This window comes from Salvelinus fontinalis, chromosome 3 (genome assembly GCF_029448725.1).
Source record: "Salvelinus fontinalis isolate EN_2023a chromosome 3, ASM2944872v1, whole genome shotgun sequence".
Lineage (NCBI taxonomy): Eukaryota > Metazoa > Chordata > Actinopteri > Salmoniformes > Salmonidae > Salvelinus > Salvelinus fontinalis.
Genome location: NC_074667.1, coordinates 39,236,494 through 39,380,672, shown reverse-complemented (window position 1 = coordinate 39,380,672; position 144,179 = coordinate 39,236,494). Strand labels below are relative to the sequence as shown.

Here is a 144,179-nt window from a genome sequence, read left to right as displayed (position 1 = left end):
TAGTAAAAATACAGAAAAACCCTTGAATGAGTAGGTTTGTCCAAACTTTTGACTGGTACTGTACATACTCCCTAAATAAAATGCACTAACACGGAAGGAGTGGGGACAAAATTGAAAAATGACAGAGAGGGAGATAGTACGGAGAGTAAGAAGAAACAGAGAAGGAGCGAGGTATATATTTCCATGGGGAAGCCCCATTAGCTTCAACAAACACACTTCAGGGGTGGCATTTAAAGAGATTCCTCTCTTCCTCTCTGTCCCTAATTTTCTCTCCTTTAAATGTGCAGAAGGTAAATTTAGATCTCATCAATGATTCTATGTCAGAGATCGTAGTGCTCCATGGCATCAGAGATAGACACTGACCTCAAACTCTCCTTTTATTCAACAGGGGGTTGAGTGAAAAAGCACATGAATCAAACTTTGTGACCCTGAAGAGCAATAGAGAGAAGGTAAGAGAAAAGACATTTGTGTGAAAGGGGAAAAGAGAACAGAAGAGGAGAATGAAATGCATGTCTGGGGGCCCTTTGAGCCATTGTGCACCTTGAGTTACAGTCTGGGGCTAGTCAAGAGAAGGACACGACAGACAGAGAGGATTATAGGACAAGTAGATTAGTGGAGTGGATAAGACGGACAATAAAAGAGAGAGAAAAAATGAGTGATGGAAGGTAAGGGAAGACAAGATGCTGTTTGATCAGAGCTAGAGCCAATTAGGACATAGAATAATTGATGAAAAGATCTAAATTGACCTTCCGCACATTTAAAGGAGAGGAAATTAGGGATAGAGAGGAAGCTCTTTAAATGCCACCCCTGAAGTGTGTTTGTAGAAGCTAATGGGGCCTCTGGCACAGAGGGGGATAGTGACAGCCTGCTTCATATCATCTCATTACCCCACTGTACACCAGTAATACATGAAGATTTAGGCTGGAATTGAATCAAACATGCCATAGCATATTTACATAGTGTCTTTGTTTGAGAACTTACTATTGGCAATGCACACAGAGTTCTTATTCTGAAAACTGGAAGCATCTACAGGTATCAAATCAAATGTTACTAGTCACATACGCCGAGTACAACAAGGGTAGACCTTACAGTGAAATGCTTACTTACGAGCCCCTAACCAACAATGCATTAAAAAAAATATATGAATAAGAAATAAAAGTAACAAGTAATTAAAGAGCAGCAGTAATATAACAATAGCGAGACTATATACAGGGGGGTACCAGTACAGAGTCAATGTGCAGTGGCATGGGTTAGTTGAGGTAATATGTACATGTAGGTAGAATTATTAAAGTGACTATGCATAGATTAAAATAACAGAGAGTAGCAGCGGTGTAAAGGGGGGGGGGGGGGGGGTGTCAATGCAAATAGTCTGGGTAGCCATTTGATTAGATGTTCAGGAGTCTTATGGCTTGGGGGTAAAATCTGTTTAGAAGCCTCTTGGACCTAGACGTGGCGCTCCGTTACCGCTTGCCGTGCGGTAGCAGAGAGAACAGTCTATGACTGGGGTGGATGGAGTCTTTGACAATTTTTAGGGCCTCCCTCTGACACCGCCTGGTATAGAGGTCCTGGATGGCAGGAAGCTTGGCCCCAGTGATGTACTGGGCCATACGCACTACCCTCTGTAGTGCCTTGCGGTCGGAGGCCGAGCAGTTGCCATACAAGGCAGTGATGCAACCAGTCAGGATTCCCCTCTGTGAGTGGAGTCTGTCTGGCAGTAGGGGAGTCTGTCTGGCAGTAGGAGAGTCTGTCTGGCAGTAGGGGAGTCTGTCTCGCAGTAGGGGAGTCTGTCTGGCAGTAAGGGAGTCTGTCTGTCAGTAAGGGAGTCTGTCTGACAGTAAGGGAGTCTGTCTGACAGTAGGAGAGTCTGTCTGGCAGTAGTAGGTGTTTAGTAGACCTAAAAAGCATTCTATAATTGTATTTGACCATAAGAAAAAGAGATACTATGTAGGAAATACTGCCCAAATCGAGATCTCAACCTATACACTTGAGGAAACAAGGTTCATCTCACAATGTTTGAGCTTACGGGTTTATAAACCAGTGTTGGTTGGTTATCTTGCACCAGGCAGCTATTCTGTCTCTGTTTGTTTACTTGCCATTGTGGTTTTCACATGTCTAATGGGCTGTGAAATGAGTTTCTTCTGTGAACACAATGATGCTTAGAGACCAACTCTGGCCCTAAGGCAGCTCTCAATATAACATTTAGGAGGGGCATCATGTCAAATGATGGAAGCATCAACTGAAAGATATAACCACTGGCCAAGCCATTTCACAGAGGGCCGATAGTCCATCCTGTTATGTTGGCCTAAATACATAATCAGTTCAAATGTGTGTGTTAGTGTATATAAGCGTGTGTGTGCATGATCTATACCAATGTTCCCTAACTGTAGTCCTCGAGTACTCCCAACAGCATACATTTTTGTTGTGGACCTGGACATGCACACCTAATTCAACTTGTCAACTAATCATCAAGCCCTCAACGAGTTGAATCAGGTGAGTTTGTCTGGGGTTACAACAAAAATGTGTGTTGTCTGAGGTACTGGAGGACGGGAGTTGGGAATCACTGGTCTATACAATGGTTCCTACATGTACACTTGTGTACATGTGGCTGTGTGTGTACATGCCTGTGTGAGGCAGGCTATCTGTGCAGTCTAGACAGCTTTCATTCCACAGCACCATAGAGGGCATCCATAGAGGACAGATAGAGGATGAGAAGCGCATTGACTGTCACTGCAATCCCTACTTTCCCTCCTCCACCCTCCCTAGTATGTTCTCCCAGGATGCCAGTGTCCCATGTACCTATATCTGTCAGCTCACCCCCTCACCCCCTTCCTGTCAACCCCTCCCATCTTTTCCTCCCCTCCCTCATCCCCTGCCCTCTGTTCTCTCTCACCCCTTCACCCCCTTCCTGTCAACCCCTCCCACCTTTTCCTCCCCTCCCTCATCCCCTGCCCTCTGTTCTCTCTCACCTCTGCATCCCATTTAAAAACAAATCTCCACCATATTCCACCTGAATGGCTGATGGCGTCACAACGGTTCACAATTACATTTACATTTAAATCATTTAGCAGACGCTCTTATCCAGAGCGACTTACAAATTGGTGCATTCACCTTATGACATCCAGTGGAACAGCCAATGGTATAAACCTCCACTCTACAGAGTATCCTTCACAATATGACCAATGGTGACTGGCTCCGACTGTCTCCGAATGGGACCGCTGGCGTAGCGCAGTTTCTCTGGACCCCCCAGCAAAGGCAGAGCTTGCCAATAAAAATTCCGTAGATGGGATGTGGGATGTCACCAAAGGTTTTATAAAAAATTATGCAACTTAATTTGCATCTGTTTTTATTTATTTATTTATTTTTATTTATTTCACCTTTATTTAACCAGGTAGGCAAATTGAGAACACGTTCTCATTTACAATTGCGACCTGGTCAAGATAAAGCAAAGCAGTTCGATACATACAACAACACATAGTTGCACATGGAGTAGAACAAACATACAGTCAATAATACAGTGAAAAATAAGTCTATATACAATGTGAGCAAGTGAGGTGAGATAAGGGAGGTGAAGGCAAACAAAATATATATAAAAATAAATAAAAATATAAAAAGGCCATGGTGGCGAAGTAAATACAATATAGCAAGTTAAAAAAAAACACTGGAATGGTTGGTTTGCAGTGGAAGAAAGTGCAAAGTAGAGATAGAAATAATGGGGTGCAAAGGAGCAAAAATAAATAAATGAATACAGTAGGTAAAGAGGTAGTTGTTTGGGCTAAATTATAGATGGGCTATGTACAGGTGCAGTAATCTATGAGCTGCTCTGACAGCTGGTGCTTAAAGCTAGTGAGGGAGATAAGTGTTTCCAGTTTCAGAGATTTTTGTAGTTCGTTCCAGTCATTGGCAGCAGAGAACTGGAAGGAGAGGCGGCCAAAGGAAGAATTGGTTTTGGGGGTGACCAGAGAGATATACCTGCTGGAGCGCGTGCTACAGGTAGGTGCTGCTATGGTGACCAGCGAGCTGAGATAAGGGGGGACTTTACCTAGCAGGATCTTGTAGATGACCTGGAGCCAGTGGGTTTGGCGACGAGTATGAAGCGAGGGCCAGCCAACGAGAGTGTACAGGTCGCAGTGGTGGGTAGTGTAAGGGGCTTTGGTGACAAAACGGATGGCACTGTGATAGACTGCATCCAATTTATTGAGTAGGGTATTGGAGGCTATTTTGTAAATGACATCACCGAAGTCGAGGATTGGTAGGATGGTCAGTTTTACAAGGGTATGTTTGGCAGCATGAGTGAAGGATGCTTTGTTGTGGAATAGGAAGCCAATTCTAGATTTAACTTTGGATTGGAGATGTTTGATGTGAGTCTGGAAGGAGAGTTTACAGTCTAACCAGACACCTAGGTATTTGTAGTTGTCCACATATTCTAAGTCAAAGCCGTCTAGAGTAGTGATGTTGGACAGGCGGGCAGGTGCAGGCAGCGATCGGTTGAAGAGCATGCATTTAGTTTTACTTGTATTTAAGAGCAATTGGAGGCCACGGAAGGAGAGTTGTATGGCATTGAAGCTCGCCTGGAGGGTTGTTAACACAGTGTCAAAGGAAGGGCCAGAAGTATACAGAATGGTGTCGTCTGCGTAGAGGTGGATCAGAGACTCACCAGCAGCAAGAGCGACATCATTGATGTATACAGAGAAGAGAGTCGGTCCAAGAATTGAACCCTGTGGCACCCCCATAGAGACTGCCAGAGGCCCGGACAACAGACCCTCCGATTTGACACACTGAACTCGATCAGAGAAGTAGTTGGTGAACCAGGCGAGGCAATCATTAGAGAAACCAAGGCTGTCTAGTCTGCCGATGAGGATGTGGTGATTGACAGAGTCAAAAGCCTTGGCCAGGTCAATGAATACGGCTGCACAGTATTGTATCCTATCGATGGCGGTTAAGATATCGTTTATGACCTTGAGCGTGGCTGAGGTGCACCCATGACCAGCTCTGAAACCAGATTGCATAGCGGAGAAGGTATGGTGGGATTCGAAATGGTCGGTAATCTGTTTGTTAACTTGGCTTTCAAAGACCTTAGAAAGGCAGGGTAGGATAGATATGGGTCTGTAGCTGTTTGGGTCAAGAGTGTCCCCCCCTTTGAAGAGGGGGATAACCGCAGCTGCTTTCCAATCTTTGGGAATCTCAGACGACACGAAAGAGAGGTTGAAAAGGCTAGTAATAGGGGTGGCAACAATTTCAGCAGATAGTTTTAGAAAGAAAGGGTATAGATTATCTAGCCCGGCTGATTTGTAAGGGTCCAGATTTTGCAGCTCTTTCAGAACATCAGCTGACTGTATTTGGGAGAAAGAGAAATGGGGAAGGCTTGGACGAATTGCTGTGGGGGGTGCAGTGCTGTTGACCGGGGTAGGGGTAGCCAGGTGGAAAGCATGGGTTGAATAAATCACAGTTAAAGAAGATATCAGAATTGGAAATGCCTTCTCAAAAAACACTATTTTCAGACCAGGTAGCTATTACTCTTTCCAAAGTCAAGACAGAGCCTAAAGGAAAGTTTCACCCATTTTGAATGTTATACTGTTTTTGTGCATCTCTGAGTGATATTCTATCGATTCCCAGGGTAATTTCATGTTTTCATGTATATCAAGCAGGCAGAAATCTGCCACAGCAGAGTTTTGTATGACCCCCCCCCCCTTTGTTTCATGCTGGCTGAAGACCTAGATAACACCAGACACAAATAAAAGAGGAAGTGCAAGTGCAAGTGTTATATTATTATTATTGTTTTATTTTGGGAGGGAGGGTGGAGGTGAGTAAAGTTTATGCGAGTAAAATCATACCGTATATTTAAAATATCACAACGAAGTTTCGGTACAATTTTATAAATGCCGACAGATAATTTGTTTGTTCGACATGGTGGGATCTTTCTGTGTCGGTAACATTTATAATGCGACAAATGGAGGTGGAAATGCCTTTATGCGCAAATACTGATATTATAACCATCAAATCGAAGTAAACTTGGGAGTCACGTGATGACATGGTGTGTGGTCCTCCCACTACGACTCTGGAAAGCATGCAGTTTATTAGGCTACAGATGAAATAAGTTCTAAACTTCACAGGGTGGTGGAAGTGCACGGTATGATCTTGAGGGTCTTATTCTGGTGACATTATGATCGATGCTTGACGGCCGTTTGACAAACACAAATATTGTAACTCTTAATCATAATAATCTCATCATGTTCAGGTGATTAAAATGAGCATCACCTGATTCAACTACTCAAGGGCTTGATGATTTGTTGAATCAGGTGTGTTAATGTTGACTTGGAAGAAAAGCAATGTGCCATCTGAGGGGGACCGAGGAATAGAACCACCTGGATTAAATCCTATAGAGCTCAAGATGGTCAATTGATTTGATAGAGAAGACAGTGTGACATTGTCCCAGGGTTGGGGCGGAGGTAATAGCAGGGTAGGGTTGAGGGACTCAACTTACCTCAAGCATCCAAATAGCCCCGCAGTCCTCTCAATTAAATTCAATTCAATTTAAGGGCTTTATTGGCATGGGAAACATATGTTAACATTGAAATACATTTACATTACATTTAAGTCATTTAGCAGACGCTCTTATCCAGAGCGACTTACAAATTGCAAAGTTCATACATATTCATCCTGGTCCCCCCATGGGAATTGAACCCTGGTCCCCCCGTGGGAATTGAACCCACAACCCTGGCGTTGCAAGCGCCATGCTCTACCAACTGAGCCACACGGGACCACACGGGACCAATAAACAATGAAAATGAACAGTAAACATTACACCCATAGAATTTCCAAAACAAGAAAGACATTTCAAATGTCATGTCTATAGACAGTGTTGTAATGATGTGCAAATAGTTAAAGTACAAAAGGGAAAATAAATAAACATAAATATGGGTTGTATTTACAATGGTGTTTGTTCTTCACTGGTTGCCCTTTCCTTGTGGCAACAGGTCACAAATCTTGCTGCTGTGGTACACTGTGGTATTTCACCCATTAGATATGGGAGTCTCTCCCCCCCCCCCTTCTTTCTCTCCCTAAATGACAGCTCCACATCCTGCTCAGCTGCAAAATGATCCTACTTTTAGCTGAGAGAGGGAAGAAGATAGGAGGAGAGAGGAGAGAGGGAGGATGGAGAGAGACAGAGGGAGAGATGCTCTATCCTCTCATGTTGTCATTTTGTCTTGTGGTACATGTTAGTTATCATCCCTTCATATGGTGTCTCATATAAGACAGTTCCTTGACATCTTTGAAGAATACACAGGGTCCCCCTTTAACATTCAATTCAATAACAACAAAATATGATGAAAAGTAATAGATGTGTCTTGCATGAATTTATCTGCCATGCATTATAGACCCCCGCTAATAGTAGCAATGGTCATCAAAACTGTTAAAAAGTTTTAAAACCAATTGTAATACATGCAACAGTTCGATAATAGATTAATATATTCCAAACTTTTAGCATTTTTAAAATCCTTATTGACTGTATTAACATTTTACTGGCAGGGACAAATAATGAATTCAGTTTGAGGATTTTGGTGGGAATTCATAGAATGCAGTCATATATACATTTTCTAACAGTATCATGTATTTTTTTTAGATGTTGTGTAAAAGGAATAATAATGTGCCTTATTTGCATAAATACACGGGGAGCATTTGCAAATACAAATACATTAACATAAATAGTGGGCCGGGGGCTGGAACCACCAAAAACGTGCACTGTCTAGGCCTACCTGCACTCACCTGCGCTGTCTAGACTGCCTCATTAAAGGTGAACTGCACTCACTGATTCCGCATGTGTTTCTTCAGGTGCTCATTAAGAAATACAGTGGCCATTACTGAAGACCAAAAGAGAGCTGGCTTTGGGGTGTGGATTTAATGTGGGCGTTTATTGGGTGTGTCTTTACCATTCAATCACAACAAACAAACAAGGGCAGTAGTGAGTAACTTAGTGACAGCGAGGTAAGATAAGCTATTGATAAGCTATAGCTTTTGAAGTTGAGAACTTCTCCCCTCCAGCTCGACTCGCCATCTCAAAATGATCTGCTAATTCAGTTCTATGTGTAGGCTAAAGCCTGTGCTGACCTTTGTGTGTAGCCAACCTGACAACAGCTAGCTAGCATAGCTTGGGGATAGCTACGACTGGCTAGCCTGTCTAGCTAGCTGATACTATTTTTCAAGAAGTACCAGTGTCTAGAATGTGTTTCATGAGACACTCGTTCTACAACACCTTGCTACGAAGTAGCTTGCAACTGGAGGTTTTACCACATCATGTGAAGACATGTTACAGTGGAAATGCTATTAACAACTGTGAGTTGAAATGGAAAGGGGGATACCTAGTCAGTTGTACAACTGTGAGTTGAAATGGAAAGGTGGATACCTAGTCAGTTGTACAACTGTGAGTTGAAAGGGAAAGGGGGATACCTAGTCAGTTGTACAACTGTGAGTTGAAATGGAAAGGGGGATACCTAGTCAGTTGTACAACTGTGAGTTGAAATGGAAAGGGGGATACCTAGTCAGTTGCACAACTGTGAGTTGAAATGGAAAGGGGGATACCTAGTCAGTTGTACAACTGTGAGTTGAAATGGAAAGGGGGATACCTAGTCAGTTGTACAACTGTGAGTTGAAATGGAAAGGGGGATACCTAGTCAGTTGTACAACTGTGAGTTGAAATGGAAAGGGGGATACCTAGTCAGTTGCACAACTGAATGCATTCAACTGAAATGTGTCTTCCGCATTTAACCCAACCCCTCTGAATCAGAGAGGTGCGGGGGGCTGCCAAAATTGATATCCACGTCTTCGGCGCCCGGGGAACAGTGTGTTAACTGCCTTGCTCAGGGGCAGAACAACAGATTTTTACCTTGTCAGCTCAGGGATTCCATCCAGTAACCTTTAGGTTACTGGCCAACGCTCTAATGCCCAGTCTTTAGTCAGCTCAGCTGTCAACACAATATTGTACAACTGGCTAGTTTTGTCTCATCTCGTCTCCCCTTCTGTCTACTGTTAGAGCTTAGATCTCAAATCCCAGGACTAATATCCCTACAGGTGTAGGCTACATGTGGACATTGCACAAACATGGCCAGCTTAAATGTAGATGCATTTATCAACCAAAAAAATTATTGGGAGTGTTTGTGTTTCAAGGACAAAACATTTTCTGCTGTAAATAGGCTATCATATTGATTTGCTTATGAAGACAGTAGCCTAAACTTCAACTAGCAAATGAAAATAAGTTGTGTGTAGAGTACAACCACAGATAGAACAAGGAGCATAAAGATATTTGGTACAACTTCAGCTGTCCCAGAACTAACACGTCATTCTGTTCTATTTCTATAGTCTATTCTAAGGATTTGTCTGTCTAACCACTCTGACATGTACAGCTCTCTGTCTTCAAGTCTCAAGTGGGTGGAGAAGTCCCTTCCATCTATGTCATGTATTACAGGTTATGGACAGGTGCAGTCAAGTGACAGGAGGGGTTAAGTGCATGGCACTCCATCCTGGATATGACAGTTTGCCTCAAACCATGGGTCCAGCAGGCAGAGATCAATAAATACAGGCAGTTGTGAGATGCAGGAAGATGGCACTCTTCTCCTACCACTCTGTAGCTACTGACCAAGCCTCCAAGAGGAAGCTTTGAATCGGTCAGTAGCCTACAGAGTAATATCAGAAGAGAGCAATTGCTGAACTTATGTACATATTCTTAACAAAGTGTTTTGATAACTTTCAAGTGTAACACTTCCATGTACACTGAACAAAAATATAAACGCGACATGTAACAATTTCAAAGGTTTTACTGAGTTACAGTTAATTTAAGAAAATCAGTCAATTGAAATAAATAAATTAGGCCCTCACGTTGGTCACAGATACAGTACCTTACAAAAAAGGTACTGGCGTGGATCAAAAAACCAACCAGTCAGTATCTGGTGTGACCACCATTCACCTCATGCTGGGCGACACGTCTCCTTCACATATAGTTGACCAGGCTGTTGATTGTTGCCTGTGGAATGTTGTCCCACTCCTCTTCAATGGCTGTGAGAAGTGGCTAGATATTGGCTGGAACTGGAACACCCTGTCGTACACGTCGATCCAGACCATTCCAAACATGCTCAATGGGTGACATGTCTGGTGAGTATGCAGGCCATGAAAGAACTGGAACATTTTCAACTTCCAGGAATTGTGTAAAGATCCTTGCAATATGGGGCTGTGCATTATCATGCTGAAACATGAGGTGATGGCGGCGGATGAATGGCTCGACAATGGGCCACAGGATCTCGTCAAGGTATCTCTGTACATTCAAATTGCCATCGATAAAATGCAATTGTGTTTGTTGTCCGTAGCTTAGCCTGGTTCACCAACTACCTCTCAGACAGAGTTCACTGTGTCAAATCGGAGGGCCTGCTGTCCAGACCTCTGGCGGTCTCTATAGGGGTGCCACAGGGTTCAGTTCTCAGGCCGACTCTTTTCTCTGTATCCATCAATGATGTCGCTCTTGCTGCTGGTGATTCTCTGATCCACCTCTACGCAGACGACACCATTCTGTATACTTCTGGCCCTTCTTTGGACACTGTGTTAACTAACCTCCAGACGAGGTTCAATGCCATACAACTCTCCTTCTGTGGCCTCCAACTGCTCTTAAATGCTAGTAAAACTAAATGCATGCTCTTCAACCGATTGCTGCCCGCACCTGCCCGCCGGTCTAGCATCACTACTCTGGACGGTTCTGACTTAGAATATGTGGATAACTACAAATACCTAGGTGTCTGGTTAGACTGTAAACTCTCCTTCCAGACTCACATTAAGCATCTCCAATCCAAAATTAAATCTAGAATCAGCTTCCTATTTCACAACAAAGCATCCTTCCCTCATGCTGCCAAACATACCCTCGTACCAATCCTTGACTTCGGCGATGGAATTTAAAAAATAGCCTCCAACACTCTACTCAGCAAATTGGATGCAGTCTATCACTGCGCCATCTGTTTTGTCACCAAAGCCCCATATACTACCCATCACTGCGACCTGTATGCTCTCGTTGGCTGCCCCTCACTACATATTCATCTCCAAACCCACTGGCTCCAGGTCATCTATAAGTCTTTGCTAGGTAAAGCCCTGCCTTATCTCAGCTCACTGGTCACCATAGCAGCACCCACCCATAGCACGCGCTCCAGCAGGTATATTTCACTGGACACCCCCAAAGCCAATTCATCTTTGGCCACCTTTCCTTACAGTTCTCTGCTGCCAATGACTGGAACGAATTGCAAAAATCACTGAAGATGGAGACTTATATCTCCCTCACTAACTTTAAGCATTAGCTGTCAGAGAAGCTTACAGATCATTGCACCTGTACATAGCCCATCTGTTCATTTCCCACCTAACTACCACATCCCCATATTGTTATATTTTTGTTCTTGCTCCTTTGCACCCCAGTATCTCTACTTGCACATTCATCTTCTGCACATCTATCACTCCAGTGTTTAATTGCTAAATTGTAATTATTTCGCCACTATGGCCTATTTATTGCCTTACCTCCCTAATCTTACCTCATTTGCACAAACTGTATATATACTTTTCTATTGCGTTATTGACTGTACGTTTGTTTATTCCATGTGTAACTCTGTGTTGTTGTTAGTGTCTCACTGCTTTGCTTTATCTTGGCCAGGTCGCAGTTGTAAATGAGAACTTGTTCTCAACTGGTCTACCTGTTTAATTAAAGGTGAAATAAATACAAATAAATACAAATAATGAATGCCTGCCCATACCATAACCCCTCCGCCACCATGGGGCACTCTGTTCACAACGTTGACATCAGCAAACCACTCACCCACACGATGCAATACACGCCATACATGCCCAGTGGAGATGAAACCAGGATTCATCTGTGAAGAGCACACTTCTCCAGCATGCCAGTGACCATCGAAGGTGAGCATTTTCCCACTCAAGTCGGTTACGACCCCGAACTGCAGTCAGGCAGTCAGGACCCTGGTGAGGACGACGAGCACACAGATGAGCTTCCCTGAGACGGTTTCTGACAGTTTGTGCAGAAATTCTTTGGTTGTGCAAACCCATAGTTTCATCAGCTGTCCAGGTGGCTGGTCTCAGATGATTCCGCAGGTGAAGAAGCCGAATGTGGAGGTCCTGGGCTGGCATTGTTACACGTGGTCTGCGGTTGGGAGGCCGGTTGGACGTACTGCCATATTCTCAAATAAAAATAAATAAAAACAAAAGTTTTTATTTATTTAACTAGGCAAGTCAGTTAAGAACAAATTCTTATTTTCAATGACAGCCTAGGAACAGTGGGCTAATAACTACCTTGTTCAGGGGCAGAACGACAGATTTGTACCTTGTCAGCTTGGGGATTTGATCTTGCAACCTTTTAGTTACTAGCTCTTCCCACTAGGCTACGCTGCCGCTGCCAAATGACGTTTAAGGCAGCTTATGGTAGAGAAATGAACATTCAATTCTCTGGAAACACCTCTGGTGGACATTTCTGCAGTCAGCATGCCAACCGCACGCTTCCTCAAAACTTGAGGCATCTGTGGTATTGTGTAGTGTGACAAAACTACCAATTTAGAGCGTTTGATAGTTCATTACAAACATTTCCATGGTCATAACGTTAATGGGAAAAAACAACAGGCACAAGCAAGAGTATGAAAGAGTTGTATGAGTGAAATGAAAGCAATCAATTCAGCGATATTTAAGTGACAAGTGGATTTTGCTATACACAGGAAATATAGATGGCTGAAAAAGACAGATCCTCAGATAGGTGGGGCACCCACATTGCTACTAATGGTAATTGAGAAATGCAGATAAAGAGGCAGAGAGTAAGGTGTGTAATATCCATTTCTAATTTGTTTCTAGTGAAACTGCTTACTGGCAGTGGAGAGACAGCCAAAAGCACAGCAGGGCGCAACTAAGGGTCGGATCAATAGGCCAAATAAATGCTTACACTGGCACTTGAGTTAAATTCTTAGAGGACAGAGGGAACTTTGAATGCCCGCACTCTCTCTCTCTCACACACACACACACACACACACACACACACACACACACACACACACACACACACACACACACACACACACACACACACACACACACACACACACACACACACACACGATATATAAAGGGAAAGGGGGATACCTAGTCAGTTGTACAACTGAATGCATTCATTTGAAATGTGTCTTCCACATTTAACCCAACCCCTCTGAATCAGATAAGACATGAGGTCAAAGCCTGAAAGGAGCTGACGGGGTAAAATAGGACACACGCATGTACACACTCATTCACGCCAAACACACACACACACACACACACACACACACACACACACACACACACACACACACACACACACACACACACACACGATATACTACGGTTATCTGAGGATTAAACAAAAGTATCATAGTTACATATATCACATGAGAGGAGGGTAAAAAGCAATGGAAGAAAAAATACATGCCAGTAAATGTTCATTGCCATGGCAATAGCCCTTGGGGTACTTGGATAGGGAAGTTGGCAGGAGAAAGAGTGAGCGGAGGAGAGAAGGAGGGAGGGAGAAAGAGTGACTTCTTGGCATGCGCTGTCCTCCTGTTGGCTTGTTCCTACTACTCTAGCACTCTGCCAACCACAGACCCTGCGGCTTTAAACAGGCAAGGTCACTCAAGAGGAAAAATAAACAGCTTCAGAATGTGCCTCTGCTTCATGCTGATAGGTGTTAGGGTGCAGTACTGGCACATGGAGACAGGGGGAGCCACCTCTGTCTAATACAGTGCTAATTTTGGCAGCTATTTTAGATGTAGTCTTTATCACTAAAATACTTTTTAAGCTTAGCTTCATTTTAGTCATTTCATCCTTCATAGTTTTAGTTACTATTAGTAGACTAAAACTCTGGACAATTTTTGTCTAGTTTTAGTCACAGTTGTTTAGTCACATGTAGTCAGTGCATTGTTTTCCATTAAATAATAATATTTACCTTTAACTTCGATCATGGGCACATTAATATAGCCTTGTCCAATTAGGCCCACTATCCCCTCATATACAGGTAACTAACAAGGGTAACTAACAAGGAAACACTTGTGTAAATGAGAGATATAAAGTATATTGAAAGTAGGTGCTTCCACACAGGTATGGTTCCTGAGTTAATTAAGCAATTAAAATCCCATCATGCTTATGGTCATGTATACAAATGCCCAGTTGCATATTATTTTGTCTACCATGGCTAGAAGAAGAGATCATATCCTGGTTGTGCATTTGAACTAACAGGAGACATATCCATGAACATGTCCTGTCTTGTTACCTGAAGGTATAAAGAAGAGATCTCAGTGACTTGAAAGAGGGGTCACAAAGGAGCATAGGGGGTTTAAAGTCTGTGTGTGTGTCTGTCTGTGTGTCTGTCTGAGTGTGTGTGTGTGTCATTAGATCTCATCCCAAATGAACATCTATGGGAGATTCTGGAGGGGTGCCTAGGACAGAGTTTTCCACCACCATCAACAAAGCACCAAATTATGGAATTTCTCATGGAAGGTTGATGTCGCATCCCTCCAATAGAGTTCCAGACACTTTTAGAATCTAAAAGTCTAATCTTTCAAGGCCAAGGCGCATTGAAACTGTTCTGGTGGCTTGTGTTGGCCCAACGCCCTATTAAGACACTTTATGTTGATGTTTCGTTTATTTTGGCAGTTACCTGTAGCTGGCACATTGCTATTATGGTAGATTGTGACCTAAAACACCCAGAACAAAAAATATTTTTGTATGGGTTGATACATTTTTCAAATCAAGTCTGACATTTTAAAGTGGAAATGACAAACTTTAGAAGCATTTTTAAACCTCGAATACAATGCAAGTTTTAATTTCCTGCGCCGAAGGAACATTTCTCTTGCAAAGGGGTGGCCAAATTAAGATCCTGTATACTGCAGGTCTAACAACCAATTATATGTATTGACAACAACAAACAGCCCAGCAAACTGGGAACATTCCCAGAACATTAGTTAACATTCCCATTAAGTTCTAATTAGGGTTTGAGCTAACATTAGGATGAAAACGTCCCACAAACATTCAAAGAATGTTTTTGATCACCAAATATTATTTTCAAGAAAATGTTAGAATTAAATATAATTGGAAAGTTCTTTTAACATTCACTAAAATGTTCACAACATCAGTAAAAACTACTACAGAACATTCCATTAAGGTTATCATTACGTTGCCAGGGAATGTAATAACAGTGTTCTGATAATGTTCTTAGAATATACTGGAAACAAAATGTGGGAGCAATAGAAGTGGTTCCGAGGAAACATTACAGGAATGTTCTGGATGTGTTATTCAAAACAGCCATAACAACAAGCAGGGAATATTCCTACAATAATCTCATAAAATTATAGTGTGACATTATGACATGATGGTTATAATAAAGTTCACTGAACATACAATACTTCAGCAATAAAATGTTGGAGATTCCTGGAATATTCAGTTAATCTTGATGGAGAAATTACTACTAACACCTATAACAACAAACATTCGTGCTAGACTTTTATAAAGTTATTCTATAAGGTAATGACATGGTGATCCAGGGGCCTCATTTATCATACATTTCTTACTAAATTCTGGCGTACATGGAGATTCTAGGATTTGCATGCACACACAACATACAGTATATGCATGTTTCCATTGATAAATCAGAGCCATATTATATTTGTGCACTCGTGAGCGAGCTCTACAACCCCTCCTGGAAAACACCCTCTATTCACCTTTTGGTAACACTTTACTTGACACTCAGGGCCATAACACATTAAAACACGGTCATAACCATGTCCTAACATCTTACATAACGTATCATAACCTGTTATAATATGGTCATAACCATGTCATAACATCTTACATAACTTGTCATAACCTGTTATAATATGGTCATAACCATGTCATAACATCTCACATAACTTGTCATAACCTGTTATAATATGGTCATAACCATGTCATAACATCTCACATAACTTGTCATAACCTGTTATAATATGGTCATAACCATGTCATAACATCTCACATAACTTGTCATAACCTGTTATAATATGGTCATAACCATGTCATAACATCTCACATAACTTGTCATAACCTGTTATAATATGGTCATAACAGTGTCATGACACATTTAGACCAGTTGGGAAATATTGCGTTATTTTATGGCTATAATGGAAGTAGTGATGAAAACATTGCTGCAATGTTCTGCTAATATTGATGTGAAATGTAACATTAACATATCAAGTTGCCAAACTTTGAATGGCATTTACATTTTCTTACAACATATTTTCTGAGATTATTGTCCAAACATATAGTTTTTTAAAAGAATGACAATGAAGTACACAGATTTTAAGCTGCACTCTGCCATCGTCGAGCCTTGTAGGTTACTTAGTCTGCTGCACCACCAGGATCGTAATGTTTCTAGTGGATTTCTATTTGCACTGAAATGGCTATATGTCTTAGTACATACAGTGAATCGGGAAAGTATTCAGACCCCTTGACTTTCCCCAATTTTTTTTTACATTACAGCCTTATTCTAAAATTGATTAAATTGTTTTTTCCCCTAATCAATCTACTGTACACACAATACCCCATAATGACAAAGCAAAAGCAGGTTTTAAGAAATAGTTGCTAATTTATGAGAAATTCCCCCCTGGAAATATCACATTTACAACCACTCCACAAATTTCTTGATAACAAACTATAGTTTTGGCAAGTCGGTTAGGACATCTACTTTGTGCATAACACAAGTAATTTTTCCAACAATTGTTTACAGACATATTTTTTCACTTATAATTCACTGAATCACAATTCCAATGGGTCAGAAGTTTACATACACTAAGTTGACTGTGCCTTTAAACAGCTTGGACAATTCCATAAAATTATGTCATGGCTTTAGAAGCTTCTGATAGGCTAATTGACATGATTTGAGTCAATTGGTGGTGTACCTGTGGATGTATTTCAAGGCCTACCTTCAAACTCAGTGCCTCTTTGCTTGACATCATGGGAAAATCAAAAGAAATCAGCCAAGTCTGGTTCTTCCTTGGGAGCAATTTCCAAATGCCTGAAGGTACCACGTTTATCTGTACAAACAATAGTACGCAAGTATAAACACCATAGGACCACACAGCCGTCATACCGCTCAGGAAGGAGATGCGTTCTGTCTCCTAGAGATGAACGTACTTTGGTGTGAAAAGTGCAAATCAATCCCAGAACAACAGCAAAGATGCTGGAGGAAACAGGTACAAAAGTATCTATATCCACAGTAAAACGAGTCCTATATTGACATAACCTGAAAGGCTGCTCAGCAAGGAAGAAGCCACTGCTCCAAAACCGCCATAAAAAAGCCAGAATACGGTTTGCAACTGCACATGGGGACAAAGATCATACTTTTTGGAGAAATATCCTCTGTTCTGATGAAACAAAAATAGAACTGTTTGGCCATAATGACCATCGTTATGTTTGGAGGAAAAAGGGGGAGGCTTGCTAGCCGAAGAAAACCATCCCAACCTTGAAGCACGGGGGTGGCAGCATCATGTTGTGGGGGTGCTTTGCTGCAGGAGGGACTGGTGCACTTCACAAAATAGATGGCATCATGAGGTAGGAAAATTATGTGGATATATTGAAGCAACATCTCAAGACATCAGTCAGGGAGTTAAAGCTTGGTCGCAAATGTGTATTCCAAATGGACAATGACCCCAAGCATACTTCAAAAGTTGTGGCAAAATGGCTTAAGGACAACAAAGTCAAGCTATTGGAGTGGCTATCACAAAGCCCTGACCTAAATCCTATAGAAAATTTGTGGGCAGAACTGAAAAAGCGTGTGCAAGCAAGGAGGCCTACAAACTTGACTCGGTTACACCAGCTCTGTCAGGAGGAATGGGCCAAAATTCACCCAACTTATTGTGGGAAGCTTGTGGAAGGCTACCCAAAACATTTGACCCAAGTTAAACAATTTAAAGGCAATGCTACCAAATACTAGATGAGTGTATGTAAACTTCTGACCCACTGCGAATGTGATGAAAGAAATGAAAGCTGAAAAAAATCATTCTCTCTACTATTATTCTGACATTTCACATTCTTAAAATAAAGTGGTGATCCTAACTGACCTAAGACAGGGAATATTTACTAGGATTAAATGTCAGGAATTTAAATATATTTGGCTAAGGTGTATGTAAACTTCCGACTTCAACTGTAAGTATTCAGACCCTTTCTTTACTCAGTACTTTGTTGAAGCACCTTTGGCAGCGATTACAGCCTCGAGTTTTCTTGGGTATGGCGCTACAAGCGTGGCACACCTATTTGGGGAGTTTCTCCCATTCTTCTCTGCCGATCCTCTCAAGCTCTGTCAGGTTGGATGGGGAGCGTTGCTGCACAGCTATTTTCTGCTCTCTACAGAGATGTTCGATCAGGTTCAAGTCCGGGCTTTGGGTGGGGCACTCAAGGACATCCACACAGCTGGATGCTGCCACCACCATGATCCACCGTAGGGATGGTGCCACGTTTCCTCCAGACGTGATGCTTGGCATTCAGGCCAAAGAGTTCAATCTTGGTTTCATCAGACCAAAGAATCTTGTTTATCATGGTCTGAGACTCTTTAGGTGCCTTTTGGCAAACTCCAAGCAGGCTGTCATGTGCCTTTTAGTGAGGAGTGCCTTCCGTCTGGCCACTCTACCATAAAAGCCTGATTGGTGGAGTGCTGTAGATATGGTTGTCCTTCTGGAAGGTTCTCCCATTTCCACAGAGGAACTCTAGAGCTGTCAGAGTGACCATTGGGTTCTTGGTCACCTCCCTGACCAAGGTACTTCTCCCTTGATTGCTCAGTTTGGCCGGGTGGCCAGCTCTAGGAAGAGTCTTGGTGGTTCCAAAATTCTTCCATTCAAGAATGATGGAGGCCACTGTGTTCTTGGGGTCCTTCAATGCTGCAGAAATGTTTTGGTACCCTTCCCCAGATTTGTGCCGCAACACAATCCTATCTCGGAGCTCCATGGACAATTCCTTCAACCTCATGGCTTGGTTTTTTCTCTGACATGCACTGTCAACTGTGGAACCTTATATGGGCAGGTGTGCCTTTCCAAATCATGTCCAATCAATTGAAATTACCACAGGTGGATTCCAATCAAGTTGTAGAAACATCTCAAGGATGATCAATAGAAACATAATACAACTGAGCGCAATTTCGAGTATCATATCAAAGGGTCTGAATACTTATGTAAATAAGGTATCTGTTTTTTATTTTTAATACAATTGCAAAAATTTCGTAAAACCTGTTTTTACTTTGTCATTATGGGGTATTGTGTGTAGATTGCTGAGGAAAAACTATTATTTAATTCATTTTCGAATTTGGCTGTAATGTAACAAAATGTGGAAAAAGTCAAGCGATCTGAATAATCTCTGAAGGAACTGTATGAACATCTAGGTACACCTCACAGCAATCTGTTAGCTAATAATTTAACATCATTTCTGAAATCAAGTTGTAGGAAAAATGTAAGTCAAAACATCCCAACTTACAGTACAGTATATGAAGAAGATTAATAGAGTAAGAAATAATAAGGAAACTTTTTTTTCTAGATTTAGTTATCCTCTCTTTTTCAAAGATAACAACCTGGAAGTCAGAGTAAATGTTTGTGTTAGTCCCATTTCAGTGTTGCAGTGGATACATTCCAGAGATAACACTCCAAAGCTCCCAGGTTTTATCCCTGCTTGCGACTATCAACAAAATACAGTAAAACTATGTTTGTACAATAAATGTCTAATAAATTGTCATGTGATTCAAAATGATTGCCATATATGTGTGTCTACATGGATTGTTGTATACTGTAACTATCTTCATCAACAGTAAAATAACACTGACACATGAAAGAAATCTTCATGGACTGTTCAAAACTGAATTTTATAATTCTGGGAACATATAAATAACATTCAAAGACTATTGAGGGAATGTTTTGTGCACCTTGATACCTTGAAAAGTTATAACAATATCATCACAACTGGACAGATTTTGTGTTTTATGAATCTATCTCTTGTCATATCCACACAATGTTCCCGAAACTTAAAGAAATGTTTTGGGGACTTTTAAAGAACACAAAAAATGCATTCCGGGAATGTTATTGAAACATCAGGCAAAGCTTTTTCAACCTAATAAAAACATTGTAATCATCAGCACAACGGGACAGTTTTTGGGTTTTGGGAACATATTTTTTGTGATGTCCCCACAATGTTCCCACCCAACTGTTCCCACAACCTAATGAAACATTCTGTGAGCCTTTAAAGAACAGACTAAATGTTTCTGGGAACGTTCTTGAAATGTCAGGCAAATGTTTTATACGAACATTGTATAATCATCATCAACTGGACAGTTTTTGTGTTATGAGAACATTTACCTCAACTTAATGAATGTTCTGGGAACTTGCACAGACCAATTTTGGTTTGCTGGGAAGGCACTCAATTGAAATAATGAAATTACAACGCAAGCATTGCACAAGTGCACAAACAATCATGGGCCCATGAGAGACAAACCACATGCAACATAATTACTAACCGTTATCGAAAGCGGGAAAACACAGAGTATATACGTGCTCCCTTGCACTTTTTAGCCAGTAGTTCTGAAAGTAGTACCCACGAGCCAAAAGTGGTCCCCGAAAATTGCGTACTAGGTCACATATGTGCACCACATCATTGCTCTCTCTCTCTTTCGCACTTCTGCTCTACCTTTCTCATTAGTACCACAGCCCGCCAGCCCCCCTCTCCTCAGAAGTACCACATTCCCCCAGCCCCTCTGAGGTACCACAGCCCCCCCTCTCCTCAGAAGTACCACAGCCCCCCACTCCTCAGAAGTACCACAGCCCCCCAGCCCCTCTCCTCTGAGGTACCACAGCCCCCTCTCCTGAGGTACCACATCCCCCCAGCCCCCTCTCCTCTGAGGTACCACAGCCCCCCAGCCCCCCTCTCCTCAGAGGTACCACATCCCCCTCTCCTCAGAGGTACCACAGACTCCCAGCCCCCCTTTCCTCAGAGGTACCCCATCCCCTCTCCTCAGAGGTACCACAGCCCCCAGCCACCCTCTCCTCTATCAGAGATACCACAGCCCCCCTCTCCTCTCTAAGTTGGTGACACAGAGGAAAGCAGGAAAGAAGCCCCCCAGGCAGAGACTCATGGGAAGGGTAACCCCCCTTCTCCCTTGATCAGGCAGGGTGAGAAGATGGTTTACTGTATGCACCACTGGTTGCTAAAATATGTATCATTCAATGGCAGATGCTGTTGATCAGATATAAGGAGAGGAAAACATTTACTCTATACAGAAAATTGGCAAGTGTTACCTAGTGTTGATTTTTCAGTGAAACATTTCTAGTAAAATAACCCCAGTGTTGGTGTTAATTACCAGTGTTGAGTGTGAGTCAGTTTTACTCTGTGGAGAGTAAAACATTTCCATCAAAACCACACTCATCATTATCAGATTTCCCAGCATGCCCTACTGCATTTTTTGGGGGGCATTGTTTTAAATATCTATGTTTTTGCATGTACATTGATTGATTAATCTTATGCTAGACAAAGATAAATAACATAGATTTTCCCAAACTAATCCAGTCAGTCCTAACTCTGGCTGGATTCAAATAAAAATGACACATAGTGATGTGCCAGCATAATGTTATTTGCAGGGCCGGATGTACTTGCAGTGCCTGATGTGAGTGACCTGTAAACCAGGAGTTTAAAAAACTTGTCCATCAAAGTAAGGCCTTGATATACAGTATGTAATGTATTGTCAACCAAGGAACTCACTTTTTGACGGCCACAGGACTTTAAAAGGAACAAATTTAACAACCATGTCGCTGTCACTAACAAATAAAGTAATGGGTGGTAACTCTACAATTCACTTGAAAAGGCAAGGCACCCTGCGAAATATGCAAATTAGGCTTTACACCAGACAGTGTTAAAACATAAAAAAACGAGTTACTGTAACACTATAGGTGTTCATTTCTTAGATAGAGAAAGATGAACAGCGTCAGCACTAAGCAAAGCGATAATTGTACACTGAAGAGTGTGAACCCATATAAACACTGGAATAATGTTAAGTTTAACACTCTTAGTATTGATTCAACACTGGAGAATTTGCTGTGTACCATAGACAACGCACACACACATACACATACTCACCCTGAGTAACAGTAATAGACAGAGGAACTGAGCAGATTGAGGGCCAGGCTGGGTGCAGAGAAGTGTGATGAATGCTAAAACACATCCAGGTCTTTTTTATTTATTTAATTTTATTTTACCATTATTTTACCAGGTAAGTTGACTGAGAACACGTTCTCATTTGCAGCAACGACCTGGGGAGTAGTTACAGGGGAGAGGAGGGGGATGAATGAGCCAATTGTAAACTGGGGATTATTAGGTGACCATGATGGTTTGAGGGCCAGATTGGGAATTTAGCCAGGACACCGGGGTTAACACCCCTACTCTTACGATAAGTGCCATGGGATCTTTAATGACCTCAGAGAGTCAGGACACCCGTTTCACGTCCCATCCGAAAGACGGCACCCTACACAGGGCAGTGTCCCCAATCACTGCCCTGGGGCATTGGGATATTTTTTAGACCAGAGGAAAGAGTGCCTCCTACTGGCCCTCCAACACCACTTCCAGCAGCATCTGGTCTCCCATCCAGGGACTGACCAGGACCAACCCTGCTTAGCTTCAGAAGCAAGCCAGCAGTGGTATGCTGCTGGCTATAAGCCCCCCCCTCCCCACACAACTGTAATAAACATGATTAAACCTGTAATTACCATGTAATAAAATCTATTTAAAAACTATGCAAATGTGTGACCAAATGTGTGTGTGTAGGGCTTGTCCTGAAGTGTCTCCCCAGGGGAAATCAGAGAGAGAAAGAGAAAGAGAGAGAGAACCAGGAGAGGATGAGTCACACCCAACAGACAGAACATCCTCTCAATAATAAAACATTCTCCATTGGAATTAGAACATTCAACGCACACACACACAGTAAATACGTGTGAAGGAGGGAAGTGTAAACAGATCGAAGTATCAGCCTCAACATGGTCATCATCAATATCCTCATCTTCTCTATGCTCAAGGTGGTGCCATCAATAATTCATCCTTACTCAGGTACAGGAACTGCACATGACATAGCTAAAACTAAGGCCAGGAATCTTTCCTGACCATGTGACCTGAACAGGAAAAACTATTGGCTTCTCAGTTATATGTACATTATCATATTTCCCAGTGTGCTAACCCAAGCCCTAAACAAACTACCACTTCAAAAAGTCTCTATCATTAAAAAACATTGTAGAAATACTCTTGTTCAAATTCTCTGGTTAATTTATATATTTAATAAAACAATGATTAATGTTGTCAAGCCAACATGAGTGTGTTCCTTTGCAATTTGAACATTAAACTTGATGAAAAAACAAACTTGAGTCTTTTCTTTGAAAACAACAAATGAAAAGTGCAATACAAAAATACATTTTAAAATAGCACCTTTCCTCTGTCAGGTAAAAACATGCAGAGTTTAACATTAATCATTTGGACACACAAAACACTTTTTCCCAGGTAATAAAAATATACATTTATATGTACATCACATTGGCAAAATATTATAACATACTGTATAACGTATTGTGCGTGCCTCTTCATACATACAGAACAGCTCTGTATTTTAGTGGACAGATTTGGAACTCATGAGCTGTACATCCACCAAAGGCAGATCCTGCTTTCTGTGGTAAGGTTGCGCCAATGTTTGGACAACATTGTCTTCCAGTAATACAGTACTGCTGTAATCGCTAGATGTAATTCTGAGAGGGATTAAAACGTTTGGCTGCAGTTAATGTAATATAAACGTACTTGAAATAAATAAGCAAATCAACAATGTGACCTGTGGCCATGAGACAAGATCCATCAAAGCTTTATATATATATATATTCAAAACCTTGCCAATGTTTATAGTTTTAAATATGAAACAACCATTTGTTGACATTCTTTAGGGTGGAGAGGTGGTCATGACATGCCGTTCATCATCGCCCCTTCTTCAAAGGAACAGCACCTGCAACAAAAGAAAATGTGCCGTTTTTTTTATATATTTGCTTGTGTGTACGTGTGTATGTGTGTATGTGTGTATGTGCAGCATGAATGTATCTGTATTAAGCATAATGTACAGGTAACGGCTAAATATAGGAAACACTTGAGTAAATGAGGAATACAAAGTATATGGAAAGCAGGCACTTCCACACAGGTGTGGTCCTTGAGTTAATTAAGCAATCAACATCCCATCATGCTTAGGGTCATGTATAAATATGGCCAGTTTAAGCATAGGGAGTGTGTATCTGTCTGTGTGTGCACGTGTGCGTGCGTGTCTGTCTGTGTGTCACCAGCTCTAAACCCAATTGAACACTTATGGGAGATTCTGTAGAGATTCGTGGTGGCCAAACAACCTATTAAGACACTGCGTTGGTCTTTCCTTTATTTTGCCAGTTAACTGTATGCACGTGTTTGTGTGCGTGCACAGTAGGTTACTATGTATGCTTGCTTGTGTGTGTGTGTGTGTGTGTGTACCTGTGTCCTCCCCGAGGCAGCGCTCCTCACAGGTCTCCTGCTGGAGGAACCGGTTGGCATTGCCCTCACAGCCGCTGTAGATGAAGGGTCGGCAGGCCTGGACCTGGCTGTTAAAGTACCAGCGCAGAGTAAATCTCCCACAGTTGCCCTCCTCCAGGGGCAACACACAAGGATCCACTGGACCTGGAATGCATCACACACACACACACACACACACACACACACACACACACACACACACACACACACACACACACACACACACACACACACACACACACACACACACACACACACACACACACACAATGAGGCAGATGGAGAGAGAGAGAGGCAGAGAGAGAGAGGCAGAGAGAGAGAGGCAGATAGAGAGAGACGCAGAGAGAGAGAGACGCAGAGAGAGAGAGACGCAGAGAGAGAGAGACGCAGAGAGAGAGAGAGACGCAGAGAGAGAGAGAGACGCAGAGAGAGAGAGACGCAGAGAGAGAGAGAGACGCAGAGAGAGAGAGAGACGCAGAGAGAGAGAGACGCAGAGAGAGAGAGAGAGAGAGACGCAGAGAGAGAGAGAGAGACGCAGAGAGAGAGAGACGCAGAGAGAGAGAGATGCAGAGAGAGACTCAGAGAGAGAGATGCAGAGAGAGAGAGACGCAGAGAGAGAGAGAGAGAGACACAGAGAGAGAGAGAGAGAGACGCAGAGAGAGAGAGAGAGAGAGACGCAGAGAGAGACGCAGAGAGAGAGAGATGCAGAGAGAGAGAGACGCAGAGAGAGATGCAGAGAGAGAGAGAGAGAGATGCAGAGAGAGAGATGCAGAGAGAGAGAGAGAGACGCAGAGAGAGAGAGACGCAGAGAGAGAGACGCAGAGCGAGAGAGACGCAGAGAGAGAGAGACGCAGACAGAGAGAGACGCAGAGAGAGATGCAGAGAGAGAGAGAGATGCAGAGAGAGCGAGAGAGAGACACAGAGAGAGAGAGAGATGCAGAGAGAGAGACGCAGAGAGAGAGAGAGAGACGCAGAGAAAGAGAGACGCAGAGAGAGAGAGACGCAGAGAGAGAGAGATGCAAAGAGAGACGCAGAGAGAGATGCAGAGAGAGAGAGACGCAGACAGAGAGAGACGCAGAGAGAGATGCAGAGAGAGAGAGACAGACCAAAAATCTGGAATCAGAACAGAGGCAAAGTCACAGTGAGGGGTTCAAGCTTCAAAAGCTATAGTAAGCTATAGGTGAATGTTAGATGAATGTGATATTAGTATTAATGTTACTGTACAGTTGCTTAACATTCTGTGATTATCATGAAATAAGTATTCATACAATTTAAGAGTTTATTTCCAAAACGCTATATCCACAAATGTTTCACATATGTTTTTTAATCAGAAATGAATGCTTATGGGTACCTTTATGTGTTCGTAAAATATTACTGTCCTCAGATTTTGAATTACATTAAAAAAAAGAAAAGTGTATTGCAATAGATTTAGTTGCAAAACACTATATATCCAATGTTTATCTTGAATGGAATGCTTGTTTCCCGCATAACAAGGTTATTATATTTTTGCGTTTTTATATTTGGTTATATTTCTATTCATTTTTTTTATTTTGATTTAAAATTCAGTTTAGTTTCAGTTCATTTTCAGACCTGATTTGCTAGTTTTTATTTAGTTTTGATTGTATAGTTCTATTTAATTTTTTATATTATTTAGTTTCAGTTTTAGGGACTAAAAGCATGAGTAGGAGGCTAGGGGGGGCAGTAGTACACAGGTGATGGGTCAGGTCATAGGTTAGGCTAGGTTTAAAAGTCCTGAACAGTCATTCTGATAAGTACCTTTTCGCTCATTGCTAACTACCTGGAAGTTTGAAAAGACAGGCTCAGTGGGCGGTGGGCTTAGATTCATGAGCTCGCCTTGACTGACAGTTCTTTGAAACGCTTATGTCACGCAAATTGGATGTCAAATCATCTCAAGCAAATTTGGTGACACTCAAACAACATTCAAATTGCATCAATGGTGTAATTTCTTTTTATACATTTTCCGCTTGGCATGTCTCTTGTGATGCAGTTCACAGCGGAACTGACGGATGTGTTGACATGACAACTCCGTCAGAGTTTTGAATGACCCTTCTCCCCTTTTGTTCCATGCTGGCTGGAGACCTAGCTAGCCTGTAACTAGCTAACACCAAACACAGATGAAAAGGGAAAAATATAAGTATCTTTGCCATAGATTAATAGATGAATAGAGTAAACAGATAGTAAAAATATTAAGTTTGTTTTGAAGTGTCTGTCCTATATCTGAGAGATATAAGAAAGACTAATACATTCGATTTTTTTTACGCCTATTTAACACCTTTTTTTGGCACTAAACTACTTCTATATATACTGTACTTCCATAAAATATTTTTACTTGTACCGGGCTACCGTCACACAAGTCTTATGGGTGTTCTAGAGCAAAACAATGTACGTGTTCATGAGAGTGTTCACAGTAGTTTTGATGCCAAACCGCTCAGACACTACAGTCGTTTTTGTGACTGATTTTTTGGATGCCTCCTGGTCTGACAAACACCGCTGTAGCTCGGTCACCCTCCACCGCAGACGCAGAAGGCCGACATTGGTGGATGCAGTGGATTGAGACGCAGCCCATACAAAATAAACTGCTTTCTCTTTGGTGTTTTGATTTGTTATCGACAGCAATCAAAGAAAGAAAAATCTAATTCTCAATTGGTTATTTGGGATATTTTGTCTGCGAGTGTGTATGTGTGTGTTCTTCAGAACATCAATAACCATCATCCTGGAGAGGCCCATGACATGCAGAGATGGGGTGGTGGAGTAAGCCCTTGAAACACCCCAGTAGTGGAGAGGAGGAAGTGGGCGGGTTTACCTTCCCCTTTGACCTCTCTCCTTGGCCTCTTTGTTTTCAGAGGGTCAACAGTGACTCTCTCACCTGCCGACACGTAATCATACAACAAACATCAACATTTATCAACAGACATACTGTAATAAGCACACTAACAACACAAAACAGAAACACTTCAGACACATTAACACAAACAAATACAATCCTAACTTGAGAAACATGCACATAATTGAACAATTCATGTAAATCCCCCATTGTTGGAAATGAGAGATTTGCAAGGCTGTTATAAATACCCATGTATCTCAGGTTAGAAACAGACCAATGTACACAACACATACAAACACACTATCAACACAACAGAGACACCCAGGAAGCTGCATGTTGACGGCAGTGTGAAGGGGAAACAGGGTTGGTCTTAGTGTGGGACTGGGTTTAGTACATGAAGGTTAGTTAAGTGGATGGTTGGGCTGGGTATGTGAGAGGGATACAAGGTTGAGTTTGTGTGTTAGACTGACCTCAGTGTGTGAGGTTGGATCCAAGGTTAAGGGTGTGCGTGTGTGACGTACCATGGCTCTGATTGGCAGTGGGAGTCAGGTGGATGCTCTGCTCCATGGCCATGGGGTCGTCGTAACTCTCTATAGAGTAGAAGTGTTCGTAGTCGGGGTCGTTGGTGTTCACCACTACACGCAGCTCACGCCCTACAACATATCACAGGGCAGGGGCCGTCACAACGGTCACAAACTTAACCCCCGACCCCTCACTAACCACCGCAACTCCTACAGCCCAACGCTGGACTTTCACCAAGGGCTCAGTCCACCAAGGAACGGCGAAGGCCTTTATTCAGCTGGAATACCCTCATTTACAAACCCCCTAACTTTAAAAATCAGAGTTAAAAAGTGTGCAAAACTGTCAGGGACAGACATATTATTCCTAATGTTCAGAGACTATTGATGAGAAAACAGTGTTCACAGCATCCCCCTGGGTTGTTTGTTAAGACACACCAACGGACACAGACAGAGACAGACAGACCAACAAACACAGACAGACATACAAACAAACAGGCAGACAGACATACAAGAGGAGTGATGAGGGATAGAAGGACAGTTGGACGGATGGATGGACACACTCACCGTCCTTGCCCTGCTTGCCCTTCCGGGCCAGCTGTTGCTCTGGAGCAGGACGTACCCTGGGGCTGGGCAGGGTTTCTGTCACAACAATACCTGAGAGCCGGGCCGGAACAGGGGACAGGGGGGGGAAGGAAGAGGGTCCAGGAACATAAAAACAACAGGACATCCAGGTTGGTCAGTAAAACACAAACATAACAACCAGACACCACCGAAACCCAGAGGCAGCCGCACACACTAACATATACACACACATGAGAACATACAATACAGCCAGTGCTTGAAGTGGACTGAAATAGGTACCGGTACTCATTTTGGGTGCCGGTACTATTTATATTTAGTTGCCGATACTCATCATATTTTAGAGCCAATATTCTGTACAGGTCAGTTCTGTACTGGCCCACTTCAAGCACTGAGTAGAACATCTACATGGACCACACCACATGACAACAGAACCAAGACTACATATAGTGCGAACACATGTCAGAACCAAAAACACTTTGAGTACATACAACTAATAATAAAGCTAATCTAATTGAATAGTTCATGTCAAAGCGCACTACTGCTACTGCCCTTAAACCACCTAGTCCACGTGTCAGACTGAGCCCACTCACCTCCACAAGCTGAAAGACAAAGAGAGAAGGGAGGAGAAAATAGAATGTTACTCTCTCTTTTAGTCAACAGCACCGAGAGGTTCTAGATGGACAGAGGATCTGCATAACACTCCGTGGCGCATTACGTTCAATAGACATGTGTTAGCACCATTACTTGTTTCACTTGATGATCAAGTGAAGTTCAACTGAGAACACCAGCATGTTAGATTGGGACATTGTGTTTTTGGCAGGTGACTTTAAGACTTACCACAGTGTTGGCTCATCTCTGTGCGGACGTATGTACGAATCTCATCCTCCTGCCACAGAGAGCCAGAGGGGAGGAGGAGGAGAGTAAGGGACAGGCAGAGAGACATGACTACATTATAATGTGTGTTTGTGCATGCATGTGTGTGTGGGCAGGTTGGTGGTAGAACCTGCAGATTTGGGCCCTGAGGCCAAGGTGAAGCACTGACCGTCAAGCCTGGCACTCCTCTGTCTCCCTTGGCTCCATCTAGACCCAACTCGCCCTGCAGCAGAGACAGGTATTAGAACACACAGCACACAACTGACATAAAGACACTGTTCTCAGAGCAGTTGGGCAAACTAATAGCTATACAACCCCAAGGTCCGATGTACTACGCACTGGTTACCTATCTGGTTCAAAGAACCAGAAATAAGCACTGGAAAGGAACAACAGCTGTTTTTTTCAAGGGTTAAATATATAATTTCTTTACAAAACCTTTTCACAAAAACTTGTATTTGACCCTTTTCTACATTTTATGTTGAAGTCCCAAATGTTCCATATAGTGCATAATGTTTAGTAAAAGTGTCAGAGCTGTCTGTGCTGTGGCCAGTTTGGGGGATTTATTGAGGGACAGTTGCAGTCAGATACTCTATGAGCAGACATACCACACAGTAGAGTGGTGACACTCACCTGCCCGCCTCTTTCTCCTGGTATACCTGGGATACCACGTGGACCAATCTTGGCAGGACCAATAGGCCCCCTCTCCCCCTGACAACAACAACAATCACGTTGACCATGTTTAATTTACAACAACATAACTAGGTGGCATCAACAAATAAAGAAAGTGAGTACCTTCTGTCCTTGGAGCCCTTCTGGGCCCTTAGCTCCAGCGGGCCCCTGAGGCCCTGTCAGTCCAGAGGCCCCGTCCACTCCTGTGGGGCCCGGAGGGCCAGGGATACCCGAGGGGCCCTGTAGAGAGGAAGAGGTAGAGGAAGGGAGCCACAGTCAGATACCATTTACAACCAGTCGTTTTTATCAGACTTTCTATACAGCAGGGGAGAGTGGGGTAAGTTGAGACAGTTTTTATATTCACCATCACTCCGTCAAGGATAATATCACATTCTTTCTAACAAAGATATCTACATATATTTCAAGATGTTGTGTATCCCTGGAAATAATCAGAATGAATGTAAACATTACAGTTTTGAAAACATAGCTTGCACTTGGCACAACTTATCCCGTGTAATGTTTGAGTTGATCTGCGGGACAGGGTAAGTTAAGCGGCCCACAAATGTCTGTTTTAAATTAAATATTACCACTACCTTTTTAAAACCATGTCGGTCTTTATTTCCCAAACAAAATTGAAAACAATCACAATCGCTTTTTTGTCTATTAATCATTTTAAGCATCTTTTAACACAGGCTTAACACCTAAGAAACACTTTGTACTTTTTTAAACACTTTTAACATAGGCCAGGCCCTGTTGTTACCTCATATCCCAGTGATAATGCCTTGCATTACACCTGTGAAGAAAACGCTTCAATTTGCTTAACTTGCCATTGGCTCAACTTACCCCAAGGCAAACATTTTTACGATATTAGCCCACACAGCTACAAAGATGCACTTTCATGCCATGTTTAGAACCTCATATAGAAGCTTATAGAGACCCTAACTGATGTATTGAACAATCTTTTAAATATTTACTTTGTTTTAGATAGATACAAGCATCATGAAACCTCTAACACAATGAATTAATTTGACTTGATTCAATCTGTTTACCACTTTTTCCATGTGGTTTATTCCTTCACAGACCCCATGAAATTATGACCTCTTCCTAAATATTTGGTCAAATGAATCATTTTGTGTATTGTTTCCTAGAAACAAGGGTGGCTAAACTTACCCCATTGGCTCAACTTACCCCATTGCTCAACTTACCCCACTCTCCCCTACATCTACAGTCAGTGGTCAGCTTGCGGTTTGGCTGTGGTCACATTCAGAGTATTTGTGCCGATCTGCACTTTATGAGTGGATTCAATTGTGGTTAAAGACTCACCCTTTCGCCCTTCTCTCCCTGCGTTCCTTTGGGTCCTAGTACTCCATCAATGCCTCGGTCACCCTACAAACACACAGAGATTAAGTAACACATTAACACAGTTCTCGTGATACACACACAATTAAGTACACACGCACACACAGACACCATACAAAGACAAATACCTTGGGGCCGATCAGTCCCTCCTTGCCAGGGGTTCCAATGGCCCCTGGAGGCCCCAAGTCTCCCTGAAACACACAGGTACAACACCTGGTAACATGTCTACCCTTTGCTGATAAGGCTGAAAATACAGTTGTAATACCAAATTCCAGATATCAGACTCAATGGTGTACTGTTCAGTGCCCTTTAAACATTAGGTTATAGTGTACTTCATGGGATAATTCTTACCTGCTCACCTTTCCTTCCAGGCAACCCTGACCTCCCATGGATCCCTGAATCTCCCTGAACACACACAGAGCCAGGTCATTAGAAAGACACAGCCTGGTGCATCCCCTACTGTTAATCTTATAAAATGTCCCCATTAATAACTAAAGTGAGAGAGGTCATAGTTACAGTGGTTATGAAAGACTTTCATTTTAAAACTTACCATGCAACTACAATAATGGCTCCTCTGGATAAATAAAGTTGATTAAATTTAACTTCCTGTCACACATTTCTTCCCCTCTCCCCCTCCTCATCCCTCCTTCTCTTTCTCTCCCACTGTACCTTTTCTCCTTTCGGTCCGTCTGATCCACACGCCCCCTTTGATCCTCGGTCGCCCTGGAAACGATCAGTTAGTTAGTTAGTCAGAGAGCCAGATGAGGGACCCTGTCAGTCAAAGTGGGACAAACTGCTCCAAACTGCCAATTCAGAATGAAAGAAAGATTTTACAATCCTTTCAGCTGCCAAGAAAACCCAGCCTAATGCACACAACCCCTCATTCACCAAGTGACTCATCAATAACAACTTTCAATCAGATGGTTGCCAATAACAACCAGCTGGTCAGAACCAGGTCTGTGTTGGGTGGGGGTCAACATGGGCTTGTCACAGTGACCAGCAGAACTGAGTTGAACCATGTTTGATCATGAACAGACCACTGTTTCAGCCTTAAAATACTTAAAGCAGTCGATCCAGGATTTCACAGGATTTTTTTTGTGATATTTGCAGGAAAAAATACTTGACAATGTTTGCAGGAAAAAAATATGACAATGTTATGATTTTGACAGATGTATTGCAAAAATGAGCTGACGAGGGGAAAAGTTTGTTGACGTGTGGCTTGATTGAACCATATCATGCAGTAAATGTGTGTGATTGGTTGAAAACACAAGCCCTGTTTTTGTACTGTGGTGATGGGTCATTTTTTTTGCAATGATTTGACTGCTTTATGCACAAATAGTGCAATGATCAGTCAAATTCGCAAGCCTTCGCACAATATGCAGGATATAGTTGATTTAGCTCAAAAAAATTGCGATCGCTGAATCGTGGATGGATTAAAGGATGAGTAACTGGGTGATTTGTGGAGAATAATAGCAAGTGACAGATAAGAGGAAATTGAGGGGGTTTGATAGCATGGTGAGACTGAGTGGGCTGGCAGATATTGTGCTGTCTGGATTAGTCATTTCTAAACCCAGATTATCATGCTGTGATTATATTGCCGTTAGTGTTGCAAGGTCATGTGAAGAAAACACAGAACACATCTCAAAGTTTTCCTCAGACACACTTTGCCTTTACTTAAGAGGACAGTGATTCACACAATAGGAAGGTTAGAGGGTTCTGCAATTAGTCTGTCAGAATGCCACAGAAACACACAAATTATATTTCCAACAGTCATTAAAGGTATTTATAGAATATATGAGGATGAAAATCAATTTCCAGCTGAATTTCAACTAATCCTCCACAATGTGACGTCAATTTGGAACCATAGAAGCGTTATGACCCAGTGGCATCATCTGGGAGGCTGGCAGTCGCTTAGAGGACATCTCAAGGTTTGCACTAAACTTCTTCAAATGGGGATGAACTCAAAGACAGTTGAAATATGATGACAGACTGTACACACACACAAACACACGCATGCACACAAGCACCAGACACATACACACACAGATACATTGCGCTGCATACACACACACAAACACACACGCGTACAAACCTTAATTCCACGCATTCCAGTTACTCCCACGTCTCCCTTATCCCCTCTAAAGCCTGGCATTCCATCTTTTCCTGGTGTACCCTGGGAGAACACACACAATCGACCAGAGGCTTTTATCCACCAGCAGGAGAGTAAATGGGGAGTTAGACATGGGGCCAGGAGTTTTTCCTGACCATGTGACCAGACCAGGAATAACTTTGGATCCTAGTTATAGGCTATAATAGAATTTTTCAGTTCATGTGGTCAGGAAAAAGTACACATTGTTTTCATAACTGAGGGTGAAATGGGAGACTCACTGATTCTCCAGGTACACCAGGCTGTCCCGCCTCTCCCTTCAGACACAAAGACAAACCCATTAAAACACTGCATTTTTAATGGGTCACCAACAGCATCTAGTCTGAGTTCATTTTCCACTGTTCATTTTCACAGGGTACACTGTTGTGTGATGATATATTCTCACACGATGGGTGGGAAAACTGTGTGCAATGTCATCCATTATACACAGGGGACATTATGACATTGATGAATATTGATTGACTATTGATGCTATTGGTTCTGACATAGATAACACAGCAGTTTTGATGAAAGCATTGACACAGATCAGGTCATGTTGTCACCTTCTGTCCTCCTGGACCTCTGGCTCCCTGGAACCCTGTAGAGCCCCTGTCTCCTGGCTCACCCCTCAGACCCTGTGGACACACACACACACACACACACACACACACACACACACACACACACACACACACACACACACACACACACACACACACACACACACACACACACACACACACACACACACACACACAGTTATAAACCTGTTATTAATAGCCCGCTCCCAGATCTGTTTATGCTCTTGAAAACTCCAATGGTGTCATTGTCAAGGCCAACCTCACCTGCTCCCCAGCTGGGCCGTCATTGCCTTTTAAGCCTTTCTCTCCCTGCACCCCTTTGGGCCCTCGGTCACCCTGATAAAGAAGAGAACGACAGTTGTAAATGACCATTCTGCACACGCACACACACAGACGCACAGAGAGATTAGTAGTGTCATAGTCAATACTTGGTGCTCTGAGGTATTTTTGTGATCAATTGTTTATTAGATTAGTCAATAATAAGTGTTGTGGGGTATTTAAGGTAGAGAGGGTCATTCACCGTCTCTCCTTTATTTCCTTTCTCTCCTGTAGGTCCTCCGACCAGGAGAGTATCACCCTGAAAGGGGACAACATCACTGTTAGGCAGAGCAGTATATGTCGTTTTTTGTAATTATTTTAACAACTTTTTCATTTTAACGGTTTTATTCTTATTGTCTCTCCTTTGCTCTTTTTTCTATGCTTCTCCACATTATTCTACCACGCACGCGCACACAAACAATATTACTCATCACACATTAAAATTCATACCTTTTCTCCTTTGCCACCTTGCAGCCCCAATTCACCCTGAAATATATTGAGAGTAGGACTCACTAGTCAGGCATGTCAATTTGATTCACTATTTTACATGAGCAGAATGCTCAGTGGACAGAGAGAGCGAGAGCATGATGCAAAATACAATAATCTAATAATAATATTCACAATATTCACCTTATCTCCCCTGCCTCCTTTGCCACCTGGAGAGCCCTGGTGAACACACACAGACACACGCGAGCGCAACACACACACCAGACACACACAGAGGAATACATTTATCAAGTACAGAACACACACCACACACACAGAGGAATACATTTATCAAGTACAGAACACACACACCACACACACAGAGGAATACATTTATCAAGTACAGAACACACACACCACACACACAGAGGAATACATTTATCAAGTACAGAACACACACACACCACACACACAGAGGAATACATTTATCAAGTACAGAACACACACACACCACACACAGAGGAATACATTTATCAAGTACAGAACACACACACCACACACACAGAGGAATACATTTATCAAGTACAGAACACACACACCACACACACAGAGAAATACATTTATCAAGTACAGAACACACACACCACACACACAGAGGAATACATTTATCAAGTACAGAACACACACACCACACACACAGAGGAATACATTTATCAAGTACAGAACACACACACACCACACACACAGAGGAATACATTTATCAAGTACAGAACACACACAGAAATCTCAACATTTGTACTCCCACATGCACATCCTCACCAGAAATCATCACCATTATGGTTTTAATCATCCAGAACTGCAATAAATAGCTCTCTATATCCACACTGACTAGCACTCTCCTGTATGAGGAAGGACTGTACTATAATAGAAGAGTTGCTGTCTGTTTCTCACCTGAGTTTAAAATGGAATGCCATTGGCACTCTACAATATCCAACCCCCTTTCTAGAGGTTACCAGGCAACTAATATGAGAGAGGCTGAGTATGTTCTAGATGAGAGCTAGGGTGAAGAGTTTCATGTATATATATACACACGTGCCATTTAGCAGATGCTTTTATACAAAGTGACTTACATGTATACATGTATACATTTTTTCATATGGGTGGTCCCGGGAATCGAACCCTCTACACTGGCGTTAGCACCATGCTCTACCAACTGATCTACAAAGGACCAGGTTTAGTTGTCTCAGCCTAGAACAAAAGCCTTACTCTCAGTAGGAGTAATGCACCGGAAGTGAAGAGGGTCAGAGCCTGGCTTGCAGCTTTTAAAAGAGCTATGTAGTACAAGGTCAATATCATTAAATTAAAGTGGAGGATAAAACATATCGTAAGGACAGATCTACTGCATTACTAGTGATATGTTTAGAGAAACAAGATATACCTATGTTCTATCTTTGGAGCGGTAATGGGCATGACAATAATGGATTGCATTGATTCCTACAATCAAGGTATACTAGGGATGGAGAGTGAAACGATTGAACTGTATACGCATGATGCTGACGATGATGCTGACATCTTTTACTTTCATTACTTTTCCTTTCGTTTGAGTTATTTGTGCACTGCTTAAGCCATATCGTTTATTTTCTTCTTTTGAGCTCTATCTATGTCCACTTCAGCCTTCCCACATCCTTTCTCTCGTTTTCACTCTCTCAATTACGTCGGATCAATATCGAGGAATGGGCCAATGACCTCTAATAATAAACAAACACAAATAAACACCATATAGGCAGTATAATCAAAATTGGTCATGATGAATTGCCATTTGTGACCCGATTCAGGAAACTAGGCATATGTCGCAAGTCACGACTTCACAGGAGAGCCGTTCGAACGTAAACATATTTTTTTAATCAAAATGCGTTTTTTGGCAGAAATGCCTTCTCGAACAAGTGAACGTTCCCGTGCCTTAATAACAAACGTGTATGCCATCTGTAAATAGAAATACAATTGTTAAATTATGAGCCTTGTTGGTTAAGCCACAGAAAAAGCGAGAAAACCTTCCCAATAGCCATAATTGGCTGAGATAATGAGTGGGCTGTACATACCGAGAGAGGAGTTCGGATTGGTCTGCCATATAGATGGCTTCTGTCTATTTGAGCTGGTCAGGCTGTGTTGGTAATCCTGTCGAACACAGCTTTTTTTTTATGTATCGTGTAGTGGTGCTGCATAGCTAAGAGTTGCTCTCCACTCTCTGGAGGATCAAGTTTTGAAATCAGTGGAATTAGAGTATGATAGCTAAAGAGATGGAGAAAACACCTGTTTCCAGATTAGATCTTCAAACTTAGGGCAACTGTGGCATGTCATCCATGACAAGGAGAGGAATCCATCATGCCTGATGATGTATACAGGTAAGATAATCTAGCGTTAGCTAGCTACATTTTCATATATTACACATTTCTAAAGTGGTTTCATTTCAAGCTAAAGTGTTCTGTTATCTAACTAGCTAGCTAACGTTAGCTGGTTGGCTCCCTAGCTGACATTATTATTCATATCCCAGAGCTGTTTGCTTTGCTAGTTAAAGCCTAATGTCAGCTAGCTAAATTGAACCTGGTCGGTTAGCTCCCAGTATATTCATGCAGTGTAGTAACGACATGATTTGGCACTATGTTCATTGTTGTTAAACTAGCTAACGTTAGCTGGCTGGCTCGTTACGTTAGCTGGCTAACGTTACGTGATGTGTGATTTTACACGTTGTTTACTGAGCTAGGTTCATTGTTTACCTAGCTAGCTAGCTGCATGTCTTAAGCTGAAGTGTACTGTTAGCTAGCTAGCTAATGTTAGCTGGCTGGCTGCCTAGATGACGTTGTTTTTCATATCCCACAGCTTTTGCTTCGCTAGTTAGAGCCTAATGTTACCTAGCTAACATTGAACCTGGATGGTTAGTTCCCAGCATATTCATGCAGTGTAGTAATGACATGATTTGGCACTGTGTGCATTGTTGTTTAACTAGCTAACGTTAGCTGGCTGGCTCGTTAGCTAACTTTACTTGACGTGTGATTTTACACATTGTTTACCTAGCTAGGTTCATCGTTTACCTAGCTAGCTACATGTCTTAAGCTAAAGTGTACATCACACGTTGAATATGGCCGGTGTCAGTAAACGTCTGCAAAGAAGCGTAATGAAATTGTTGCCAGCAGGGCTGGTTAGGCTGTTTTCATGTTATCCATAGGTAAACAAATCATTGGCCAGAGTGTGTAGACAAAGAAGAGCTCTTCACTAGATACTGTAATGAAACAGCACGGAGCAGGTCTTGAACCCTCGACCTTCTAGCCCGAAGTCCGGCGCGCTATCGACTGTGATGCAAAAGCATGCTCGAGCGGCAGAGTCGATTTCCGCGCTTATAAACCCAGGGTCGTTACAATACCAACACATTCAAAGGCCAGTTTCTCAAAAGTGAGTTTACAAGTTGATCAACTTTCAAAGCAGAATTACTTTCCCAGTAAAAAGATAGTGATGTTAACAGTAGGTAAGAGATTTACCGCTGGTCCTCTCTCCCCGTTCTGACCACCTCGACCCTCCTCCCCCTGCAAACATCAGACACATAGATCTGTAAATCCCCCAACACACACACAAATCTTCAATACAACACGTAACTGTGAAAATTAGATACAATTGAAATTCAAACTCATATGGTGATGTGATTTTACCCTGGGTCCTGGGTCTCCTCTCTCGCCCCTCAATCCTGGTACTCCCGCTCCAATCGCTCCCTAAAGAGGGGGATTTATGAGCATCAACATCATATTTGATAAGACATTATACAGTATAGAAGACGTGTTTATCTCGTTGTTAACTCACCTTATCCCCTTTGCCTCCAGCAGTGCCCGGTGAACCCTGGTAAGGAAAAACGGTATACTGATCATGAACACTTACATCACAAAAACGCAAACACACAAAGTCTTTCCCACTGGGCAAAGACGTCAGTTCAATGTCTAGCTTTGATTTACATGGTTGAGTTGTCAACTAACGTGAATTCAACAAAACATTTCACAATGTCATTGGATTTAGTTTAAAAGTTGGGTGAAAAAATATGAAATGGTGTTACATTAATGACTTTTTGCAAATCCAATTAGTTTCCCACGTTGTTTCAAAGTCATCACATTGACTTCTTAGGTGGACATTACGTGCAAATAACGAAGATTTAACCAGTTTCTGCCTAGTGGGTTCTCTCTCTCTCGCTCTCTCTCACACAGACACTCAATTAAGTCATCATGATGCAATCCTAAGTCCACTCACAGCTAGGCCAGGGGGTCCGGGAGGCCCAGGAGCTCCAGGGTTCCCTGCCTGACCAGTAAAGCCTTGGATACCCTGGAGATGAGACAACATAAACATTCCACAGAGCAGGGCTAAAAAGACCACACCAGTCACCCATGTAATAACTATAGTATAGTGGCGATATAGGCACTCTCACCCTGGGTCCTAGAGGTCCTGGGGGTCCTGGAGTTCCGTTCTCTCCTCTCAGGCCGGCCAGACCAGGGGTCCCTGCTACGCCCTGGGCTCCTGGAGGGCCTGCTGGGCCCGGGAGACCTGTGTCCCCCTAAAACACAAACATACAGGGGTTCACATTCACTGTGGCAATGGTGTAGTTATGGAGATGTTTAGCTCAGGGAAGATGAGACTGAGAAGTGTGCATATGTTAATATGAACATAGCTACATCATTTATGTGATTTATGTGTTTATGAGAACATTTAGATGTATTGTCAAGTCCATGATACTAACATTTAACCCTTGAGGTCCCAGCTGACCAGGAGGTCCTGCCAGTCCGATGCCTCTCTCTCCCTGCAACACATTTCCTGTCAGTACTGTCACATGGTTAGCAGCCAGGGAAACACAGACACAGGGAATCAGCTGGTGATGTGTATTACTTTGTCTCCTTTAGGCCCTGCTGGTCCTCTGCCCCCCTGAGAAATAAAGTGAATGGAGAAGTTAGTAAGAGTGACATCTGTTAGATATGTGAAATATTTAATGTTACAAAATGTCAAAAGGTGACTCACATCTTCTCCAGGCTCCCCATTTTCACCAGCAGCTCCCTATTTCAACAAGACAGACACACACACAATAACTTCCCTGATCACTGTGTCTGTGAATGTTGAGTAACGTTGTGTGTTAAGTGACTTTACTCACCCTGTCCCCTTTGATGCCTGCAGGACCCTTGTCTCCCCTCTCACCCTAAAGGACAACCATTTTAGAAAAATTGCGTTTTAAAAATATATAATTAAGCCATCACTAAACACGTTCTTGTTATAATAATCTGTATAGTATAATGTGTGTAGTAAATGCCTGAATAATTGCTGAAATATGTTGATAATTGATTCAACCAATGAGACTCACCCGTAGCCCTGGCAGCCCGCTCTCTCCCACTGTCCCAGGTAAGGTCACACCAGGAGGTCCCTGAACCAATTTCAACCAATACACTTTAATTACATTAAACTATGTTCCCTCCTATTCTATTGCACCTAGTTCCTCACCTTAGTACTGCAATTCTGCTTTATTATCTTACTTTAAAGGGATAATGCAAGATTTTGGCAGGTAAGCTCCATGTTCCAGTAGACTTCACATCATTGTGCTAACACTAGTTAGCAATGGCTTGCAAAACTACCTTCAACTTCCTTCAAACTGCATGCAGGGACATAAAAATAGTATCCATGAGTTCATCTTACTCTGGTATTATGGCACTATTACTTTAAAGCAGGAGTGGGCACACTTTTTGGTTTGAGGGCCACACCGGGATTTCGAAATTCAAAGGTGGGCCACACAGATTTCAAATGAAATCAAATTCTATTTGTCACATGCGCCGAATACAATAGGTGTAGAACTTACAGTGAAATGCTTACTTACAAGCCCTTAACCTGTTGAGGACAGAGGGCGCTGTTTTCACTTTGGGGGAAAATCGTGCCCAATTTAAACGGCCTCGTACTCAATTCTTGCTCGTACAATATGCATATTATTATTACTATTGGATAGAAAACACTCTCTAGTTTCTAAAACCATTTGAATTATATCTGTGAGTAAAACAGAACTCATTTGGCACAAACTTCCTGACCAGGAAGTGGAAAATCTGAAATCGAGGCTCTGTTCTAGGTCCTGCCTATAAATGGGCATGATACGTATTAGTATACATGCACGTCATACACCTTCCCCTAGATGTCAAGAGGCAGTGAGAGAAGAAATTGAGTGTTTATCTTGGTCTGAGATGGAATAAATCCTCTTGGAATGACGTGTCACCCATTTCCTGTTTTCTGGAAAGCGCGAGGTTGGACCTGGAATTGCCTTCTGAAAAGCTTTCGTTATAGGCGACTACTATCTCCGGCTTTGATTTTATTTGATACATGTGACAATATCATCGTAAAGTATGTTTTTTCAATATAGTTTTATTAGACTATTGAAATTTATTCGGGACGTTAGGCGTGTTGCGTTGTGTGCCTTTGTTCAGGAAGGAGAGCTTCGAGCCACTTGGCTAGTGCGCTTGCTAATTCAAGAGGGAAAAAGGACGTTCTAAATCCAAACAACGATTGTTCTTGACAAAGGACCTCTTGTACAACATTCTGATGAAAGATCAGCAAAAGTAGGACCCATTTTATGATGCTATTTCATATATCTGTCGAACTGTGTACTATTAGTTTTGCGCCCAGGTTTTGGGCACTCGCTCGCCATAACGTAAGCCTTATGTCGTAATGAAGTTATTTTTAGAATTCTAACACGGCGATTGCATTAAGAACTAGTGTATCTATCATTTCCTATACAACATGTATTTTTTAGTTATGTTTATGAATAGCTATTTAGTCTGAATATGTGTGTCAGAAAAAGTGTCAGAAAAATATCCGGACGTTGTGGGAAAAAGTAGCTTGTTAATGTGTGAAAGTTAAATATTTAAAAAAAATATATTTTGAATTTTGCGCTCTGCCTTTTCAGTGGAATGTGGGAGGAGTTCCGCTGGCGGAACGCCAGAGCAGTACAGGTTAAACCTTTTGTCAATAGGGGGGCGCTGTTTTCACTTTGTAAAAAATTGTGCCCAAATTAAACTGCCTCGTACTCAATTCTTGCTCGTACAATATGCATATTAGTATTACTATTGGATAGAAAACACTCTCTAGTTTCTAAAACCGGTTGAATTATATCTGTGAGTAAAACAGAACTCATTTTGCAGCAAACTTCCTGTCAGGAAGTGAAAAATCTGAAAATCGGGGGCTCTGTTCCAGGGCCATCCTATTAATTTGCCTAAAATCTATGGATCTACATGCACTGCATACGCCTTCCACTAGATGTCAATAGGCAGTGAGAGGTGGAATGGGGTGTATAGCTTGATCTGAGGCCGAACAAGACCTCTTGGAATGACGTGACCACTTTTTCCTTTGTTCAGCAAGGCGCGAGAAGGAACCCTGGATTGCGTTCTGAAAAGCTTTCGTTATAGACGTTAGATATCTCCGGCTCTGATTTTATTTGATATATGTGTTAAAAACATCATAAAGTAGTTATTTTAAACCGAGTTATATCAGTTTATTGCGATTTTCGGCAATTTCTTTTCTTTGCAGTATGGGGAATTTGGACACTCCTGCGTCACATGGCTAGCTTTGGTTGCTAATTCGACAGGTAAAGAGGACATTCTACAACCAAACAACGATTATTCTGGACAAAGGACAACTTGTACAACATTCTGATGGAATAAATTCTGGAATAAATAGAATAAATGGAATAAATGTATTCTGAATAAATGTATAACTTTTGCTGTTTTTTTCGCTATCGCTACCGTTGCGTTGAATGAATGCGGTTGTGTGGCTGGCTACTGTAGTAAGCTAATATAATGCTATATTGTGTTTTCGCTGTAAAACACTTAAAAAATCTGAAATATTGGCTGGATTCACAAGATGTTTGTTTTTCATTTGCTGTACACCATGTATTTTTCATAAATGTTTTATGATGAGTATTTAGGTATTTCACGTTGGTCTCTGTAGTTATTCTAGCTGCTTTGGTGAGATTTGTGATGGTGGCTGCAATGTAAAACTATGATTTATACCTGAAATATGCAAATTTTTCAAACAAAACATATGCTATACAATAAATCTGTTATAAGACTGTCATCTGATGCAGTTGTTTCTTGGTTAGTGACTATTTATATCTTTATTTGGTCGAATTTGTGATAGCTACCTATGCGGTAAAAAAATTGTGAAAATATGCGGTTGAGTCTTTTGCTATTGTGGTTAGCTAATAGAAATACATATTGTGTTTTCGCTGTAAAACATTTTAAAAATCGGAAATGATGGCTGGATTCACAAGATGTTTATCTTTCATTTGGTGTCTTGGACTTGTGATTTCATGAAAATTATATTATATGATATCCCTGTCGCGTTAGGCTAGGCTATGCTAGTCAGTTTTTTTGATGGGGGGATCCCGGATCCGGGTTTGTGACTTGTGAGAAGTTAACCAACAATGCAGTTTTAAGAAATAAATAAGTGTTAAGAAAGTATTTACTAAATAAACTGAAGTAAAATATAAATAAAAATGATTTTTTAAAAAATAAATAATTAAAAGAGCAACAATAAAATAACAGTAACGAGGATATATATACAGGGGGTAACGGTACAGAGTCAATATGCAGGGACACAGGTTAGTTGAGGTAATATGTACAAGTAGGTAGAGGTAAAGTGACTATGCACAGATAATAAACAGAGAGTAGCAGCTGTTTAAAAATGGGGAGGTCAATGCAAATAGTCTGTTGAAAAACTGTTGAGAAACCTTTTTGTCCTAGACTTGGCACTCCGGTACCGCTTGCCATGCAGTAGTAGAGAGAACAGTCTATGGCTGGAGTGGCTGGGATCTTTGACAATTTTTAGGGCCTTCCTCTGACACCGCCTGGTGTAGAGGTCATGTATGGCAGGCAGCTTAGCCCCAGTGATGTACTGGGCTGTGCGCACTACCCTCTGTAGCGCCTTGCGGTCGGAGGCCAAGCAATTGCCGTACCAGGCAGTGATGCAACCAGTCAGGATGTTCTCGATGTTGCAGCTGTAGAACCTTTTGAGGATCTGAGGACCCATGCCAAATCTTTTTAGCTTCCTGAGGGGGAATAGGCTTTGTCGTGCCCTCTTCACGACTGTGTTGGTGTGTTTGGACCATTCTAGTTTGTTGCTGATGTGGACACCAAGGAACTTGAAGCTCTCAGCCTGCTTCACTACAGCCCCGTTGATGAGTATGGAGGCGTGCTCGGTCCTCCTTTCCCTTTAGTCCACAATCATCTCCTTAGTCTTGGTTATGTTGAGGGATAAGTTGTTATTCTGGAACAACCGGGCCAGGTCTCTGACCTCCTCCCTATAAGCTGTCTCGTCATTGTCGTTGATCTGGCCTACCACTGTTGTGTCGTCTGCAAACTTAATGATGGTGTTGGAGTCGTGCCTGGCCATGCAGTCGTGAGTGAACAGGGAGTACAGGAGGGGACTTAGCACGCAGCTTGAGGGGCTCCAGTGTTGAGGATCAGCGTGGCAGATGTGTTGCTACCTACCCTCACCACCTGGGGGAGGCCCGTCAGGAAGTCCAGGATCCAGTTGCAGAGGGAGGTGTTTAGTCCCAGGATCCTTAGCTTAGTAATGAGCTTTGAGGGTACTATGGTGTTGAACGCTGAGCTGTAGTCAATGAATAGCATTCTCACTTAGGTGTCCCTTTTGTCCAGGTGGGAAAGGGCAGTGTGGAGTGCAATAGAGATTGCATCATCTGTGGATCTGTTTGGGCGGTATAAAAATTGGAGAGGGTCTCGGGTTTCTGGGATAATGGTGTTGATGTGAGCCATTACCAGCCTTTCAAAGCACTTCATGGCTACAGACAGGTCTGTAGTCATTTAGCCAGGTTGCCTTCGTGTTCTTGGGCACAGGGACTATGGTGGTCTGCTTGAAACATGTTGATATTACAGACTCAATCAGGGACATGTTGAAAATGTCAGTGAAGACACCTGCCAGTTGGTCAGCACATGCCCGGAGCACACGTCCTGGTAATCCGTCTGGCCCCGCAGCCTTGTGAATGTTGGCCTGTTTAAAGGTCTTACTCACATCGGCTACGGAGAGCGTGATCACACAGTCGTCCGGAACAGCTGATGCTCTCATGCATGCCTCAGTGTTGCTTGCCTTGAAGCGAGCAGAGAAGTGATTTAGCTCGTCTGGTAGGCTCATGTCATTGGGCAGCTCGCGGCTGTGCCTCCCTTTGTAGTCTGTAATAGTTTGCAAGCCCTGCCACATAAGACGCACGTCGGAGCAGGTGTAGTACGATTCAATCTTAGCCCTGTATTGCTGCTTTACCTGTTTGATGGTTCGTCGGAGGGCATAGCGGGATTTCTCATAAGGTTCCGGGTTAGAGTCCCGCACCTTGAAAGCGGCAGCTCTACCCTTTAGCTCAGTACGAATGTTGCCTGTAATCCATGGCTTCTGGTTGGGGTATGTACGTACAGTCACTGTGGGGACGACGTCCTCGATGCACTTACTGATAAAGCCAGTGACTGATGTGGTGTACTCCTCAATGCCATCGGAAGAATCCCGGAACATGTTCCAGTCTGTGATAGCAAAACAGTCGTGTGGTTCAGCATTTGCTTCACCTGACCACTTTTTTATAGACCGAGTCACTGGTGCTTCCTGCTTTTTTTTTTTTTTTTAATTATTTTTTATGTTTTATTCTTGTAAGCAGGAATCAGGCGGATAGAATTGTGGTCAGATTTACCAAATGGAGGGCGAGGGAGAGCTTTGTACGCATCTCTGTGTATGGAGTACAGGTGATCTAGAATTGTTTTCCCTCTGGTTGCACATTTAACATGTTGATTGAAATTAGGTAGAACTAATTTAAGTTTCCCTGCATTAAAGTCTCCGGCCACTAGGAGTGCCGCCTCTGGGTGAGCGGTTTCCTGTTTGCTTATTTCCTTATACAGCTGACTGAGTGCGGTCTTAGTGCCAGCATCCGTCTGTGGTGGTAAATATGCTGCCACGAAAAGTATAGCTGAAAACTCTCTAGGCAAATAGTGTGGTCTGCATTTTATCACAAGATACTCTACTTCAGGCGAGCAAAATCTAGAGACTTACTTAGATTTCGTGCACCAGCTGTTGTTTGCAAATATGCACAGACCGCCCCCCCTCGTCTTACCAGAGTGTGCTGTTCTATCTTGCCGGTGCAGCGTGTATCCCGCTAGCTGAATATCCATGTCATCATTCAGCCCCGATTCCGTGAAACATAAAATTATACAGTTTTTGATGTCCCGTTGGTAGGATATTCGTGATCGTACCTCGTCTAATTTATTGTCCAAAGATTGCACGTTAGCGAGTAATATTGACGGTAACGGCAGCTTTCCCACTCGCCTTCTGTGAATCCTTACGAGGCATCCCGCTCTGTGTCCTCTGTACCTGCGTCTCTTCCTCTTGCAAATAACTGGGATGTTGCCCTTGTCGCATGTTCGGAGAATGTTCTGTGCGTCCTGCTTGTTGAAGAAAAAATCTTTGTCTAATCCGAGGTGAGTAATCGCTGTCCTGATATCCAGAAGCTTTTTTTTTGTCGTAAGATACGGTTGCAGAAACATTATGTACAAAATAAGCTACAAATAATGCGGGGAAAAAATACATAATAGCATAATTGGTTGGGCGCCTGTAAAACTGCTGCCATTTCTTTCAGCGCCATTTTCTCAGAAATGTTTACAATACATCTGTTTGTTGGCCTATGACTCAGTATAATTCTGTATTGTGATTCACTGATTCCGAGTTGTATTTATTGTGTCTCCATACACCAGTTAGCCATGGTGAGGTTAGTCACCATGACTGGATGTTACCACGACTGGAAGAGTAACCATGACAATCACTCACCTGTGCTCCTTTCACACCAGGGGGTCCTGCTACAGCCTGTGATGGGGATATGTAGGGAGAACATGACGTGAAACTCACATATCTGGATTAGGTTGTTTGCAAATGCACTGAAGATGGACAACAATAGTAAACGATTGAGGAAACTCCTACCCACTATATTATGCAAAGAATCACTTTTTTATTGTGCTACTGCTTTGGCCTTTTGACCTTCATTAGAGCATCAGACCATGAACGGGAGTTTTAATTTGGTTTTCACACAAACTAGAGGAAGAGTTTAACAGATGTGCTGTCTATAAGTACAGTACATCTCGTCCCTTCAAAAGCTCTTATTTCTCAAGAACTGTAGTACATCCTGCTAAAGCTTCCGGGGGAATTATGTGAATGTATATGTGTGTGTATATTTATGTGTGTGTGTCTATATGTGTGCATCCGTGCTCATATGCTTGAGCATTGGTGTGTCATTGTTTGTGTATCTGTACATGTGCCTCTGCCCTCCTATTCATGCCAATGATTTCCTCGTCTTTGAAATGGAGAGACGTTGGATAAAGAGGATGTGAGTCATGGCCATTTACAGTAAATAGAAGAGGGAATCATGTGCAGATAGAGCTTTTGAATAAAGCACTCAAGAGTCCAAAACATGTTCTAGAATATTGGAATGTTGGCATTCATACTTTTCGATATTGCAGCGCAAGCTATTTTTCCAACTGTCACCACAATCAAATGAATAGGTGCTGAGTACATGGAGCCGCGTTGGTTGGGACTTTAGGGGAGGTGCTAGGTCAGGCTGTGCGTCCCCCGCGGACGGTAGTCTCACAATGGGCCGCCGGACTATCTAGGCTCTGCGGCTGTGGACTCTGAATTAGTCTGAAAGCTGCAATATGTAACTTTTTTGGCAACCAGACCAAATTCACATAGAAATATGTGTTATATATCTGTTATTCTCATTGAAAGCAAGTCTAAGAAGCGGTAGATCTGTTCCATGTGCTCTATTTCTATTCTTCCCGTTCTTCAGTTTAGTTTCTGCGCCTTTTACTTTCGGCTTCAAACAGCTGAAAATATAATATTTTGGGTTATGGAAAATATATTTCACAGCAGTTTAGATGGTACAATGATTCTCTACACTATACTTGTATGTTTGGCCACATAAACTGACATTACGTGAATTTTAGCATCCAGGAAATGGCGGAGCAATTTCTGCATTGTGCATCTTTAAGTACAGCTCAATTCAACCTCAAGTCACTTCCATGATCCCTTCTCAACCCTCTGACTCACCTTTCCTGGGGGGCCACTGTCCCCCTGCTCCCCCTTCAACCCCGCGGACCCCATTGGTCCAGCGATACCCTGTAATAAAGATCCAACACAGCACTCTAAAAAACTTTTTCTAAGAAAAATCCACACTAAACCTGATGCCATCCTAACACATACTAGACACACAGTAGGATGTAGAGAGACAGATACCATACACAGTACACACCTGTTTCCCTGGCAACCCTGGTGTTCCCTCTTTTCCAGGTATGCCGTCTCTTCCTGGGACCCCTGGCTTGCCACCCTCCCCCTGTGGAGAGACACACTTAATGTCACCACCAGAACACCAGAACTGATGTTCGTGTGAATGGCTTGCTGTGTGTTAACCATGGCGATGATAGAGGTGTGTGTGTGTGTGTCGGCTCTACAGTACAGTATGTGAACTGTGAGTCCCACGGAGCTGCTGTACTCACTGTCTGCCCTGGTAGACCTGGAGGCCCAGATGGACCCTGGGAAGAGACGGTATCATTACAATACATGAAACAATATTAAACACACATTATTGTGTCAATGGCCTTTTTAATTACAGTAAGCTTAAAGGTAAATGTGTGAGCATACGAGGAATCCCCAGCCCAATGGGAATGTACTACAACACCAGTTTAGCCAGTAAAACTATACAGTATGAGAGTTGGTTTATAGATGATTGATGCTGTGCCCTACCACAGCTCCAGGAGGCCCTGCAGGTCCAGGCACTCCCATGCTGCCTTCGGGACCAGGAGGTCCCTGTGGAACAAGAGGGTCAATTCAAATAGATTATTATGAAGCTCTGTGACTTTCATTGTGAAAAGTGGGTGAGTAGTTCTAAAAACACTGAGGCAATAAACATCTAATAGGAATATACAGTAGTAACATAAAACATATAAGGCCAGTTTGTCAGACACAGATTAAGCCTAGTCCTGGACTAAAAAGCTCTCTCAATGGAGAATCTCTATTGATAACACTTTCTAGACTTGGACTAGCCTAAATCTCTGCCTGTGCAACGGATCCCTCCGGAACTGTCATTATGCACACCTGGTCTCTATTCCCCGATTAGTAATTGTATAAGTGTGGCTTTGGTTCACCATTGACTTGTCAATTATTGTTCTGTTGTCCGTGTGAGTACCTGTGTTATGTTGTTTTGGCTTTCGTACCACGCGTATTGTGCAGATGATTACGGGTCTCGTCCCGTGTGTTAATCATTGTGTGCGTGTGTTATTTATTCGAGGTACTCTTTGCTCTTTTGTTTGGGTTTCAACCTTGTGTTTTGTATAGTGTTTGTTTGGTCTTCGTCCCCGTGCCTTTACACGGCACGCTGTGATTTGGCTAAATAAAAAACCCTATTACGCATTCCTGCGCCTGTCTCCCAACCATTTATGCCATCGTGACAGCCTGGGAAACTGGTCCATAATGTACAACACAACATTTATCATATAAAGTTCTCACCTGAACGCCAACCCCAGGCACTCCTTGATTACCCTGTCAGAGATCAAAACACATTCTCAGAACAACAAAGATATGAAATGGACCATTCCAGTGCTGTAATACTAAGCTACTGTAGACCAAAAAATATCAACACTACTAAATGCATCAGCAATACCCCCACAGAGCTGGAACTAAGAATGAATGATACTGTAGGTCTATGACGGAAGAAGTTCTCACCTTTACCCCTGACGGACCTGGAGGTCCATTGGTACCGATCGGACCCTACAATTACAAAAGAGATAGCATCCGTATAAGTACAGCGCTGTGCGTGTGTGTGCACACGCGCATGTCGGATATTAAAATATCATACTTACAGTTGGCCCTCTAATTCCAGGTTCTCCAGGGTTTCCCTGCAAACAAGTGATAAGAGCATGCTGGATTCACATGCCCAGGACATAACACACACACAGAGAACACATGCATGATACGACACACAAACACACACACAGCACATTCTCCAGTGTTAAATCAACACTGAAAGTGTTAAATTAACACACTGCTTAGTGTAAAGCCTTATTTTCATTTTTCCCAGAGTGCCTTGCCTTTCTGGTGAATTGTAGAGTTATCACCCATGACTGCATTTGTTAGTGACAGAGATATGGTTGTTGCAGAATTATTATTTTGTCCTGTTGCCTTCACCAAGTGAGATCCTAAGCAAGTATGTCATCATTAAAATTAATTTACTCACACAATAAGGCCTTATTTTGAGGGCTTTGTTTACCCTAATATAGTGGCCTGAAACCCATGGTTTTCAGGCATGCAAGTCACATTGTGCTGGCTTGCAAAGTGAAGTGTAATTCCTCTAGGAATCCAGCCAGAGTGGGGATACCCAACAATTAAAAATTTTATTCACCCCGCCCTAACCTGCATTCAGAATGAATGCCTGTTGGGAAGTCTAAAATATTGGACTACCTAAACCATCTAAACTGGAACAACCATTTCAGTAACGGGTGCTATAAGTCCAATTAACAGATTGGATTACTTTAGATTTGTTTATATTTCAGTAGCATAAGATTAATTAATCGATGCAAAATCATAGATATTGAAACAAACTATTCTAAAAAGCAACCTGCAATAGAGCATGCTGGGATATATGATAATGATGGGTGTGGTTTTGTTTTAACACTGGTTATTAACAATACTTCGGGTTATTTTACACCAATGAGTGTTAATTTAACAATTGAATCAACACTAGAAATGTTACACTGAAAAATCAACACAAGGTAACACTGGCCAATTTGCTGTGCATACACACAGCATGTTGTACATACATGTAGGCTTTGTACAGACATACTTGCCTAGTTAAATAAAGGTTAAAAATAAAAAATAAATAGAAAAATACACATTTCATACATGAACATAAAAGAAAAAGTGTTCACACACAAACAAATACACAACTGCATACACACACAATACACAAAGACACACACATAGTATACAATGTACAAACAGTGCTTTGGGAGGGCTGAGAAGCAGACAACAGAGCAGGTGAAGCCACATGCACAGAAAGCTAGCACAAAACGCACAGAAAGCTATGACACTAAGCAAAATGCATCTGTTACAATTCTGACGGGGCAGGTAATCGATCTCTGTATTCAGAACCCTACTGTGTCCAATTGATCTTGGTTAGTGTATGTGGCATATGTGTTACAAACGTGTGGTGTTTAATACATAAAACATTCCAGCCATCAGTGGTACTCTGGGAACAGGTGGTTCAGATTAATATTTCATGAGTTTCCTATCAAGGCCCAACTCTAGTCTCAGACCCCTGGGAGATGGGCCCTAATACAAATTAAAGAAAATGAAAGTGGAGACATGAATGCAGAGGATGGCGCGGTGGAGGACTCTGTGACTGTGTGTGCATGTTGATACTGATGACACTAGCGTCCCATGACAATACTCCCCTCTCTCCAAACCCCTCTGCTGCAGTGCGGTGGAAACTGGTACCGTCACAGCCTCCTTGGGTCGTGCTTGTACCTGTTACGTTCATGTTTTAAGTATCCCTATACTTCTGTTATTACGGGGCTATCACTGAGTCAAGAGTGCGCCTGCGCATGAAAGGAGTTTGTTGATGGACCTGGCCTTGAGTGTAATGGCTACTTGTAGTGTGTTCATATAGTATAGTAAACTTTGTTAAACTGGAACCTTGTCGTTGTGTCATTTCGAGTTAACATTGGTAGCAGAGGATGGCTTCTAACTACAATGTGCCACCTCGCTTCGACTAAAAGAGGTCGTACGAAAGTTGGAAAAATGAACTGGGAATCTGGACACGCGTTACTAATCTGGACGTGAAAAAGCAAGCACTTGCGTTGGTATTATCGCTCGAGGGAAGAGCGAGAGATACAGCACTGGAAATATCCGTTGAGGATTTGAACAAGGATGACGGTATGGGAACTTTGATCACAGCACTGGATTCTGTATTTCTTACAGAAGAGAAAGACCGTGCCTACGAGGCATATTCAAACTTTGACAGTGTTACGAGAGAGATTTCGGTTGCAATGACGGACTACATCATTGATTTCGAACAGAGGTACAATAGAATGCGCAAGTACGACATGGTTCTCCCAGATGCAGTGTTAGTGTTCAAGTTGCTAGATACTGCCCGTCTAGATGGTAGGGAGAAACAGTTGGCTTTGACTGCTTGTTCTGTGCTGACTTTTGCAAATATGAAGTCGGCACTCAAAAGAATATTTGGTGAAAAGACGTCTGTCGCGCCAATAACAGATGGAATGCAAGTGAGTGACGCAGCATATTACACCGAGCAGCACAGAAAAGGCGCCAAAAAGTCACGTTCTCAAGACAACCAGAAGAGGGCGCCATTTCCCGGCACAAATCCACTGGACAAATATGTAAGGAGATCGAAATGTGCTATTTGTCAAAGCACTTACCATTGGGTTAAAGACTGTCCTCATAAAAATGAACAAGTTAAACTAACAGAGGAAAATGTAAACACAGAGGTAGAGGAGTGTAACATTACACTGTTTTCAAATGAATCTGATACTGAGATTTTTATAGTTGAATCCTTAGGATCTGCTGTGATTGATACTGCATGCACATGGACAGTGTGTGGTGAAAAATGGCTTGATAGCTATGTCAGTGAACTAAATATGAAGGAAGTACAAAATATGATTGACACACCAAGCAACAGAGCTTTCAAATTTGGAGATGGGAGAATTGTCCATTCTACCAAGAGAGTTAAGTTACCAGCAAAAATTTGTCAGACTAAGTGTCACATTGAAACAGAGGTGGTCCCTACAGATATCCCCTTACTATTAAGCAAAGCTTCACTCAAGAAGGCAGGGGCTGTACTAGACATAAAAAATGACAAGGCAGTGATGTTTAAACAACCAGTGACTCTTGAACTTACTACCTCAGGCCACTATTGTGTAAACATTTTGGACAAAGACATCACACAGAGTCCATGCAAAAATCAGATTCTGACACACGAAGCACATGGAGATTCTGACAGTCACAGAGAACATGAACACAAAAGAAAAACACAAAGTATTGTTAAAGCTTCACAAACAGTTTGGACATGCTACAGTTGACAGACTTCAGAAGTTACTCAGCAGTTCAGGGAATAATGATGATGAGAGTATTTCCATTCTACAGCAGATAGTTAAGAATTGTGAGACATGTCAAAAATACAGCAAACCTAAGCCCAGACCAGCTGTTGGTTTGCCACTGGCTTCCATGTACAATGAAACAGTGGCTGTAGATCTACATGAGTTAGGACCAAGTGTGTGGTACCTTCACATAATCGACCAATTCACACGCTTTATTGCTGGAAGCATTGTGAATACAAAGAAACCCAGTGAAATCGTCAAGCACTTCATTCATTCCTGGATATGTGTGCATGGCCCGCCACAGAAATTGTACAGTGACAATGGAGGAGAATTCAATAATAATGAAATAAGAGAAATGGCAGAGAACTTCAACATGGAAGTAAAGACAACTGCTGCATACAGTCCATGGAGCAATGGACTTCTGGAGAGACACAATCAAACACTCACAGAGATCATGCTGAAAGTGAAGCAAGACAATGGATGTGACTGGAACACAGCCCTAGATTGGGCTTTGATGGCAAAAAACTCAATGCACAATGTTCATGGTTACAGCCCATATCAACTAGTGTTCGGGCAGAACCCTAATCTTCCTTCAGTACTGGTTGACAAGCCACCAGCACTAGAAGGGACCAGTGTGAGTGCATGGGTGGGACAGCACCTTTCAGCACTACATGCAGCGAGAAAAGCATTCACTGAAGCAGAGTGCTCAGAAAGAATTCGCAGGGCTCTGCGGAAACAGCTTCGACCCATCGATGAGAAGTACGAGACTGGAAACAGAGTGTACTACAACTGAGTTGACTGTCAAGAGTGGAAAGGACCGGGAGTAGTCATTGGCCAAGATGGTGTGGTGATATTTGTGAGACACGGAGGCATCTTTGTCAGGGTGCATCACTCAAGATTGCGGAAAGTAAATGATCAACAAGATAGAGGGGCTGTTGCTGAGAATCAGTCTCCTAATGAAAATGACAAAAAGGACACAGTAACAGAAACAAACCTACCAGATGTCGCATCCAATGATATGGACACTGAAACTGACACAGGAAATGGAGCAGAGACCTTCAACCATGCCGCAGGTAATACTGTTGAGCGTTCAAATGAGGAAAACATTCAACAACAGACACATGTGTTAAGAGAACATGGTTGTTCCAATCTGAAAACTGGACAAACTGTTAAATACATGGACAGAGAAAGTGGTATTCCACACACAGCAACCGTCATTGGACGAGCAGGAAAAGCCAAAGGTAAACACCAGAACTGGTACAACTTGCAGTACTCTGAACCAGCTACACTTTCTGGTACAACAGGGTCAGCTGACCTGTCACTTGTAGATAATCTCAGAATTGAACCAATGGAAAATCGAGAAAAACAGAATGACATTCAAAATGATGATCTACTTGAAACAAAGGACGTGTCATTTGACTCAGCTAAGCTAGATGAGCTCAGTAATTGGAGAAAAAATTGAGTGTTTGAGGAAGTCAAAGACATTGGTCAAAAATGTGTCTCAACAAGGTGGGTGTGTATCCTTAAAGAATCCTTAACTGGAATCGTGCCTAAAGCACGTCTAGTGGCTAGAGGTTTTGAGGAGCTGGCTGCTAAAGAACTCCCAAAAGACTCACCAACATGCGCCTCAGAGTCACTCAGATTGCTGATGTCCGTGATCTGCCAGAAAAAATGGAAACTTAATTCCATAGACATCAAATCTGCATTTTTGCAGGGAACAGAGCTGTCAAGGGACATTCACATCCGACCTACGCCCGAAGCTAAAAGCGAAGGAACACTGTGGAAACTAAAAAAGTGTGTGTATGGACTGGCAGATGCATCACTCTACTGGTACAACAAAGTCAAGGCAACAATGCTGAATACAGGTGGAAAAATGTCACAAGTGGACCCTGCAGTCTTCTATTGGCTTGATCAAGACTGCAATGTGACTGGAGTACTTGCCTGTCATGTTGATGACCTTACCTGGGGTGGCTCACAGACCTTTGCTACAACTGTGATTCCAAACCTCAAAGCTGTTTTCCAGGTCGGCCGTGAAGAGCATGATAATTTTTGTTATGTTGGCATAGAGTTTATTACAGTTGATGGAACAATACTGATGCAACAGGAGAGCTATATCAAGAATCTTCAACCCATCCACATGGATTCTTCAAGAGCCGTACAAAGGAATTCCCCTCTATGTGGAATTGAAGCTGATCAATTGAGGTCGAAGATAGGTCAAATTCTATGGGTTGCTAGACAGAGTAGACCTGATGTAATGTTTGATGTTTGCAACTTGGCATCTAAGACAAAACACGCCACTGTACAAACCATTCATGAGGCAAACAAAGTTGTTCGTAAACTGAAATCACAACAAGTGACTTTAAAGTTTCAGCATGTTAGAAAAGATGACTCTTTGAAACTAGTTGTCTTCAGTGATGCTTCGCTAGGGAACCTTACAGATGGAGGCACACAAGGTGGACATCTAATCGTGTTAATGGGTGAAGGAGGAAGATTCTCACCTATCTGTTGGCAGTCAAAAAGGATCAGAAGGGTTGTCCGAAGCACACTTGCTGGAGAAACACTTGCTCTTGCGGATGGAATTGACAATGCGATCTTTCTTGCAACTCTGTTCTCAGAGCTTACCACTGGTGAGACAAAACGGCACATTCTACCTGTAGTTTGTGTCACTGACAACTACTCATTAGTTGATGCTGTGAAGTCAACCAAGTCTGTCACAGAGAAAAGACTTCGTTGTTGTTGATGTTTTATTTGTCTTTAAAGAAAAGGGGGAGATTGTTACGTTCATGTTTTAAGTATCCCTATACTTCTGTTATTACGGGGCTATCATTGAGTCAAGAGTGCGCCTGCGCATGAAAGGAGTTTGTTGATGGACCTGGCCTTGAGTGTAATGGCTACTTGTAGTGTGTTCATATAGTATAGTAAACTTTGTTAAACTGGAACCTTGTCGTTGTGTCATTTCGAGTTAACAGTACCCCTCCACCCGAATCATGTACCCCCCCAGCCCCCATTTCCCTGGTCACAAGCATGCCAGCCAGCAGCACAGAAAACCTACCGGTCTGCCCAGCACTCCGGGGAACCCAGGCAGGCCCTAGAGTCAGAGAGGGAGGAGAGGAAGAAGGAGAGGGGGAGAAGAAGAAAGGAAATAGTAGGATAGTAGGACACAAGGGTAATTGGTAGTGTTGAAAAGAGAGGGAGGGACAGAAAGGGTGTAAAATAGATCAAAATTAGACAGATTGAAGGGGGGAGGTAAAAAGAAAATGGAGGTGTTGTTAGAAGCAGAGCTGCAAAAGGTTACAGTCTAAAGGTTCTACGTAGCCTCAGCCCAAAGGAAACAGATATATCAGCTCCATCAGCGGCCTAGCACTGGCAGCCAATCCACAGGCTTTCCTACGCAGGGCCAGCCCTAAAGGAGGCTGCATGGCTGGGTTACTGTTACTCACTGAACGGCCTTGAGGACCTGCTGGCCCTTGTGGACCCTGCTTCGAAACATTGTGGGATGAAACAAGAAGCGTGAGTTATCTTATCATCTCCTCTCTCCCCCTCCACACCTCCAAATCTCTTTCTCCTTCTACCCATCTCTATCCTCCTCATGTTATGACTACTAGGGCCCTGAGTTCTTACAGACCAGGAGAAACTCTGAGCCCTAGTTAGTCATGGCTGATTACACAACAACATCAATGCTTCAGATACTCACCTACTGTATGGTTGGACATGTTATGATCACTGGAACTCAAACACAACATTATCTGCTTAACTATATACTGTAGTGCAGCCATTCTATTGAAGACCTGAAAACTGTGTAACTCCAGTTTGTCCTTTGATGTCTGGGATCTGTCTCCTGGAAGCTGTCTCTTTGAAAACAGATGAGTGCACAGTACACACCTGCATAATGCATCCATGCAGTCATATCTAATATCATATATCAACAAAGAAGCACCACAGTATATCACTGTATAATTGTATGGTTATTGATATCAATTAAAATAAAAGCCTGATACAGACTTTATCTGAAAATGTATTAGGTAGGCTAGCTACAGTAACCTTACCATACGATTACAATATTATCATTATTTTAATCTTCCCTTCAACCCCACCCCTCCTCCTCTCACCGGCTTCCCATCCTGTCCCGGTTTGCCAGGTTCTCCTGCTGCCCCCTGAAATAAATCAAAACACAACCTGGTTACTACTAGCTACGACTACAACACTGTCTTCACAACCTCCTCTGCACCATAATCACACAATGATGAGGGCAATACAACCTGGTATCAGGTAGTGCCAACTGTTAACCCATATGGTTAGAGCCAGTCTCATCTCCTCTCACAGCGTAGCACAGAGGTGTCAAAGTCCTTTTCACCAAGGGGTGCACATTGAATCAGATGGCGGGCCAGAAATGGCCCCCGGGCTGCATGTTTAACACCTCAGTTGTAGATGAGATGAGGGATAGCCACTTATTGTAAAGCACACAGTCACCTGAAAACCATCGCGTCCCTGTTCTCCAGATGGACCCCGATCACCTTTATCTCCACGGAGCCCTGCAATACCCTGTAACACACACACACACACACACACACACACACACACACACACACACACACACACACAGCTGATTAAACACAGAGACCCACATCAGGCTGCATGATGAAGTACTGTAATATTTTGAGTGAGGTGTTCTGACCCTGTCGCCTTTGGATCCCTGTGGCCCTGAGGCACCAGGCTCTCCCTTCGGTCCTGTGACCCCAGGGAGTCCCCTTGCTCCGGGGAGTCCAGCTTCACCCGCTACTGCAGCAGCACCCTTAAACACACACACACACACACACCAATAAACACACTGCACCCAGTAACCTCTGGATAAACTATGATATGTTTACTGTAATGACGACTTATTAGAAAAGTAGTCTGTACAAGTCACCTTTGGTCCAGGAGGTCCCACTGAGCCACCTAGACCGTTTTTCCCCTGGAGATGAGAACAGTCATGCTCTGGTCAACATACATACAGTATATACAGTACATTAAATTATGATTATTGTGGTGATGAATATACTCACAGCCTCTCCTTTGTCACCCTTCTCTCCTCTCTCCCCCTGGAAGTCAAAGTGGTATCACATGACACATCTCTAATCCACATGATCTTCCTCTTTTTTATTTCCTCCTTTCATATTCCTCTCCCTCTCTCTCTCCTTAAACCACTCCTTCCTCCACCTCACCTTATCTCCAGGTCGTCCAGCCTCTCCCAGTTCTCCGGCTCTCCCTGGTACTCCAGGTATTCCAGGTTTTCCTGGCTCTCCAGCCTGTCCCGTGGGTCCCACTGGGCCCTTCTCTCCAATGGCCCTCCCTGTGGGTCCTGTGGCCCCTACAGGCCCCCGTTCCCCCTGCTCTCCCTTCACACCCCTCTCCCCAGACAGCCCGCGGGCACCCTGACATGGAAATGAGTAAAGACATTACTTACACATACTGTTCTAGAAATCATAATTGTTTTCAAAATCCATGCAGTCATACAGAGAATCACTTTTAGAGTAAGCAGAGAGTTATGCATTACATCATGGGTTAAATAAACACACTAACACCATGTTTTAGTTCACTCTGCTACACCATTTGCGTGGGGTCTTGATATAATCTCTTTGTTCCCCACACTGCTCCCAAATTGGGGACCGCTCACTCACATCTATCCCTGCTGGTCCTCTCTGCCCGGTCTCTCCTTTGTCTCCTCTCTGGCCCTTCTCAGCCTTCTCCAGCACACTCTTGCCCGGCACATTGCTGTTATCCACAAGCACCTTCAGGTCCTGCATCTAGAGACAGGACAGTACAGGGAAAGAAAGGTCGTATTCATCAGGCACCAAACGAAAGGAAGCAAACTGAAACAGGAGGGGCCTACTTGGACTTCGTTTCAAGTTGAAATAAACGTTTCAACACTTTGATACAGTGTGTCCTAATGAATAGAACCCAGGCTTGGTCAAAGGGAAGGAGACTCATATACAGCACAGCTATGCCTTAATGTCACATCATTGCAGATATTTAATATCCACTTACCTCAATGCCAAGGTTAGAGAGGGCCTTCTGCACATCCTGACGGGAAAGAGGCACAAACAGTGTCAAGGAGGAGTGAATACAGTACATGGTCATGCCTTTATCAGTCACATGCTGGGGTTATTCTCCTTTCTTGAATGCGTATTTTCTTACCACTGCTGTTCCAGGCCTGCCCGGTTGCCCGTCCTCTCCTGGGTCACCCTGTCAATAACATCTCACATCATTAATACTAAAGATGCACTAACACACACTCAGGAAACAGCATGTGTGCACATTCATATGCCAGACACACACACACACACTTACCCTTTCACCTTTACTGCCCACTGCTCCTCTCTCCCCCTGAAATACGAGAGTGAATGGGTCAGAGATCAGACTGAAGGACAGATGGATGGACAGGGCTGGAGCAAGACTGACTGACCATAGAAATAAATAATAGTAAATGATCTCTATGAAAATGACTTACTCTAGATCCTACGGTCCCTGGGATTCCAGGCACACCCTGAGAGACACAGAGAGATGGGCATCAGAAACAGAGTGCATTAGAAATGTACTTGAGACAAACACACAGTACTGCTACATCAGGCTATGCTATACTGCTATACTGCACGGCTCATATCCAACATAGTAACTTACTGGGGTTCCTGGAGGCCCCTGAGGGCCAGGGATAGATGGTGTTGGAGCTCCCTTCGCATAGACCACCTGAGAGAGAAGAGAGGGAAGAGAGATAACTGTATAATCAGAGCACCAAGTGACACACACATTCTAGGAAGCAGAGCCATATGACTGTTCTGTACCTGTCCTGGAGGTCCGATGGTGCCAGGGACCCCTTGGGGCCCAGATAGACCAGTTGGCCCTGCAGGCCCGTCAAGGCCCCGGTCCCCCTTCAGCCCGTCACGGCCCTGAAACGCACACACACACAACAACTTCAGACCAGCACGGACACTCTATTCTATTCCTAAGGGGTCTGGCCTGAACTAGAAAGGAGGCAGATGTCCTAGATAATTTCTATGAATTTGGACATGAAACCAAAGCCTTGACATTCTATGCCCGTGCGGATCCCCTCGCAGAAGCGGCTGGCCCTCAAAGGCAGAGCTTGATCATTACCCACCGTTGCATTTATACAGCTGCTGCTTAGAGCGCTATTGATTCCACCGTGAAGGTAGGGTGTGATAGAAATATCAATGTCACAGGAGAGTACGCTTAATAAACACACACTAGGAGGAGGATTGATGGCGAGAAAGAAACGGAACAGAGATAATCGAGAGATGCTCAGGAGCCGAGGAGAGCAGGATCGATGAAGACGTAGGGAAAGAGGGAGCGAGAGGAAGAGAGAGACAGCAGGGGAGGAAAGAAAGGACATTGTACAAACATAGAAAGAGAGTGAGAGGGGAGAGATAAAGATACAGGGTAACAAGTTACTAACGTCTCTTCCAGAAACCCCAGCCTCTCCTTTGTCACCCTGTGAGGTAGAGAAACATAATTTTCATCACACCACTAAAGACAACAGTGACACTGCAAAGACACATCAACTCCAAATGAACATAAACAGCACAGCAATGGGAGGAAACAGTGATGTTTACAGGTCAGTGGACCATAATCCATGAATAAAGTTATGTGAATTTAAATAGTTCTGAGTGCTGTAACCAACACTGACCTTTCTGCCATCTTCCCCTGGTACGCCATCCTCACCCTGCGAAAAACAACAACACAATAACACACTTACCATACTAACAACACTGAAATGCACATTTATAAAAGCTCACTGGGCTGTTGTATCAAGCAAAGCCTCTCAGTTAGATAGATAATGTATTGCAGAGACTTTGGTTGATCATCCTATTTCCTTCTCACTTAACATTACAATAGATGGGAGCTCCCCAAATGGCTCCCTAACCCTACATAATGCATTCATTTTGACCAGAGCCCTATGGGGCATGGTCAAAAGTAGTGCACTATATAGGGAATAGGGTGCCATTTGGAATGAGCCCACAGTCAGCACAGCCACTCAGGTAGAATAAAAGCCCCAGAGTCACATCTGATCAGTGCACTTTAACCTGAGGATGTGACAAACATGTTTAATGATAATTACACAGACAGAGACACATAGGACTAACTGGTGACGATAAAGCTCATAATGAATAGCACTGAATCGCATCCAATTCAAAATGTTATCATCCAGTTTGTTATTAATCAGAGGTTTGATGTAGTGTGGTAATGCCCTGCAAGATGCTGTTAGAGGTCTGACTGATCCCTCACCATTTTCCCAGCAGCCCCTGGTTTTCCATCTTCTCCTGCTTTGCCCTGAAACACAACAATTAGGGTTATGAGACATTAATGAGACACGTGCTTTGGAAAGTGGAGCTTTGTGTGTGTGTGTGTGTGTGTGTGTGTGTGTGTGTGTGTGTGTGTGTGTGTGTGTGTGTGTGTGTGTGTGTGTGTGTGTGTGTGGGGGGGGGGGGGGGGGTGTGTGTGTGTGGGTGGGTGCATCATGCATGTATGTGTTTTTGTTTGTGTGGTTGACAGACTCACAGGTGTGCCTGGATTTCCAGCGGGCCCAATAGGGCCTGAGAGGCCCTGTACACCTCTTAGTCCTGGCAGCCCCTGGTGAGACAGACAGACAGACAGAGTGGAGGGGTGAGGGCTGAAACCACACAGCAACACAGTGCCCTCTAGTGTTCAAACACAGTAAGTGACGGCTGAAATAAAATTAAATTAAAAAATATAGTATATAGGACAAACCCACATCACGACAAGAGAGACAACACAACATAAAGAGACCTAAGACAACAACACAGAATGGTAGCAACACATGACAAAAACACAGTAGCAACACAACATAGCAGCAGAAAATGGTAGCAGCTCAAAACATGGTACAAACATTATTGGGCACAGACAATAGCACAAAGGGCAAGAAGTCTGAGACAATAATACATCACGTGAAGCAGCCACAACTGTCAGTAAGTGTCCATGATTCAGTCTTTGAATGAAGAGATGGAGATAAATAAGCATCAACCAGTGGGTCTTGCGACAGGTATACAGAGATGACCAGTTAACAGAGGAGTATAGAGTGCAGTGATGTGTCCTATAAGGAGCATTGGTGGCAAATCTGATGGCCGAATGGTAAAGAACATCTAGCCGCTCAAGAGCACTCTTACCTGCCGATCTATAAATTATGTCTCCGTAATCTAGCATGGGTAGGGTGGTCATCTGAATCAGGGTTAGTTTGGCAGCTGGGGTGATGGAGAAGCGATTATGATAGAGGAAACCAAGTCTAGATTTAACCTTAGCCTGCAGCTTTGATATGTTCTGAGACAAAGAGTGTACCGTCTAGCCCTACTCCCAAGTACTTGTATGAGGTGACTACCTCAAGCTCTAAACCCTCAGAGGTAGTAATCACACTGGTGGGGAGGGGAATACTTCTTACCAAATCACATGACCTTTGTTTTGGAGGTGTTCAGAAAAAGTTTAAGGGCAGAGAAAGCTTGTTGGACACTTACAAAGCTTTGTTGTAGAGCGTTTAAGAACAAAATCCGGGAAGGGGCCAGCTGAGTATAAGACTGCATATGAATGGATGAGAGAGCTTCCTACTGCCTGAGCTATGTTGTTGATGTAAATTGAGAAGAGCGTGGGGCCTAGGATCGAGTCTTGGGGTACTCCCTTGGTGACATACTCCTTAGCCGGCCCACAAGAATGGAATGGTCTACCGTATCAAAAGCTTTGGCCAAGTCAATAAAAACATTAATTACAATCAAGGACAATGGTGACATCATTTAGGACCTTTAAGGTTGCAGTGAACCATATGTTCTTTTGGGGTCCTTTCGCACCTCTCAGTGACTGCCTGTAGGGAGAAACTTTGCAGTGGGACAGGGGGAAAAGAGGGAGAAGCATCGGAGATAGTCGCATTAGAAGGGGTGGGACGTCTTGGGGTTAGATCCACAGAGAGAGAACTGCTCCTTAAAGTAACTAACTTTGGCCTTCTGGATAGCCTGAGTGCACTTATTTATCATTTGCCTGAACAAGAGCCAGTCTGCCAAATGAAATTCTTGAGGTGGAGTTACTCTGCCAGATCACGGTCGAACCTGGGCCTGAACCTGTTTTTAATTATAATTTTCTTTATGGGTGCGTGTTTCTTAACAATACCACTGAAAATACCAAAAAAGAAAGACCAAGCGTCTTCGACAGAGGTGATTCTATACCAATTTACAGAGGTCATGAAGGCTTGCTCATTAAAGTTTTTTAGCAAGCGTCTATGACAAGGCAGGACAGGTCGTTTCACTGAGCAGTCATTACGAACACAGGCTGTAAAACAGTGATCCCTAAGGTCAATACAGAAAACACCAGACTGATACCTATCAGGATTATTTGTGAGGATAACACCAAGGAGAGTAGCCTTTTCTAGGTGTTTGGAGTCATACCTTGTGGGATTGGTAATAATCCAAGAAAGATTTAGGGAGTCACATTGCTTTAGGACTTGGTCAGATGCTTTAAGCATATCCCAGTTTAGGTCACCTAGCAGGACAAATTCAGACTTAGTGTAAGGGGCCAGGAGAGATCTTAGGGCAGGTAGGGTACAGGCACGGTGCTGATGGTGGGCGATAACACCCAGCAACAGTCAATAAAGAGTTATTTGAAAGTTTAATGCTTAAAAACAGGAAATAAATTGATTGTAGACAGACTTGGTGGAGACAACCGAGCACTGAAGGTGTTCCTTGGTAAAGATTGCCACTCCACCTCCTTTGAAGATCTGTCTTGTCAAAAAAGGTTATAACCAGAAAGGTTAACATCAGTGTTCAAAACACTCTTTCTTAACCACGTTTCAGTAATGACCAACACATCTGGATTGGAGCTGTGAACTCACACTTTCAATTTATCAATTTTAGGTAATAAGCTTGAAGTGTCAAATTGCAGAAAACCCAGGCTTTTACGAGAGCAGAAATCGGTGACACAGATACCAGAGCACAAGTCAGAATTGTGGCTAGCAACAGTAGATGGGCTAGGGTGTACATGCACATTTCCAGATATCATCAGCAGTAATACAATCAGGGCACGGCAGAGGACTGGGAGAACTCTGCAGTGTTGATTTTGTATGACATTTGGATGTGCATCAGATGGCAACAAGATAATATTGTACAGCAATTTCATCAGGTAACATGAATACAAAGCAGGCGAGAGGTAGTTAGAATACGATGGGAGGCCAAGAGCCTGTGTAACCAATAGAGTCGGAGTCCAGAGCGTAGGAACAAACATAGTCTGTCACACGGTTGGATAAACAAGCAAGTTCATAGTCAACAAAGCACGCAGGAGTCATGAGGCAAATAGCATAAAGCACAAGAAAAAAACAACTTGGAGCTAGCCATTGTAAGTTCAGAGAATCACTCGCCCCAACAAGATAACTTGAGTTGCTCTCTATGCGTCAAATCAAATCAAATGTTATTTGTCACATGCGCCGAATGCAACAGGTCAACAGACCTTACTGTGAAATGCTTACTTACAAGCCCTTAACCAACAATGAAAATAGTCCAGGTAGCCATTTGATTAGCTGTTCAGGAGTCTTTTGGCTTGGTTAAGAAGAAGGAAAAAAAGCTGTTAAGAAGAAAAAAGCTGGTAAGAAGCCTCTTGGACCAAGACTTGGCGCTCCGGTATCGCTTGCCGTGCGGTAGCAGAGAGAACATTCTATGACTAGGGTGGCCGGAGTCTTTGGCAATTTTTAGGGCCTTCCTCTGACACCACTTGGTATAGAGGTCCTGGATGGCAGAGAGCTTGGCCCCAGTGATGTACTGGGCCGTACACACTACCCTCAGTAGTGCCTTGCGGTCGGAGGCCGAGCAGTTGCCATACCAGGTGGTGATGCAACCAGTCAGGACGCTCTCGGTGGTGCTGCTGTATAACTTTTTGAGGACCCATGCCAAATCTTTTCAGTCTCCTGAGGGGGAATAAGCGTTGTCATGCCCTCTTTACGACTGTCTTGGTGTGTTTGGACCATGATAGTTCGTTGGTGATGTGAACACCAAGGAATTTGATGCTCTCAACCTGCTCAACTACAGCCCCGTCGATGAGAATGGGGGTGTGCTCGGCCCTCCTTTTCCTGTCGTCCACGATCATCTCCTTTGTCTTGATCACGTTGAGGGAGAGGTTGTTATCCTGGCACCACATGGCCAGGTCTCTGACCTCCTACCTTTAGGCTGTCTCATTGTTGTCGGTGATCAGGCCTACCACTGTTGTGTCGTCAGCAAACAATGTTGGTGTTGGTGTTGGAGTCGTGCTTGGCCATGCCGTCATGGGTGAACAGGGAGTACAGGATTGCCCACTCTCCGTCGGATCGTTACAAGGCACCTCGACCTACATCCCCGATATCTCCATCTCTTCTTCAAGCGAATTACGGTGATTTGGGCCTTGTCCAGTGTCTGAAGTAAATCCTTTGCATCTGACTTGTTAAAGAAGAAATCTTTGTCCAGTACAAGGTGAGTAATCGCTGTCCTGATATCCAGAAGCTCTTTTTGGTCATAAGAAACGGTGGCAGAAACATTATGTACAAAATAAGTTACAAATAACGTAGAAAAACACACACAATAGCACAATTGGTTAGGAGCCCGTAAAACAGCAGCCATCTCCTCCGGCGACATTGATACCAGTAGGCTATAAAAGTATGAGATAAAATAAATAAATAAATAAATAGTAGGCCTATACTAGTTAATTAAAGCATTTCTGAGTAAGCTCACATAATAACCTTCACAAGTTAATTAGCCTACCTAAAACTCAGGACAGTCCAAAGTCTGCGGTGTGTGTGTAAGTGCGTGTGTGCTGGAGGCGAGCGAAAGCTCGGGACAGAGGGGGGGAGTGTTGCAGGGGGTACCTGTACCAGACAGGGGGAGATGGTGAACAGATCACCAGGTGGAATCCAAGCAGCAGTGCAGCAGGCAACGGGAGTAGGTGTCAAACCCGCTTGGGAGAAGCTTTTTTCAGGAGGCAGATTCCTTGTAAACAATCCCAGCTAGCTAGCTTGCGTAGCTAGCAAGTCTCTGTCCACCGTTTTTATTTTTATTTATTTTTTACATGCAAAGGGAGAGCATCCTCCACCACATTTACAGTATACTGAACAAAAATATAAACATGCCACAATTTAAGATTTTACTGAGGTACAGACTTCATAACAGTGTGTTATGTGAATGTATTTTAATGTTTAAAAAAATGTATAAACTGCCTTAATTTTGCTGGACCCCAAGGCAGCAGCTAATGGAGATCCATAATTACATTTACATTACATTTAAGTCATTTAGCAGACGCTCTTATCCAGAGCGACTTACATAATAAATACAAATAAGGAAATCGGTCAATTCAAATACATTCAATAGGCCTTAATCTATGGATTTAACGCGACTGGGAATACAGATATGCATCTGTTGGTCACAGATACCTTAAAAAAAAGGTAGGGTCGTGGATCAGAAAACCAGTCAGTATTTGGTGTGACCACCATTTTCCTCATGCAGCGCGACACATCTCCCTCGTATAGAGTTGATCAGGCTGTTGATTGTAGCCTGTCGAACGTTGTCCCACTCCTTTTCAATGGCTGTTCGAAGTTGCTGGTTATTGGCGGGAACTGGAACATGCTGTCGTTCACGTCGATCCAGAGCATCCCAAACATGTGCAGCCATGGAAGAACTGGGACATTTTCAGCTTCCAGGAATTGTGTACAGATCCTTGAGACATGGGGGCGTGCATTATCATGCTGAAACATGAGGTGATGGAGGCGGATGAATGGCACGACAATGGGCCTCAGGATCTCGTCACAGAGCATTCAAATTGCCATCGATAAAATGCAATTGTGTTCGTTGTCTGTAGTTTATGCCTGCCCATACCATAACCTCACCACCACCATGGGCACTCCGTTCACAAAATTGACATCAGCAAACAGCTCACTCACACGACGCCATACACGCTGTCTGCTATCTGCTCGGTACTAGAGGCCGACCGATTAATCGGAATGGCCGATTAAATTAGGGCCGATTTCAAGTTTTCATAACAATTGGAAATCGGTAATTCTGGACGCTGACTTTGCCGTTCCCCCCCCCTTTATTTAACTAGGCAAGTCAGTTAAGAACACATTCTTATTTTAAATGACGGCCTAAGAACGGTGGGTTAACTGCCTTGGTCAGGGGCAGAACGACAGATTTTTACCTTGTCAGCTCAGGGATTCAATCTTGCAACCTTACGGTTAACTAGTCCAACGCTCTAACCACCTGCCTCACGAGGAGCCCGCCTGTTACGCGAATGCAGTAAGAAGCCAAGGTAAGTTGCTAGCTAGCATTAAACTTATCTTATAAAAAACAATCAATCAATCAATCATAATCACTAGTTATAACTACACATGGTTGATGATATTACTAGTTTATCTAGCGTGTCCTGCGTTGCATATAATCGATGCAGTGCGCATTCGCGAAAAAGGACTGTCGTTGTTCCAACGTGTACCTAACCATAAACATCAATGCCTTTCTTAAAATCAATACACAGAAGTATATATTTTTAAACCTGCATATTTAGCTAAAAGAAATCCAGGTTAGCAGGCAATATTAACCAGGTGAAATTGTGTCACTTCTCTTGCGTTCATTGCACGCAGAGTCAGGGTATATGCAACAGTTTGGACCGCCTGGCTCATTGCGAACTAATTTGCCAGGATTTTACGTAATTATGACATAACATTGAAGGTTGTGCAATGTAACAGGAATATTTAGACTGATGGATGCCACCCATTAGATAAAATAAGGAACGGTTCCGTATTTCACTGAAAGAATAAATGTTTTGTTTTCGAAATGATAGTTTCCGGATTTGACCATATTAATGACCTAAGGCTCGTATTTCTGTGTGATATTATGTTATAATTAAGTCTATGATTTGATAGAGCAGTCTGACTGAGCGATGGTGGGCACCAGCAGGCTCGTAAGCATTCATTCAAACAGCACTTTTGTGCGTTTTGCCAGCAGCTCTGCTGTTTATGAATTCAAGCCTATCAACTCCCGAGATTAGGCTGGTGTAACCGATGTGAAATGGCTAGCTAGTTAGCGGGGTGCGCGCTGATAGCGTTTCAAATGTCACTCGCTCTGAGACTTGGAGTAGTTGTTCCCCTTGCTCTGCATGGGTAACGCTGCTTCGAGGCTGGCTGTTGTTGATGTGTTCCTGGTTCGAGCCCAGGTAGCGGCGAGGAGAGGGACGGAAGCTATACTATTATACTGGCAATACTAAAGTGCCTATAAGAACATCCAATAGTCAAAGGTATATGAAATACAAATCGTATAGAGAGAAATAGTCCTATAATTAATATAATAACTACAACCTAAAACTTCTTACCTGGGAATATTCAAGACTCATGTTAAAAGGAACCACCAGCTTTCATATGTTCTCATGTTCTGAGCAAGGAACTTAAACGTTAGCTTTCTTACATGGCACATATTGCACTTTTACTTTCTTCTCCTGTCACGTTCCTGACCTATTTCTGTTAGTTTGTTGTATGTGTTAGTTGGTCAGGACGTGAGTTTGGGTGGGCATTCTATGTTTTCTGTTTCTATGTTGGTTTAAGGGTTGCCTGGTATGGCTCTTAATTAGAGGCAGGTGTTTTGCGTTGTCCTCTAATTGAGAGTCATATTTAGGTAGGTTGTTTCACAGTGTTCGTTGTGGGTGGTTGTCTCCTGTGTCAGTGTTTGTCGCACCATTCAGGATTGTTCGGTATGTTTGTACATCGTCATTTTTGTGTAGTCTATTTTTCCCTGTTCGTGCGTTCTTCGTGTTTTATTGTAAGTTCGTATGTCTAGGTTTGTCTACACATTCGTTTTGTTATTTTGTTAGTTAATTCAAGCCTAGTTCGTTTTGTGTCTTAGTTGTTTTGTCGTGTCTTTATTAAATCATGTAATTTCACAAAGCTGCGCCTTGGTTCAATCACTACTCCTCCTCTTCGGTTGAAGAGGAGGAGGACTACCGTTACATCTCCAACACTTTGTTTTTGCATTATTTAAACCAAATTGAACATGTTTTATTTATTTGAGGCTAAATTGATTTTATTGATGTATTATATTAAGTTAAAATAAGTGTTCATTCAGTATTGTTGTAATTGTCATTAATACAAATACATAATTTTTTTAATCGTCCGATTTAATCGGTATCGGCTTTTTTGGTCCTCCAATAATCGTTATCGGCGTTGAAAATCATAATCGGTCGACCTCTACTTGGTACAGTTGAAAGCGGGATTCAATGAAGAAAAGCTTACTAACAGGGATGTAAACAAATTTCTGCACAAAATTTAAGAGAAATACGCTTTTTGTGCGTATGGAAAATTTCTGGGATCTTTTATTTCAGCTCATGAAACATGGGATCAACACTTTACATGTTGCGTTCATATTCTTGTTCCATGTACATTGACATTTTAGTAATTTGGCAGATGCGATACTAGCCTGAAGCTGAATGCAAGAGGCAAAGCCAGAGGGTCGACTCCGCCCAAAATCTGTCCTCGCAGATAAAGCAGATTTGCTTAACGCTATAAGCAAGTGAGGTGTTTTTGTCTGGAGGGCAATGTGAAAGTGACGAATTTGTTTAAGATGAAAGTGAATTGCTATTTTGATAGCTGAGGCTTATTTGATTTCATAATGCTTTGGTTGTTACGAGTGTATTGATAAGTTTTCTACAAAGGATCACTGGCTAGAATGTTCCCACCTGCCTTTCACCTTTGCAGACATGCATTTCCATTGTTAAAGCGGCCAGTGGACCATCAATATAATAGATCATCTTTGCATGAAGTCCTTTCTCACTTCTTAATGGGACCTCTCCAAGGTTCAGATAAGACAAATGGTAACAGCTCCACTCACTGACTTTAACAGACTAATGAATGTACCAGAGAGCCACACAAGCCAGCAGAAGTGCAGCCCTCTGGGACTGGGGTTGTGCACCCCGAGTCTAGGGGTTGATTCTGGCCTGGGGAACAGTGGTACTCACATCTCTTCCTGGATCCCCTAGTTTCCCTGGGTCTCCCTGTAACACCAAGGGAAAAGGATTGAGAGACAACTAAAGACAGTAATGTTTATGTTATGCTCACAGTACCCTGAGAATCTACAGCTGTTGTAATGTCTGTATGACAGAGACAGAGGTACAGACCCTCAGGCCGGCCGCTCCTGGTGCCCCTGGTTTGCCATCCAGACCATTGCGTCCATCCAGCCCAGACGCACCTCTCTCTCCCTACAGAGAGGAGCACACATGATGCATAGAGTATGATCAGAATAAGGGCTGCACAGTGGTTGTATTGGACCTGGGAACATTTTGCACAAGAGGATAAAACTCTACTACTACTGTGGAAAGGCAATTCAGAGCTCCAGCGTCGTTACTCAGAGTTAGTTCAATGTTTGAAAATGACTACGGTGAGATATTTTTTAGGATGCAGAGCATGTGTGTATACAGTAGTAAGTTGCATGTCTAAGGCTGTGGTGATGTTGTGAGCAGGCCCCACTGAGCTTCATCCCACTGGGAATCTGCAGACTGGTAAACAGGATCCGGTGGAATGAAGGACAGTGCAACCTGCCAATCACCAGCCAGTTTGGAGAACCATATCCTATCAGGATTTGTCAATTAGAAAATCTGCCTGTGTGAGAATGTGAGAAGTCACTGTAGCATGTGTTGTTCAGACCTTCTCTCCTGGGCCTCCTCTCTCTCCTGTGTCACCCTGGAGAAAAAGAAAGAAAGGGCAATGAGTGAAATAGAGAGAGGGGAAGAGAGAGGGATAGAGTGATTAGACAGACAGACAAACATAAGTGACAGACATACAGGCGGACAGGCAGACAGAAAGACAGACACACTTGACAAAGACAGACAGTGACTTACTCTCGACCCTGGAGGTCCACGCTGTCCCTCGAGACCCTACACAGACAAACAACAGAGCAGGTGAGACAGAGAGAAGACACAGGGTAAGAATTACACACACTACAGCACACAGACAGACAGCCATCACAGGTCAGTATACTTCACTAACCGCCGAAGCTTAGGCTTCTCAAGACACTAGATTTGGAAGGATAGCCCCGTAAGACTCTGCTTAAAGTTTAGAGGTAGTTTAGAGGCAGTGACCCATCAAGGGTAATTATCCATTGAAAAAGTGTCATCCTACAAATATCTAGGTATATGGTTGGATGACAAGTTGTCCTTTAAACCCAATTAGAAATTGGGTTTTTATTTTCGTAATAAGGCTTTCTTCCCCCTTATGGCTAGAAAGGAGCCGAGTGGCGCAGCGGTCTAAGGCACTGTATCTCAGCGTTAGAGGCATCACACATCACCGACCGTGGTTGGGAGTCCCATAGGGCGGCGTACAGTGTCGTCCGGGTTTGACCGGGGTAGGCCGTCATTGTAAATAAGAATTTGTTCTTATCTGACTCACCTAGTTAAATAAAGGTTAGATAAGAGACAGAGACAGCAGTCTTACTCACCCGGAGCCCCGCAGCCCCTGAGGACCCTGCCTCGCCCTTCTGACCTTTGCCCCCATGCTCTCCCGGGTCACCAGCATCTCCCTAGACACAGGAAGTGACGTCGGACACTGGGAGGTTAGGTGGACTGGGAGAGAGAGCTTTGCTGTATACATACAAACATGTGTTCGTACAATGTTAGAAGTTTGTAATGGACATCTACATACCTTTTCTCCTCTTTCTCCTTTAAGCTTTAGCTCTGTATCGCCCTGTAGAAGTTAGAGACAGAGAGATGTAGGTAGCTATGTGGTTCTGATGGCTCATTCAGTTAGTATGGTGCTTGTAATACGATTTCTTTGGTATGATTCTCACAGGGGCCATATTTGTTGACTGAAAGTCACATTTAGCCTTTGCTAAATTAACATATTGTTAAAGAGTTATAATCTTATCAGGACTTACCACCTTCCCTGTAGGTCCTGGGGGGCCTTGAGCTCCCTATTGTGTCATAAACAACATACAGTTTTGTTACTTTTAGCAGATTGGAACTATTTTACCAGATTAGATTAGATAACAAACAGCATAACCTCTGACCTCAACTCCTTTCTCTCCTCTTGGTCCTAAAGGTCCTGGGCTGCCCTGTGGATGACACACCATACACATCACACCACACACACCAACTGTCACTACAGACAGACACCAACTGCTACTGTATTACTCACAGTAACCAACACAAATACTGACACATATAGAGTATCAGATCAATCTGGCAGAAGAGTGTCAGAAGTGCAGAAGTGTGTCACATGAATTGTTGACTGATTCATGGGTGTACAGAAGTGTCACGTCACAAACATGTGTCTCACATGTCTTCCATACTCTCAATAACTATTACACAGAAGACACATACAGTATATCAGCTCAATCTGTCAGAGGAGTGTCACATTGTCACATAAACATGTGTCTCACATTTCGTCCGTGCTCTCCAGGGTCTCCCAGGTCTCCCTTCTCTCCTGCTCGTCCAGGCTGACCCGCAAGGCCCTGTGGACAGGGGATAAAACCCACACAGATTGTGCTTAGTTACCATGGCAGTCCTAAAAACATATTAGAAAAGAAAGGAAAAGCTGCACACTGATGGCTCCGATGCAAAACTGCATTTAATCAACGACAGCTAAGCGGTCTTCATCAGGGTTTCATCTGTCCTCAAAACATCCACTTCATATCATGTAGGTCATGGTTCATCAAATCAAATCAAATTGTATTGGTCACATACACGTGTTTAGCAGATGTTATTGCGAGTGTAGCGAAATGCTTATGCTTCTTGTTCCGACAGTGCAGCAATATCTAACAAGTAATATCTAACAATTTCACAACAAATACCTAATATACACAAATCTAAGTAAAGGAATAAGAATATATAAATATATGGATAAGCAATTTCACTGATTAATCATGACCTACATTAGTGATCAATCACCATATACAGTACACCAAGACGATTCTGAAAAGAGGGCATAAAGGGAGTTTTTTAAATGTTTTATAGTGCCCCCTCTCATTGAAGCCACGGAAATTCAAGGCCGACTACGGTACTGCAGGCATTGTAAGCAGAAAACAGGATCCCCCATTATAGTGAATGGAAAAATGGCAATCTTCATGGTCAATCTTTGTGTAAATCTACACTGAACAAAAATATAAACCAACATGTAAAGTGTTAGTGTCTGTGTTATGTTACGCCACATGGGACTGTTTCGGTTTTGTTTGTTCGTTCGTTTTATGTAGGCATTTTTCCTGTTCATGCGTTCTTCGTGTTTCATGTGAGTTCGTTGTTCAGGTCTGTCTACGTCGTTTATTGTTTTGTAACTATTCAAGTGTTCGTTCGTGTTTTCTGTTTTGTTAATTAAAAATCATGTCATTTCACAACGCTGCGTTTTGGTCGAATCCCTGCTCCTCCTCTTCGGATGAAGAGGAGGAAAGCCATTACAGAACCACCCACCTTAATACGACCAAGCGGCGTGGGAGAGCGCAATAAAATAACCAGGACTCGTGGACATGGGAGGAAATATTGGACGGAAAGGGACACTGGGCTCAACCAGGAGAATATCGCCGCCCCAAAGCTGAGCTGGAGGCAGCGAAAGCAGAGAGGCGGCGATATGAGGAGCTAGCTCGGAAGCAGGAAAAGGATCTGGGCTACACTACGTGGGAGGAGATCGACAGGTAGGCGATCAACCCAGGGCGAGTGCCGGAGCCCGCCTGGGATTCTCTGGCGCAGTGCGAGGAGGGATACCGGCGTATGGAGGCAGCACGACGACGCGGTAGGAAGCCTGTGAGAAAACCCCCAAAAAATTTGGGGGGGGGATTACAGGGAGAGTGGCGAAGTCAGGTAGGAAACCTGCGCCTACTCCCTGTACTTACCGTGGAGAGCGAGAGTACGGGCAGACACCGTGTTATGCAGTAGAGCGCACGGTGTCTCCTGTACGTGTGCATAGCCCGGTGCGGGTTATTCCACCTCCCCGCACTGGCAGGGCTAGATTGAGTATTGAGCCGGATGTCATGAAGGCTTACATGGCACCAGCCTTACGCATGGTGTCCCCGGTTCGCCTACATAGCCCGGTGCGGGTTATTCCACCTCCCCGCACTGGTCGGGCAACGGGGAGCATTCAACCAGGTAAGGTTGGGCAGGCTCAATGCTCAAGGGAGCCAGTACGCCTACACGGTCCGGCATTTCCGGCGCCACCTTCCCGCCCCAGCCCAGTACCACCAGTGCCTACACCACGCACCAGGCTTCCAGTGCGTTTCCAGAGCCCTGTTCCTCCTCCACGTACTCTCCCTATGGTGCGTGTCTCCAGCCCAGTGCCTCCAGTTCCGGCACCCCGCACTAAGCCACCTGTGCGTCTCCAGAGCCCTGTACGCACTGTTCCTTCTCCCCGCACTCGCCCTGAGGTGCGTGCCCTTAGCCCGGTACCACCAGTGCCGGTACCACGCACCAGGCCTATAGTGCGCTTCGAGAGGTCAGTATGCCCTGTCCCTGCTCCCCGCACTAGCCTGAAGGTGCGTGTCCTTAGCCCGGTGCCTTCAGTTCCGGCACCACGGCACTAGCCTGAAGGTGCGTGTCCTTAGCCCGGTGCCTCCAGTTCCGGCACCACGCACCAGGCCTACAGTGCGCCTCATCCGGCCAGAGCCATCCGTCTCCCCAGTGCCATCTGAGCCATCCGTCTCCCCAGTGCCATCTGAGCCATCCGTCTCCACAGCGCCATCTGAGCCATCCGTCTCCACAGCGCCATCTGAGCCATCCGTCTCCCCAGCGCCGTCTGAGCCATCCGTCTCCCCAGCGCCGTCTGACCCATCCGTCTGCCCAGTGCCGTCTGAGCCATCCGTCTGTCCCGAGCCATTAGAGCCGCCCGTCTGTCCCGAGCCGTCAGAGCCGTTAGTCAGTCAGGAGCCGCTAGAGCCATTTGTCAGACAGGATCTGCCAGAGCCGCCAACCAGACAGGATCTGCCAGAGCCGCCAACCAGACAGGATCTGCCAGAGCCGCCAACCAGACAGGATCTGCCAGAGCCGCCAACCAGACAGGATCTGCCAGAGCCGCCAACCAGACAGGATCTGCCAGAGCCGCCAACCAGACAGGATCTGCCAGAGCCGCCAACCAGACAGGATCTGCCAGAGCCGCCAACCAGACAGGATCTGCCAGAGCCGTCAGCCAGCCATGAGCGTCCAGAGCCGTCAGCCAGCCATGAGCGTCCAGAGCCGTCAGCGAGCCATGAACGCCCAGAGCCGTCAGCCAGCCATGAGCGTCCAGAGCCGTCAGCCAGCCATGAGCGTCCAGAGCCGTCAGCCAGCCATGAGCGTCCAGAGCCGTCAGCCAGCCATGAGCGCCCAGAGCCGTCAGCCAGCCATGAGCGCCCAGAGCCGTCAGCCAGCCATGAGCGCCCAGAGCCGTCAGCCAGCCATGAGCGCCCAGAGCCGTCAGCCAGCCATGAGCGCCCAGAGCCGTCAGCCAGCCATGAGCGTCCAGAGCCGTCAGCCAGCCATGAGCGTCCAGAGCCGTCAGCCAGTCATGAGCTGCCCCTCAGCCCAGAGCGGCCATTAATCCAGAACTGCCCCTCAGTCCAGAGCTGTCTCTCTGTCCGGAGCTGCCCTTCAGTCCGGAGTTGCCCCTCTATCCTGAGCTACCTCTCTATCTTGACCTACCTCTCTGTCTTGAGCTATCTCTCTGTCCTGCGCTACCTTATCCTGGTGCTGCCCCTTATCTTGATGGTACCATGTAAATTAAGTGGGTGTAATAGGAGGGTGGTCATTCTAAGGGGAAGACGTAAACTGGGATTGACTATGGTGGGGTGGGGACCTCGCCCAGAGCCACCACCGTGGTCAGATGCCCACCCAGACCCTCCCCTAGACTTTCTGCTGGTGCGCCCGGAGTTCGCACCTTAAGGGGGGGGGGGGGGGGGGGGTTTATGTCACGTTCCTGACCGGTTTTCTGTTATTTTGTATGTGTTTGACGGTCAGGGCGTGAGTTTGGGTGGGTAGTCTATGTTATGTGTTTCTATGTTTGTTTAAGGGTGACCTGATATGGCTCTCAATTAGAGGCAGGTGGTTTTCATTTCCTCTGATTGAGAGCCATATTAACCTGTTGAGGCTGGGGGCGCTGTTGTCACTATTTATGCTAATCGTGTAATTTTTGAAACGGCTTCCCACAAAATTCTTGATCGTACAATATGCATATTATTATTATTATTGGATAGAAAACAGTCTATAGTTTCTATAGGAGTTGAAATTTTGTCTCTAAGTGGAACAGAACCCATTCTACAGCAATTTCCCTGACATGGAGTCAGATTTCAGAAATGTTGGCCCCTGATCTGGAGTCAGTTAAAAGGCCACAGTTATTGCTATGAGTATACGGACACTGCTTACGTCTTCCCCTGGATGCCTTTACGTGATGACGATTTGAATGGGGTCGATTGCGCGTTCACAGGCACTACAAATTAAAAAACCCTGTAGCTAGGAACTCTTTTCTTGCTGCGTTATGCGCCTGGAGGACATCGACCCGCACTTGTTCCAAGCATTAGTGGAGGGAGTAATATTACTCTGGTCATGTTTCTACTCGTTATAGGAGTTAAAAACATCATAAGGTAGTTAATTTAAAGCGTTTTATAGCAATTTATATCCGTTTAGTGCGATTTTGGGACATTTATTTCTGAAACGCTGTGAATTGCTGGGCACGCTTCCAGTTCATCCCGAACGCAGTTGGCATTTCCACATGGCAAGAGGACAGCTTTCCACCAAAAGACGATTAGACCCAAGAAAGGATCCTTTGCCCAAGATACTGATGGAAGAACAGCTCAAAGTAGGACATTTTTATTATGATAAATCGTGTTTCTGTCGAAAAATGTTAGTGGCTTAGGACGCCATGTTTTTTGACGTAGCTTCGCTTGGCGCAAACTGTATTGAAAAGTAAGGATAATTTAAAAAATGTAATTCCGCGATTGTATTAAGAATTAAATTGTCTATCAATCCCTGTCCACCCTATATTTTTTAGTCACGTTTATGAGTATTTATGTATAAGAGTAGATCACTGTCTAATATGGCGCACGGACATTTTCTCACCAGCTGGGCTACATTTCACATTGTCTAACCATGATTTTGGTGGCTAAATATGCACATTTTCGATCAAACTCTATATGGATTGTGTAATATGATGTTACAGGAGTGTCATCTGAAGAATTCTGAGAAGGTTAGTGAAAAAATTTATATATTTTGGCGATGTTGACGTTATCGCTCACTTTGGCTAGAATCAATGCTGGGCTGCTATGTGCTATGTGCTATGCTAATATAACGATTTATTGTGTTTTCGCTGTAAGACACTTAGAAAATCTGAAATATTGTCTGTATTCACAGGATCTGTGTCTTTCGATTAGTGTATGCTGTGTATTTTTACGAAATGTTTGATGATTAGTAAGTAGGTAAACACGTTGCTCTATGTAGTTATTCTAGTCCATTTGTGACGGTGGGTGCAATTGTAACCTATGCCATCTACCTGAAATATGCACATTTTTCTAACAAAACCTATCCCATACCATAAATATGTTATCAGACTGTCATCTGATGAGTTTTTTTCTTGGTTAGGGGCTATAAATATCTTAGTTTAGCCGAATTGGTGATAGCTACTGGTGTTGGTGGACAAATAAAAGATGGTGGATTATTCTAATGTGTTTTTAGGTAATAGGTTTACATCTTTACATATTGTGTCTTCCCTGTAAAACATTTAAAAAATCGGACATGTTGGCTGGATTCACAAGATCTGTGTCTTTCATTAGCTGTATTGGACTTTAATGTGTGAAAGTTAAATATTTAAAAAATAAAAAAAATTTGAATTTCGCGGCTCTGCCTTTTCAGTGGGGGTGGGGGGGGAGTGCCGCTAGCGGCACCCTCATCCTAGACAGGTTAAGGTAGGTGTTTTCACACTGTTTGTTTGTGGGTGGTTGTCTCCTGTGTCAGTGTCTGTGTTATGTTACGCCACATGGGACTGTTTCGGTTTTGTTCGTTCGTTCGTTTTATGTAGGCATTTTTCCTGTTCTTCGTGTTTCATGTGAGTTCGTCGTTCAGGTCTGTCTACGTCGTTTATTGTTTTGTAACCATTCAAGTGTTCGTTCGTGTTTTCTGTTTTGTTAATTAAAAATCATGTCATTTCACAACGCTGCGTTTTGGTCGAATCCCTGCTCCTCCTCTTCGGATGAAGAGGAGGAGGAAAGCCGTTACAGTTAGTCCCATGTTTAATGAGCTGAAATAAAATATCCCAGACATTTTTCATACGCACAAACAGCAAATTTCTCTCAAATGTTAATGAGCATTTCTTCTTTGCCAAGATAACCCATCCACCTGACATGTCAAGAAGCGTATTAAACAGCATGATCATTACACAGGATCACCTTGTGTTGGGGACAATAAAAGGCCACTCTTAAATGTGCAGTTTAGTCACACAACACAATGCCACAGATGTCTCAAGTTTTAAGAGAGTGTGCAATTGGCATGCTGACTGCAGGAATGTCCACCAGAGCTGTTGCCAGAGAATTTAATGTTAATTTCTCTACCATAAGCCAACTCCAATGTCCTTTTAGAGAATTTGGCAGTATGTCCAAATGGCCTCACAACCGCAGACCACATGTATGGCATCGTGTTGGCGAGCGGTTTGCTGATGTCGACGTTGTGAACAGAGTGCCCCATGGTGGTGGTGAGGTTATGGTATGGGCAGGCATAAACTACGGACAATGAACACAATTGCATTTTATCAATGGTAATTTGAATGCATAGATACCATGACGAGATCCTGAGGCCCATTGTAAGGCTCATTTTTTAATGGTATCTATGACCAAAAAATCATATCTGTATTCCCAGTCATGTGAAATCCATAGATTAGGGCCAAATTTATTTATTTCAATTTACTGATTTCCTTATTTGAACTGTAACTCAGCAAAATCTTTGAAATTGTTGCATGTTGCATTTATATTTTTTTGAAAATCATGCATGGTACAAAAAATGGTATGTCCTTAAACCAAATCTTTTAAAATCAGACACAGAAAAAGATATAAGAATAATTTAGTTGCGCATGGCAGCCTGCAGTACACCGGTCGGCCTTCAACAATGAGAGGTGGCAGCACTGAGCTAGCCTGCAACGTCCATTCCTGGAGTAGCTCAAACGGTGCATGTTATGTCTCCATGAGACGCCATCTTAACCGACTTCATTTGGCTTCAATATGCTATTGGAATAAATTGTGTCATGTGATCAATGGCTTTGTCCATTCATTTACACCATTCATTGGTTGTATGTGACACAGACATGTGACTACTCACCCTAAGTCCTCTCTCCCCTGCCTTCCCTGGGAGTCCAGACTCCCCCTGGTGGAGAGAGCGAGAACAAACGGAAAATTAGAGAGACCGATGGAGGAGAGGAAGAGGGGAAGGAGGAAGTGAGGAAGACATAGAAACAGATAAATGCTATGCTATTGTCTGCTATTGTCTCTAGTCTCCACCAATCCCCTGTCAGATGAGCAGAGGGTCTGAGGCGTGACTGAATCATGTGACAATAATACACATCTCTCACTCACCAATATTAATAAAGACAATGGGTGCCAGAGAGAGAGAAGTGGCATTCAAACATGGAACACTTTGAATGGAACTGATAGAATCAGATAAGGGAATAAGGGAGACAGAGGGAGAGTGAGCGAAAGAGAGATAGAGACAGAAACAGATCGCGAGAGCGAGCGAGCGAACTTTGGAACTTATGAGTGAAATGTTTACAGTAAATATATTAATAGTTTTTTCACATTTGTTCATTACCTATTTTACTTGCTTTGGCAATGTAAAAATATGTTTCCAATGCCAATAAAGACCTTAAATTGAGAGAGAGAGAGAGAGAGAGAGAGAGAGAGAGAGAGAGAGAGAGAGAGAGAGAGAGAGAGAGAGAGAGAGAGAGAGAGAGAGAGAGAGAGAGAGAGAGAGAGAGAGAGAGAGAGAGAGAGAGAGAGAGAGAGAGAGAGAGAGAGAGAGAGAGAGAGAGAGAGAGAGAGAGAGAGAGAGAGAGAGAGAGAGAGAGAGAGAGAGAGAGAGATCATGGTTTGTCACAGGAAGGAAGAGCTGGAAGGAGAGATTGTTTCTTACGGGAGTGCCTTCATCGCCCTTGTCTCCTTTGGCTCCCTGTAAAACACAGTGATCCATAATTCAGTCCCATCACAGGGGGAGAACACCACACTGACCACAGTGACCCAGTCAAAATACATCAAACTTTTAAAACTGAACCCCACAACATCACATAGGGCAATGGTAAGTATTCAGACCCCTTCCCCTTTTCCACATTTTGTTGTGTTACAGCCTTATTATAAAATTGATTAAATACAATTTTTCCTCATCAATCAACACACAATACCCCATAATGACAACGTAAAAACAAGTTTGGAACACTCCTTAGCCCATGACTTAAAAATGAAAAAATGAAAAACTTTATTTACATAAGTATTCAGACCCTTTGATATGAGACTCGAAATTGAGCTCAGGTGAATCCTGTTTTCAATTGATCATCCTTGAGATGTTTCTCCAACTTGATTTGAGTCCAGCTGTGGTAAATTCAATTGATTGGATATGATTTGGAAAGGCACACACCTGTCTATATAAGGTCCCACAGTTGACAATGCATGTCAGAGCAAAAACCAAGCCATGAGGTTGAAGGATATGACCGTAGAGCTCCAAGACAGGATTCTGACGAGACACAGATCTGGGGAAGGGTACCAAAAAATGTCTGCAACGTTGAAGGTCCCCAAGAACACAGTGGCCTCCATTCTTAAACGGAAGAAGTTTGGAACCACCAAGACTTTTCCTAGAGCTGGCCACCCGGCCAAACTGAGCAATCGGGAGAGCAGGGCCTTGGTCAGGGAGGTCATCAAGAACCTGATGGTCACTCTGACAGAGCTCCTGAGTTCCTCTGTGGAGATGGGAGAACCTTCCAGAAGGACAACCATCTCTGCAGCACTCCACCAATCAGGCCTTTATGGTAGAGTGGCCAGACAGAAGCCACTACTCAGTAAAAGGCACATGACAACCCGCTTGGAGTTTGCCAAAAGGCACCTAAAGGACTCTTAGACCATGAGAAACAAGATTCTCTGGTCTGATGAAACCAAGATTGAACTCTTCGGCCTGAATGCCAAGTGTCATGTCTGGAGGAAACCTGGCACCATATCTATGGTGAAGCATGGTGGTGGCAGCATCATGCTATGGGGATGTTTTTCAGCGGTAGGGACTGGGAGATTAGTCTGGATCAAGGGAAAGATGAACAGAGCAAAGTACAGATTGATCCTTGATGAAGAGCGCTCAGGACCTCAGACTGGGAGAAAAGGTTCACCTACCAACAGGACAACGACCCTAAACACACAGCCAAGACAACGCAGGAGTGGCTTTGGGACAAGTATTGGACTGTCCTTGAGTGGCCCAGCCAGAGCCCGGACTTGAACCCGATCGAACATCTCTGGAGAGACCTGAAAATAGCTGTCCAGCGACGCTCCCCATCCAACCTGACAGAGCTTGAGAGGATCTGCAGAGAAGAATGGGAGAAACTCCCCAAATACAGGTGTGCCAAGCTTGTAGTGTCATACCCAAGAAGACTTGAGGCTGTAATCGCTGCCAAAGGTGCTTCAACAAAGTACTGAGTTAAGGGTCTGAATACTTATGTAAATGTGATATTTCCGTTTTTTATTTGTCATAGATTTGCGCAAATTTAGAAAAAACTGTTTTTGCTTTGACATTATTGGGTATTGTGTGTAGATTGATGAGGGGAAAAAATGATTTAATCAATTTTAGAATAAGGTTGTAACGTAACAAAATGTGGGGGAAAAGTCAAGGAAAAGTTGAATAATTCCCAAATGCACTGTATACAGAAAAGAGATTGCAGTAGACATGAAATAGACTTAGTAGTAGTAGCAGTAGTATTGTTTGAGTATTATTCCAAAAAGTAGTTGTAGTAATAGTCATTAGTGGTGATGTACCTCTAATGTCATCAGGGTATGAGGGGGAGAGAGATAGAAAGAAAGTCTTATATGACTGGTTAGGTCATCGTTATATCATAACAATACTTACACAACAAAGAGGTCAGATTTAGACACACTGTATTAGTAAAGTTATTAGTTGCACTGGAATGGCAGTATGACATTCATTCCCTTTGTGGTACAGTCTTGAATAACATACTAATAGTTTAATTGTCACCAACCGGTCGATCGCGATCTCCAAGCCATTCCTAGTCGATCACCAAACATTTCTGTAAAAAACCCAACGAGCCTTGCGTTCCTATTTTTTTAATTGTTTCACGCTGTTGGTGGTAGATGCACTTGATTCAGCAGCCCTAGCGCCAGGAAGGCAAATGTTCCCATTTTTAACCATTTCATGTAGAACTTCGCCTACCCTTATCAGGCCCAGAGGGAAAATCAAGTGCACTTATAGGCCTACCGCTGGCCAATCAGATAATTCAGATTACCGTGTCTGCAGTTTCCTCGCACTATAAACTGTAAAAAGAAGCCTCGAATAGATTTGAAAACCTTTAAAACCATGACTAGAGAGAGACTCAACGAATACAGCAAAGGGCTGCTGATTTTATGAGTAAGTTCATGTTTAATTTGTTTTTCAGCACTGCCGAAACTTTGACGCAAAAAAATGTTGCCTGCATCGATCCGTTAATACAGGACTAGTAAAGGCCCAGTGCACCACTTTGTTTGCCCGCACTACAGTCAGCTATATCGGTCGGTTAATACAGGACTAGTAAAGGCCCAGTGCACTACTTTTGTAAGAATTTAAAAAATATATATATACAAAAATGTACATTCTGACTTTTCAGGGGGTGCTGCAGCAACCTCAGCATCCCTACTTCCGTGGCTATGTTTAAGTTGTTATTATTGGCAGCTTGTGTCTTTTTTATATCAAGGAATATTTCACTTTCTCTGGTCATAGGGGTAACAACATGAATTGGTGCATAAAGCAGAAATAATGCAGTGTGACTTAAGTTTTGCCATCAGCAAAAAGTCTGTCCTTTTTCTCATGGAGGAAGGGAGAGAGGCGGGACGGTGAGTCGGTTGAGACAGCCTCACCGCTGTTCCCTCCCTCCCCACAGACTGACCATCTGATGCAGGGCATCAGTCCAGCAGAAAAGCAATTTATTATGCTCACTCAGCTGTGCTTCACAAGTAATACAACAAACGATCTATTACCAGTGTGATCATATACCTACAATTTTGAAATATAATGTCAAAATGGTCTGAAAAGAACAACATTGGCAGGGCAATTCAAGCGTAGCCAAAATGCAGTGATAATGTACAGTCATGGCCAAAAGTTTTGAGAATGACACAAATATAAATTTTCTACGTTTTCTGCTTCAGTGTCTTTAGATATTTTTGTCTGATGTTATTATTGAATACTGAAGTATAATAACAAGCATTTCATAAGTGTCAAAGGCATTTATTGACAATTACATGAAGTTGATGCAAAGTGTCAATATTTGCAGTGTTGACCCTTCTTTTTCAAGACCTCTGCAATCCGCACTGGCATGCTGTCAATTAACTTCGGGGCCACATCCTGACTTCTGGGCCACATCCACATTCTGGGCCACATTATGCAAGAATGGCAGCCCATTCTTGCAAAATCAATGCTTGGAGTTTGTCAGAATTTGTGGGGTTTTGTTTGTCCACCCTCCTCTTGAGGATTGACCACAAGTTCTCAATGGGATTAAGGTCTGGGGAGTTTCCTGGCCATGGACCCAAAATATCGATGTTTTGTTCCCCGAGCCACTTAGTTATCACTTTTGCCTTATGGCAAGGTGCTCCATCATGCTGGAAAAGGCATTGTTCGTCACCAAACTGTTCCTGGATGGTTGGGAGAAGTTTCTCTCGGAGGATGTGTTGGTACCATTCTGTATTTATGGCTGTGTTCTTAGGCAAAATTGTGAGTGAGCCCACTCCCTTGGCTGAGAAGCAACCCCACACATGAATGGTCTCAGGATGCTTTACTGTTGGCATGACACAGGACTGATGGTAGCGCTCACCTTGTCTTCTCTGGACAAGCTTTCCTCCAGATGCCCCAAACAATTGGAAAGGGGATTCATCAGAGAAAATTACTTTACCCCAGTCCTCAGCAGTCCAATCCCTGTACCTTTTGCAGAATATCAGTCTGTCCTTGATGTTTTTCCTGGAGAGAAGTGGCTTTTCTGCTGCCCTTCTTGACACCAGGCCATCCTCCAAAAGTCTTCGCCTCACTGTGCGTGCAGATGCACTCACACCTGAATGCTGCAATTCCTGAGCAAGCTCTGTACTGGTGGTGCCCCGATCCCGCAGTTGAATCAACTTTAGGAGACGGTCCTGGCGCTTGCTGGACTTTCTTGGGCGCCCTGAAGCCTTCTTCACAACAATTGAACCGCTCTCCTTGAAGCTCTTGATGATCCGATACATGGTTGATTTAGGTGCAATCTTACTGGCAGCAATATCCTTGCCTGTGAAGCCATTTTTGTGCAAAGCAATGATGACAGCACGTGTTTCCTTGCAGGTAACCATGATTGACAGAGGAAGAACAATGATTCCAAGCACCACCCTCCTTTTGAAGCTTCCAGTCTGTTATTCAAACTCAATCAACATGACAGAGTGATCTTCAGCCTTGTCCTCATCAACACTCACACCTGTGTTAACGAGAGAATCACTGACATGATGTCAGCTGGTCCTTTTGTGGCAGGGCTGAAATGCAGTGGAAATGTGTTTGGGGGATTCAGTTTATTTGCATGGCAAAGAGGGACTTTGCAATTAATTGCAATTCATCTGATCACTCTTCATAATATTCTGGAGTATATGCAAATTGCCATCATACAAATTGAGGCAGCAGACTTTGTGAAAATTAATATTTGTGTCATTCTCAAAACTTTTGGCCACGACTGTATTGGTCCTGTAGCCTACTGCACGAACCTCATCGCTGCAGAACTGTTTTTAATTGGTTAATCTTGCATAGGCTTACATTTTTGAAGTCATGTTTTTAAAGAAATCTGAGCGGTAGATCTCGGGTTGCATTTCGACTCAGAAAGTGATTCTGGCTCAGAAAAGGTTGGTGACTACTGCTCTAGGTTGATTGAACTGGAGAAATAAAAGTGTAGACGTAAAAAGGTAATGGGCCCAGTAGTGAAGAAGCAGAGTTTGTTATAACTATACTACTATTATGTTATAGCTATTGTATTTTCTCAGAGTAGTAGTATTAGAGTGATAACAGGTCGTTAGCGCAGTAAGTGACTACTATTCAAACAGGGATGATTTGCATTGGGTGCGTGATAGTATAACATGCAGGGGTTTGGCAGAGGTGAAAAGCTCCAGGGTCGAATGGGTAGTGTCTCAGACCTCTTTCCCTGGGATGCCATTCTTTCCTGCGGGTCCGGCTCGTCCTGTCTCCCCTCTCTCTCCTGGTTCACCTGAATCTCCCTACAAAACCAATAGGAACACATCAGCTGGAAACGACACAATAGTTTTACTATAAGAAAGCTAAGAATTACTTACAAGAATGTACAAGTTACTTTATGAGAAAGCAACACTGACGCAATAGAAATACTAAATAGAAGTTAAAATTTAAAAAAGACAAAAGACAGTCAAGGCATGTGTCTCACCTTGATCCCCAGTCTTCCAGCTAAGCCAGAGAGTCCCTAGAGGGGAAAGAACAGGTTTATGTGTTTACAGACTGTCAGTCTGAGTCTGTAGGACATGACCTACATGCTGAGCATCTTTCAGCAGCTACACAGGGAAGCTCAATGAATGATACATATGTTTTACAATATACCTTTGGGGCTTTCTGCAGAGACAGTACCAGTCAAAAGTTGGGACACACCTACTCATTCAAGGGTTTTTCTTTATTTTGACTATTTTCTAGTGAAGATAGTGAAGACATCAAAACTATGTTAAACAAATCAGAACGACAGATGTTTACCTTGTCAGCTCGGGGATTCGATCTAGCAACTTTTCGGTTACTGGCCCAACACTCTAACCACTAGGCTACCTACCACCCCTTCATGAGGTAGTCACCGGGAATGCATTTAAATTAACAGGTGTGCCTTGTTAAAAATGTATTTGTGGAATTTCTTTCATTCTTAATGAGTTTGAGCCAATCAGTTGTGTTGTGACAAGGTAGGGGTGGTATACAGAAGACAGCCCTATTTGGTAAAAGACCAAGTCCATATTATGACAAGAACAGCTCAAATAAGCAAAGAGAAACAACAGTGCATTATTACTTTAAGACAGTCAATCCAGAAAATGTAAAGAACTTTGAAAGTTTCTTCAAGTGCAGTAAAAACCATCAAGCGCTATGATGAAACTGGCTCTCATGAGGACCGCCACAGGAAAGGAAGACCCAGAGTTACCTCTGCTGCAGAGAATATGTTCATTAGAGTTACCAGCCTCAGAAATTGCATTCCAAATAAACGCTTCACAGAGTTCAAGTAACAGACACATCTCAACTTCAACTGTTCAGAGGAGACTGCGTGAATCAGGCCTTCATGGTCGAATTGCTGAAAAGAAACCACTACTAAAGAACACCAATAAGAATAATGGATGGACCAAGAAACACGAGCAATGGACATTAGACTGGTGGAAAACTGTCCTTTGGTCTGATGAGTCTAAATCTGAGATTTTTGGTTTCAACCGCCGTGTCTTTGTGAGACACAGAGTAGGTGAACGGATGATCTACGCATGTGTGGTTCCCACTGTGAAGCATGGAGGAGGAGGTGTGATGGTGTGCGGGTGCTTTGCTGGTGACACTGTCAGTTATTTATTTAAAATTCAAGGCACACTTAACCAGCATGGCTACCACAGCATTCTGCAGCGATACACCATCCAATCTGGTTGCGCATAGTGGGACTACCATTTGTTTTTCAACAGGACAATGACCCAACACACCTCCAGGCTGTGTCAGGGCTATTTGGCCAAGAAGGGGAGAGATGGAGTGCTGCATCAGATGACCTGGCCTCCACAATCATCTGACCTCAACCCAATTGAGATAGTTTGGGTTGAGTTGGACCACAGAGTGACAGAAAAGCAGCCAACAAGTGCTCAGCATATGTGGGAACTCCTTCAAGACTGTTGGAAAAGCATTCCAGGTGAAGCTGGTTGAGAATGCCAAGAGTGTGCAAAGTTGTCATCAAGGCAAAGGGTGGCTACTTTTAAGAATCTAAAATATAAAACACTTTTTTGGTTACTACATGATTCCATATCTTATTTCATGTTTTGATGTCTTCACTATTATTCTACAATATAGAAAAAAATTAAGAAAAATGAGATTTGTAGCTTAGATAAAGACTGATAAATTATCACAGCTTCCTCTGAACTTACCCGATCCCCCTGCTCTCCTTTAGATCCAGCCTGGCCAGGAGAGCCAGTACCTGGGGAACCCTGGAAGAATGAAAGAGGAGAGAAATTAGAGAATGAGAGACAGTGAGGAACAGAAAGACAGATGAACAGCATAAAACATTTGCATAGAGAACATCATTAAATCCCCTGTATACACACACATGCCGAGCACACACACACACCACCGAAGGGCATGGAGTGCCAGTTTCATGCAGCGCACCATCATGTAACCTGTGGGTACCAACTCACTTTTTCACCTTTCTGGGCTGGATCGCCCTTCTGGCCCCTGGGCCCCTCTGCACCTGGCAGACCCGGCTCACCCTGAGGAAAGAGAGGAGAGGGGGAAGAGAGAATGAGTCTATGGAGAAAGTGTTGTAACTGTGTCCAGTACATCAAAATATCAACCATTAATATGGAGATGGGAAGTGTGAGGAAGTAAAAGTGGGAAACTTGCCTGTTCACCTTTCTTCCCACCTAATCCTGGCCCCTGGATGTGTAGAAATATACAAAAGGAGGAAATACATTACATTGACCAATACTGACCAATACTGATCTCTGCCTTTTCAATTGCTGTAGAGAAGTACTTCCATAAAAATCCATAAAAATAAATCATATCGGTCCATCTAATGATGAGGCATCAAAATAAACCATGTATGAGGTGACTCACACTCCGGCCAGGTTCTCCTTTAGCGCCCTCACTGCCCTGGAGACAGATAGGTTAGGGTGTTTTTATCTGATGTTCATCTATGTTTAGTTGATGTCATTGTTCTGATTACATTACATAGTTCACTCATGTTTATTTTGTGGAGATTCACTTTAAATGATCAGAGAGTCAGTCAAACTGTATTAGCCTCACCTTCTCCCCTGGTAGTCCACTGGTGCCAGGCAAACCCTGTGACAAGTCAACACACACTTACTCACATACACACACATGACTCACACACTAACGCATTGTAATAAAATATCACAAATATCTAAAGCCTCTGCATGTATCATCAAATCCTATAACTGAACAACATCAATCAATAGTGGTGGGTCACGATGTGAAAATGACTCAAATCATGTAGAGGTACAGTAAGACATGGTTACTCACCCTCAGGCCTGGAGCCCCTGTAGAGCCTGGCTGTCCACTCTCCCCCTGAAACACACAGCGCCACACTGTGGTCAGAACAACACACTGCATGACAACCCTCAGCAGGCATTTCCGATACCTGTGACCTTCATGCTAATACAAATGGATTCGGTTCAGTGTAGGAGTAAAAGTGAGCGAGCAAGGATAAGGATAAATACTAGTGAACACATGAAAATGGAAAACAAATGTGACATTCATATACTGTAGCTGTACAATATCTAGCTTAATGGTCATGAACAAGGTCACAGTGAAAGGACGCATAACCAAATGCATGGTACTGTACTCACCCTCTCTGCTGCCAAGCCAGCAGGTCCTCTCTCCCCCTGGAAAGACAACACAGTCAGTTACAACCCACAGCAGACAAACCAGTTTAACAGCAGTAGTCTAACTGGGTTAGAGGGGCTGTATCCATACTCACCCTGTCACCTTGTGATCCAGGCTCACCTGGCTGGCCCCGGTCCCCCTGAGAAGACAGAGAGAGTAGGGTCATCTATCCACCCAAACCCACCCAACCACCCAAATATACATTCTATCAAACATTCTAGTCCCAAACATGGAGATTTGATTTAATGTTTTCCATTGTCTAACCTTGATTCCAATGCTTCCAGCAGGCCCACGGGGACCCTAAAACACACAAACGTGTTGGAATATGTTGTACATGACTTGAGTATGTCCTTCATTTTACAGTAAAAGGATATGTATGTAAACATGTATGTACTGTACAAAAGTATGTGGACACCCTTTCAAATAAGTGGATTCACCTATTTCAGTCACACCCGTTGCTGACAGGTATATAAAATCGAGCACACAGCCATGCGATCTCCATAGACAAACATTGGTAGTAGAATGGCCTTACTGATGAGCTCAGTGACTTTCAACGTGGCACCGTCATAGCATGGCATCGTCATAGCATGCCACCTTTCCAACAAGTTAGTTCGTCAAATTTCTACCCTGCTAGAGCTGCCCCAGTCAACTGTAAGTGCTGTTATTGTGAAGTGGAAACGTCTAGAAGCAACAACACAAGCTCACAGAACGGGAACGGCGAGTGCTGAAGCGCGTAAAAATCGTATGTCCTCGGTTGCAACACTCACTACCGAGTTCCAAACTGCCTCTGGAAGCAACATCAGCACAATAAATGTTCGTCGGGAGCTTCATGAAATGTGTTCTAATGGCCGAGCAGCTACGCACAAGCCTAAGATCACCATGTGAAATGCAAAAGGTCGGCTGGAGTGGCTCGCCGCCATTGGACTCTGGAGCACTTAAAAAGCGTTCTCTGGAGTGATGAATCACACTTCACCATCTGGCAGTCCGTTTGGGTTTGGCGGATGCCAGGAGAACGCTACCTGCATAGTGCCAACAGTCAAGTTTGGTGTAGTCGGAATAATGGTCTGTGGCTGTTTTTCAGGGTTTGGGCAAGGCCCCTTAGCTCCAGTGAAGGGAAATCTTAACGCTACAGCATACAATGACATTCTAGTTGAGTCTGTGCTTCCAACATTGTGGCAACAGTTTGGGAAAGGACCTTTCCGGTAACAAAATGTGGAAAAAGTCAAGAGGTCTGAATACTTCCCGAATGCACTGTATGTAAATGTGTATCCTACCCGATCACCAGGCTCTCCTGCCTTCCCAGCCAGTCCTGGCAACCCCTCTGCACTCTCCCCCTGAAACATAAAAAATACTCAGTACACACTATCAGTACACACGTATGTACTGTACACACACAGGCGCACACACACACAGGCACACACATAGTACCAACCTTGTCTCCTTTGGCTCCTTGTTGTCCTGTAAATCCTCTGGGACCCTGAGCTCCTGGGTTTCCATTAGACCCCTGAACACAACAAAACACAATAAGATATGGTAAATAAGTCAGTTATGACATCAAACCATAGACGTGTACAGTATAATTATCACCCCAGAGATCTGCAGGATACAAATGCAGGCACATATACAAAAAGACACACATGACACATGTCCAGTGATTGACAGAGCTTACCGGTGATCCCTTCTCCCCCTTCACAGCCAAGCCACTGCCCACTCCTGGAGGTCCCTGTCAGCAGGACAAACAGACACACAGACAGAGAGAGACAGAGAAAGATAACAGAGAGGTGATAATCATTATGCTCCATCATTCTTCCAGAGATATATGCAATGAATCTACAAGACAAGCTAGGGATAGCCCTGTACGACTCACCCTCTCTCCGGTGCTGCCCTTGTCTCCCTGAAAGGAGAGAGGGAGAGGAAGAGAGCGAGAGAGAGAGAGATCGAGAGAGAGAGGGATAGAGAGAGATAGAAATGATTAGTGATTGAGCTTTGTAGTTTCGCAGACTCTACATCCCAGTATAGGAATACATTTGAATTCTAGACACGCACACGTGCACCAACATACACCCACTCACACCCACAGAAACACACACACAATGCCCGTCTACTGCACTATGACGAAACATCAAGGCCTCTCCAAGTCTAAAGATGCTGGTTGTCAAGGAAACTGATGGAAGGGCATGATCAGGTGGAAGATCAAAACATAAAGAGGATGATGACAGATATACTCAAAGGCAGAGAATGAAAAGAACTTAGAAATCTAAAATGTAATCCCACATTATCATATCACAGCCATACTGTTGGGGGGTTACTCTTAAGGTGAAGATATATTTTACATGAGGAAGTAAAAGATATATGAACATCCCTCACAGCACTTCAACTATTCCAAGTTAGAACCATCTGAGAACTTTTGAAAAGGGGACATGTTTTTGGGAGCAACTTGAATTGAACTTGAACTGATGAGGTGCCTGTTAGTGGTGCACAGGTCAGCTGTTTGTTCACCGCCCACAATTGCTAATAACTTATCCGCAACCGCGCGACTATATGTGATCAAGTGAAATCTGAGGCCTGCACCCAACCCTAACCCGCAAATATAGAAAATGCACTATAGACTACAGTCAAAGACGGCATATATATGTTTCTGCTTAGAGTTTCCAACATTTTGGTAGTGTCACGCCCTGACCTTAGAGATCCTTTTTATGTGTCTATTTTGGTTTGGTCAGGGCGTGAGTTGGGGTGGGCATTCTATGTTTTGTGTTCTATGTTTTCTGTTTTGTGTTGCTGCACCTGACAGGACTGTTTCGTTTTCGTTCATTCTCTTTGTTATTTTGTTTAGTGTTCTGTTTAAATAAAAATAACATGAACACTTACCACGCTGCACTTTGGTCCACACCTAATTCAACAGACGATCGTTACAGGTAGGCTATTTAATAGTCAGCTTGTCTAAAATTAGATACATGTAGCTTCTCTTCTGTTATTACATGTTGCCCTAGAAGACTAAATAAACCCTTGCCCAACAGAATAATGTAATTGATCGATAGAATAAATGCTTCAAACTAGTTGACATCGGTACAATTTTCTCTGTCATCTTTAGCAGAACAAAGATGTTTAGGGACTAGGGAGAAGATACAATAAATCAACCACCAAAAAACTGAAAGATTTCCTGCGCAAAATGTCCAAATTACATCAGTTTGACCAGTTGCAAGGGGAAAGAAAGCTGTGAAAACAACCCAACATATTTCTGATAAGATTTTAGTTTGGCATACTTTATGTGGCTGAAATACTATCAGCTTTTATGTTGCTTTAATAATAAAAACAGCACCTCTACAGATGCTATCTAACTGAGCATTGCATGCTCTCAAGATGCAGAAGAAAAAATATATATATTTCTCCACTCCTGTTCCCAAGTCCAAAACACAATATTTAATGATCCTAAACCCTTGCAGATATAACTGCGGGCACTGCGGGTTATGAGTCAACCCCCGCATCACTAGTGCCTGTGAAACGAGTAACAACTCTCTTTCACCCCAATGTGGCCAGGTCAAATCAAATCAAATGTTATTTGTTATTTATGCTTGTAAACAACAGGTGTACACTAACAGTGCAATGCTTACTTACCCTCTGTTCCATGCCAGCCAACCTCAGGCACATTCTCACAGGGTGTAAAACAAGTCTCACCCAAGGACGCTACACTTGGCGTCACAACCAAGTCCTTAAAAACCTTGCGTCCGCCCTGGAGGACAAGCGAGCTGCCACCAACTCCCTACCACCCCCAGCAGCATCACACCCCTTACGGACGACCTTTGTCCGCGAAGGGGCTAAACCACCGAAGAGCGGCTCTACACCATTAGAGCGAGACCAGCTGCGCTTGGCCCGCGACTGGAAAATGCTAGCTGACATTGGCCGGCAACTTGTGTTTCCTCCGGAGATCGCAACCACCACCCTAAGACCTGACATGGTGCTCTGGTCCCATTCGCTCAAGAAGGTCTTCATCATTGAGCTCACAGTACCCTGGGAGGACTCAGTAGATGAGGCTTATGAGCGAAAACATCTGCGCTATGCCGATCTAGCTGCCGAAGCACGGCATCATGGCTGGACACAGAAGTCCGACCAGTGGAGGTGGGCTGCAGAGGTTTTGTGGCAACATCTACAACCAGACTGCTTAGAGACCTGGGAATTAAGGGCCAGAGCCAGCGTTCGGCAATCAAAGCTGTATCAGAGGCGGCAGAAGGCAGCAGTCAATGGCTCTGGATGAAGAGGAAAGACCCCAGCTGGGCCCCGAAGTGAGAGGGCCAGGAGGTATGCGGTCAACAATGCTTGACTCAGGGAGGAAGACGCCCCTGCCATGCATAGTCCCATGGGATGTTGGCTATCAACAACAAGGCAACTCCTATGACTAATTGGGAATGGGACGCAAGCGTAGGATTGATCACCCTGTCGCTGGCCGCCTTTGGGGAGGGTGTATAGTGTGAAAGGCCGAAACACCCTAGGAACCAAAGGTACACTACTGACGATGCGCTCCCCAAATTTCACCAGTCTCACTGTTCATGAACTCTTGGAAGTGCTTGCACAAAGGATAGTAACATCTCATCCTGTGTTCTTGGAATCGGAATATGCCTCCTTATCCAACAATGCAGAGTTAAAGATAAAAAATGTAACAAAAATGTGACATGAGGAATAAATAGATCGATTACCTGACAACATCAGGGAAACGATGCACGCACTTTAATGGGGCAGAAGTATGTGCGTGTTGTGATTCTGGATGGCCAGATAGCTACCAACAATGACAAGAACCTGCCATGTGGGATATCGTAAGTGACTCGTTCCATCTAGTTTCATTTTGTTCTTAAGGGTAGGCAACCCTGGTCCTGGAGTGCTGCAGGCACTTCATGTTTTTTGATTTAACCAACCTGGAAGACCAGGTGTGTTGAATTTAGATAATCACTGAACTGATAAATTAGCTCAGTTGTTCAGGTGTGGTGCCTAGTTGGAACAACATCCTGCAGTACCTGAGGCACTCCAGAAACAGGGTTGCCTACCCCTTGATCTAAGCCAACCCAGTTTGCTTTGCTCCATAGTTGCACAAACGTCAGTTTTGTTGCTGAACAACCAACCCGTCTATACACAGTGAATAATGAATAGCAATAACATGCCTATATACAGGGAGTACCAGGCAATGTGCAGGGGTACACAGTAACTACATACATATTTTTAGTTTTTAACTAGGCAAGTCAGTTAAGAACAAATTCTTATTTACAACAACGGCCTAGGAACAGTGGGTTGACTGCATTGTTCAGGGGCAGAACAACAGATTTTTACCTTGTCAGCTCGAACTAGTCCAACCCTCTAACCACTAGGCTACCTTCCACCCCACATATAGGTAGGGTTAAAGTGACTAGGCAAGAGGATAGATAATAAAGAATAGCAGCAGCGTATGTGGTGAGTGTGAAAGTGTGTATGAGTGTTTGTCGTCAGTATGCATGTGCACGCATGTTATGCGTGTGTGGGCGTATGTAGTGTGTGTGGGTGTGTGTTGGGCTGTCAGTGTAAGTATGTGTGAAAGTGTGGGTAGAGTCCAGTGTGTGTCAGTGTCAGTGCAAGAGAGCAAAAAATGGTCAATGCAGGTAGTCTGGTATTTAGCTATTTAGCGGTCTTGTTCAGCAGTCTTAATATGGCTTAGGGGTAACCACTGTTCAGGGTCCTGTTGATTCCAGACTTGGTGCACTGGTACCGCATGCCGTGCGGTAGCAGAGAGAAATGTTGGGTAGGTAGAGAAATGTTTCTGGGCCATCCACCACCTGGTATAGACGTCCTGGATGGCAGGGAGCTCAGACCCAGTGATGTACTGAGCCGTACTCACCACCCTCTGTAGCGCCTTGCGGTTGGGTGCCTTGCAGATGCCTTAATAAGTAGTGATGCAGCCAGTCAAGATGCTCTCAATGCTCTCAAAGAACTTTGAGGATCTGACGGCCCATGCCAAATCTTTTCAGCCTCCTGAAGGGGAAGTGGTGCTGTCGTGCCCTCTTCACAATTGTGTGGGTGTGTGTGGACCATGTTAATTCCTTAGTGATGTGAACACTGAGGAACCTGAAGCTCTCGACCCGTTCCACTACAGCCCCATTGATGTCGATGGGGGTGTGCTCGCTCCTCCATTTCCTGTAGTCCACGAAAGGCCTTTACAGGTTATACAGGTTACAGGCTGCTGGTACTACTCCGCTGGTACTACTCTCTTTCTCCCCCCATGTGTTCTGTTCACTAGTTACTGTGTCAAGGGCCAGACCTGACCAGGGTAACTGACCTTGATGGAGAGGCCGGGGGTGCCTGGTATCCCTGGGCGACCATCCTGTCCAGGGGTCCCTGCAGGTCCCACAAAGCCCTTGGCCCCGTCATTCCCTGGACGCCCTAGGGTACCCTGGGTAACGGAGAGAACGTCATTCATCGTCATTCAGAATTAATTAAAGGGAAGAGAATATGACTTACCATCACACGTGTCTGACTGTGTGTGTGTGTGTGTGTGTGTGTCTCACTGGTATTCCTGCGATCCCTGGTTCCCCTTTCCTCCCGGGCAGACCTCCTCCTGAAACAGCTGACCCTGGCTCACCCTGGAACACCAGAGAAACAGCTTAGTGAACATTCAACACACACATCAGATGGGATTACATACAATGTATAGTTCACAGACGATAAAGAGATGTGCTGTACTCACCCTGTCGCCCCTGTCACCCTTTGTCCCTGGTCCTCCTGTAACCCCAGGATCACCCTGCCACAGAGAAAACATCAAACTTCATAATACAACAACACACACATAAACACAAGATACAGTATAAACAGATCCCATTGGCGTGCTGAGGGATACTCACAGGATCTCCTCTGACACCCGGTAGCCCCTGTGAACCCTGAAGACAAAATAGCAAAACATATTTTGTTAAACCACGTCTACAGCAGGTTGGACCAATTCAGTGGCAATGTGGTTAGAGTGCCACCCTGAGATTGAAAGGTTGGGGGTTTGATCCCCAACTCCAAAAATGGGACCAGATGCCTCCCTGTTTGGCACTCTGCATTAAGGAGATGGATTGGGGCTAAGGCCCTACGACAGCCTAGTGTCCTCTCCAGGGGATGTACCTGTACATCAAGCTGCCTGCCCCTATGGGCTGCTCAGAAAAGGCTTACATATATTGACCATCTACTACTTACAGTATAAGAACATCAGGATAAAAAACATGTGTTATTGGCAAGTTGATTTACACATTGTGATTGCCCCTGGCTGTAACTGTGGCCCCTGACTACTCACCGGCACACCTCCAGGGCCTGGGGTCCCTGGTCGCCCTGGCAACCCTGGACTCCCATCCAGACCAGGAAAACCCTAGAGAATAAACAACAGTAAATACAGCAGTACAGATGTAGGATCTTAATTTGAGCCAGTTTGCTACAGCAGGAAAATAATCCTACAGGAAATGTGGATTATAATGAACATACATGTATGAAGAGGTTGATACATTTTTAGTTTAGTTAGTTAATCAAATCTGACATTTTAAAGTGGAAATTACAAACTTTAGAATCCTTTTTAAACCTCAGAAACACTACAAGTTTGCGTATCCTCAGCAACATTCTTAGCAACAAGAGTGATCAAATTAAGATCCTACATCTGTTCACTACATCACTACAGCAGTACACTACAACAGTACAAGTGTTGAGTATAAGTGTTAATGTGTACTCACCCTCTCTCCCTTCTCCCCTCTGACCCCCACTGAGGGGTCCTCACTGCGGCCAGGCTGACCCTGTCGCCCCTCAGGCCCTCTGGGGCCATCCCTGCCAGGCAAACCATCACGACCCTGGAAATCATACACACACAATCTCAGTGGATGATACGTGGATGCTAATGTTTGAGCTACCAGTATTAGATCAGTAATCAGTGGTGAAAGACTCACAGGCTCTCCTTTGCGTCCGTCAGCACCGTCTCTTCCACTCTCTCCCTGTAACAGAGAAACTGATCAGGACATCTGACACAACTACTGACCATAGAGCTTCCAAGACAACATACAGTAACAGAAAATGGTATTAAAACAATTCAATTGTTACCTTTCCTCCTCGCTCCCCCCGGTCACCCTAGAGATAGTAAAAATGAACAGATATGAGAGATAGCAGGGCAAAGAGGGATGAAAAAGAGAGCACACAGAAGTTGTAAGGTATGGTGAGAGTGTAATGATGGCTACGTGTGTGTGGATGGAGGAGGTAAAGTACAGTAACTCACCCGAGGACACTGTACGGTACACTGCTCTGTCACTGGCCCCTGATATAGAAAACATCAACATACACACTGAGACCCAGAGCACTCCACCATATTGTTGTCTGACTTCTAAACTCTCTCTCACACCTCCCCACCAACTTTTCCCCTCTTATCTCACCACTCCCTCTGGTATCCTGGCGACGCCACACAGCAGGTCAGCCAGGTCGGCGTGCAGGGTGCCCAGCTGGGTGGCATCACGGGCATATAGAAGGTTCTGGGTGCTGCCATCTGTCACTGCCTGGCGCAGCTCCTCAGAGTCCGCCCTACCTATACCCACCGCCAGCACTGTCACACCTGACACACACACACACACACACACACACACACACACACACACACACACACACACTAAATATTGGGCATTTTTCTATTTATTGTTCAAAATGTTAATTTTAAAACTGTGTGTGACAAGGGACTGTAGGTTAAAAGTTACTGTCGAAAATTCCATTAGTAGAGATGTGCAGTTGCTCTATATGTGCTTGTGTGTTTAACGCTCTCAACACAGTCTGTGTGAGGCTACCTGAGGCTTTGACAACACTAGCTGGGACAGTGACGTTGTCGGAGGATTTTTCATCTGCAATGATCACCACCGCACCAGGAACTCTGGGTCTACGACCAGCTGTGGGGCTGAGAAGGAACTGTCTGGTGAACGTCATTGCCTGGCCTGCCGGGGGAGATAAACATTTAAATATCACCATAGAGATGTATAGAGATCTCAACTTTGCATCTGTACCATTATGGTATCTGTGACAGCATTGGAATCGCCACTGAGGTTATATCTATTTTAAAGTAGTACGTTTTGTTCTTCTTTTGATGTTTGAAAAAAGTGTAAAGCTAATATTGGTGATTTACTGCCACCTGCAGTGCTGGAGTCTTGAACCAAATGTTATGTGGCATTCATTTATTGTGGCCACTAGATGGCGGTGATATAGCTTAAAGCCATTTACAAACTAGGCAAACCAATTTGAAGAAGGCAATGCTCTGAGCATTGGCTGATCGCTCCTAACCTATAAAAATCCCCACCAAGTTAACACTAAAATGGCAGAAGCCCTCAATGGCAATGTCCATGCAAAAACTGGTTATTTTCAAGTAATGATCTCTATACCTTTCAATGTTACATATACACATGCACAGGCACCCATGCGCACACACAAACTCACTCACACACACACACTCAAGCACGCATGCGCACACACAAGTACGTACAAAATACACACACCTATAGCATTCCCTGGGCCATCCTCAAAAGGCGTGGACAGGATCTCCTGAAGCAGCGTCTCACTGTTGCTATGGCGATTGAGCAGGAACCAGACCTTGGGTCGGGCGCTGTACACTACAATCCCCACCTGGAGGATACAGGAAGACCATGCCACAGAATCACACAGAAGAACACTAGCAGCCAACACATACATATCACAGACGTCTGTACAGACGTCTGTGTACAGTACCTGTGAGTCCCGTTCTCCAATGGTGCTGAGGGAGCCAGCAGCGCTGGTCAGGAGGGAGAGCAGAGAATCAGCCAGGCTGGCCCGATCCCTGGAAGCTGGAACCAGGAATACCACGTCGAGACGACCACCCACACACACTGAGGACAGAGACAGAGAGAGCGAGGAGGGGTTGGAACATAATGGGCCAGTATGAGGACTAAGGAGAAGGGAGGGAATGGAGTGACTGGTTAAAAAAGAGTGATGTCAGTCTTACCAGTGCGTTCGTCCACTGAGGTCTCAGGGCCCACCTCCCTCTGGAAGTTGGGCTGCAGGGTGAAGCGGTATCTCAGGCCCAGACGTAACCCTGTCACCCTGTAGGAGCTGGATGACCCAGGCAGCGTGGTGGATTGACCGGGACCAGTATCTGGTTAGAGACCAAACACACACAGGCACCCACACAGACGAGTACGTACAAGTACATACACACACAGTCACACACAAACAAAGATTAGCGATAACCTTTCATTGTGGAACATAGTCAATAAACTACCAAATGTGACCCCATTATGCAGTGTTTCTGTCTCACCTCTCTCCTCTTTCCAGCGCAGGATATATCCTGTGGCACCAGTCAGTGGAACCCAGCCTAACAACACAGAATTCTGGGTAACTTCCGCCACACGCAGACCTGTTACAGGCTGTAGGGGAGCTAAAGGGAGGAGAGGAGGAGTGAGTGATCAGTTAAGAGAGAGACAACCGTATGTGAGTGACTTCAGTAAACGTGTGATAGAGAACATTAAGAGGTTGTGACTATACAACAGTTAGAACCTATAGCCATAACCACAAAAACCTTGGGCTTTTATAAGGTTTTATCTTAGTCAGGTCACATGGTCAGGAAAACTCCTGTCCATAACTATAGTGAATGAAAGGAGAAGAGATGTGGGCAGAGAAGAGTACCTGTGGAGGCAGTGATAGTGACAGCTTGACTCTCTCTGTCCCTGAAGATGGCAGCCAGCCTCATTGTGTAGCTCACCCCAGGCCGCAGACCATCCAGATCAAACGAGGTCGCACCTCGACCTATCAGACGGCTGGATTCAGCCTCACCTGCATCGAACCAGTAGAGAATATTAGAAAACGTAAATAAATATTAGATGCCGCCAAAAAATTGCAAACGTTTGTTTGGATGAGCATTTTATGTACGCATCTGTGTGTGTATGTGTGTGTGTGTGTGTGTGTGTGTGTGTGTGTGTGTGTGTGTGTGTGTGTGTGTGTGTGTGTGTGTGTGTGTGTTTACCCAGGGCTGATCTCCAGTAGATGCGGTACCCTGTGACCCCAGCCATTCCTCTCCAGACCAGACGCAGCACCCCTGGGGTAGCCTCCAGCACCCTGACCCCCTCCACACGGTCCTCAGCAACAGGTTCCCCAGCTACACACACACACACACACACACACACACACACACACACACACACACACACACACACACACACACACACACACACACACACACAGAAAATGCACAATAAGCAAGGCAATACTGAGAATATTGAAAGAGGGAATACAGTACATAGCAGTACGCATCAAAACACCACGTTACAGTACTACTGGACATAGTACTATATAGCAGGGTTGGAGTAATTTCCACTTCTTTCCAGTGAATTCAGGAAGTACACTGACATTCCAATTACCTTCAGTGCTTTTCAATGAGGACCATTTGGAATTGAAATTTAGTTTACTTTCTGATTTGACTGGAATTGATCCCAACCCTGCTACATAGTAATTCTGTAAAGTTGTACCTTCCAATGTTTTCATATCCATTCTAATCAAACAGAGGTACAATGTAACCGCACAGTCTCTTTTCTTTAAGACTGTAGTGTAACTCACGTGTTGTGACTCTGACAGAGACTGGGGATCCCTCTCTGTTCTGAACCAGAGCCATGACCTGCACCTCGTACTGAGCCCCTGGGTCCAGCTGCTCCAGGTCCACCGCTGTGAGCTCACCACCTACCAGCTTGCTCCTCTCCTCCCCACCTATACCAAGACAGAAGGGGTGGTGGTGAGTGGTCTGGCACAAAATGGCTGCCATGTTTTATTAATACACAGCAAATTCTCCACTGTTAAATCAACACTGACAGTGTGACATTTAACACTGGTCCAGTGTCTATACGGAGTGTCAAATCAACAAACTGCTTAGTTTAAAGCCTTATTCAAATATTTCCCAGAGTGCCTTGCCTTTCGAGTGAAGTGTAAAATTACCACCTACGACTGTATTTGTTAGTGACAAAGACATATATCCATCCATTTTCAGTCCTGTGTCAATCCTAGTGAGATCCTAAGTGTATATGTTATCATTAAAGTGTAATTATTTGACACAATATAAAGTGTATGTCATAAAGCCTTAGACTCTTATGTGTTAACTAGAACAACTTTTCAGTAACGGTTGCAACGTCTAAGTAACAGAAAAATGTATGCTATTTATATCAGAGTAACACAAGGTGAATTAATCAATCAATGCACATGCAAAAACATCGAAATTGAAACCAGCAACTCTAAAAATCAACCTGCATTAGAGGATGCTGGGAAGGAAATATGATAATGATGGGTGTGGTTTTGATTAAACACTGGTTATTAACACCAACACTGGGTTATTTTACACCAATGAGTGTTAATTTAACACTTACAGAGTTAATTTAACATCTGAATCAACACTAGAAATGTTACACAAAAAACTCAGACCTCCCGGGTGGCGCAGTGGTCTAGGGCACTGCATCGCAGTGCTAGCTGCGCCACCAGAGTCTCTGGGTTCGCGCCCAGGCTGGGCTGGGTTCGCGCCCAGGCTCTGTCGCAGCCGGCCGCAACCGGGAGGTCCGTGGGGCGACGCACAATTGGCACAGCGTCATCCGGGTTAGGGAGGGTTTGGCCGGTAGGGATATCCTTGTCTCAGTATGTAAAATGTAATAAAATGTATGCACTCTACTGTAAGTCGCTCTGGATAAGAGCGTCTGCTAAATGACTAAAATGTAAATGTAAACTCAACACTAGGTAACACTGGCCAATTTGCTGTGTGTGTATGTATATATATATATATATATACACACTGCTCAAAAAAATAAAGGGAACACTTAAACAACACAATGTAACTCCAAGTCAATCACACTTCTGTGAAATCAAACTGTCCACTTAGGAAGCAACACTGATTGACAATAAATTTCACATGCTGTTGTGCAAATGGAATAGACAAAAGGTGGAAATTATAGGCAATTAGCAAGACACCCCCAATAAAGGAGTGGTTCTGCAAGTGGTGACCACAGACCACTTCTCAGTTCCTATGCTTCCTGGCTGATGTTTTGGTCACTTATGAATGCTGGCGGTGCTTTCACTCTAGTGGTAGCATGAGACGGAGTCTGCAACCCACACAAGTGGCAAAGGGTGGGCAGCTCATCCAGGATGGCACATCAATGCGAGCTGTGGCAAGAAGGTTTGCTGTGTCTGTCAGCGTAGTGTCCAGAGCATGGAGACGCTACCAGGAGACAGGCCAGTACATCAGGAGACGTGGAGGAGGCCGTAGGAGGGCAACAACCCAGCAGCAGGACCGCTACCTCCGCCTTTGTGCAAGCAGGAGCAGGAGGAGCACTGCCAGAGCCCTGCAAAATTACCTCCAGCAGGCCACAAATGTGCATGTGTCTGCTCAAACGATCAGAAACAGACTCCATGAGGGTGGTATGAGGGCCCGACGTCCACAGGTGGGGATTGTGCTTACAGCCCAACACTGTGCAGGACGTTTGGCATTTGCCAGAGAACACCAAGATTGGCAAATTTGCCACTGGCGCCCTGTGCTCTTCACAGATGAAAGCAGGTTCAGACTGAGCACATGTGACAGACGTGACAGAGTCTGGAGACGCCGTGGAGAACGTTCTGCTGCCTGCAACATCCTCCAGCATGACTGGTTTGGCGGTGGGTCAGTCATGGTGTGGGGTGGCATTTCTTTGGGGGGCAGCACAGCCCTCCATGTGCTCGCCAGAGGGAGCCTGACTGCCATTAGGTACCGAGATGAGACCCCTTGTGAGACCATATGCTGGTGCGGTTGGCCCTGGGTTCCTCCTAATGCAACACAATGCTAGCCCTCATGTGGCTGGAGTGTGTCAGCAGTTCCTGCAAGAGGAAGGCATTGATGCTATGGACTGGCCCGCCCGTTCCCCAGACCTGAATCCAATTGAGCACATCTGGGACATCATGTCTCGCTCCATCCACCAACGCCACGTTGCACCACAGACTGTCCAGGAGTTGGCGGATGCTTTAGTTCAGGTCTGGGAGGAGATCCCTCAGGAGACCATCCGCCACCTCATCAGGAGCATGCCCAGGCGTTGTAGGGAGGTCATACAGGCACGTGGAGGCCACACACACTACTGAGCCTCATTTTGACTTGTTTTAAGGACATTACATCAAAGTTGGATCAGCCTGTAGTGTGGTTTTCCACTTTAATTTTGAGTGTGACTCCAAATCCAGACCTCCATGGGTTGATAAATTTGATTTCCATTGATCATTTTTGTGTGATTTTGTTGTCAGCACATTCAACTATGTAAAGAAAAAACGATTTAATAAGAATATTTAATTCATTCAGATCTTGGATGTGTTATTTTAGTGTTCCCTTTATATTTTTGAGCAGTGTATATATGTTAAGTGTGGCTGGTGTGAATAGAGGTAATTCCTATATTAAAATGAGCTATGGATAGTACACTATTTAATCATGAAACATCATGGGAATATCATTCACATTTCAAAACAGTAAAGCGAATCAAATCTCTCACCGTCAATTCGCTTCCAGGCCACACGATAGGCTGTTGCTCCCTGCACGCCCACCCATGTTACTCTTACGACCTCACCGCGGGACTCTTGGGCTTTGAGTGAAGTCACTGTTCCCACCACCACCTGGTCTGACTCTTGAGGACAGAGAAGTAGAAGAGGTCAGTCACCAATTTACAAGCACTGTTCTATAGGATAGCACTCATTTAATTCAATCAATCTTTAAATTTACTAAGTGAGGGCTAAGTGAAGCTGTTACCATATTGTTGACAGTTAACCAACTCATTCAAATCTAGTAGGGGTTATCAAGAAGAGAAGGGGTTTGGGGTCAATTTGGTAATGGAGTGATAGAGTACCTGTTCTGGTGTTCAGGGAGGTGGGGTATCCTTCCCGAGACCCAATCAGTGAGGAGACTGAGACCCGGTAGGAGGAGTCTTCCTGAAGGCTGTCGATGGTGAAGGAAGTGACATCAGCGGCCACCGTACGGGAGGACTCCACTCCTGTGGACAGATGGGGTCAGGCCATAAAGAATGATAGAGAAAGCTTCCTATATAAATGCAGCAAAAAAAAGAAACGTCCTCTCACTGTCAACTGTGTTTATTTTCAGCAAACTTAACGTAAATATTTGTATGAACATAACAACATTCAACAACTGAGACAAACTGAACAAGTTCCACAGACATGTGACTAACAGAAATGGAATAATGTGTCAGTGAACAAAAGTAACAGTATCTGGTGTGGCCAACAGATGCATTAAGTACTGCAGTGCATCTCCTCCTCATGTACTGCACCAGATTTGCCAGTTCTTCCTGTGAGATGTTACCCCACTCTTCCACCAAGGCACCTGCAAGTTCCCAGACATTTCTGGGGGAATGGCCCTAGCCCTCACCCTCTGATCCAACAGGTCCCAGACGTGCTCAATGGGATTGAGATCCGGGCTCTTCGCTGGCCATGACAGAACACTGACATTCCTGTCTTGCAGGAAATTCCGCACAGAATGAGCAGTATGGCTGGTGGCATTGTCATGCTGGAGGGTCATGTCAGGATGGGCCTGCAGGAAGGGTACCACATGAGGGAGGAGGATGTCTTCCCTGTAACGCACAGCGTTGAGATTGCCTGCAATGACAACAAGCTCAGTCCGATGATGCTGTAACACACCGCCCCAGACCATGACGGACCCTCTACCTCCAAATCGATCTCGCTCCAGAGTGCAGGCCTCGGTGTAACGTTCATTCCTTCGACGATAAACGCCAATCCGACCATCACCCCTAGTGAGACAAAACCACGACTCGTCAGTGAAGAGCACTTTTTGCCAGTCCTGTCTGGTCCAGCGACGGTGGGTTTGTGCCCATAGGCGACGTTGTTGCCTGTGATGTCTGGTGAGGACCTGCCTTACAACAGGCCTACAAGCCCTCAGTCCAGCTTCTCTCAGCCTATTGCGGACAGTCTGAGCACTGATGGAGGGATTGTGCGTTCCAGGTGTAACTCGAGCAGTTGTTGTTGCCATTCTGTACCTGTCCCAGAGATGTGATGTTCAGATGTACCGATCCTGTGCAGGTGTTGTTACACGTGGTCTGCCACTGCGGGGACGATCAGCTGTCCGTCCTGTCTCCCTGTAGCGCTGTCTTAGGCGTCTCACAGTACGGACATGGCAATTTATTGCTCTGGCCACATCTGCAGTCCTCATCCCTCCTTGCAGCACGCCTAAGGCACGTTCACGCAGATGAGCAGGGACCCTGGGAATCTTTCTTTTGGTGTTTTTCAGAGTCAGTAGAAAGGCCTCTTTAGTGTCTTAAGTTGTCATAACTGTGACCTTAATTGCCTACCGTCTGTAAGCTGTTAGTGTTTTAACGACCGTTCCACAGGCGCATGTTCATTAATTGTTTATGGTTCATTGAACAAGCATGGGAAACAGTGTTTAAACCCTTTACACTGAAGATCTGTGAAGTTATTTCGATTTTTACGAATTAGCTTTGAAAGACAGGGTCCTGAAAAAGGGATGTTTCTTTTTTGCTGAGTTTAGTTCCAATTATGCCGTCTGGGAGCGCACAGGCAGCGCCATTGAGGCAATCTCCATTTTGAAGTAGTACATTTCTTTATAATTGGCTGATCCCTCCTGATGACCTACTTGAACATGACTCCAACAGGGTCATCAGCCAATAAAGTTGTAAGTCACACCCAGTTGACTACATTAAAATGGTGTAAGCCCTCAATGGCTCTGGCAATGCTAAAACAGCCTTTTGGCCACTAGAGGCCTCTATCGTTCTCTATGGGTCAGGCAAAGAGGTAAGCGCTACTGGGAATTGCTATTAATTTATTACTAGACTACAGCAACTACTAGACAATCCCAAAACAATGTGTTCTTTGAGCCTTAATGTGCTTTGAGACCTAAGTTAAGGATCCTTAGGAATGTAATTTATACGTCAGATAACACCCATCTCACTTATATTAACCACGCCTACCATTTCCACTGCGCCAGGTAATCTTGTAGCCAGTTGCCCTGGAAACTGGTGACCATGTGATGCGTATCCTCTGAGAGGTGACATCAATGATACGCAGGCCGCTAACCGTGCTTGAGCCGTTGTTGCCATTGGTCCTGGCCGAGAGGGTGACTACCTCCCCGATACGTTGATCAATCACAGCCGCCACGCCCAGGACCACAGCTGTGTCTGGCTGCAGCCCCTCCACCGTATAGGACGAGGCCTCTGGCCCCAGAACACGGGACTGCTCCGCATCTAGGAGAGATACACACTGTTAAAGACACACACTGGGACTGCTCTGCATCTAAAAGAGAAGGTGAGAGACAGTAACATATACACTGCTCAAAAAAATAAAGGGAACACTTAAACAACACAATGTAACTCCAAGTCAATCACACTTCTGTGAAATCAAACTGTCCACTTAGGAAGCAACACTGATTGACAATAAATTTCACATGCTGTTGTGCAAATGGAATAGACAAAAGGTGGAAATTATAGGCAATTAGCAAGACACCCCCCAAAACAGGAGTGATTCTGCAGGTGGTGACCACAGACCACTTCTCAGTTCCTATGCTTCCTGGCTGATGTTTTGGTCACTTTTGAATGCTGGCGGTGCTCTCACTCTAGTGGTAGCATGAGACGGAGTCTACAACCCACACAAGTGGCTCAGGTAGTGCAGTTCATCCAGGATGCTACATCAATGCGAACTGTGGCAAAAAGGTTTGCTGTGTCTGTCAGCGTAGTGTCCAGAGCATGCAGGCGCTACCAGGAGACAGGCCAGTACATCAGGAGACGTGGAGGAGGCCGTAGGAGGGCAACAACCCAGCAGCAGGACCGCTACCTCCGCCTTTGTGCAAGGAGGAGCACTGCCAGAGCCCTGCAAAATGACCTCCAGCAGGCCACAAATGTGCCTGTGTCTGCTCATATGGTCTCATAAGGGCTCTGAGGATCTCATCTCGGTACCTAATGGCAGTCAGGCTACCTCTGGCGAGCACATGGAGGGCTGTGCGGCCCCACAAAGAAATGCCACCCCACACCATGACTGACCCACTGCCAAACCGGTCATGCTGGAGGATGTTGCAGGCAGCAGAACGTTCTCCACGGCGTCTCCAGACTCTGTCACGTCTGTCACATGTGCTCATGTGCTCAGTGTGAACCTGCTTTCATCTGTGAAGAGCACAGGGCGCCAGTGGCGAATTTGCCAATCTTGGTGTTCTCTGGCAAATGCCAAACGTCCTGCACGGTGTTGGGCTGTAAGCACAACCCCCACCTGTGGACGTCGGGCCCTCATACCACCCTCATGGAGTCTGTTTCTGACCGTTTGAGCAGACACATGCACATTTGTGGCCTGCTGGAGGTCATTTTGCAGGGCTCTGGCAGTGCACCTCCTTGCACAAAGGCGGAGGTAGCGGTCCTGCTGCTGGGTTGTTGCCCTCCTACGGCCTCCTCCACGTCTCCTGATGTACTGGCCTGTCTCCTGGTAGCGCCTGCATGCTCTGGACACTATGCTGACAGACACAGCAAACCTTTTTGCCACAGTTCGCATTGATGTGGCATCCTGAATGAACTGCACTACCTGAGCCACTTGTGTGGGTTGTAGACTCCGTCTCATGCTACCACTAGAGTGAGAGCACCGCCAGCTTTCAAAAGTGACCAAAACATCAGCCAGGAAGCATAGGAACTGAGAAGTGGTCTGTGGTCACCACCTGCAGAATCACTCCTGTTTTGGGGGGTGTCTTGCTAATTGCCTATAATTTCCACTTTTTGTCTATTCCATTTGCACAACAGCATGTGAAATTTATTGTCAATCAGTGTTGCTTCCTAAGTGGACAGTTTGATTTCACAGAAGTGTGATTGACTTGGAGTTACATTGTGTTGTTTAAGTGTTCCCTCTATTTTTTTGAGCAGTGTACATACATAAATAGGGACTGCTGATATAATTATTTTATCACAACATTGTATTTCTAAGGACTAGTTTATCACAAAATCATTCCAAGCATAATTCAGCTGACACTTACTGTTGCCTTGTCTCCAAGTGACCCTGTACCCTGTCGCACCGGAAACACCTGTCCAGGCGATTCGGAGTCGCCGACCATTGGTGTTTGTCACACGCAGGTTAGTCACTCTCTCCAATGCTTGTTCTGAAATCACACATCAATAAGAACATTGCAGTCCAGTGCACCACCAAACTACTTCCCATGTTCAATATCAAATTTACATTTCCCATTTCAAAACATTTTGCCATTTCGTGTCTACTAAACACGGCCCTCTTCTTTTATCTGTCTGTGCTTGCCTCAGCTCACCTCCCCTCAGTATCACTATTCACCACCTATTCACATTGACAATCAGCTGGCAGCCATTCATCACACAGCCACAGTACAACACTGTTTACCAAACTGGCAAACACACTGCAACCCTGAGCCAAGATCTGCACGCATTCAATCCATCCACATCCTCTCTCTCACAGGCTGGAGCACGCACTAGCATACAATCAGTGTGTGTGTGTGTGTGTGTGTGTGTGTGTGTGTGTGTGTGTGTGTGTGTGTGTGTGTGTGTGTGTGTGTGTGTGTGTGTGTGTGTGTGTGTGTGTGTGTGTGTGTGTGTGTGTGTGTGTGTGTGTGTGTGTGTGTGTGTGTGTGTGTGTGTGTGTGTGTCTCACCTGCTTTGATGTAGACAGTGACTGGGTCCCCCTCGCTGTCTCCCACCACAGCTGTCACGCTGACCCCATAAGATACGCCCTCCGTCAGACCCTTAAGGTCAAGGGTCGTCTGGCTTCCAGGGATACTGCGGGTTTCCTCTGTTTGCGCTGTAAGTACAGAGTGTTAAAACATATGTGGCTCCCGGTCTAAAGTAGTGCACTATATAGGGAGGGAATAGGGCGTCATTTGAGATGTGCCCTTACCTTCAGTGTTGACCATGAGGATACGGTACTGCGTTGCCCCGGCAACCCCTGTCCATCCCAGTCGCACAGTGCTGCCCAGGTACTCTACCACTCGCAGGTTGGACACCCTCCCCACCGGCTGTTCCACTGTACACATGAGGGGGGAGGAAAGTCAGTAAAATGGTGAAACAAATAAGATACAAATAATAAGTGAAATATAGAAGTAAATATAAAATACAAAGAGGCTAAAACAAAGCGGGTGCGCCTGCGCCTATCCCTGACCTGTGGGAGAGGTGGAGACGGGGGTGGCCTCTTCTCGTCCCTCATACAGGGTGAACAAGGTGATGACATACTCAGTGCTGGGCTGCAGCCCTGACAGATCATAAATAGTGGTGTTCCTGGAGAACGACTGACTCTGCATTCTGCCACCTGAGGAGAGAGAGACTACAGTAAGGCAGTTTGACGTTGACAGTAAGTCAGCGAGGGTACATCTATGTTTGTGTGCGTGGATCGGTGTACTCAATGTTGAGGGGTTTGAAAGTACATGAATCTTTTGCTTGTATGTGTGAGTGTACGTGTGTGTGCACACTCGTGTGGTGTACGTGTGTGTGTGTGTGTCCTTACGTGTGTATGCAAGCATGAGTGTGTGTGTGTGTGTGTGTGTGTCTGACCTTCTCCCTGCCTCCACTCCAGGCGGTATCCCCTGGCAGACTGGATGAAGTTCCAGGTGAGGCGGATGGAGGAGGGCCCGGTGGTGGCTGCCCTCAGCACCTGCTGCTCCAGACGCTCTGCATGGGGGGAACAGAGACAACACAACCATGGGTCTTATCAACTGATATATCATGGTATGCCAGAACCTCTTAAAAATGATGTGATGGGGTCAAATTGGGGTCATGATAGGGGCTGCACCAAATGTTTGATGTATTATAATGATTGACTATGCTTGTGTTGTATTAATAGAAGGGGAGGGGCTATGGGACCCCTCCTCCACATTTATAGGGTCCTAGACTACTGATTAAGAATATATATATTCATTATAAGGTTTTAAAATTGTTCCATAGTCTTTTCTAAGTATCTGCATCTTATAATGAAATTGTCTGAGAAATGTGTTAATTATTGCATGGGGTCTGTGAAAAAGCACTTCGAAGATAAACATAGAGCCCTGCAGGGGAGTAAAAGAGATAAGAGGCTAGTCAGACATACTTCTATAAATCAACTTGGGGGAGTGGACAGTTACTGCTGAGGCCTTAGAAAACACTGAAACTATTGTTTCTCTCTTGCAAGTTTGTATAGCTGTGTATGCATGGGCTTGGTCGGATGAGTAGCAGGTAATGACGTATGCAGTAACATCACTAGGGCTGGACTTCGGGCTTAATAAAATAACTTGGTACTTTTCCTATGGGGCAGAACTCAGAAGAGACATCAGTTGTATGTGTGATGTTTGATCTTTGACTTCTGTCTACAGCTGTATTTTGATAAAAATTGTTAGGATTTATAAGTGCACATTTTGAGTGTTCCTTATTTGATAAGTAAATAAAACGGAGCACAGAAAAATAGAACCAACAAGGAGATATTTAAGCAAGAAGGCACAAGGGGGTGTGGTATATGGCCAATATACCACAGCTAAGGGTTGTTCTTACCGCAAAAGCCCAAGTGCCTTGCTATTATAAACTGGTTACCAACGTATTTAGAACAATAAAAATAAATGTTTCGTAATACCCATGGTAAAGCTGATATACCATGGCTTTCAGCCAATCAGCATTCAGGGCTCGAACCACCCAGTTTATAATCAGCTATTAGAGGGGATTTCAATTCATAATGCATCTTAGTTGGACTGCCGGTATACTTGTTTAGAACAACTCTTAGCTGCACAAACATTGTGTGTTTCCCCTTCCATTTGAGATCAAAGATCCCAGAGAGGAAGGAGCATTAGGAGGTATTCTGTTTTAAATAACTACAGTATGCTACCCCCCTCCCTGATTTCAATCCAGACCAATAAACATGATGATGACTCAGCTTTAACTCAAACAACACAAATCCCCTGTTAAGTGAAGACATCCCTCAAAAATGTGTCATACACCGGAAGCGGTATGTGTGTGTGTTTGTGTGTGTGTTTTCTGCACAGTCTGCATGTGTGCAACAAATTTAACTTCCAAAAAAGGATAAACTGTAAATATTTAGTAAGCAGAATAATATTGTTATCTCTCTTCCTCTATTTCCTCTATTTTCTACTGCCTCTATTATCCTCCTTTACACTACGGTCTGTTGGACGCAGCAGAAAGAGTCTTTCATAAAGGCATTCTTTCACTGGCTAAAATGAACCACAAGTGGAAGTTACTGGAACAAAGACTGAGAGGAAAATAGAGTGAGAGGAAAATAGAACGAGAGGAAAATAGAACGGGAGGAAAATAGAGCGAGAGGAAAATAGAGCGAGAGGAAAATAGAACGAGAGGAAAATAGAGCGAGAGGAAAATAGAGCGAGAGGAAAATAGAACGAGAGGAAAATAGAGCGAGAGGAAAATAGAACGAGAGGAAAATAGAACGAGAGGAAAATAGAACGAGAGGAAAATAGAACGAGAGGAAAATAGAACGAGAGGAAAATAGAGCGAGAGGAAAATAGAGCGAGAGGAAAATAGAGCGAGAGGAAAATAGAACGAGAGGAAAATAGAACGGGAGGAAAATAGAGCGGGAGGAAAATAGAGCGGGAGGAAAATAGAGCGAGAGGAAAATAGACTGAGAGGAAAATACAACGAGAGGAAAATAGAACGAGAGGAAAATAGAACGAGAGGAAAATAGAATGAGAGCGAGAGAGGAGGAGAGGGAAATCTGTTTGTGTTTCAGTGATCTCTCCAAATTTGCTTAACTTTGTAAAGTGCTTAGGAAGTTACTGAATCGTGTGTGTGTGTGTTGTGTATGCGTGGTGTGTGTGTGTGTGTGTGTGTGTATGCGTGTCTGCCATGCATACATGGGTGTGTGTATAGCTCTATACCTATCTTGAACCTGGTGGTAGCACCAGGACCCTCTGTGTTGCCTTCGTAGAGAGCGATGACAGTGACAATGTACTCAGTGTCTGGCTGCAGGTTCAACAGGGTGTGAGTCTCACTGTCACCAGCCACCTCCACAGATTCCACATCACGACCTGGGAGAGACAGAGGCAGGGGGAGAGGATAGAGGGATGGGCGGAGAGGAGACAGGAGAGATGGGTGGGGGGAGAGGAGGGTGGGGGGAAAGAAAAGGAGAGAGGGGTGGGGGAAGGAGAGAGGGGTGGGGGGAAGGAGAGGTGGGTGGGGGGCGAGGAGAGAGATGAGTGGGAGGAGGAGAGGGGGGTGGGGGGAGAGGAGAGATGGGTAGGTGGGGGGAGAGGAGAGAGGGGGTGGGGAGAGGATAGGGGGTGGGGTGGGGGGAGAGGAGAGGGGGTGGGGGAGAGATGGGGGAGAGGAGAGAGGGGGGAGATGAGAGATGGGTGGGGGAGGAGAGCAGAGGAGAGAAGATAGAGGAAGGTATGGAGGGGTGAAAGAAAAGGACAAGGACAGTTGTTGTGCACATATAAATTGTGTCACTGACTGCTCACTATACAAAGTATTAACAGCCTTGCTGATTCTCTCATAAATTCCATTCTGTGTCACTATAGATTTCTGAAGAACAACCCTTCTGTGTAAATATACATGTTAATAAGGTACGTCTATATTGATTGGTGCATGGGTATACTGGCACATAATCTGCTGTCAATGGTCACTGTCTCTCTCCTTACCGGTGAATGGTCCCCAGACCAGTCTGTAGGCCCTGGCTCCACCCACTCCTCTCCACAACACCCGGACACTACGCTCTGACACAGTATCCACTGACAGCTGCTGGGCCGCTTCTAGACGCACTGCAAGACAGACATAACACGCACACGCAAACACACACAAAAATAGTGCTAAACACAGCGCACATACTGAAATAGGGCACAGATTAACATTATATAAGAGCTTCAGACTTTTTATGTTTACTGCAGCGCAAATAGTCACCACCAGATGGCAGTATGACGTTCTAACGATTTGAAAGAATAGTGTCGGAGAAAGACGTGCAAAGCTCCCTATCTGGCGATGACAACCTTTCTGATCACTGTTACCTTTCCACCTATGATTCACATAAAGTCACAAATGCATGAGGCAAATCGGTATGGTTTACATGGCATGAAATCCATCCATCCAAAAACAGTTCCAAATGATTTCCTCTTAATGGAGCCTTCCCACGACTGCCACACGGCACTGTGCTTGCTGTGAGGTCAGGCTCAGGAGCATGACAACTGTAGAACTTCTGTTCTCCTCTTCCATTGACAAACAATGTCTCACAACAATGGCTCAAACTGTGTTTGACCAGATACAATGCTATTTCACAGGAAACAAATTGACAACAGAATTTCAGCATGCTTATAGGGAAGCACAGCACACAGCACACACAAATGACTGATGATTGGCTGAGAGAAATTGATCATAAAATGATTGTGGGGACTGTCTTGTTAGACTTCAGTGCAGCTTTTGACATTATCGATCATAGTCTGCTGCTGGAAAAATGTATGTGTCATGGCTTTACACCCCCTGCTATTATATGGATAAAGAGTTACCTGTCTAACAAAACACAGAGGGTGTTCTTTAATGGAAGCCTCTCAAATATAATCCAATTAGAATCAGGAATTAGCTGTTAGCTGTTTAGGTAGCTGTTTAGGCCACTTGTTTTTTTCAATTTTTACTAACGACATGACACTGACTTTGAGTAAAGCCAGTGTGTCTAAGTATGCGGATGACTCAACACTATACACATCAGCTACTACAGCGACTGAAATGACTGCAACACTCAACAAAGAGCTGCTGTTAGTTTCAGAGTGGGTGGCAAGGAATAAGTTAGCCCTATATATTAGTAAAACTAAAACATTGTATTTGGAACAAAACACTCACTAAACCCTAAACCTCAACTAAATCTTGAAATAAATAATGTGGAAATTGAGCAAGTTGAGATGACTAAACTGCTTGGAGTAACCATAGATTGTAAACTGTCATGGTCAAAACATATTAATAGAACAGTAGCTAAGATGGGGAGAAGTCTGTTGATAATAAAGCAATGCTCGGCCTTCTTAACAACACTATCAACAAGGCAGGTCCTATAGGCCCAAGTTTTGTCGCACCTTGACTACTGTTCAGTCGTGTGGTCAGGTGCCACAAAAAAGACTTAGGAAAATTGCAATTGGCTCAGAACATGGCAGCACGGCTAGCCCTTGGATGTACACAGAGAGCTAATATTAATAATATGCATGTCAATCTTTCCTGGCTCAAATTGGAGGAGAGATTGACTTCATCACTGCTTGTATTTGTGAGAGGTGAATGCTGTTGAATGCACCGAGCTGTCTGTCTAAACTACTGGCACACAGCTCAGACACTCATGCATACCCCACAAGACATGCCACAAGAGGTCTCTTCACAGTCCCCAAGTCCAGAACAGACTATGGGAGGTGCACAGTACTACATAGAGCTATGACTACATGGAACTTTATTCCACATCAAGTAACTAACGCAAGCCGTAAAATGATATTTACAAAATAAGACAAAAAAACACCTTATGGAACAGCGGGGACTGTGAAGCAACACAAACATTGGCACAGACACACACACACACACACACACATACACACACACAATAACATATGCACTATACATACACATGGATTTAGTACTGTAGATATGTGCTAGTGGTGGAGTAGGGGCCTGAGGGCACACAGTGTGTTGTAAAATCTGTGAATGTATTGTAATGTTTTAAAAATTGTATAAACTAAATTGCCTTAGTTTTGCTGGACCCCAGGAAGAGTAGGGATCCATAACAATGGGGATCCATAACAAATACAAATACACCAATAATGTGAAGTGCACTTAAAACAGAAGATGATATGATGCATCATGCAGTACTGACTGAGGGTAATGGGAGAGAGGGTGTGGTGTACTTACATGTCCGTGACGTGAGGGTGGCGGGGGAGGCAGAGTTTCGGGGGAACAGCGGGTAGAGGGTGAGGACGTACTCTGTGTCGGGCAGTAGCCTCTCCAGGGTGACAGAAGTAGAGTCTGCAGCCAGAGACTGCTCCAATAGCTGGGCCTTGGGCTGACCTGTCAATCAATCACAGCCAGCCATTCACAAGGGTTAGAGCAGGCAACAGGCAAGTAAATACACAGCTGACAATACACATCTTTAAATGCACATGTTTGTGCTTGTAGTGTATGTGTATAATATGAGGAAGATCAAGAGCAGTCTGGAGAACTGTTTGTGTGTGTGTGTGTGTGCCTGCCTGCCTCTCAGTATGTCTGTCTGTCTGACCTGCAGTCTGAGGCAACCCCAGCCCCACCCAGCTCCACTTTCAGGCTGTTGCCAAGGCAATGCGCCAGCCTGAGAGGAATGTGTTGCCTGGCGAAATGGGCACAGATCTTCATCCTACCACAGACAAGGCATACAAGGGGTGTGTGTGTGTGTGTGTGTGTGTGTGTGTGTGTGTGTGTGTGTGTGTGTGTGTGTGTGTGTGTGTGTGTGTGTGTGTGTGTGTGTGTAGAGATTGGCAGTATTTCTGTTAGTGAGAGGAAAATATGTATTTCAATTACTTTAGAGAATTTTGTCATATGTATTTCATTGACAAAATACTTCTTCTATAACATTTTTTATAACAGTTCACAATTTTGTGACCCCTTTCACCCTGCATTAGTATCAGAAGTCTGATGACACTATGGTGTGATAAGACTGTCTGCTAACTGATCAAAATGTAAATGTAAAAATGAACACTTGCAAAGCATGCTTGGTCATTTAGCAGACACTCTTATCCAGAGCGACTTACAGTCAGTGCATACTGCATTCAACTAAAGTAGATAAACAACCACATATCACAGTCATAGCAAGTGGAATGTTTTTTGTTACCATTACTGAGAATGTTGTTGTAGTCCTTGCAAATGTATTTTGTACTTAGAAAAGACAAAATACCTGTATTTTAGTTTGATACATTGGTCTTTAGAGTATCTTGTATTTGTAACAAGACACATCAAAATGTCTCTGTGGGTGTGGGTGTACTGGGTGCATGAATTAGGGCCTGCAGTTGCTTGCTCCTACTCAAAGAATGGCTCCCCCATGTGAAAACTAGGTGAATTACAACAGTACTAGGCTGCATTCAAAACAAATCTCCCGCCTTACCGCATCCCATTTCCCTGTAAAGGTGAGTTTTGATGGGGTTAAGAATTAACATAAAATCAGGAGAAAGGACCACAATTGAATGCAACACTTTGACTAGTTGCCCTCAACGCAGCCCCTTACTAACTCAACAAACACCAGCTGCTACTAACTGCCAATCAGCTTCCACGCCTGTTGCAACTTTTTAACTAGTTGACGTGACCGCAGCTCCTAAACATCATCAGCTGCAACTAATTGCTAATCAGCCTCCGCACCTGTCCTCACTCTCCGTAATCACCACTGCCACCCGACTTAAACCTGACCAAACTAAGATTCCTCCTCTGTGTTGTGCAGTGTTCTACGTCACTGTGTGGTACTAGCCTTATCAAGTGTCTCTTCGGTTCTTCCTGGGGGGGTTGCCATCACCACAGCAACCTAACTCCCATGGCGTGATGATGTCCACCTGCCTTGGGCTTCATCCAGCCCGTTCTCATCCCCTCCTGAATCCTTCTTGCATCCATTCAATTTTTCCCATAAATATTCTAAACCCATTTCAATGTCTGCTCCTTTAACTCATAAAACCAGAGTCGGTGCCTCCTCTTGACAACGCTTCGCTTGAAATGTTCATAAACTAGTGAAGAGCTCAATTTTTTCTGGCGCTAGCAGGGTTCTCGCCACTCACAATTTCTCTGCATGCCCTTGTTGAAAATGAATAGGGGCAGAAATTCTCCTGCTGAATTCCTTGTTGGTAAAAACCCTAGGTAACATGGAGAAGACTCGCGCTTGAGCCGTTTACTTTCAGTTTTGGCACACCGGCTTCAAACGGCTATAAAAACATGTTTTTTATGATTGAAAATATATTTCACAGCGATTTAGATGGTACAATGAATGATTTCCTACACTATTCAGTGCTTGTTTTCTGAAATTGTGCGAAAAGTGTAGAATTTTAGCAACCAGGAAATGACAGAGCGATGTTTACATTGGCCGTTTCCACTAAATGACACAGTCACAAATTCTAAACAGATTTCCCTTTTTGACAACAGAAGCCTTTTGTTGTAAAATAGAAATTCTGCATTTTAGAATGCGATTTTGCATGTGCCCAAAATATTTTTTTGGGGGGGGAAATATTATGAAACACTATCATTTCACTACTACTGCAGATATATTATGGATATTGTGTGTAGCACCCTTAAAGAATACACACTGACCTAATTTAAAACAAACACACAAGAGTGCCAGTCTGTCCTCCTAAAGGTTCTCCATGTGAGACTGGTACTCCTGCCACACCCTGACTCAGGGATGGAGCTGCCTCGCTGAGTTATGGTGTGTGCGTATGGTGGTAGTTCCTCTGGGGCACGTCACACCACGCACCTCAACACACCCCATAAATAGATCTATCTGACATAACACACCCTTTCCCTGTATAGAATTGCAGCCACATTCAATCCGTACTACACACCTGAAGTTTCCCTATGTCTCTCCTGCATAGTTTTTAACGTCTCTGTAAAACTATCTGTAAAAGTGTATGTGATATTTGTGGTAGTGATTGGGTAATAAAACTCTTCGTTGCCAGGCAGGGAGCGACGGAGGGCGGTATAAGGTGAGACGTCGTATCTCACCATAGTACTGCATACTACCCTGCTGTCCTTAAAACTACACTCAGATTTACATTTCTCAACTTGCCACATGTAGGTTTTTATCCCCATCCCTCCCTCTCTCCCCCCTTTCTGTGTCTGTTACACTCTCACCTGCAAAGACAAGATGTAAGGAGTTTAGTGTTTTGTAACGTCAGTTAACATGAAAGCATGTATTTCTCCTTCATCTGTGAACAATCAATCAAATGTATGTTATAAAGCCATGTTTACATCAGCAGTTGTCACAAAGAATGAGAGTATGCGTGACTGAGCAGTAGCCGGTGTATAGGTGTTTAGGAATGTGTGTGTGTGTCTGTGTGAGTGAGTGTGAGCATGAGTGTGTGTGTTTGTACATGCGTGCACGTGTCTCACCTCGGGGTCCATAGGTGAGTCGGTAGCCCTGGAACTGTGAGGTGGGAGCGTCCCAGGTCAGGGAGAGGGAGAAGAAACCAGCCTGGACCAGACGAAGACCAGACACCCCCGGTAGCGAGTCTGAGAAACGAGGGGTGGAGAGGCAGATGAGACATACGTGTGTTCTACGAGGATGGTTTGGCTTCACATTGGAGAGTGACACATTGAAGAGAAACGGGAGAGAACTTGTTAGTGCCTAAAGAAAGACAGATGTGGAGAGAGGAGATTATATGACATGTCATTGAGAGGTAAGAAAGACTGTGTTGGTATGGTATTCAGAACTCGTCTAAAATATACATATATTGAAAGTAAAGATAAAGCTCCATTTATAAAGTGGTCTTGCTCCTTCCTGTCATCCCCATATCCTCCCCTTCCACACCCGTTTGTCAAATGTAATTGAAATGCATTGACATTTTACACTCTCCTTCTCTCCTCCAGGCTTCACCGCCCCTCTTCCTCCCTGCATCTTTCTGTGTGTACTCATTGATTCATGCATTGGTTTCTAATTATCTCAGCTTCTCCCCTCCCCCTTCCCTCCCTCTGCTGCCTCTGTCCCACCCTCTCTCTGTGAACTCACTGGTTCTTGCCTTGGCGGATACAGGCTCTCCCACACTGTTGGGATACTGGGCGATGACCGTCACCAGGTAGTCTGTCCCTGACTTCAGCTCTCTAGCCACGAAGCTCCTCTGACTTGCAGACACTGTCTCCTGCAGGGGGGAGAAGGAGGGGTTAGAACAAGAGGTGCTCAGTTCTGCTCCCCTGAGGGGCTGCAGCGTCATCTGATTTTTGATAAGAGACTGGTTTCTACCTGAAAAACTAGGCGTGTGTGCACTTTCTAGACAAATAGGATCACAAAAAAAGGAAAGGCAGCAGGATTGCAGAACTTGAGGATTGCACTTGTGCACCCCTGACATATATATATATACATGTAAGCTGACATACAAAGCTACTGCTGCAAATGGGTCTTCAATGTAATAACATAGCAACAGGTTTTGTCAAAGCCTTTGACAGGGGAGAATGTTTCCTTTAATCTATGTCATTCCTCATTATGGTCATGAGTAGGGTTTCAAAGGCAGGGTATATTACTTGAAACATTCTAAGTTTACTAGTAAACTACCAGAATTTTGGTAACTTTAAAGGATTTTATGTATTTATCACAAGACATCTAGTAGCCTTTTTGGGTTCTTCAGATTATCAAAAGTGTAATTATCTCTGGCCCTCTGTGTGGCCTCAACACATCAAATATATAAAATATTAAAATAATATAATTTAAAAAAGAAAAGAATGACAAAGCTATAAAACATTATACTAAATATAAACCATCAACTTAGTGAATACCTTTGGTGTTCAATCTGAGGGTTTTAGTATGAAATCTATTTATTTATTTTACTACTGTATGTCAATATCTCTTTGTTGTTGTAAATGTTTTGGCACCAAACTGGTGGCAGTTGTGAAAAAAGTCAAAGTTGGAAGAGTTGCAGAGTTAATTGAAAATAATGCAATTGTTGATTAGATGCTTTTTTTATTAATTAGGCAATTTTCTCTTGAACCATATGGTCTATCCACTAGAAACTCATGGACCATATGGTCTATCCACTAGAAACTCATGGACCATATGGTCTATCCACTAGAAACTCATGGATCATATGGTCTATCCACTAGAAACTCATGGATCATATGGTCTATCCACTAGAAACTCATAGACCATATGGTCTATCCACTAGAAACTCATGGACAATATGGTCTATCCACTAGAAACTCATGGACCATATGGTCTATCCACTAGAAACTCATGGATCATATGGTCTATCCACTAGAAACTCATGGATCATATGGTCTATCCACTAGAAACTCATGGATCATATGGTCTATCCACTAGAAACTCATGGACCATATGGTCTATCCACTAGAAACTCATAGACCATATGGTCTATCCACTAGAAACGCATGGACCATATGGTCTATCCACTAGAAACTCATGGATCATATGGTCTATCCACTAGAAACTCATGGACCATATGGTCTATCCACTAGAAACTCATAGACCATATGGTCTATCCACTAGAAACGCATGGACCATATGGTCTATCCACTAGAAACTCATAGACCATATGGTCTATCCACTAGAAACTCATGGACCATATGGTCTATCCACTAGAAACTCATGGATCATATGGTCTATCCACTAGAAACTCATAGACCATATGGTCTATCCACTAGAAACTCATGGACCATATGGTCTATCCACTAGAAACTCATGGACCATATGGTCTATCCACTAGAAACTCATGGATCATATGGTCTATCCACTAGAAACTCATGGACCATATGGTCTATCCACTAGAAACTCATGGACCATATGGTCTATCCACTAGAAACTCATGGATCATATGGTCTATCCACTAGAAACTCATGGACCATATGGTCTATCCACTAGAAACTCATGGACCATATGGTCTATCCACTAGAAACTCATGGACCATATGTTCTATCCACTAGAAACTCATGGATCATATGGTCTATCCACTAGAAACGCATGAACCATATGGACACAGATACAGTATAACAAATGAATGCTATATATGAATAAAAAAAAGGTAATTATTGTATAAATGACCAACATTACCATAGATGACCTGTTAATTACCAGAATTACAGAGGATTCTGATAACTTTGGTAAATTACCAGTAGCTTTGCAACCCTAGTCATGATTGCCAACACACACACACAGTCACAGAGGGGGAATTTCACTGTTTTCCTGCCAATGTTTAATCTGCACAGACACAGAAATTCAATTCAACTCCAGATCCACCCATTGAAACATGTTCCTACTCAACCCAATCCCTCTCTCTCTGTCTGTCTGCCATGTAATCAGGCTCCCTGGCTGCACCCACTCCCAGAACTGCAATGAGCCATTAGAATCTGGGTCACATCTACTGTATGAGCTGCTGCCCATCCCCTGAGTCAGGAATGAACACCACCCAACCAGCAATGCCCACCTGACGCAGCTCCGCTGTGATTGGCTGGCCAAGGCCAGAGAGGGGCGTGTACTGCACCACATAGCCAGTCACAGGCCCCCCTGCGGGAGTCCACCGGAACCTGAGCGAATCAGAGGTCTGGCTTGAGAACTGGAGGTTAGAGGGACCGGAGAAGGCATCTGCAAGGAAAAAGAGAGAAAGAGAGAGGTAGAGTGGAGGAGAGGTAAGACAATGAAAGGGAGATAAATATAGAGAGGGGATGTTTATAGTGTAATAGACTGTAATGTATTGTACTGAGCTGTGTGTGTTTACCATCGCTAGCGTACACTCCACCAGAGCTGGAACAAACACGCGGGCCCACCAGGGAGAGCAGTGTGTTAAGCAACTTAAAGTCCCCCACAAAGAATGTGTAGTCTCTCTGAGGAGGAGTGGCTATCAGAGCCAACTCAGTCTGGTCTGCACTCTTTATACCTGACAGAAACAAAAACAACCAGTTAAATACTGTACACACCCAAACTATCAAGATATACAGCCTGAGGCTTGTGGTCGGGTTTAATGAGTCAATTTGGCATTTGGCAGATGGTGTCGGAACATCAGGTCTCGGACCAACAGGTTCTACCTCCAGGCCATAAGACTGCAGAACAGTTCAACCTAGCTATATACCTGCACAGACCTTCTATTCGCCTACTTCTAGTGATCTTCTATACTTCTTGTTAATATTTTGATTTTGTCATCTGACTTTGATATTTTCATATTGATATTTCTACTACACTGTTGAGAAGCGCTTGCAAGTAAGCATTTCACTGTACTGTTTACACCTGCTGTATCCTGTGCATGTGACAAATAAACTGATTTTGAATGTCTTCCCAAACCTACCCACTGCAATCATCTCCACTCCCAGACTCCGCAGCTTCTGAGCTGGGTCCCTTACACTGTCTTGAGACTTCCCATCTGTGATCAGTATACAGACCTGCATATATATGAGAGAGGGAGAGGGAGAGGGAGAGGGAGAGGGAGAGGGAGAGGGAGAGGGAGAGGGAGAGGGAGAGGGAGAGGGAGAAATATGTCATGGTCTGTCACAGGACAAAATATAGTCTGTCTTTCAGCCCACTCTATCCCCCCTCAAACCTTTGAGACATTCCGGATGGAAGTGGGGTTGAAGAAGTTGTCAGCGACAAATTTGAGGCCAGCACCGGTGCGAGTGTTGCCTCCCTTATAGTTGAGGTTTTCCACAGCGCTGACCAGCTCTGTGCCATTCAGGTACGTGGTGAAGGTGAACTCCACTCTGAACGGGACAAAACACACAACAATAAACAACTTCATTACCTGGGAAAAACCATACACTATTATTATGGCAGTAAGAAAGAAAGAGAGGAAGAGACAAAAACAGAGAGTAAGGTGTTATAGATTGATATTGTCACTAGAAACAAACATAACAGACAAAACTCTCAGTGTCTGACCTTGAGGTGTCGCTGTACTGTACAGCGCCGAAGCGGATCCCTGATTGGCCCACGGAGCTGGTGAAGGGCTTGACAATACCGGCCATGAAGCCCTTGACCTGCAGGAAGTTGGCCCTGCCGATACTGGACGAGCCATCTATCAGGAACACTATGTCTGCTGGTCCAACATTATTACACCTGCCTGAGGAGATATGCATTAGTGAGTCTCTGTATCTTAGCTCTGGGAGTCGTGGGCTAGAGTAGGCTAGTATGATGATGCAAGTAGAGAGAATTAGTGCAGAGTTTTACTGTAGGCAGGGGGGTCAATTTACCTTGGGCTTCAGCCTGGTGCACTGAGGACAGCAGGAACGCCAGGGGGAAAACCCAGCTCCACATCTTCACAACCTGCACACAGACGCACACAACCGTTACAAAATACACATTCCCATGCACATCTACACTGTAGACACACATCTACACTGAGTTGTAAAATATACACATAAACACAGACTGAGTGTGGTCTGCCTCACAGCTGTCCCACAGTGTGTCCTCAATAAGTCAGTGAGGCCTCTCTGAGGCTCACAGAGTGGAGGGACACATCACTCTACAGCCTGCCTTGCATCCCCCTCACTTCCCTACAAGGACCTCACCATGTCACAGGTCAATGGAGCTAACTAACTAACACTCTCGGTGAAGAAAGACTACTCACATTGAACACCAATATCACAACAACAAAAAACTCCTGGCCTTAGTCAGGAGGAAAAGGATGCAAGTTATTATTTATTTTTGAATTTTTGGGGAACAGGAGAGAAGTTAACCAAGCTATTAAGCACAGGCCTCAGACGATTAGCTAGTGATCACTGTTCAAAGCCATCTCTTATTTGTCATGCAATACCTTGCCTCATGCAATACCTTGCCTCATGCAATGGATTAGGATCTGGCAATAGTGTCTGTTTCTTTCCGAAACATGGCTGTTCAAAAACAGGCAAGGTGATGCACAACAGAAGTAGGGATGGGCATTTGAAATGATTTCACTATTCAAAAAATATAATGATTAGTCTAAAAATAAATAACTACAATTCTCTACTCTATTGCCCAATCAGAATAATGGAAAATGCCACAACATTGTGCTATTCCAGTAGTATTTGGCTAACAGTAGCTTAGGCTAACATCAACAGTGAAAGAGTCTGATATTCGCCATCATAGAACTGATTCTGTTTAAAAAAAAATGTTTTCTGTTGAGTGTTTAGCATTGATCTGTGTTAGATCTTCTGGACCCTGTTGGTGTGCGCCTATAGGCTAATCCCTATTTGAAGAGGTGAAAATAGCATACCGCTGTTAGGTCTGACCGGAGGGCTAAATGCTCTATGATAGTAAAATGCCTTTTCATGTAAAACCCATCCCATAACCCATGAGAGAAAATGAGCTTGAACATTAAAACAATCAATTATCAACATCCTCAGAACTGTAGGTTACACTTACAGTGCACAATGGACTGTCAAAGACACGTGACATCTGAAGCAGAGTAGCTTAATATGCCGTATAAACACTACATTCTAAAGTTTGCTGTTTTATTAAATTAAGCATTTAAAATGTCATGGTATATCCTTCTGTGTAACGATATAACATGGACAATTTCATTTAAACAAAGCTTTTTCGTTATTAAAAATAGGCCTAAAAAAATATATCCAAAAATGAATAGCCTATAAGTGTTTAAACACTAACGTCTGTTTGGAAATCCGGATATTCGATTAACCATGACCATCCCCAGAGATCTACCATAGTGACATCTGCTGGTCAATAAATAGCAGCGTGTGAATACCAGATAGAAGCTTTTTATTTGTTGATTAAAACTCCATGGAGCAGCGGTAAGCCATTATCTGAAGTAGCCTAGAATCAGTTGGAATACCAGGTTCGCATCTTACATCATGCATCCCTTTTTCGCCTTCCAGTTTACTATTTTTTAAAAAACGGAATCTATGGCATTATTTAGGATGCTTAAGACAGAAGCTTATACTATACTAAATAAAACTAACTATTTCAACAACAGTGCAGAAAGTGTGGTTTCACATTAAAAAAAATCTAAATAGTGTGTATTTTTAATGGGATTCACCCTCACGTACCTGAATATTCCATAGTTCCCTACTCTATCTGCTAAACTACCGGTCAGGTGAAACAGTTTGTACAAAATCCTAACTAGACTTATAAGTACAGTGTCCAGTAGGTGTCGGTGTTTGAAAGCAGCTTGGAATCGAAGAAAGCACCAAAATCAGTGGGATCTCGCATTTTCCAACACACGGTTTGAAAAAGCATGTGATCAAACTAAGCTTCGGATGTCATTGATGACGTACTTCTGATAAAGTGATACACACATCGGCACACTGCTTCGAAGTTAGCTGCTTAGCGATTTCGAGACATGCCTCGGAGCTCCGGTATGAAATGTAACATCACTAGAATCCAGCCAGAGTGAGGATATCCAACATGTTTTTACAAATTTTATATAACCCACAAACTGCATTCAGAATGACTGCCCGACTGGGACAACTACGATATGAAATGACCTAAACTGGAACAACCATTTCAGTAACAGGTGCAAAAGTCCAAGTAACAGATTGGATTAGTTTAGAAAAATGTATGTTATTAATATTTGAATAGCATGAGATTAATGAATCAATCAATGTACATGCAAAAACATAGATATTGAAACAAACAATTCTAAAAATCAATAGATTAGGCTAGGAAATATGATAATGATGGGCGTGGTTTTGGTTTAACACTGGTTATTAACACCAACACTGGGGTTATTTTACACCAACAAATGTTAATTTAACACTTACAGAGTTAATTTAACACCTGAATCTACACTAGAAATGTTACACTGAAAACTCAACACTAGGTAATACTGGCCAATTTGCAGTGCAGATTTTGGCGAGAGTGAAACCTCTCACTTCGCAATCCCTCAACAGAAGAGCGACTACAGATAACCAGACGCTACACCAGACGCTACAAGTCACACCAACAGGGACCACTTCAAACCTGCCATGGAATAAGAGAGGGAAAAAGCCATGTTCTGTTCTGATACCATAACAAACATAGACATTCATAATCATAACTACTGTAGGCTATCCAGATTTCAAACCTTTGAATTAAATACAGTTGAAGTCGGAAGTTTACATACACTTAGGTTGGAGTCATTAAAACTCGTTTTTCAACCACTACACAAATTTCTTGTTAACAAACAATAGTTATGGCAAGTCAGCATACCACCCTACATACCACTACTGGCTTGCTTCTGAAGCTAAGCAGGGTTGGTCCTGGTCAGGCCCTGGATGGGAGACCAGATGCTGCTGGAAGTGGTGTTGGAGGGCCAGTAGGAGGCACTCTTTCCTCTGGTCTAAAAAATATCCCAATGCCCCAGGGCAGTGATTGGGGACACTGCCCTGTGTAGGGTGCCGTCTTTCGGATGGGACGTTAAACGGGTGTCCTGACTCTCTGAGGTCATTAAAGATCCCATGGCACTTATCGTAAGAGTAGGGGTGTTAACCCCGGTGTCCTGGCTAAATTCCCAATCTGGCCCTCAAACCATCATGGTCACCTAATAATCCCCAGTTTACAATTGGCTCATTCATCCCCCTCCTCTCCCCTGTAACTATTCCCCAGGTCGTTGCTGCAAATGAGAACGTGTTCTCAGTCAACTTACCTGGTAAAATAACAGTAAAATAAATAAATGACACAAGTAATTTTTCCAACAATTGTTTACAGAGAGATTATTTCACTTATAATTCACTGTATCACAATTCCAGTGGGTCAGAAGTTTATATACACTAAGTTGACTGTGCCTTTAAACAGCTTGGAAAATTCCAGAACATGATGTCATGGCTTTAGAAGCTTCTGATAGGCTAATTGACATCATTTGAGTCAATTGGAGGTGTACCAGTGGATGTATTTCAAAGCCTACCTTCAAACTCAGTGCTTCTTTGCTTGACATCACGGGAAAATCAAAAGATATCAGCCAAGACCTCAGAAAAAAATGGTAGACCTCCACAAGTCTGGTTCATCCTTGGGAGCAATTTCCAAATGCCTGAAGGTACCACGTTTATCTGTTCAAACAATAGTACGCAAGTATAAACACCATGGGACCACGCAGCCATCATACCGCTCAGGAAGGAGAAGCGTTCTGTGTCCTAGAGGTTAACGTACTTTGGTGCGAAAAGTGCTAAGAAATTCCAGAACAACAGCAAAGGACCTTGTGAAGATGCTGGAGGAAACAGGTACAAAAGTATCTGTATCCACAGTAAAACGAGTCCTATATCGACATAACCTGAAAGACCGCACTGCAAGGAAGAAGCCACTGCTCCAAAACCGCCATAAAAAAAGTCAGACTATGGTTTGCAACTGCACATGGGGACAAAGATCGTACTTTTTGGAGAAATGTCCTCTGGTCTGATGAAACAAAAATAAAACTGTTTGGCCATAATGACCATTGTTATGTTTGGAGGAAAAAGGGGGAGGCTTGCAAGCTGAAGAACACCATCCCAACTGTGAAGCACGGGGGTGGCAGCATCATGTTGTGGGGGTGCTTTGCTGCAGGAGGGACTGGTGCACTTCACAAAATATATTCCATCATGAGAAAGGAAACGTATGTGGATATATTGAAGCAACATCTCAAGACATCAGTCAGGAAGTTAAAGCTTGGTCGCAAATGGGTCTTCCAAATGGACAATGACCCCAAGCATACTTCCAAAGTTGTGGCAGAATGGCTTAAGGACAACAAAGTCAAGGTATTGGAGTGGCCATCACAAAGCCCTGACCTCAATCCTATAGATAATTTGTGGGCAGAACTGAAAAAGCGTGTGCGAGCAAGGAGGCCTACAAACCTGACTCAGTTACACCAGCTCTGTTAGGAGGAATGGGCCAAAATTTTTGTGGAAGGCTAATCGAAACGTTTGACCCAAGTTAAACAATTTAAAGGCAATGCTACCAAATACTAATTGAGTGTATGTAAACTTCTGACCCACTAGGAATGTGATGAAAGAAATAAAAGCTGAAATAAATATTATAATATACTATTATTCTGACATTTCACATTCTTAAAATAAAGTGGTGATCCTAACTGACCTAAGACAGGGATTTTTTACTAGGATTAAATGTCAGGATGTTTGAAAAACTCAGTTTAAATGTATTTGGCTAAGATGTATGTCAAATTCCGACTTCAACTGTATGTTTATATGTAGGCATGACAGAGTAACAGAGGCAGAGGACTGTGTATATGTATTGGTCTGTAAAGTGAATCAAAATCCCAGCATCTGTAAGCATTTACAGTAGCATAGCATGTCACACTACTGAACTAACCCTAGCCCATAGAGCAGACAATGTCAAGCTGTTCTCACACATGAAAGAGGTCATGTTGGGACTCACCAATTAACACGCTAATAAACTGCCAGACTCACTAACAACTACATTAGACTGGAGACCTTTAGAAGCTGACACTGCATTACTTTGTGTAGTCTACAATATGTCCATAAAAACACACACACACACGCATGCACATACACAATACACATACACACATGCACGCACGCACACATACATACTGAGTACACACACACATATACAGCCCGCGGCTTGTGGTTGGGATGAATGAGTCAATGTCCGACTCATGCTATCAGTGACTAAACACAGACAAGCACACCTGCCTTCAGCAAGGGTCAAATTTATTTAGAGTTGCGATTTGAGTATCTAACACAAAGCTCACTCTGTTTGTGAAGGGGTAAATGTTTGTCCTGGTACTGGTATGCAGAACTCGTGCTGAACTTCTTGTATCTCAACAATCGACAGCAGGACAAATTTAGAAAGATACACAATCTTAGATCCTTTAGGTGACTAATTCGCTTTGGATAAAAGCGTCTGCTAAATGACACATATTATATTATTATTATTATTATTGCTACGTGTCAGTGCACAGTTCATTAAAAAGTCCATAATATATTTATTTTTCATAGGATAGGGGAGCAGAGAAAACAACAACCCTTTTAGATAATTGTCTGAAGGCAGAAACTCATGAGTCTGAAATGTTTGTTCCCCTTGAATAATTTCAAAACCACATAACTGCCATTTCCTGAACTTTTCTCGTAAGCAACCGACATACATATTTAATTCCAAATGTAGTGTCCCTTTCCCCTCTAAAACCCTAGACAAATCGAGATCCTCTATATAGGTTCCTCACCTATAAAATGGAATTACTCACAATTGTGCAATAAGAGAAACCAAATCCACCCTCTTACCTTTCATGTTATTTTTGACCTTTTCTGTGGATTCTATAAAGCTACAGTTCTTTTATGGTCAAATTAAAACAAATCAAATTGTATTTTGTCACATGTGCCAAATACAACAACCTTACAGTGAAATGCTTACTTACAAGCCCTTAACCAACAATCCTTTAAGAAGTTAACCTGTCTGGCACGGGGTTCGCTAGCGGAACTCCTCCCACATTCCACTGAAAAGGCAGAGCGCGAAATTCAAAATATATTTTTGAGAAATATTTAACTTTCACACATTAACAAGTCCAATACAGCAAATGAAAGATACACATCTTGTGAATCCAGTCAACATGTCCGATTTTTAAAATGTTTTACAGCGAAAACACCACATATATTTATGTTAGCTCACCACCAAATACAAAAAAGGACAGACATTTTTCACAGCACAGGTAGCATGCACAAAGCCAACCTAACTAACCAAGAACCAACCAAACTAACCAAGAAACAACTACATCAGATGACAGTCTTATAACATGTTATACAATAAAACTATGTTTTGTTCGAAAAATGTGCATATTTGAGGTATAAATCAGTTTTACATTGCAGCTACCATCACAGCTAGCGTCACAAATAGGACCGAAGCAGCCAGAGTAATTACAGACACCAACGTCAAATACCTAAATACTCATCATAAAACATTTCTGAAAAATCGATGGTGTACAGCAAATTAAAGACAAACATCTTGTGAATCCAGCCAATATTTCCGATTTTTTAAGTGTTTTACAGCGAAAACACAATATAGCATTATATTAGCTTACTACAATAGCCTACCACACTACCGCATCATTCATCAAGGCACGTTAGCGATAGCAATAGGCACGTTAGCGATAGCGAATAAACCAGCAAAAGATATTAATTTTCACTAACCTTCATAAACCTTCATCAGATGACAGTCCTATAACATCAGGTTATACATACACTTATGTTTTGTTCGAAAATGTGCATATTTAGAGCTGAAATCAGTGGTTATACATTGTGCTAACGTAGCATCTTTTCCCAGAATGTGCGGATATTTTTATGACACTCAACTATTCTGACCAAATAACTATTCATAAACGTTACTAGAAAATACATGTTGTATAGAAAATGATAGATACACTAGTTCTTAATGCAATCGCCGTGTTAGAATTCTAAAAATAACTTCCTTACGACATCCAGCTTAGTTATATCGAGAGCGTGCCCAAAATCTGGGCGCAAACTACTAGTACAACATGTTCGACAGATATATGAAATAGCATCATAAAATGGGTCCTACTTTTGATGATCTTCCATCAGAATGTTGTACAAGGGGTCCTTTGTCCAGAACAATCGTTGTTTGGTTTTAGAATGTCCTCTTCTCCAGTCAATTAGCACGGAAAGCTAGCAAAGTAGCGCAAAGCTCTCCTTCCTGAACAAAGGCACACAACGCAACACGCCTAACGTCCCGAATAAATTTCAATAATCTAATAAAACTATATTGAAAAAACATACTTTACGATGATATTGCCACATTTATCAAATAAAATCAAAGCTGGAGATATTAGTCGTCGATAACGACAGCTTTTCAGAAGGCAATACCAGGTCCCTTCGCGCGCACTCCAGAAGACAGGAAACTGGTGACACTTCATACAAAGAGCTTTTATTCGACCCCAGATCAAGTTATACACTCCATTTCTTCTCTCACTGCCTGTCGACATCTAGTGGAAGACGTTTGAAGTGCATGTATACTAATAAATATCAAGGACATTTATAGGCAGGCCCTAGAACAGAGCATCGATTTCAGATTTTCCGCTTCCTGTCAGGAAGTTTGCTGCAAAATGAGTTCTGTTTTACTCACAGATATAATTCAAACGGTTTTAGAAACTACAGTGTTTTCTATCCAATAGTAATAATAATATGCATATTGTACGAGCAAGAATTGAGTACGAGACCGTTTAAATTGGGCACGATTTTCCCCCAAAGTGAAAACAGCGCCCTCTGTCCTCAACAGGTTAAGAAGAAGAAAAGTGTCAAGAATAAAATTGAAAATAAAAAGTAACAAAAAATTCAAAAGCAGCAGTAAAATAACAATAGCGAGGCTATATACAGGGGGTACCGGTACAGAGTCAATGTGAGGGAGCACCGGTTAGTCGAGGTAATTGAGGTAATATGTACATGAAGGTAGAGTTAAGGAAACCAGATTGTGAGAACACAGTCTGACCACATGTCTTTAAGATCTTACATTTACAACTGAAACACTATATGTCAATGACAGTTAGATATAAAAACACCATTTGGAAATTATATGATCAGTTGTAGCATGGTAAACATCCTACAAAGTGCATTCAAGTGTTCTCTCTTGTCTTCTCTCTCCCCTCTTAGCTTATATGCCAGCTTCACTCTTCCTTTGGCTCTTCCCCTTTCTCTCTCTCTTTCTGACTCTCTCGCTCACATTTTTTTTACCTTCTGAGACAGCACCTGTCCTTCTGGTATTCATCAATGTAAAATAGCTATTAAAAGCTTTTTAACACCATCATTTATTACCACATGGTGTGATCCAAGGACAACCCGAGAAGAGTCCATACTTATGCTGCGTTCACAATCTAGTGGAAAGGTGGCATTTACCCAATACGACTGTGAAAAATCCACTTGAATGCCCCTCCAACTTGTAAAAATAGTGTGGGGAAATCATCAATCATCCCTGAACTCCGACATAACTGACCTCTGACGTCACCTACTAAGGAAATTACCTCGATAACATTTTCTGCAGTTAAATGTAACAAAACATTATTTATAAAAAGCTAAATCAATTAATCTGTGTGGCGGCCTAGGAAAACGCTAAACTTTGAATTCTTTACAGCTCTGAAAACTACCAACTGTCCCAAATCCAGATTTTTTTAATCACGGAGATAGCTTTATCAGAACCCGAGTTATGAGCATTTAAAGTTGACTTCAGCCAAAATGTTAAAACTGAGAAAATGGCAATGAAAGATTCCGTTAAGTTTATTTCTAATTCCATTGAGACAAATATGAGAAAAACACCATCACAGCTTGATTGTTTCAAAAGAGATTGTCACTATATTTATTATTTTTAAACAGCAACTGCTGGTATTATTTGCATTAAATAATTCAATTATTATATGTAAGAGATAATCAACGAAGGGGCTATGAGTTCTATGAAAAATAATGAACGACATGGAAGGTGTTTTCAAGACACCCTAGTGGAGTGGAACTGACCTTCAACGGAGTTACATTATTTTCCAGAGAATGCATAGAGCCCTGAGTTGATTATCCCTTTTTTACTGTACCATGGCTATAATTTAACACATTTGCCACTAGAAATGGTCATTTGACAGTAGAACTGCATTCAACAATCACCAATAAATTAGCTAGCAAGTTTACTAGATAGCTACAGTAGTTGCCTTGATAACCAAACAAACAGACTTGCTACAGTAGTTTAGCTAACCAAACCATCAGTCCTAGCTTGCTATTATAAAAATCGAATTCAACAATGCCAATAATGTTTTTAATACGACTTTTCTTTCAAAAGCAGCTCAAACAGAACATGTAAGAACCGGTAACAACAAATTCTTTATAAGAAAAACAGTAAAGAAAGATCTGTTTGATTTGGCTATATACAATACTGGAAGGCATGAATGATGGCAAAAATAATGATCATTTAAATTCAGCTTGCAGGAACGGGTACTGGAACCAGTTGCCCATGTTTCTCCTGGTCATGGAGACAATCTCATCTGCTGAGAGATTAGATTCATTTGACATTTAGGAAAAGTAAAAACAATACAAATACTCACAACAGAACAAGACAATCACACGAAACATAAATATAACTGTGGAGAGGCAAGGAAAATATTCCAGTAATAGTGTGAAAAAGCCAATAAAGTGACTGGGTAGTTTTGTGTGTTGACTGATACCTGGTTTTGTTGAAGGCCCGTATGGCAATGTGAAAGAAGGATTTAATTCATATTGATAATACTGAATTTGACTCTCTATGACGAACAGTCAAACAAAGAGATCTCTAACACACACAAACAAAAACTACCAGGTCATAATTCTTACCTTAGCTGAGTGCTCCATGGTGACAGCCACCTCAGATCCAGCTCTCACCACCAGATCCATGAGCCTGCCCCTTCCCTTCACCATCTTACCCCGAGGGGGGGAAAAAACATGTTTCAGTGCTTTTATCAGTCTTATTTATTTGGGTCCACAATAAAGTAAATTGTCATGGAGACACAATTGTTTTAAAACAAAGTGGCTCTATTCCTCTTCAAACCTTTGTGTGTCTCTAATCTGTATCTCGCTTTCAATGAATGAACATGAACTTGTTAGCTAGCTAACTTGTTGTGTGGGATATAGGGATGAAAAATACTATGGCTGGTGAAATAGTGAGTAAAACATTTAGGCTAATGTTAGCTATACCAGCATGTCTTCAAGCCTGTCTTCAGTGGTATTCACTCCAACAACATTGGCTATAGCTTACATTAAACAAATACAAAGTAGATGCAGGTAGTGAAGGCCTGATAGTTTATAAAGTCTAGGTAATGCATTGTGTACTTACAGTAACTAACTAGCTAGCTAATTAACTAGCGTAACATACCTTGCTTGTCAGTGAAGATGCTTTCTCATCTCTCCATTCATGATGAGGTGACAGACGATTGTAAAATAATCCTTGATTAACGGTAATTCAGCGCATACTGGCAGCTTTGCTCAAAGTAATGACAACTAACTGTGTAAATCAAATAACAAGCAACGTCGCTATTTTTCGGAAAAGTCAGCTGTCAGCTTCAACAATGATTGATTACAACTAGAAAACGGGACGATGTCGTACGTGTGCTACGATAACATGAACCCAATCCCAATTGCACCCCTTCTTGCCAGGGCACTCATTCACACCCCCTCAAATATTAAAAGAAGTGGATTGTTGTACCTGTGTTGGTAGATAATTAATCTACACCTATCCAATGCTTTTACATCTTGAGGGGAGTAAAAGTGATTGGCCAGGGCTAGCAAGAAATTGAATGCGGCTCAAAATGACAGAAAAATGATAGCAAGATGTCACTCGCTTCCAACAAGTTTTAGGATACTGCAATACTGTTAATATATTAAGGATGACTTTTCATGTCATTTTGGCCAGCTAATAGGCCTACCCACTGATCAAGCAACACCAGAAGAAAGTGCAGACCTCTTTTATGAACTTTTGGCTTTTGCTCCGGCTTACGGCTACTGAAAATCTGACTCACTTTTGTATTGATAACTACATTGTTGATTGTAAATTACATCTTTATACTACTACATTACTAACTAGCTAGCTAATTATTATGTGTCTAAACCAGCTGATTCCATTTATCTGTAGCATTTTAGGCTATCTTCCATGGGCCAAGTCAGCTGTGACACTCTCTGGGAAGTTTGAGATAGCGTGTTCCTATTGGGCATGCTAGCTAATGTAAAAGAATACGTGGAAATTTACCATTTTCCTTATGGCTGCAAGCCCTAAGTCGGGATCAATATGACAACAGCCAGTCCAAGTGCAGGGCGCCAAATTCAAAAACCATAAATCTCATAATTAAAATTCCTCAAACATACATGTGTTTTATATCATTTTAAAGATAATCTTGTTGTTAATCCCACCAAACTGTCCGATTTGAAATAGGCTTTTCAGCGAAAGCACTACAAACGATTATGTTAGATCACCACAAAACAAAAAATAATCATAGCATTTTTCCCAGCTAATGATAGCATCACAAAAACCAGAATAGAGATAAAATGATTCACTAACCTTCGATTATTTTCATCAGATGACACTCATAGGACTTCATGTTACACCATACATGCGTTTTTTGTTTGATTCAATTCATATTTATATCAAAAAATCTGAGTTTACATTGAGGCTACAAGAATCACTAAATGCAAAAACATCAAGTGACTTTGCATAGCCCGTCGTTTCAACATGAATACTCATCATAAATATAGATGATAATACAAGTTATACACATTGAGTTATAGATATACCTCTCCTTAATGCAACCGCAATGTCAGATTTTATAAAAACTTTAAGGAAAAATAACTGCACGCTATAATCTGAGACGGCGCTCAAATTAGCATATCACAGCTGCAAAGATAGCGTCACTATAAACAACAAAATATATTATAAATATTTTATTACCTTTGTTGGTTTCGATCATAAGGCTTAGCAGAAACTCCAGGTCCACAATAAATGTTTGTTTTGTTCGAAAAAATCCGTTATTTATGTCCAATTGTTGGTGCGTTTGGTAAACATATCCAAACGCTAATTCTGGTCAGCTTCATATCGGACAAAAACTTCCAAATGTGATATTACCGGTCGAAGAAACATTTCAAACTAAGTACTGAATCAATCATTATGATGTTTTTAACATATAGCTTCAATAAAGTTCCAACCATGAGAATTCCATCTTGTCTGCGTGAGCCATGGAACTCAAGTGACTTGTGTAACGGATGTGAAATGGCTAGCTAGTTAGCGGGTACGCGCTACTAGCGTTTCAATCAGTTACGTAACTTGCTCTGAAACCTAGAAGTAGTGTTGCCCCTTGCTCTGCAAGGGCCGCGGCTTTGTGGAGCGATGGGTAACGACGCTTTGTGGGTGTCAGTTGTTGATGTGTGCAGAGGGTCCCTGGTTCGCGCCCGGGTCGGGGCGAGGGGACGTACTAAAGTTATACTCTTACATTATCAGATTACGGTGGACCGTTTTCTCCTGGCCAGTCGACATGTTCTGTATCTTAAAGATGTGGATGTCATTATTCTTCTCCTTAACAATATAGAGGTTGTTCTCCCAGCGATCCGCCAGCTTCCTCTTTCCACGTTCACCCTTATTCGCCAGCAGCACCCGATCACCGACCTCCACTGGAGCTCCTCTGATATGTTACACTTGCATGAAGAAAATGCATGATCAGGAAATGGGTGCTTGATGGACACCTGACTGATTCTGCTCTCATTCTCTCCAACAACACCATAGAAGTCTCATTGGAATTTCTATTGATTGCTGACATCTAGTGGAACCCCTAGGCAGTGCAACCCCTGCCATTCGTCATTTGGAATTCTTTTGGGACTCTGTTGAATACAGACAATCTCAGATTTCTGACTTCCGGTTTGATTTCAACTCAGGATTTTGCCTGCCAATATGAGTTATGTTAATCTCAGAGAAATAATTCAAACAGATTTAGAAACTTTGGAGTGTTTTCTATCCAATATTAATAATAATATGCAAATATTAGGAACTATGACTAAGGAGCAGGCCGTTTGAAATGGGCACCTTTCATCCAAGCTACTCAATACTGCCCCTGCAGCCATAAGAAGTTTTTAAGTAATCATACAATATTGTTATATTACAATAAAGTAAAGGACTTAAAGTATCCAAAACAACCAAAATCGCAATTTCCACAGAAACGGAATTTCATTGCAATTGGCTTTTTTAAACTATAATTTATTTACAAGCATGATAGCTGTACTTTTAGTTTATGTTTGATGCAGATTGTTGGCCATTAGCTAATCTGCATTTATAAACGAGTTCAAAGCACGTGAATGCATCCAACTGGTATTTATGACTTCACAACTGGTAATTACCACGTTCCCACTTGGTTATGAACGCAGCATTTGCACATTCCGGGAGCAGCTTTCACACCTGGGTATGACCACACCCACTGTAACCCACCTGGGGTATGAAGCATAGCACTGAGGTCATAAGGTTATCCCTTTTGGTAACAATGACACTGCTGCCCTGGGGTGACCTAATAGACCACTGACTGATTGAACTGTGTTCCTTACATAGTCATTGATGGAGAACCGGGGTGTGTGTGAGTGAGAGAGAGAGAGTGAGAGAGAGAGAGAGAGTGAGAGAGAGAGAGAGAGAGAGAGAGAGAGAGAGAGAGAGAGAGAGAGAGAGAGAGAGAGAGAGAGAGAGAGAGAGAGAGAGAGAGAGAGAGAGAGAGAGAGAGAGAGAGAGAGAGAGAGAGAGAGAGAGAGAGAGAGAGAGAGAGAGAGAGAGAGAGAGAGAGAGAGAGAGAGAGAGAAATGAACAAGAAATTAACAAGAAAGGGAAAGAGTAGCTAAGGGAGAAAGGAAGAGAGTGAAATAAAGTGAGGAGACATTGAACACACACTGTACTTTCTCCCAAGAGAGCAGCTGTGAAATGCCAGTATTACAGTTGGTGAGAGATGCCATTCGCCTGGAGTGACAGAGAGGACTGTTGTGTAACAGCAAGGTTCCCTTGGCGTGACATCAGCACAGGGACAGAGGGGGACAGAGGGGAGGGGGACAGGGGGAGAAATGTCATAGTCAATTATCCCACTATTTCACTCACCGGTGAGATGTTGTGTAGGCCTAAGTGTTCTGTACAGTGTACAGAATTTGTCCCTTTTTATAACGGGAGCCACGTTAAAGAGCAACTCTACTGTATAGGCCTACAGTACATGTCTGAAGTCAAGAACAGGACAGACAACCCAGTCAGTGACCTCCATGGTAATGCCCCGTTAAAGTACATATCGGAACTCTGAAATGTCCGACTTGCTAACTGGTTGTGGTTAATCACGTGCAGCGTTCAACGAATTACCAAGTCGGAAATTTATGAGCTTCCTAGTTCCGATTATCATGGAACGCACTAAAGCATCAAGCACGGTCATGTCCACGCTCTCTTATCAGCCAAACCAAACAAAGAGACTCCATTTTGATCAATTGTCTTTGAGAACTCCATAACCCTGTTTGCACAAGCTCCTAACATGCCCCTGGGGATTACAAGATGTAGCAGATGAAATGGCAGGGACCTCATGAACTTGTCTCCAAACATGAAAACTTTTCACTGTAAGAAATGTTTAAGTTTCTTTAAGCTCTGCAAATTTCCCTGCCTCTGGTGCATCTTTACCTGCCTCTGGTGAATTTTTACCTGCCTCTGGTGAATCTTTACCTGCCTCTGGTGAATCTTTCCCTGCCTCTGGTGCATCTTTACCTGCCTCTGGTGCATCTTTACCTGCCTCTGGTGCATCTTTACCTGCCTCTGGTGCATCTTTACCTGCCCCTGGTACATCTTTACCTGCCTCTGGTACATCTTTACCTGCCTCTGGTACATCTTTACCTGCCTCTGGTGCATCTTTACCTGCCTCTGGTGCATCTTTACCTGCCTCTGGTGCATCTTTACCTGCCTCTGGTGCATCTTTACCTGCCTCTGGTGCATCTTTACCTGCCTCTGGTGCATCTTTACCTGGCTCTGGTGCATCTTTACCTGGCTCTGGTGCATCTTTACATGGCTCTGGTGCATCTTTACCTGGCTCGCTGTGAGAACATCTATAAGAAAGTAGTGAGTCACTTTCGCCACAGACACAGAGAAAGGAGAGAGAAGCCGAGGCAAACATACAAAGAGACTCTTTCCTGTCTAGATTATAGCCTTTGTCCTGTTCATTTTCCATGAGACATTAACGACCACTTAAGAGTCAGCTATCTAACACTAAACCCACATAAGAGTCAGATCAGTTCCATACTGCTGTATGTCTAGACCTCCCCAACCTTTATAAATACCTTACTCTAACTCAGCTTTACTTCATTTCTATTCTGAAACTCTCTGAAGACAATAGAGAATCAGCTCCCTGACAACACCAACATGGACTAACACAGCAAACAGACAGTAACCAACAGCAGTCTTCCCTTCCACAGATGACACACTTGGTAACCGTCCAGGTCTCTACACAACACAGCCCAGGAAAGTGGCACGCCATGAGCAGCAAACAAACCATGGATGAGGAGTAGGAGAATGAATGGATGAAAAAGAAGGATAGAGGGGTGAAAGTGAAGTCTGAGAGGAAGCGAGAGACAGGAAAGTGATTATTGAGAGAAGGTGAGGAGGAAATAAAGAAAATTCAGAGAAAGGGGGGGACTATGCAGTCTCAGTCGCTGTGGCACTGGGAGGTAAAAAAACCCAGCAAAAGGCAGAAACCCACAGCAAAGACAGAACTTTCCCAGGGAATGGAACACACGATTGAAACCATTGATACAGACGACCGCTTAATTCATAACAGCTCACAGAAATGGATGGAATGAGACAGACCAGACCAGACCAGACCAGACCAGACCAGACAGACAGACAGACAGACAGACAGACAGACAGACAGACAGACAGACAGACAGACCAGACCAGACCAGACCAGACCAGACCAGACCAGACAGACAGACAGACAGACAGACAGACAGACAGACAGACAGACAGACAGACAGACAGACAGACAGACAGAGGAAAATAGAGAACATAGCAGGAGAGTAAGAGAGTAAGAAAAAAAGAAAGAGAGAGAGATGAGGGGGAAAAAAACTGAGGGAAAGGAGGGGCTTTGCACAGAAAATTAAAGTTGTCTCATTGGATCTGGTCGCCATATTTGTCATGGTAGCATGCCAGTGACAGATAATAGCAGGGGAAACAACAGGATGTTGGCAGAGTTGTTCTCAGGTGGGCCAGTGTGGCTCAACCCGGGCAGGCAGGTGTGGGGTGGGATGTGGTGGCTGATGCTGAGGCTTCCTCTGACATTGTTAAACCGCTGCCAGGGGCAGGGTGGTGGTGGTAACTAACTGGTGCTTTCTGACTCATCACATTTACCCCATGCTAGTCTCTTTGATGTGGTGGAATGAAACAGTGTAGGAATCCTAGCTGTTTTTGATATACTCCAAACTTCCTGCAAAATCCTGACAACAATTTCAGTCACGACATACAGTACATGGATATTGCAGATAGTTTGGAGTATAAGCTACAACAGCTAAGATTCCTGCACTGTTCCATTCCAGCACATCAAAGAGAATAGAATGGGGAAAATGAGACCACCTGAGAACAACTATCTGCCAGCATATAGGCCTGGCTGTAGTTTCCCTACTATTACTTAAACAGGGTGGGGTGAGCCCGCTGCATTGCCCCCAGCCTGATATAAAATGGCTACAATTTATTTCAAAATCCTAGAACATTTTGATGGACCTTTGGAAATAAACCTCTTGAAATAAACACCAGTGGCACCAGTTCCCAACATGGGTAGACACGTAAGGGGCCCAGCTCTTCAGAGTGTGAAATATCTTCTTTTTAAGCCTTTTACACAAAGTGTGAAATATCTAATGTCGCCAAGCAGACAAAGTCAACGCTTATGTCATCACCAGAGTGAAACACTGCAACTACTCTATATTTACAGTAACTGCATGCCACAGAATACTATACCAATGTAGAAAGAACATAGGCTGATACTTGATCAAAGACATCCTGTTCTTTTAAATTAATAGGAGGGTTGTTGCACGAAATGAGTTGGTGTGATTTCTTCTTTTTTTCACTTAATTTTAACATTCAAAGCTGGTTGTATGCAACAGGGATGGGCAATTGAACGCAAACTTCACCCCAAAAAAAGTAATTGTTCAACCATTTCTAGCCTGTCTATACATGGTAACAGGGTTGACGTGTTATGCTCGACCCATTTAGTTTTCCACCACAAAACACCAGAAAATTGCCAAAAAGAGTAGAACCAGCTCACCTGCTTTTACACTATGATGATTTGACTATTAGAGGTTCAACGTTTCTTCGTTTTGTTATGTTTTTAAAAAGGAACAGTTTCACCAAATTAAAACAACAATTCAGTTCAAGTATCAGGGTTGACCCTAAAATGAGGGACAGTTTGAATCACTAATCACATTAAATAAATAATCATCTTCAGAAATGACTTCGTCAAAGCAACAAAATACCTAGGGATTTACAATGAAACGTGAAGAAATGTTGGGGTTAAGTGGGTTAAAATCTTCAGAGAAGTCACAGCGAGTGCACAGAGGGGCATAAATTCTGAATTTCGGCACTTTAGCACGTCTTTATTCATATAAAAAAACGGATTAATTGAATTGTCCATGTGATCTATATTAAAGGGAACTTCATTTAATATAACAGGCTTTTAAAATCCAATATCGGTGTACATTTTCTACTTAAAGGTAGACTCTGCGATATGACGTTGATGCAGAAAGTATACAGCATAGTGGGTCAATTTCCGCAACAACTAATAGCGTTAAAGCGCAAGGCTCAACTTTGCCACTGTTTTGGTTCCCTGGCTACCACGCTGTAACAGTGTGAAGCGAACCAGTGCACATACGCAGATACTGTGTGTGACTGTGTGAGAGCGAAGTCTTGCATTTCGCTCATCTCAATACCTACAGTGCTGCTCGTGGCAACATCATTTTGCTGAAAATATCAAAGGGACTCATTTTGTGGAATGACCCATGAATGAATGCCTGCTTTTAGAAGGTTCGTCTAAGAGTTCAGGCCAGGTGCATACAACCTATTCACTTACTCTCTGTGTTTCAAACTCAGCTTTTTTCTTCTTCGGATTATAAAGTCTAATGAACCAGGTGACTTCAGCATTCTGATGCTGGATGCTGAGGTAATGAGATATGCTTACCCCGAAGGCTACAATTTGAGTTAGTCTGAGACTGTGAAGCAATAGAAGTAGCCTACACTGTAAAACCATGAAACATGTGACACGTTTATAACCTAAACGTCCGTGTTTAAAACTTAAACTTTGGGCATTTAGATTTGCCAATAAGTGTTCTCATCTTAAACACGTGCGTTTAGAATGCAAGATTAAACATGATAGTCAACTTTTTCCAGTCAGTTTCCAACCTGGAAAATACCTTTATCTCCTAAGTTAATTTCCCATCGTCTTGTTTAGAGTGCATTTAATCATTCGAAATTTGGCTTTATGGTTTTACACCCTACAGTGTTAAAACAACACCCCCAGTGTTTAGTGTTTAAAACCTAACCACCTTGTGCTGAATAAACATATGCGTGTGTTTAAAAGTGTGTGTGACACTTATGTGTTTTCATTTAAATTCTAAATGCCTTGATGCGTTCAAAAAGTGTTATAGACAAGTTTTTAGTTATGTTTTCAGATCCTAAACACTTGGTTTGACAGTGTAGTCTGACTCTGTATCAAAAACCTGATTTCAAAACAATTAGCCAGCATTTTGCACACCAGGAAGAATAGTTGCTGCCTCTGCAAAAGCTAATGGGATCCAAATAAATTTGAATAAAAATAAATATATGAAATAAAAAATGTACAATTTAAATCATTTGACAAGTAAACAGCTAATCAGTTGTATGGTCTTGTTCAAGTGCTTTGCCTCAGGGAGACTGGTGATTTGTGGTTGATTGATTGACATAGGCATATATTTCTGTGTTTAAGCACCACCAGGCTAGAGCAGACATGAATAAACCAAATAAGCATGCACCATAGAAACGGTAGCACTTTTATTAAGTGAGTAAGAACCGTGCGTAATGCATGTCCCGAACCTCTCAGCCGCAGCATCCGAGCTCACAACAGACAGCAACGACCTCACCTGGCAGCCTTCCAAGTCCTCACTCACCTTTCCACTTGTTGCATAATAATCCACCGTCTCCCCGTTCTTCCTCCACGTCTACTGCAAGTTAGTAAATTAATAGGCAAACTGTATATTCACTCTGTCACTCCAGTCCGTTGTCAGATAGGCTCCTCTGCTGCATAAAGTTTACGAAGCGTCCCGTGGCGCATGCCAGGTCCCACGAAAAGATGTCGTGTTTAGTTTAACTGTAACACAGGCAGAATGGACGGCTCAATTTGGGCAGAAACTGCAGTACTGGGAAATCAGATTTGTTCGGATGCTTGAACGAGAGTCTTGGGCAATTCCCTCGTTTTCCTTTTTTATGTCTCACTTTTCTCTCTCCCTCACAGTCCGGAGCTGGGGTTCGCACGCTCTACCCGCCCTCATCAGCAGCAGCCAATGGCGCGAAGACCTCGTGCGTTGATGAAATATTTGCCTCTATACCAAACCCTTTACATTGGAATTAGAGATACAGTAACTGTCAAACGTTTGGACACACATACTCATTCAGGGGTTTTTCTTTATTTTACTATTTTCTACATTGTAGAATAATAGTGAAGACATCAAAACTATGAAATAACCAGAGGCGATTTTAGCATGTAAATCTTGGTGGGGCATAAAATGGCAGCAAAGCCGCTACACAGCACAACACTAATCAATACACGAATTGTAATATAACGGTGACAAACGGTGCCCACAAACTGTTAGGGCCTACATAAAACTGTCCCAACAGCAGAGTCCCAAAAGCAGTTCCAACACTTTACCACTGCTACTGTACACCTGGCTATCAGCAGAGCATTGTCTGGCCGCGAAACAGTTCATTCAGCCTCCTTTACTGCCTTTAAAAAAAACATAGCTGCTGACTTGCACAAATACGGTTTCTACGGACAATTGAGATGTACAAACTATGGCATAAGGGGACGACAAGTGGATAAGAGGCAATCCGTAATTTCGATTAAGACATTAATGAGCGAGCTAGAACGGACGTAGTCAATGTAACTATTTCTTCAGCACTTTTGAAATGTACAGCGACAGAATTCAGAACATGGGCCATTCTTACAGTGTTCTCCCTGTACACCAAGTCAGAACCGTAGGATAAATAAAGGGGCCATATAAGCAGACAATGAAAGCGCTTACAATATTCAATGATTCTATTTATCTAAAACAAGTTATAAGCTACATGTGCACCACCAAGTCAAAACAGTAGGTGAAATTAAGAGGGGAAAATAGACAAAATTATTAGGGTGAGGCACATTGGCTACTAACAGCTTACTACACAACATACACTTACTATTACTTTCTTAGCTACAGTATACATACAGTACCAGTCAAAAGTTTGGACACACCTACTCGTTCAAGGGTTTTTCTTTATTTTTTACTAGTTTCTATATTGTAGAATAATAGTGAAGACATCGAAACTATGTTAAACATATCAAAATATATTTTATATTTGAGACTCTTCAAAGTAGCCACCCTTTGCCTTGACGACAGCTTTGCAAACCCTTGGCATTCTCTCAACCAGCTCCATGAGGTAGTCACCTGGAATCCATTTCAATTAACAGATGTGCCTTGTTTAAAGTTAATTTGTGGAATTTCTTTCCTTCTTAATTCCGTTTGAGCCAATCAGTTGTGTTGTGACAAGGTAGGGGTGGTATACAGTAGATAGGGCGGCGCACAATTGGCCCAGCGTCGTCCGGGTTAGGGTTTGGCCGGGGTAGGCCGTCATGGTAAATAGGAATCTGTTCCTAACTGACTTGCCTAGTTAAATAAAGGTTAAATAAACATTTAAAAAATTGCCCTATTTGGTAAAAGACCAGTCCATATTATGGCAAGAACAGCTCAAATAAGCAAAGAGAAACAACTGTCCGTTATTACTTTAAGACATCAACACGGAAAATGTCAAGAACTTTGAAAGCTTTTGTTTTTACCCCTTTTTTCTCCCCAATTGGTAGTAGTTACAGTCTTGTCTCATCACTGCAACTCCCGTACAGACTCAGGAGAGGTGAAGGTTGAGAGCTATACATCCTCCGAA

The 144,179-nt window shown here is 43.4% G+C and overlaps 2 protein-coding genes across 3 annotated transcripts; both read right to left on the bottom strand.

Annotated features, from left to right (window-relative positions):
- Positions 1-23,349: 23,349 nt before the first annotated feature.
- Positions 23,350-29,089, bottom strand: LOC129847507 (papilin-like). Of its 2 annotated transcripts, XM_055915293.1 has the most exons (5): positions 28,561-29,089; positions 27,997-28,128; positions 27,455-27,517; positions 24,592-24,774; positions 23,350-24,082 (listed from the first exon to the last, which is right to left on the bottom strand). In XM_055915293.1, exons 1-5 carry the CDS (start codon positions 28,721-28,723, stop codon positions 24,054-24,056), a joined length of 570 nt encoding a protein of 189 aa, XP_055771268.1. In that variant the 5' UTR covers positions 28,724-29,089; the 3' UTR covers positions 23,350-24,053. The 2 variants fall into 2 exon arrangements, with proteins under 2 accessions (XP_055771268.1, XP_055771269.1); XM_055915294.1 differs by lacking the exon at positions 27,455-27,517 and having other exon boundaries at positions 28,561-29,074.
- A 300-nt stretch (positions 29,090-29,389) lies between these two features.
- Positions 29,390-142,482, bottom strand: LOC129847491 (collagen alpha-1(VII) chain-like). The gene is made up of 115 exons (XM_055915292.1): positions 142,154-142,482; positions 122,798-122,870; positions 122,487-122,667; positions 122,155-122,311; positions 121,903-121,996; positions 121,339-121,497; positions 121,048-121,205; positions 118,626-118,755; positions 118,010-118,129; positions 114,806-114,961; positions 112,576-112,695; positions 111,814-111,963; positions 109,496-109,612; positions 109,107-109,253; positions 108,846-108,971; positions 108,603-108,749; positions 107,962-108,084; positions 105,926-106,198; positions 103,820-103,963; positions 103,469-103,600; positions 100,545-100,691; positions 99,955-100,086; positions 99,618-99,764; positions 99,250-99,369; positions 98,938-99,087; positions 98,685-98,821; positions 98,456-98,582; positions 97,757-97,900; positions 97,355-97,530; positions 97,201-97,239; positions 97,029-97,055; positions 96,878-96,922; positions 96,668-96,781; positions 96,241-96,312; positions 95,810-95,845; positions 95,656-95,709; positions 95,477-95,551; positions 95,248-95,361; positions 90,820-90,846; positions 90,622-90,675; positions 90,385-90,456; positions 90,227-90,286; positions 89,217-89,252; positions 89,047-89,091; positions 88,916-88,951; positions 88,590-88,634; positions 88,353-88,388; positions 88,164-88,199; positions 87,951-87,983; positions 87,746-87,817; positions 87,479-87,538; positions 85,765-85,800; positions 85,502-85,582; positions 80,256-80,291; positions 79,449-79,493; positions 72,572-72,643; positions 72,200-72,244; positions 72,068-72,103; positions 71,836-71,877; positions 71,633-71,713; positions 71,037-71,072; positions 70,843-70,878; positions 70,317-70,397; positions 70,158-70,193; positions 61,710-61,781; positions 61,437-61,481; positions 60,838-60,873; positions 60,607-60,642; positions 59,978-60,082; positions 59,817-59,882; positions 59,647-59,682; positions 59,487-59,522; positions 59,334-59,381; positions 59,184-59,219; positions 58,817-58,942; positions 58,361-58,570; positions 58,202-58,237; positions 58,066-58,110; positions 57,832-57,948; positions 57,627-57,698; positions 57,266-57,310; positions 56,209-56,244; positions 49,905-49,940; positions 49,768-49,812; positions 49,552-49,584; positions 48,790-48,852; positions 48,543-48,578; positions 48,299-48,379; positions 48,097-48,165; positions 46,825-46,860; positions 40,334-40,393; positions 40,127-40,171; positions 39,997-40,032; positions 39,868-39,903; positions 39,722-39,781; positions 39,413-39,538; positions 39,238-39,309; positions 38,800-38,835; positions 38,652-38,711; positions 38,484-38,528; positions 35,155-35,190; positions 34,975-35,010; positions 34,727-34,783; positions 34,471-34,542; positions 34,189-34,260; positions 33,868-33,903; positions 33,572-33,652; positions 32,149-32,202; positions 31,831-31,884; positions 31,608-31,670; positions 31,444-31,506; positions 30,244-30,360; positions 30,082-30,159; positions 29,621-29,674; positions 29,390-29,464 (listed from the first exon to the last, which is right to left on the bottom strand). Exons 2-115 carry the CDS (start codon positions 122,859-122,861, stop codon positions 29,405-29,407), a joined length of 8,940 nt encoding a protein of 2,979 aa, XP_055771267.1. The 5' UTR covers positions 122,862-122,870; positions 142,154-142,482; the 3' UTR covers positions 29,390-29,404.
- Between the last annotated feature and the right edge of the window lie 1,697 nt (positions 142,483-144,179).

Coding starts and splice junctions, on each gene's coding strand:
- LOC129847507 (XM_055915293.1), bottom strand. CDS start 28,723: ATGTCCTGTTGTTTTTATGTTCCTGGACCCTCTTCCTTCCCCCCCCTG. Junction 28,129..28,560: donor GGGCAAGCAGGGCAAGGACG/GTGAGTGTGTCC, acceptor GATATGTTGTAG/GGCGTGAGCTGCGTGTAGTG. Junction 24,083..24,591: donor CTGCCTCGGGGAGGACACAG/GTACACACACAC, acceptor CTTTTGTTGCAG/GTGCTGTTCCTTTGAAGAAG.
- LOC129847491 (XM_055915292.1), bottom strand. CDS start 122,861: ATGTGGAGCTGGGTTTTCCCCCTGGCGTTCCTGCTGTCCTCAGTGCAC. Junction 108,750..108,845: donor CCTCATGGTCAACACTGAAG/GTAAGGGCACAT, acceptor CTGTACTTACAG/CGCAAACAGAGGAAACCCGC. Junction 103,601..103,819: donor CTCCCTGAACACCAGAACAG/GTACTCTATCAC, acceptor TCTGTCCTCAAG/AGTCAGACCAGGTGGTGGTG.